We start from the raw sequence: 121,370 nt of genomic DNA, 5'->3' as shown, positions 1-121,370 counted from the left end.
TGGTACCCATCAGTTTTTTGGACTACAGCTCCCATCAGTCCTAGCCAGCATGGGCAATGGCTAGGAATGCTGGGAACTATAGTCCAAAATATCTGGAGGGCACCAGTTTAGGGAAGACTAAACTCAGATTAACTATTTTGTTAATCTTAATAAGTGTCTTTGGGTGCTCAAGGGTCCCCCAAATCCCTCAAAGTTTCACATTTTCTGCATACACATTTCTAAAAATGACATAGACATCCTGTGATATCATGTGCTAAAATGTAGGAAAGCAATTCCTTTTCCAAACATAAATTTTCCCTTCCCTTCCCTCCCTCCCTCCCTCCCTCCCTCTCTCTCTCTCTCTCTCTCTCTCACTCACACACACACACACACACACACACACACTAAGATGAGGGAGAAATCAATGTATTATATTAATAAGAAAACCAAAAACCAACACAGCCAGCCAGGTACTCCCGAGAAGGCCAGTTGTCCTTCAGCAACTGCTATTCCAATGCAAACGAAAATACCATATAGCTAATAGTCCTTGATAGACCTGTCCAACAATAATTTATCTAAAACAGACACATTTGATTAATTGAGCAGGGGGGTTGGACTCGATGGCCTTATAGGCCCCTTCCAGCTCTATGGTTCTATGGCAAGATGTTGAACCTCTTTCAGCCTGAGGGCCAAATTCCATTTCAAAGAAGCCCTCAAGGATTACATTCCAGTGGTGGGCGGAGTTGAAGGCAAAAGGGTTGGGCCAAAATATCCCCCCCCCCAGTCAGTATATTTTACTTAAAGCTCTTACTGCTATCAACTAATGGTTAGAAGAGACATTTCAACCTTTTGGAATGGCCGGGGGGTGGGGGGGACATAATGCCAGGAAACCTCTGAATGACCAGTGGGCAGGGAAAAGGAGTGGGGCCAGAAAAGGGGCGTGCCCATGTGGGGCTGGATTTGGCCCAGGAGCTGAAGTTCAATACCCCCAATCTATGGGCCATAGGTTTTAGCCTGCCCCTTGCAGATCTTATGTCTCTAGCTGTAGAAAGTTGTTTGTATTAACCTGTAAACCAATCTGGTGCCCTACAGGAATTTTGGACTACAGCTCCCATCAGCCTGAGCCAACATGGCCAGCAGCCAGGAATGCTAAAAGATTGTATCATTTTATGTAAGATAGTGAAAAATATTCATCTGTTATGCTTCCTTCTGAAACTTTGATACCTGGCTGGAAAAATGAGACAGGATCAGTGACCATGATTACATCGTAGTAAAATTCATGCTGTTCTCATAAATTATTTTCTTAAGATGAGCATTTCACAGAAGAGCTGCTTTGGTGTAGGGGTTAGAGGTTCAGACTAGGACCAGGGAAATCCTGGATCTCAGCTGTTGTGTCTAATAGTCACTGATAGATCCTGTCCTCTGGGATTTTGACTAAAGTAGGGATACTTGATTCATCTATGGCAGGGTGTTAAACCTCTTTCAGTTTGTAGGTCAGGCTAAAGGTCACAGAGTTGTTAAGAGCATTGAATTTGGGTGAGGGACGAGACCATGTGTCCCATGTTCTTTGGAGGAACCGTGGGACAGAAATGTATATTAGCTTAGCTTCTGTATACTCTAGTCATAGGTCTTGACTTCTAGAGGAGGAAAGTTTGAAAGACAGGTATTGTAATACATTTGCAAGTTTGGAATTCACTTTTTCTAATATCAGTGATGGTGTACATAACAATTACTTGCTAGCATTAGAGAAAAACAAGGGAGAAAATCTGCATGGTTTGCTTAGTATAATTCTGCTGCAGCCTCAAGACTGCCTGCTAGCCATGATGTACAAACATCTGTCTGTAATGTATTTTTCACATGCTATATAACTCAACTGTGCAGTTTTTAGAATACTGTAATCAGCTGGGGTTGACTGTATGTTATGATAGCAAGCATAGCTTTTAATTTATTTTTACAGTCAGTAAAAAATAAATCATGGGATGAAATAAGGTTTGAGCAGAACCCATAAATGATTGCATTCCTGTTGTCTCCAGTGGAGTGAACAGGCTTTATTCAGGATGAATGAGGTGAAGCTAAAAGGCAGAACTACATTGGCACTTTGGGCCAGAGCAGTTATGCATTAAGCTTGTGCCATGGGATCTATGCTGTATCATAGCTGCCTCAGGGACATAGCTTTGGTGTATCTCATGATAGAAAGGCAGGGGGAAATATTTTAAAAAGTAAGTAAGGAGACACAACATTGGTGTATCTCATGATAGAAAGGCAGATGACATTTTTTAATAACTAAATAAGGGTACAATCCTATGCATGTTCAGACAGTCCTACAACTCCCAGCATTTCCCCAATTGGGGACTGCATATTCAAAATGGCGGCCACACAACCCTGGCACATGCTGTAGCTCATTGTGGGTTATTTATTCCATGATAACCCACCACGTCATATAAACAGGGTCACTGGTTCTCTGTAAACCCCCTTTTCCAAAGCTGCTTTTGTTTACAAAAAGACAGCTGTTACAACTTCATTATATGTATGAGTGAATAAATGCATGTACCAGCTTGGTCAAAGGTCAGGAATGCTGGGACTTGAAGTCCAAAAAATATGAAGAGTACCAGGCTGGGGAAGACTGGTTTGCCCCTTTGATTTTTATTGGTGTCATGAATATTTGAGGTTGAGTGGGACCATGGAGAGTTCCACACATCACGCCAAGGGTTAACACGCTCCCTACCTCACTTCTCTGCCCATGTTTTCCTTCCTCAAGTTACTTCCTCTTTTCACGAGGCCCATTGAGTCCGCTGTTCTAATGGTGCTGCTTCTCCTGCACTTAGCAGGAGAGAGCAGCAATTCCGAGTTTAAAAAAACAACAGATTTAAAGAGGGTTTTTTTGTCGCGCAAGGAAGACCAGAAGGGGCGGAAGGCGTGCGGGAGGCAGACGACGTCATGTGAGGGACCTGAGCAAACTCTGTGAGTGCCCAGTAACGAGCGTGCAGTAAAACGTTCATTGGATGGAGCTTATGATCACGCGATGGTTTCACCTCTCAGCCTCTTGTCAACTATGTCATAGAAGCAGTTTGAGCAGCACATAGTAAATGTGGATTGTGTTGTAAGTTGGCTACACACTGATGGAAGCAATCTGAGAGCAGCATCAGCACGTGCCAAGACAAAGCACATTCCCACTCAAGTTGCATTCTCTCTTTGCTAATGTGCTTGTTTCAATTATCTCAGAGACTCAGAAAGAAAAGAGATCAACATTGTTTTTGTTAAATAACTTAGGAAACACACTGGGCAACAACAGCACGTTGTAGTCCTCTTACTGCAATTTTAGCATATATATTTTTAGACTAAGTGCAAATTTGTTACGATTTTTTATATTGTTATTCAAGGATGTGTTTTGATTACTCTAAATATCCCTTTCCCCCCTACAGTTCTTTAGCTTTTGGTTTAACCCTTCATTGTACTATTCCTGTTGTTTACTGTGTATTAAATACTTTAATACCGATACGTAAGTATGTGACCAGCAAATGGAAAGCCATGCTGCTATGCAAGTCAGGGATGGAGAACATCCACGTTTATTGTGTGCTTTATTTGGTGGAGGGCCGCACTGATAACTGTGGAACTGTTCAGGGAGCACACTGGTGGGTGGGATTGGTAATGGGCAGAGCAAAAGTGGGTGGGGCCAGGACACATACATGCACGCACGCACACACACACACACACACACACACACCTAAAAGAATGAAAGCTGAAGGTGTTAGAAGTGAGTTCAGTGAAGTTGTCATAGAAATGCTATTAAGATTCTATCATGGACTGGATGAGGGTGAACAAATTGAAACTTAATCCAGACAAGACAGAGGTGCTCCTGGTTGATCAAAAGGCAGATCAGGGAATAGGGATTCAGCCTGTGCTGGATGGAGCTACACTCCCCCTGAAGACTCAGGCTCACAGTTTGAGTGTACTGCTGGACTCGGCCTTAACCCTGGATGCTCAGGTTTTGGTGGTGGCTAGGAATGTGTTTACACAGCTGAGGTGTCTGATCTGGCTGAACCCCAAACAAGATTAAACTGAGTACAATAAATTCAGGTACAATATAAACAAATAACCTGACCTGGATTATTTGGCGGAAATATTTGCTGAATTACTGAGGCCATAGAGCATGTTTGTGTTGATTTCTGAATTCTTTTAAGTGTTCAAAGTTCTATTTAAAATGGAGATGGCATTGTATAAAGAAGACAGAGGAAGGAAGCAGCAGGCACAGGACAAAAAATATTACTTGAAGGGTCTGTGAATGCTGTCACTGTCAACTAGGAATGAACATATTTGTGTTGACTTATAAGGGATAAATGTATGAGTTTCTAAAAAGACAAATTTAGAGAGTGCAATTCCTAATGAGCAAGTGAAGGGAAGAGAGAGGGGGGCGGAGAGGGAGAGGCACAACTGAAAATTGTACAGTTTATGCTAGGCCTTCAGGGAAGTGGTGGGTTAGGGTGAAGGGAAAGGCATTTCCAGTGCAGAATAATGGTTCTTATTTAGTATGGTGGATAAGTAGAAATACTTGATTGTCGTGCACATCTGGCATAAAAATGCAGAGAAACAAATTGCCATTCCCCAACAAAAAACACCCAAGGGAAAAGTTAAGGCGTCAGCCAGATTAAGAAAATGTAAACATGAAAACCAAAGGACTTGAATAAAAGGAACTGAGACTCTTCTTGCAAAACTGAGAGGACATGAGCCTGGTGAAATAAAGAAGTGTGAAAATGAGTAAGACAACTAAAACCCATCCAATTAGTGTTTTGCAGTGAAAATTAGAAAGAATTATAATGGTTTGCTTTCAGTGAGGTGCCCTTTTAATACGTGGTTCAGGTGAATGTCTGTAGAGACATCTTCATGTGGCAACACAGATTAAAGGCTACTGTTGTGCAAGAGAGTTGACAATTATGCATTTCTAGAGCACCATTGTTGGATTTCTGCTTGTTATTGCCACCTAGTGGTAAACAAGTTCACTCAATTTCATAGCTGTTCCATCAGGACAAGACTTTAGAGTACCTTTGGGCGAGGAATGACAACTTAGCTTTTTTTTTTCTTTTTTTTTTTACAGAAATACAGTAAAGGAAATAATTTCGGAAGAGTCTTAGAGGGTTGCAGATGAATCGTGTTAGGAGTTATTGGGTTGTATCCAATGTTAATCTGATTTATGTCCTATTTATTTCAATGTGTCTACTCTAAGTAGGACTAATATGGGATACAACCCATTGTGACCCGGAAAAAGAGTATTAGAGCAGTGTTTTTCAACCAGGGTTCCCCCAGGGCTTTCATCAAAGTTTGCAACTTCCACCTCAGGCACTTCACTTTTCTCTTTAGAATTACTAATTATAATTATTCATCCATACAAAATGTTGCCTTTGAATTTAGTAATTTAGTAATTCTTCCTTTCTTTTTAAGGAGTTGCGGATTGAGGTTCTACAGGATATCACATGTTGTAAGGGTTCCTCAACAGGTTGAAAACCAGTGGGTTAGAGAGACAAAGTCCCATCAAACAGTCCCAGGAGAAACCCAAATGCACTGTGGTCTTTGTGGGATGAACAGCTGGCAACCTAGCTGCTGTACACACTAAGGGCCTAATTTATTGCAGGGTGGGGGGCACACTGCTAACAGTGCAGCTCTGCTGATGCCATCCATGCAATTATTTGCATGAGGAGAGAAGCTAGATTTGAGAGATCATGAATTTCAACCTGATGAAACGCATTTTACTAGCTCAACACATTTAACATTATTCTTGGGGGAAGGAGCATTGCCAGCCAGCATGCCCGTGTACTCTTGCTCTTACCCCTTTTGGGACAGGCCAGGAAACATGGGTTCCTTTCCCTCAGGATTCATCCTTTTATCTCTTGTTTTGATTTTTTTAAAAAATATGAGCTCATGGTTCTATGACATATAGTAGTCTTAGTTGCAGAAATACAAAACACTTCAGGTAGGGATGGGGAACTATACTGGCCGTCCAGATGTTGGATTGCAACTCCCATCATCTCTCATTGGCTTTACTGCCTGCAGTTTATGGGACTTGTAGTCCAACAATACCTGGAGGGCCACACATTCCCCCCCACCCCCCCGGCCTCAAGGGTCAGACAGTAATCCTTGTATAGTTGGAATTTTCAGATTTTCTGTACCAGTTGATGTATATGTCTGCATATTCAAAACTGATTTTAGCAAATATGCATGCATTATACAATGACAGCACTGTAGCATGCTGCAGTGTTGGGTTGGGAAAAAGACTGTTGCTGGAAAGCATCCTCTGCTGTTAATTTATGTACGCAAGGCATTTCTCTTCGGTAGACTAAATTTGAAAGTAAATTACTGACACTATGAATTTGTGTCTGATTCTATTTGTTTTTTAAGTCAGTCCATGATGAGGAGAAGAAAGGTACATGCAAGGTAATAATGACATTAGGGGCTTAATACTTTTAAAGTATCAATGTGCATGTATAAAAACAGGAACATTAATTTTAGCACAATGAAGAGGGGGTGTATTGCTTGAAACAGGAATTAAGAGCCTATCTTCAAGAACCTTGGGCAGTATCCAGCAGTGCCATTGCACTCCAGGAAGCTAACACTTGTTGCAATAACCCAAGAAACTGGTGTTTACAGAACAGAACAAGTCAGCAGAGCTCATGGAAGGGAGTAATGCTGGTCTGCCCTGTCCCATTCTGGAAATGCTAGTTTGGACTATTTCTGGGTTCTCTAGCAAGTGTTACCTTTCTGTTGCTCTAGCAGTCATCCTAGACTGCAACTTGATGACTGGATATTGTCCCTTGAGAATTAGCAGTCTCTCCAGTATAGATCCTGTTCAGACATCACGCTAAGCCATGGTGGTTAACCATTTGGGGCTAACCATGAAGGCTTAACATGTCGTGTGTATGCTGTTTTCCCTAACCTTGGTTGCTACATAACCACATTACTACATAACCCGTGGGAGCCACCATCTCAACATGGTCACCAGCCTCAGCCAGGAGATGGTTGCACAGAGCCATGTGTGCTGCAAGGGACACTGAAATGTGGAACGGACCAGTCAGAGGATCACAAATAGGATTGCCACTTATGTATTGCCAAAACAGAGGAAAGTGTCACCAAAACAGGGCAAAAGAGGACATAGATTTGAATTAAAATTGCATACGAAGCTAATTTAGAAATAATTACTATAATTTAAATAGAACTCATCTCACCCTAAGTGGGGCTGTGTGCCTGCACAGTCTAGTGTTCAGGTGCTACTGTTGATGAGCAGTCTTTAGGGCTCTCCCTTTTTATCTTTAAACCAGACTTGGAGAGGAGAGGCCTTCAAACAGAGGACACTTCAAACAGAGGACTGTTCTCTGCAAAGTAGGGCACATGGCCACAAGAAGGATTCTCTTTACAAATCCATATCCAGAGAATGAAAGAGCCCAGCAGTTTTTTCTCTCTCCACTCCCCTCTCTGTGCAAGCCTGAGCCTGCAGATTCAAGGAGGACTGTTAGAAAGGAAACCAGAAAGGCCACCCTGCACTGATTAAGAAATGGAGCCTAGCTGTCTGGAATTAATTTTGTAAATTATATTTTGGGTATTTCCACTTAGGTACTGGTCAGCATTGCATCCACTTCTTTTCAACAATGCTACAGCCATGGGTGCTTCTAGACTGCTCATTGGGTCCTTTTAACGAAGCTAAAAGCAAGTCATGGTGATCCAGCAAGAATCCTCAAAGAATCTTTGCTATGTGTATAGTGGCTTAATTTAGTCCATGCTCTCCCCGCCCCCCATATAAATCATTTATGTCAAGTATATTATAAATGTTATATTTTCATATCTATTCAAAATAAGGCCGCAGGTTTCAACCTGTGCATTTTACATATTGCACAAGTTATTCACTTAAGTTATGCCAAAGGTGGAGTATAAATAAGTGTTTTTGTGGCCCAGGTAATTAAAACAATTTCAGTCAGCCTGCTAGAAGATTTGCAAAGGCTTTGTGTGTTCCTTTGTTTAACTATGCACATGCAAATCAAAATCAACTAGAAAATGAATAACCCATCTGGCAGTACAATGTACTAACGAAATAGTGTAATAAAGATGAAATTATTTAAATTAATATTCAAATCATATAGTCATCCTTGATTTAACTTTCAATTATACAGAGGTAATTGTATTAAGGAATTACTTCATTCACTGGTTGGTGAAAAAATAGCTTGAGTGTTTTAATATCCCAGTGTCTGCAGGTAATATACGATCCAGTCAACAGTTCTGAGCTGACTAGAATTCTAATTCTTGTTGCGCTGGGTATATATGAAAGTGTAACTATGGATAGTCTTTCAGCAAGGCCCTCTGGATGTACATTCCACAGTCTACTGAGTATGCTGAAAATATTTCTCTCTGCCTAACACAGTGGTGCATCTAAAGTAGAGTTTTACGTCTGAAAGGAAATATGCAGCAGATGTAGCAACTATGAGTCCAGTCTGTTTCTCAGCTACACTATGTATAAGAGGTTTGGGCAGGCTTCTGGAGTCTACTTCATTTTTTACTAGAGTTAAAAGGCCCACAGTGGCTTATTTCCCCTGCCGTGATCCTGAGAACTGGGCCAAAATGTGTTAATCTGTTCACCGCCAAAGACATGCCTGTGTTGCACCCAACAACTGTTTTGTGAATGCTAAGAAAATACAATATTACAGAATAAAAGTACTGCCTTGGGTGAAGTTGTTTGAATTCTTAGCGCTGAAAGAGTTTAAAACCTCGCCAACCTGAGATAGTTTTGCTCAGCCAAATGAATATAGAATAAGAGTCTATTTTATAGTGAACTGATTGTATATTCTACAAAAGAAAGCTGTGTGTTGTGTTTTAGTGAAGCTTCAAGCCATTTTTAGGTTTCAAAATTCCATTAAGGATAAATCAATCAGTGGTAGTGAGACATGGCAGCTTAAAAAACCTTTCTGCTCAGGGGAAGCATACCTCTGATTACCAGACACTGGGGCAAATAACTGAAGATCATCATGGCCTACTTGTGAACTTCTCAAAGGCTTTTGGGTGGCCACTGTGTAAAATAGAACGTGGAAGAAATTCAAACTCTAGTCTGACCCAGTTGATGTTCTTCGACAGCTGGTTGGCTACTATATGAAGAGAGTACTGGACTACATGAACCCTTAGTCTGATCCAACATGGCACTTCATATGTTCTCTACCTAAGTGTAACCAGTGTAATTTGCAGCCTGCATGGCAATCTGATTTTTTTCCATGAGGGAAGCAGTGATGGTGCCAGGGTTGGCACTGGGGGGCAACCCCCCCCCACAAAAAAGGAGCTTGCCACTCCATTTCCTACTCCAGTTGCTGGCAGAGCCAGCTTTACCAGGAGGGCTCACCCAGACAAGGCAGCCTCAGCAAGGCATGGCAAGGGTTAACAGTTAGACTTACTGAAGCACTGTCACCTCCTCTGGTTTCAGAGAAGGAGCCACATGGGCCTAGTTTGTGGCTGCCTTCTTGAAGGCAAAGCGCAGCTGTTTTAGAGGATCGAGGCTAGAGCAGCGCCCTGGGCAGCCTCTCCTCTTCAGCCCCTTAGAGCCCTTTCCCCCTGACTCAAGAGTAGGGATATATCTCCATCCCTCCCCTTGGCTCTGCCTCCAGTGAAACCACTTTCTGCCCCACCAATTAGGGGTTTGGGTGGAGGTACTCATAACTGTATCACACTTAAAACCCCTGATGCCTAAACTTATTCTTGGCAGTTCTCCAAACTATACACCGGCACCAGCAGCAAGAACACCCTCGGAAGAATTCATCTGCTTATTCCATGGATCTCTTCCTTTTTTTCTCAAGACAGTAGGCCAGGAAAAATGAGAGGGGGGTGGGGGAAGAATTAATCTGTACCTTCTCAATGTCTTCCTTTTTTTTTTTTTTCTCCTCAGAGAATTAGGACGGGGGTGGTGTTAGAAAAATTGTGGATTACAACCCAATTAGATCCAAATAAAAAACATCTGGATGCCACCTTTGAAAAAGATTTATTTCCACTTTCAGGTACCTAGATTTTTCATGCACACGAAGCCCCCCTTCCCCGGCAATCGGTGGAAGGAGGCACAGAATGGAAGTTAACCTTTGATTTTATACAGAAAGAAAACATCGCATACATATAATTGGCTGTCAGCTCTCGTCACTCCCCTCCATGTCACTTTGACATGCTCAGATGAGAGAACTAAGGTATGCACTCCCCACGTCACTACTGCAAGATTTTTAGCCGATTTAACTTTTCCTGCTTCAGCCTCCTTCGCCCAATGAGCGCCCAGTATTCCTTCCCATATTCCCGCCAGACCGTGGGAAAGAAGAAGCTGCTTGTCCCCAGAAATGGCGCCCAACTTTCAGGTACTTTCTTCCCTTCAATTCCTCAACTCAAAGATTTATTCCCATAATTTTATCTGGTCAATTTCTCCAGTAAATTGAACGTTTCCTCCCACACACACACCGGCCCGCTTCAATTCTTGCAAATGCTTTCAAACGGTACAGTCACTACACAAGCATGTCCTTGATGTACAGATTGAACAGACAGAATATTTATTTATTTATTTGTTTATTTATTACATTTTTATACCGCCCAATAGCCGAAGCTCTCTGGGCGGTTCACAAAAATTAAAACCACAATAAAACAACCAACAGGTTAAGATCTATAAAATGTATAGAGTCCGGAGTAAGAAAGCTAAAGGTAGTTTTTGTGTACCCCTATACTTTGTCTGTCCAACCTAAGATTTCTGAGACCTGTTTTAGAAAAGCTGCAGCAAGTCAGTCTAATTTAGAGTCAAGACATTCTTAAACTAGGCAGGGACCAAAGAACGGGACCAAAAATCAAACATCACCTGAAAAAAAAATCAACATAAACATGTCTGAAATAATGAAGGAAACTGCTTATCAGCTAGTGTTCTCAGAGCATCACCTTGGGTTGCCCTTTAATACAGCAGTACTTCCTTTTAGAAAACAGTTACTTTTCAACCACTGCAGGCAGAAACAGGAAGGTAGACTCTTAGTGTAAGGAAAGAGCAAACTGAGACACCTGGGCCCTGTACACCTAGGATATGGAATAAAAGAAATAACAGGTTTTAAACATGGGACAGATTAATTGATGAGTAAACATTCCTAGGCTTGCACTATGAGTAAATTCTCCCCACTGTTACGTAAACTTGGTTAATTTCCAATGATCCTTTTCGTCCATTTCCCCCCTCCCCTTCTTTTCCCCCTGTCCTTCTGTAGCTTAGTTAGTGGAGCAAGTCTTTGCTCCCGGAACGGGAAAGGTAGTTTAGAGTAAGTCCGCTTACATGTGTGTAGAATAAAGATCCCGACCGTTGGCTAAGCCAGCAAGCACCCAGATATATGCATAAAGAAATTAATCTCTTCCATAGCCCATTTGCCCTGTCTCAATACCATATCCTACAGGCAAAGCAAATAGAAGAACGCTGTGTACCTTTGTGGTTAACACCTCCTAAACAGAACACCTCGCAAACCGCAAAGATGTGACTTTTCCTTATAGTAATTTGAATTTGGCTAATACATGCTATTTAAAAACAAACACCCTAAATTTATCAATATATGACTTATTTCAGAATATATGGTTATGATGGCAGTTTTAGTGTGAGCTACACTGTTATTTTTCTTTCAAACATCTTAACGTGTGGGATACAGCCTGCCCACCTAGAAATATACTTTGCCCCTTCTGTGCCCCCCCCCCCAATTTTTTTCTGGTGCCACCACTGGAGGGAAGTGGTAGCCAACTTCAGGCTTATATACACACACTTTAAGAAAAACCAGGTTTACTCTGAAAATGTAGTTGATACTAATCTCTTTTCTGGGATGTTTGTGTTTCCTTAGAAACTTTTAAACTGTATCAAGTTCAACTGAGTTTATGATATAACCAAGGGGTGGAGAGAGGGTGGGAGTGCTCATCTACACCAAGCAGGATATTCCACTATGAAAGTGGTATAAAAAAGGCAGGAGCCACACTACTGCTTTATAGCGGTATTGAAGTGCACTGAGAACTGTTGGGGCCCATTGACAGATACTATATACTGCTTTCATACCACTATATCCTGCTTGCTGTGGCTCCTGCCTTTTATATATCACTTCCATAGTGGAATATCCTGCTTGGTGTAGATGAGCCCAGAGAGAGGGGTGGTGGTGGAATACTGAACTCAAGTTTACCCTTATTAAAGGGGTCAGGAATGCTGTGATAGAGAAAGCAAAGGCTTTTAAAAAAATCACTGTGTTGAATTAAATAAAAACTACAATAACAGCCTTGTGTTTAGACATAGGTATGTGTTGCAAAGAAAGTAAAGCAACAACAATTAAACCATGTAAGGAAATTTTAACTTTCTCAATTAAAACGTGTTTTCTTCCTAAGCACAACTACTCAGTGTTATGATAAGCCATGACATGTTGTGGTGATTGTGTCATTTGCTTCTATCATGAGAGTTCACATCTATTATGAATTTACACAGTGCCTAATATAATCAAATGATGCCTTCATCACCAATACAGTACTCAGCTTGGCAGCAATCTATTGACCTCACTGTAATCTCTGGCTCACGCTACATACAGAACAGGTAAAATGAAGTAGTATAATCCTGAACTGTACCATTTCAGACTACAGTGGGGGGTGGAGGTGTCATAACTTTGAATGATCCTCCAAATTAAAAACAAACACCCACTCTGTATTTAGTAAACGAACATATCAAGGAGCAAGTATGCCCCATTGTGGACGCTTTTCATATAATGGAGCATTTAAAAAAATGCATTTGCATCCTGAAGTGGAATAGTCTACAATTTTACCACCTCATACTATATAAAGTGAACAGCTCTATATAGGCCTATGACTTTGGAAGGTTTGCAGGTGTTGTTTTTTAAGTAATTTTATAATATTTGTCCTGCAGTTTATCTAGGTACGTTGGAGTATCAAACTTCATCTCAGAGAATTTGGAGGAGGGAGATCTAAGTTCTATTAAAAGTTCACAACATGCACATTACACATCCAACCACCAGCTCCCTGCTTGTCTAAATGTACGTGCTTATCTACTTGTCACAAACTGGGTTTCCTTCTTGAAAGTGAGGTACAAGACAACATAAACCTCTTTCCAGTTGCAATAGCTAATCATTCAATATTGTTTATTGAATACTCACAAGCTGAGTTTACAAGCAAGAGAAAAGGGGGGAAAGCTTTTTTTTAAAAAAAGGAAATAAAAAAACAAATGGGTACACTAATAAAACTAACTTAGCTATGCTACATATAGCCTTTGTTTGTTTGTTTATTTTTAATAATGTTTTTATTGTGTGATTCTGGTTACAAGGGTCAATTAATGAATCGCATATGTACATTTGGAGTCAATACAGATATATATACTTAATTACTAAATAATACAAATTTATACAAGCCTAAGTAAAAATATTTAACAATTAGTTAATTTGATTTCATTTAAATTCCATTCAATACAATTCCACTTAGGGCATCCCAAGACTAACTCTGTTTACCCTTCCACCTATGTTTTCCATATTTCTAAGTATGCCAGTAGGGGTGTTCTCCCACCTTCTTTATTCGCATAATTAATAAATTCCCACCATATCCCCTCAAATTTATCTTCACTTTGTTGTCCTCTTACTTGCCTCATTCTTTGCATCAGTCTGCCAAACCCTTTGAAACCAGTTTTCAATCGTAAGCCCTTTGCCATCCTTCCAGTGTTTTGCTATCAACCATCTAGCTGCCAATAATAGATGGTTTATTGATTCCTTATTTAAAAGCTTAATATCTGATCCCCTATATAAATTTAACAAAGCTAAATGAGGAGATGGGTGGACCCATTGTCCAGTTATCGAACTGATCTCCTGGAACACTTTTTTCCAATAAACACTCGCCTTAGGGCAGGGCCACCACATGGGTATGTACTTCCCTTCTCTGGAGCATCCCCTCCAACACAGTAGGGATGACCCTGGACTCATCATAGATATTCTTCTGGGCGTCAAATACCATCTGTGAGTTAGTTTTAGCATTAATTCAATATTTTTACTTGATAATGATTTAAATATACCTCTGTCCCACAAAACGTCACAAACTTTTTCTTCAATATGGATTCCTAAATCCACTTCCCAGACCATCCTAAGTGGATCGTTAGTACCGACTTCTTGACTTACTATCCACTTATAAACCTTTTGTTACTCCACTATATCCCACTGCCATACGTTCAAACTCTGTTAAATTTCTAGTGGCCGCTAATTTTATTTCTGGCTTAGAGAGAAAGGCATAAACCTGAGAAATTTTTAACCATTGTTAAAATGGTTAAATTAATGACCATTAATTTCGTCTGTTACTGGGGGTAACAGACGAAAAGGTCCTGTATTGCTGTTTTATTTGTATATTTTGTACAGCACTAAGTACATTGTTGGTGCTATATAAATAAATAAATAAATAATCCTCTGGGAAACTGATGTCAGCCTAGTTTTAGCTGACTGAAGTAAGTTCACCCCAGAGGACCTGAGTGTGCGTGGCGGACTGTATGGGAGAAGGCGATCCCGCAGGTAACCTGGACCCAAACCATTTAGGGCTTTAAAGGTAACGACCAACACTTTGTACTTTTCCCCGGAACTAATTGACAGCCAGTGGAGTGATTTTAATGTTGGGGTGATATGCTCACCCCTAGATGTACTGGTGACCAACCTGGCTGCCATATTTTGAACTAGTTGAAGTTTCTGAACTAGGTACAATGGTAGCCCTATGTAGAGCGCATTGCAGAAGTCAAGCCTTGAGGTTACCAGCGCGTGTACTACTGTCTTTAGGTCTTCTGACTCTAAGCTGGTGTATCAGCCGAAGCTGATAGTAGGCACTCCTGGCCGTTGCATCTATTTGGGCTGTCATTTGGAGCGACGGATTCAGGAGCACCCCCAAACTGTGAACACAGTCTTTCAGGGGGAGTGTAGCCCCATCCAGAACTGGTTGACACACCTCCAAACCTAGGTCAGAGCCCTTGACAGCAAGCACCTCTGTTTTGTCTGGATTCAGCTTCAGTTTGTTTTTCCTCATCCAGCCCATTACAACCTCCAAGCATTCATTCAGAGGAGTCACACTATCCTTAGCTGATGCTGTTATTGAAGGCATAGAGAAATATATTTGGGTCATCAGCATACTGATAGCACTCCGCTCCATGCCTCCGGATGATCTCTCCCAGCAGTTTCATGTAGATGTAAACAGCATTGGGGATAGGATGTGGTACGCCATACAACAGCTCCTTTTTTGAGGAGCGACTATCCCCAAGCATCACCATCTGGAATCTACCTGAGAGGTAGGACCGGAACCACTGGAGCACAGTGCCCCCGATTCCCAAACCCCTCAGGCGTTCCAGAAGGATACCATGGTCGATGGTATCGAAAGCTGCTGAAAGGTCCAAAAGTACCAGCAGGGACACACTCCCCCTGTCAATACTCATGCGGAGATCGTCCACTAAGGTGACCATAGCTGTCTCAACACTGTATCCCGCCCTAAAGCTGGTTTGAAATGGGTCTAGAAAATCTGTATCATCCAAGACTGCTTGGAGTTGGAAGGCAACTGCCCTCTCAATCACCTTGCCCAAAAATGGAAGATTTTATACCAGTCTGTAATTATTAAGCTCCAGGGAGGGCTTTTTTAGAAGTGGCTGTACCTCTGCTTCTTTTAAACATGGTGGAAAACTCCCCTCCCTGAGAGATGTATTAATAATATGTTGTAGTTGTAGTCTAACTGCATCTCCTCCTGGGTGACCAGCCAAGAAGGACAGGGATCGAGAGGACAAGTTGTCTTCCTTACTCGTCTAAGCAGCTTGTCCACATCATCAATACTCACCAACTGAAACTGATCCAGTGTAATCCGACTCACAAAGTTGGTAGACTCTTCAGCTTCAGTTATAACGACGGCATCTAAATTGGCTCTTAGCTGAGAGATTTTATCTGTGAAATGATCATTAAATGCATCACAGCGAACTACTGAAAGCTCCAAAACTGGGTTCAGGGGAGGAGGTGCCTGAGTTAGACCCCTCACCACCCTAAACAGTTCTGCTGAATGTGAATTCGCAGACACAATGTGGTCAGAGAAGAAAGCTTTCTTCGCTGCACATATTGCCACCCCATAGGAACGAAGATGTTCTCTTGTCGGATATGAGACAAGTTTTCTGCCATCGGCGCTCCAGTCGTTGACCTTCCCGCTTCAACTTATTTATTTATTTATTTATTTAAGGATTTTTATGCCGCCATTCAGCCAAAAAAGGCTCTCACGGTGGCTTACAAAAGTATTTCTTGACAGTCCCTGCCCACAGGCTTACAATCTAAAAGACATGACACAAAAGGAAAGGGGATTGGGAGGGAGGAGGAGGAGGGGGGAAAGGAAAGCAAATTCAGGCACTACAATCTTAGTTGGAAAGTTCAGCAGTTACAGTTGACAGCAGGAGGGAGGGGGCTCTCAGCTGGAGCTGGACCCAGGCACGGTGGAGAGGTGCCTGGCTGCTGCTTCCTCCCTCACTGGTGGCCTCTCCAGAGATAGTTGGTAGCAGGAGGGAGGGGGCTCTGAGCTGGAGCTGGACCCAGGCACGGTGGAGAGGTGCCTGGCTGCTGCTTCGTCCCTCACTGGTGGCCTCTCCAGAGACAATAGGTAGCAGGAGGGAGGGGGCCCTCAGCTGGAGCTGGACCCAGGCACGGTGGAGAGGTGCCTGGCTGCTGCTTCCTCCCTCACTGGTGGCCTCTCCAGAGATAGTTGGTAGCAGGAGGGAGGGGGCTCTGAGCTGGAGCTGGACCCAGGCATGGTGGAGAGGTGCCTGGCTGCTGCTTCCTCCCTCAACTTCCTGAGATCTTCTGTGTATCAAGGTGCCCGATTGGAAGCAGGTCAGAGAGGACGTTTGGGGGCAATCGTGTTGATAGCCCTAGTTAGGTCTTGATTCCATCCATTGACCAGGGCTTCAACAGGATTGTCGACAATACCAGCCATAGCACCCTCTAAGGCTTTCTGGAATCCAAGAGGATCCATCAGCCTTCGAGGGCGGACCATCTTAATAGGTCCGCCATCCCTGCAGGGGCGGATGGTAGCCATGATATTAACCCTGACCAGAAAATGGTCTGTCCATGACAACGCAGAGGTATTTATCACCTCCGCCCACAGATCTGTCTGTTCAGAACTGAAAACAGCATTGAGGGTGTGTCCTGCTGAATGTGTGGGTCCAGAGACCAATTGGGATAGGCCCATGTTTGTCATGGATGCCATGAACTCCCGAGCTGCACCTGACAAACCATTCCCGAAAGGGATGTTGAAGTCGCCCAGGACCAAAAGCCTGGGCAACTCCAACACCAACTCCGACACCAGTTCCATGAGCTCAGCCAGGGAGTCTGATAGGCAGTGGGGTGGACAGTACACTAACAGAATCCCCAGTCTATCTCTGGTCTTTAGACTCAGGTACACACACTCGATGTGATTCAATTCCCGGACAGGAAGTCTGGTCAGGTTGAGATTATCCTTATAGACCACAGCTACTCCACACACCCCGCCCACTTTTCCTCACCTGCTCGATAGCACAGTACCCAGCTGGGAGGGCCTGGGCCCATGTTGGCCCACTGTCATCTCCCAGCCAGTCTCTGTGAAACATGTCAGGTCGGACTCCTCATCTGTGAGGAGATCATAAATTATATTTGTTTTGTTTTTAACCGACCTGGCATTGCATAGGAGCAAGGAGAGGGTCCGTGGGTGGCTTGGTTCGTTCTCCAAGTTCCCCAGGGTGGTAGGGCGACTGGAAGGAAAGATGGGTGTTAAATATCTATCTCTCCTTCCCCTGTAATGACACTTCACCCTGCCATCACCATATCTCCCTCTACCCTGCACAACTTGTATTGTCGCCTCCTTTCCATTATACATTATACATCTACAATAACTTCACAATAGCAAATTAACAAGAATACAAGAATACACAATTAACAGGGAAATTAACAGTTAATTAGCTCAATTTGATGGGGGGAGGAATGGAATGGCTGCTGCCAGGTGACAGTTGCTGGAAGGGAGCAGGAGGTGACAGTTAAGTAGGGTGTTAGCTTCCTTTAGGGTGGTTAGCCCCGCCTATGCCTTTTCTCTTAAAGTACCTGGTCTAGTTTAGCAACTCAGGCTCTGATGATATGGGGTGAGTGAGACATGCTAATGTCTTCATTGCTGGAGCCATCAGAGTTAAAGGACAGCGATGTAGCCTCCTTCGGGTGAGGGGCAACTCCCTGGTATTTTCCTGGAGAACTGCCTCTGATTGCTTCCTGATTGTTCCCAAATTAATTCATTCTCTGTCAGGGTGAGGATTTTTAAATTGCTGGCTTCCTTTTATTATTATTTTCAATTGTGAAATAGATTTATTTCATATGCACTGCACTATACACACATGCTATGTGGCCTCATACATTTGCAGTGGCAAAATCTTGCCAAAATCCTCAATATAAAATTCAAGAGGGGAGAATGTGGGGGAATACTGTAAGAGAGGGGGTGGGTTACACCATGACAAATTCTAGTACAAACACAATCTGCAATGCATGTCATCTAAATGAACCCTCCTTTAAAGAAAAGTTAAACAGAAATTCCCCCTGGGGAGGGGAAAATGTTCCCCGAGGACCAAAGAAATTAGTTTTTTAGAATTCAAATTAGTGCAGTTTTGTAAACAAAGCTGTCGTTCCTATCAATATCCCCATCTGCAAGGCCATAAACCCTAGCTAGCAAGCTTCTGCTTATATTTTATTGTCTTATTATCAGGAGCAGTTGGCCTTCTGATGGGTAAAACAAAAATGCATTGTGTATTTTTCTTTTCTGCTTGGAAAAACTATAACTTGACTAACCCATCATTACAGTTCTTAGCCAGGTGACAAGTCCACATGGGCCTGCCACCTCCCACAGTAGAACAGAAGGCCCCACCTTGGTTAAAGGCTGGTCTTCTTCCTTTCTGCTTTGAAATCTGATCTCCCAATTTACTCTTTGTTCTGATTAGCCCCTGAGGTTCCTCAAAGCCAGATCCTTGGCTCTTACAAGAAACTGCCAAGGAGCTGACATTCCTAGAGATCAACTTTAACATACGCTCCCATGTCAGCTCTTCTTCAGCAAACTTTTTTTTAAAAAAAGCTTGCAAAACCTCAGCTGTTAGAATGAAAAGGAACTACCTTCAATTACCTGTGGCTCTTTTGCAAATTGAAATTGGTGCTAGCTCCAGAAATTTGAGGGGCCCTGGTCAATATATTCTCAACAGATGGGCCCTTGGTCTGATTCAGCACAGCTCTTCTTATGCCCTAATATCCCTCCCACCATCATGGTCACCAGCTGCTATTAATCTTCCGCTTTCTCAGCCTTGCTCCCACTTCCTTGCTTGGCATAGCAGAGAGCCAATCAGCAAGTAGGCAGTGGCATATACTGCTCCTTCTCCTTACCGCCATTGCTATCTGGGCCAGAGCAAGAGGCAGGTGAACAGGCAGGTTGCCATGGTGAAGAGGTCACGGTTGTCAGTGGGCCCTTGCTAAGGTGTGGGCCCTCAGTAGATGCCCAACCATGCCTACCCTTGACACCTGCCCTGGCTGAAATAAAACTTGGGTAAATTTGCACTGCTACATGACTCAGGTCAAACATACAACCCTTTGCTAGCAGGCTAGGGTCAGAACAATAGCAATTGAAGACACTTGGGGGCAGAAATATTGAAATCTCCCGGATAATAGATAACATGTTTTGAGTTCTCAGAAAAACAACAAAAGCGCCGTCTTGAGGAAAAACTTGCAGATTATGCCCATTACGCATCTTTTGTTAAGAGCACACGTAAGATTTTCTAAATATACCATTAAAATGAATATCAGACAAATAGCCAAGTTAGTCTGTTGCAGCAACACACACACCCCAAAAAACGAAACAAAACAACCAAAAAACCCAAAAACAACCCCAACCCAAGAGTACTGAGGCACTTTAAATATTAACAAATGTGTTGCGCTTTAAAACTTGTGTTTACTTGAACATACCCTATCTGGCCTATCAGATATGTGAAGTGTTATTCTCAGCAGGACCAGTCCTACCATTAGGCAGAGTGAGGCCGCCACCTCAGGTGGTAGTACCAGGGGGCATGGATATACCATTAAAATTAACACCAGACAAGTAGCCAAGTTAGATTTAATGGCCAGTCCAGCTGGTTTCTGTAATAGAATTTGGGGGATTAACATTAGCTCAGTTCCATTAGCTTTCTTTCTTTTCCAAAGACAAAGAAAGAACAAAAGGCACAAATATATATCAAATTTAAATCTATTTATTGATAATTGGCATTACATTTCCTCCCCCCTCCCCTTAACTTCACAGACAAAAATATATGTGGAATCCATTGTCTGCTTGGAAGTTTACACCTTTTTCCCCCTGAGGTTTTTCTTTCACTGCCTTTCCATATGTCCCCTTATAAAACCACTAGGTGGTGCTGTGGTATAGCGGAATTGTGCAATTATGTGAGATTTCTATGGCGTTATACAGGCCATTCAGAAAAAAATACCACATTTTCTCTGCTAAGAAAAAAAATGTAATAATAGTTGCAAACCATGAAAGAGACCTTGGTGGATGACGATGGTGTGTAAAGTACCAGCAAACTACCACGAGTGAGCAATCACAAATGCAGAATAAAGCCTTGTGTATAAAAGGTCATAATAGCAAATTAGATTGAGTCTCTTTTCCATACACTGAAGAAAAGCTTTGACAAGAGGTCCTTTATCTTAAACGAACATCTATGCAACTTGACTCAAGCAGGAGCTTCAGACCTAGTAACAGACCCTTTACCTAAGTTCATGAGGACTTTTCCCAGAAACAGCCAGGCTCTTGACTAACTTCAGAAGCACCCTTGTGAAGGTCCATCTGCTCCTGAGTTAAGGAGCTTTTCTCCTCCAAGGACTAAGTACTCCACATGCGGCTAGTTCACTTGCCCTGCTTCCAAGAACACATTTTGCACTCAAAGCTAGTTCACCGTGTATATAGGACTAATCAGTCCTACAAAATACAATGCATTCTTGTCAACCTTGCATGTTACATGCATATTTCACCCCATTACAAACATCCTTTGTGTGCAGCACACAAAGATCTACAGAGGAGCTGAGCATGCTGGGATGTTGGCGAGAGGCCTTGCATGTGCACTCTCACCCCCACCACAGCTTTTAACCCTTGCATATGCAGGCTAAATGCCTGCATAGACATCACAGATGTGCGTACTGTTACCATTTGTTATCAGGTGTACACATGTTTTACAGAGAACATGGCAGCTGAAAGTGGGGATTTACACCAGGGGAAAATTGCAGAGATTAACAGTTTTAAAACTTCCCCAGTTCCACAGCTCTGATGCAATTCACCCTTTCCATCACCCGCCCATTTCTGCCGCTTTAAAAAAAAGAAATATAAATAGATTGGATGCTCAGTTTAAGATCTCTGATATCTTTAGGCTGGATCAGGTGGCAGGGATGGAGCGTGAAAGATGGACACTTGTCCAAGCTCCTGGCAGAGGGCCTTCTCTGCTGTGGCACCCTAGCTGTGGAATGAGCTCCCTAAGGAGGTTCGCCTGGCAACTGCACTATATTCTTTCAGATGCCAGGTGAAGACCTTTTTATTCTCTCAGTATTTTAACAGTCTATAAATTTAATTTTAACTTTGCTGTTTTAAATTTGTATTTTAAATTTGTATTTCAGCACTACTGCTGATTTTATCCTGGTTGTGCTTTTAGATTGTATTTTATATCACGTTTTTATACTGTTTGTTTTATATACTTTGAATGGTTTTAATTTTTGTGAACCGCCCAGGGAGCTTCAGCTATTGGGCGGTACAAAAATGCAATAAATAAATAAATAAATCCGCACCTAGTGCACTTTCTAAAGGGGGCCGGGAGGGCCAAGCGATCGTGACGCGATCACAGAACGCGGAATAAAAGCAAACCAACGCGAAGATAGAAACAACTAGAAAAATTTAAAACATAGAAAGGAGAAGAAGAGATGAAAAAATGCCTAAGGAGATTAATAATCTTGGAGAATTTGCCAGTGAGTACTACCGCTATGGTGGTTAAAAGAGAACTGAGGGGAAAAGGCAGGAACCACTGGAGCATGTGCAGTCGAGGTGGGGGGGAGGGTTCCTGCCCCCAAACACCTTTACAACTATAGAATTTTCCCGAAATGAGACTCTGTGCAGTCACACAGTCCATGATGCACAGAGGCCAAAAAGAACCAGGCTTGTGGACAGTGCAAATTTTCAAGGTGCACTCAGAACATATGAAATCCTAATCATGTGTAGGATCATTATGAGACAGGCATGTGGATTTTTTAAATAGTGAGGTATTAGAGGAAGGAATATTTTATAAATATTTCCATTCACATTTAGAGAGGAGGAGACTGGTGCATCCATAATGCCATATACCGTATTTCTTTGATTCTAAGATGCACTTTTCCCCCCATATAAACATCTCTAAAAATGGGGTGCGTCTTAGAATCACGGGTGCATTTATTATTTCTTACAATCAAAGCTTTTATGTTGGTGGTACTGAAATTAGTGTGCATCTTACAATCGATGGCGTCTTAGAATCAAAGAAATACGGTAATGCTGATTAACTACTTTGTGGTCCAGCCATAATTAGGGAGGATACTGAACGGTGCACTAAGAGCTCCATCACACCAGTGGTTCAACACACTCTCACTACGTCTGGTATCTGGTATTGCAGCGCGGGACTCACATAACGTTGTCCCTATCCTGCACCCATCTCGCCTCTTTTCCTCTGTTTTGCATATTATTGTGCAGGGAAAGTCTGGATTATTTTCCCCAAGCGGATTTAATGTGCCCTTCAGCCTCCATGTATTGCTGTCCTCTGACTTTTTCCTTTATTGGGGGCATGTGCTTTGAATGGAGCCTTGCTGATGAAAGGGGAATTAAAAATTCTTTAAAAAATCAAGGGATGAACCAAACTGATTCAAACTTGGCATGCCTAAAGCCCTACTTAAGAGCTGCCATGGTCCCAAGTGTCATCTCTTTATCTTTAAAAAAAGAGGGAGCTGTAAGCATTTTTGGTTAATTCCTCTAGGAGTTCCAATGAGTGAGTGGGGAGGCTGCCACTTGATCACAATGTCCATCAATGAGAAGAACCAATGAACTGGAGGGGGGAGGAGAAGGGTCAGGGCGGGGCGGGCACAATAGCAGCGGGAGAGCAAAGAAGTGAAAAGAGAGTTCACTGGTGTAGCAAGGATTGTGAAAGGGACGAATGCTCGCTGCGCTTATGAAATAGAGGTAAAAAATGAGGCAAACCCAGGGGGTGGGGAGTAGGTGTGATGGAGCTCTAAGAAGCTTTTTCAATCAGTATATTTTGCACTGAAGAGTTCTCAAAGAACTTCCTGAGGAAGGATCCAATCTGTTGACATTAATCGTGGAATTAGCTAGCATTTTGTTGCTAACAGGATGGCCTCAAGTAATTATAGGCCAATTAACACACTATTGATCCTAGAGTGTCATGGAATTTCAGAACACCGAACATGACTCAGGTTGCTTTCTTGCCCAAACGGCCTTTATTTCTTATCAGTAAGGCAGACTTCTCGCTGCAGCGGAGTCTCCTCCACACACCGGAAGAAGAGACTGCCGCCCAGCAAAATATACAGGTTAATTTTTGTGAACCGCCCAGAGAGCTCCAGCTATTGGGCGGTATAGAAATGTAATAAATAAATAAATAAAATGTCATCACTGATCATTCTATGAATTCAAATCTAGTTACAGTTTATTTTGGTTACTGCTACACATGTGCTAGCTGCTTTCTACTTCGCCAAATGCTTGTTCAGCACTTTGGGTGTTTCCCACAGACACAGTTTCTTTACATACACAATCCTTATCAGCTACATTCCGACTCATACACTGACCTTCCAGTAAAATTCCATCACTTGCTAAAGACTCTAATAAAATTCCATAACATTCCCCTCTTTGGGCCCAACCCTCATGGACCCAAATTCTAGTTATGAATTTTATTCTGCGTTAATCCACATCTTCATTACTTGCTCAATTTCTTTTTCTTTCTCCTCTCATACTTCTTGTACTATCAATTGTTTCATCACTTACGTTCTTAAAGCTTTCTCAGTTTGGCTGATACATCATTTCATGCAGTACCCAATGAATTGTATAATAACAAAGACCAGTCTAAGCACGATGACTCCTACAACGAAATAGTTATGTATGACCTTCTACCAGCCTCTCCAATTTGGCAACTACTCCCACCCCTAAGCCAGCTGTTCTTCTCCTACTTGCTTGAACACCCTTACAGCATCTTTGATTTTATTAACATCTCGTTCAATTTTTCTTTTCTGGTCAACATAAAAACAAGATTGGTTTATCAATGCACAAGTTCCCCTTTGTGTCATGGTGAGCAAATCAAGTGGCATTCTATTTTGGATTGCTACTGCTGATGAGGAATTTACTTCAAATCATAGCAGTCTAACAGCAGCATCACACCAGGTTTATATTGTGCAATCACTGCAAATTGCGTGCAAAGGACTCCGAAGTTTTCCAGTTTATAATCTGCTTTGACTGTGAAGTACTCCCATGCATCCTGCTTTAATTGTGCTTCATATATAAAAGAAACGACCCATTTAACTACCTCTTTAGGAGCGAATATTTTGTTGTTCTCCAAGCGGCCACTGGGGGCGCAGGAGAATGTTTTGATATGTTTAAAGTACAAATTTTAAAAATGCTTACATCTGCGTAAGTTTAAAAGATAAATACATCAAAATTGGCATAGTAATAGATATTACGGAGGGCTTTAGGCATACCAAATTTGAATCAGATTGGGTCATCTGTTGATTTTTAATGATTTTTTACATTTCATAGAATCATAGAATAGCAGAGTTGGAAGAGGCCTACAAGGCCATCGGCCTACAAGGCTCAATGCAGGAATCCACCCTAAAGCATCCCTGACAGATGGTTGTCCAGCTGCCTCTTGAATGACTCTAGTGTGGGAGAGCCCACAATCTCCCTAGGTAACTGATTCCATTGTCGTACTGCTCTAACAGTCAGAAGGTTTTTCTTGATGTCCAGCTGGAATCTGGCTTCCCTTAACTTGAGCCCGTTATTCCGTGTCCTGCACTCTGGGAGGATCGAGAAGAGATCCTGGCCCTCCTCTTTGTGACAACCTTTTAAGTATATGAAGAGTGCTATCAGGTCTCCCCTCAATCTTCTCTTCTCCAGGCTAAACATGCCCAGCTGTTTCAGTCTCTCTTCATAGGGCTTTGTTTCCAGACCCCTGATCATCTTGGTTGCCCTCCTCTGAACACGCTCCAGCTTGTCTGCGTCCTTCTTGAATTGTGGAGCCCAGAACTGGACACAATACTCTAGATGAGGCCTAACCAGGGCCCTTTCCTGGTATGCAAAGGATCTTAGGAGCGCTGCTGCCCAGGGTGTGATTTAGCTAACAACAACAACAACAACAGCTTTACGCTATGGGGATAATTGAAGGGAAACGGGTACGTGGGATGAAGCCTTTATACTATCAGTGGTTGTATTAAAAGCTTCTTCCATGGTAGCAAACAAGTTCACAATGGCTCTGACTTCCCCGCCCCGATAAAACTAACTCTGGGGGTGGGTGGTTTCGAGTGAAGGAGTGGCTGGGGAGCTTAATCCTTCCCTTGCTACAACATCATTGCTCCAAGTGGCCAACCCAAGATGTGTTTCTCCCTGTGGAGTTCCAGGTGTGTGTTTGAATCCTTGCAAGGAGAAAAAATGGCTGGGTGGTGGTGGAAATTGGAAGAGAGCAGCACTAAAAGAATAAGCGCCTCATCCCATCACTGCCTTTCTGCTTCCCTGCTCCAAATTGCCCTAAATTTCCTTTGCCTCTAGCATCCATGTATATAAATAAATGTACTGTACATAGATATCATCTAGAACAGTGGTGGGTCAGGACCTAGATGCGAGAGTTTCTAAGCCCTATTGCCAGTCCCAGAAAAAAAAATTAAAATTAAAAATTAAAAATAAGGCACTTCAGATTTTCATGCCCAAAGCCCCAGATACACAGAACTTAACAAACCTTGCAAAAATCCTAAGAAAAGTAGTAGTTTTGTAACCAAACAGTCCTTCGCATAGGGAAGAGTTTAGTGAGATTTCCCTCTTAAAACAATGTCCAAATGTAAAAGGGGGTTTATTGCAAGGAGGGGCAGTGGGAGGAGAACAAGGAAGGCAACCTTCATATACACAATTCCAAATAAAATAAAGGCTGTCTCTAAATGAGTGATTTATAATACTCTCATAACTTGCAACTAACGGAAGTTTCCAAGTTGATTTCATAACGCCATTATCAGGCAGGATGTATCCTGCCCTTCCCCGCCTCCCCTTATCCCGCTGTCAGGAAACACAGACAAAATCAACTTTAAGATATTTAATCCAGCAAATCACCCTACGTACTGGTGGCTTTTCACTATAACTCCACCACTAGAGGCACCGTTTCATTGATGATTTGAATGGAAATTCAAACTCCAGGCAGATATAAGAAGTATTCCATTCAAACCACGTGGGCAACCATGTAATGAGCTAATTGCGATCTCCGGACGTAAATGGAAGTCGAAAGCAGTGGGGTTTTGTGTTGTTTTTTAAAGACAGCGAAGTTCAAAAAGTCAATCTAACTTAGCTAGTTACATGTCACCTACTTGAGTTCTAGAGCATATGCAGAGTTCATTGCAGAGAAGATGGTCTGAGAGAGAAAGTATCTTGGGTTCTTGCATTTGACAGTTCATGCACTAGATGCCATTATGCTGATAATCTTGACTCTATTACCTAGTGTGATGGTTTTTGCATTAGTCTAAAATTTGAACTCTAAGAGCTCCATCACACCTACTTTTTTAATCCAGTTTTCATCCACAGTTTCCCCCGCCATTTCCTTAGCAAGTTGAGCACTGGGCACTTTCACAGGTGTGCATTGTTGTGCTCTTTCAGCTCATGTATCTTTTCACCTGGGCTGAATCTACACTACTGCTTTAAAGCGCTTTCTAAAAGTTTTGACAACTGTATATGAAGGGTGTCCTGGGCCCCAACAGTTGTCAAAACTGTTAGAAAGTGCTTTAAAGCAGTAGTGTAGATCCTGCCCAGGAGCGCTACTATGCTGATGAAATATCCCTACGATGTCCTTTCCCCTGCGGTTTTTTTAAAAATATTTCTTTATTTCTGCCAATTACAATAGTACAGCAGCCTGAAGCTGTACAATTACAGTAAAACAACACACTATACTTTCCCATAAGATCTTATCAAATTTCAAGGAAGGGAGGCAGTTTGTAGGAAGAGGGAGAAAGCCCATGGGCTGAGACTGTTGCTGCCCTTGGCTTGGGGAAGGTATAGGGGAGGAGGAGCGAAGGTTTGTTTTGCTCATTTCAAAGTGTGGGCAGATGAACAATCATTTTAACTTGCTCAAAGGTAACCAAAATGCTTACTTCTGCATAATTTTTAAAGATAAAGAGATGAAACTTGGGACCTTGAGAGCTCCTAAGTAGAGCTTTCAGCATGCCAAGTTTGAATCAGATCAGTTCTTCCCTTGATTTTTTAGGAATTTTTTCCTCCCCCTTAAATCCTTTTCCTGATAGTCCACCAGTGCAAAAGTCCACCTGTCTGCAACTGTAAAAGATCTATTTTCCCTTACTTTGATCTTGTGAAGCTGTGCATCTCCTGTTCATAAAATAGAGATCTGCTGTTCTCTTACTCAGGAGAACTCTTACCCATTGAGAGAGTTACTCTTACCCATTGATTTCAACTGCATTTACAACCACGTCATACTAAAATGCCATGCATCTTTGAGTAAACCCCATAAACCCCATTCTGGCAAATGCAATTGAATGCAATTCTGGTAGGCTGAAATGGTGTAATGATGCAATGGTGTGATTAAGGGATTAGGGAAAGTCAACCTTTTGCATGTCCATGGACTGGTCTACCTAACCTAATTCCATCAAAGTATTGTTGCACTGTAAAACTTAGGAGAAAGGGAGGGGGGAGAAAAAGAACACACAACACTTTCCCTAGGATCCTTATAAACCAAGTTGGAGGACCGAAAGTACAATGGACCGACTCTGCGAACTACAGGGGAGGAGGAGCAAACGTGTACTGCAGCTTGGTACTGGGTGCACTGGTGCCTTGCTCCATTTCTAAAAAAAACCAAAGTCTTTAACTGTGAAGTTTCTCAGTTCTAGGGAGGCATGGGGGAGAACCACCACCACCCCTGTCCCAGTGCATTTTCTACATTTCTTTTAAGGTGAAAATGTACCCCTGGTCATGCCTACTCAGAACATAGAGGTAAATGGGACCTCTCTCTCCCCCCCCTTCATGGTTGAGCGGATAACCGTCCCACCCTCCTATTTTGTTAGTGAAACCGTCCTTAGACACACACGCCCCCAACAAAGAATGGGATGGTCAGATAGAACACAATGACAGCAATACACGGGAGGGAGAAGCACATTTATTTCACATGGAGGGGGTAAAAAACAGATTTCCCCCGCTCCAAAAAAACAAACGAAACATGGAAGGGAAGAGGCAAAATGAGTGCAGGAAAGGAACAACATCATGAGAGTACCGGGGTGCAAAACCGCATACCAGGCATGACAAGTGTGCAATAAATCACTGGTGTGATGGAACTCTGAATTGTCATGGGCCTGAGTATCATGTCTTCATTAGAGGAATCTTCTTAGAGGAAGAGCTAAATATGCTAGAGGTAAACTGCAGCAAGGAACAGTCCATGCCAAGAAACCTGGAGATAGACCTGGAGGAGCCTGGGCCCTCAGGGGAGATGTCTGTGGCTCAATTCCCTCAAGAGGATGAGAGCTCTGCTTATGAGATGGAGGCTGAGTGAACACTTAGGGCCCGAGAATGGCAGCACTTCAGGAGACATGCCAGAACCATCTCTGTGAAAAGTGCCTGGTTGCAAAGGAGGGCTCCTCATGAGTAAAGAGCTCCTGATGAGCAGGGCCTCTTCACGAGGTGGAGTTCTTCCAGAAGCCTCTGAAGTGCTGCAGCTGTATCTGAGTGTGAAATGGGAGACTTGGCTATATAAGCCTTCAGTTAAGTCTTGGTAGCTACTGGAAGAACACTGGTGTTTAAGTTCTTGATCCTGTGAAACTTTGCTTCCTTGACCTTGTTTTTCTTTTAACTGGCCTCTCACGCTGCTGACTTTTGGCTCCTGTTTAAATCTTGCTTTTTAACCGCTCCTTTTTGGGGTGAACTTTTTTCTAATGACTCTGCTAAATGGATTTGTCCTTGGTTTGCCCCAGGAGGCTGAGCCCAACCCAGCAGTAACAGGACATCCGTGGCTTTGAATGTAAAAGGTTTCAGGATTCTACTGGAAAGCCTGTCCCCTCCAAGGAATGTGGTTTGGTTAGATCTTGTCCAGAGAGCTACTGAATGGGAAAAAAGTGGGTGTATTGACCAGATGATAAATTCTAGGATACGTATTAGTAGGTCAACCAAAATATCACAAGAAAGTTGCAAGGTTACAAGATCTTCAGATTTTTTCACCATTCAAGATGGTACAAAAAACACACAAAACAAAACCTGGTCTGAGGAGAGGAATAGGTGGGTAGCCCTAGCTCCAACCTTCACCTGAACTGCAGAGCCTAATTTGAATAGCTAGAGACCTCTCCTCTCCTCTCCAAAACGGCTCCACATTTTGGAAGGCCTTCAGGCAAGACAACCTTAATAGGCCCCTTCCTCAGTGAGTCTCACCGCCATTTCCACTAGCTGCTATTGCTCCTCACCTGCTTTCTCATCATTGCTACCATTCCTTTGCTTGATGGGCAGAGAGCAAGGAAGCAGTGGCATCTCCTCCTCCTCTTCCTCACCACCACTGTTGTCTGGGCCAGAGTGAGAGAGAGGTGAATAAGCAGGATGAAGAGGAGGAGCAACTCCAGTGGGCTCTTGTCAACAGACCCCTACTGGGATCTGTTTCACATTTACAGATAAAAATTAAAATGGGGGGAGGAACAGCCCTGTTCCTTTCCCCATCCCGTTTTTTTTTATTATTTACAGATAAAAAAAAAGTTAAAAGGGGGGGGGAGAGGAAGAGGGATGTGTGGCACCCAGACCAGCTCTCTTGACTCAGAGCTCCTGGATGTCCGCCCCCTTCCCTGACCAGCTGATGGGGACCAATCAGGGGTTGCTACTGGCTGTGACATGCCTCCACAGCAAAAGCAGAGTTTCAGGGTTTTACCCCTGGATGGCTTTGGGATGGCAGCTGCATCATATAGATGACCTGCCCGGGGCTGGTGCCAGACTATTTTGCGCCCTAGGCAAGGTGAGCTACTTTCACACACACACCCCAAGAAAAATTGCCAACTTTGATTTTTAAGAACAGATGTTTTGTCGAAAAAATGAGAAGCACAAAACTTGAAACTTCTAAATTTATTTTAAAGTGCAAGAATAAGTAATAAGCAAATTTTGATTATCTTTCACAAATACAAAAGAAAATATTTTGGCACAAATAATTTTGAACTAAAGTGCACTCGGTAAAAAGTATACCTCCGCCATTGGCAACACAACATTAAAAACTTTGACTTATATTATTTAAGGTAACTTGGCGTAACCAACCCGTCATGTTAACAGAATATTTTGCTTACATTCAGATAGAGAAACAAACAAAAACCAGACAAACAGAGTTAAAAACATCTCATAAAAGTTTCAATTTCAGGCACATCAAAATCTCACTTTGCGTGCCTTTTCCTTTGTAATTGTTTTCACCAGTTCCGCCAGATCTAGTGCTGATGCCTGGGCATGTTCTATTGATATAGTTGCCAAGCCAACAAGTCTCTTTTCCAACATTGTAGAGCGTATGTAAGTTTTTATAAGTTTGAGCTTGCCACTGATACTGGAAGTGTGAGAAGGATCCTTAGAGCAACTGAAACTTTAGGCACTTTATCTAGGAGTTTTTGTGGTAGTAGGAAGAGAAGTACTTCTTGTGGTGGCATAGAATTTGCAAGTCTTCGAGCTATTGATATAAGTTCACTACACAGATCTTCAGCATCAATGTCTTTGTTTCCATTATGCATTAATGATTTTTCCAAATTCTTACAGCCCTTAAATGCAGGTTGCTTACCTGTAACTGTAGTTCTTTGAGTGGTCATCTATGAATTCACACATATGGGCTTTGCGCCTACGCAGAGACCAGACCGGAACCTTCTATAGCTGAGTGGAACGTTTTTGGCGGGAACCCCTCCCCCACGCTACCGCGCACGTCCATGGGGTTCCCGCCCTTACCTCAGTTTACAGGAGTCCGACATTGTGCCCCCATAAACATGAGTGTAAATAAAATAAAGTACATTCCACATATAACTGTGTCATTTGTAAGTCTCACACCACCAAGTGGGGATGGTGGGTGGGTTGTGTGAATGCATAGATGACCACTCGAAGAACTACAGTTACAGGTAAGCAACCTGCATTTCTTCTTCGTGGTCTCTATGCATCACACATATGGGCGAGTAGCAAGCTGACATATCTTTGGAGGTGGGTTGGTGCATCATCTGAAGATCTCCGAGAGCACTGTCCTTCCAAACGAGCAGTCGTGCCTAGCACGGGTGTCCAAACTGTAGTGCCTAACAAACGTGGACGGAGTGGACCACGTTGCAGCTCTACAGACTTCTGTCAAGGGAACACCTCTGCTGAAGGCAACAGATGTTGCGACAGCTCTGGTAGAATGAGCTGTCACAGGTTTCACAAGCTCTAGTTTATTTATTTATTTATTTATTTATTACATTTTTATACCGCCCAATAGCCGAAGCTCTCTGGGCGGTTCACAAAAATTAAAACCACAGTAAAACACCCAACAGTTTAAAACACAATTACGAAATACAGTATAAAAAGCGTTTAGAGATAGAGTAAGCAAGTTCAATGGTCTCTACAATCCAGCGTGGCAGTTGCTGGCATGAAACAGGGAGTCCCTTATAAGGCTCACCATAACAAATAAACAATTGCTTTGTTTTCCTAAAACTCTCTGTCCTAGCCTTGTAAAAGGCAAGAGCTCTCCTTACATCAAGTGTATGTAAAGAAAACTCAACAGGTGTTGTTGGATTCGGAAAGAAAATGGTAGAGTGATATATTGGGACAGATGAAAGGTTGACACTACCTTAGGCAAGAAGGCAGGGTCTGTGCGTTAACACAACCTTATCTTTGTGAAAGATAGTGTAAGGAGCATCTATCCTGAGAGCTCTAAGCTCACTTGCACGTCTAGCAGAAGTGATGGCTACTAAAAAGACAGTCTTGAATGTTAGAAGCCTAAGGTCAGATAAGGCCATGGGCTTCTTTGTCAATGCCTGTAACACCACTGATAGGCTCCATGGTGGAACGATACTCTTTACTGTCGGTATCATATTTTTAAGCCCCTTTAAAAATTTCCTCGGATGTACAAAAGGTGTAAAACCATCCATGCCTCGATGAAAAGACGTAATAGCCGCTAAGTGAACTCTGATGGAAGTGAGTTCGAGTCCCTGCTGATAAAGTGCCAATAGGTATTTGAGAATCAATGACAAAGGGCAAGATTCAGGTGCTTGATCGTTTTCCAAGGCAAAAGTTTGAAATCTCTGCCACTTTGCTGCGTAAGATTTTCTCGTTGAAGGCTTTAGTGATGCCAACAATATATGGTCTACAGTTAAATCCTTGGTACGAGAGGAGGAATGGATGATATTCTCCATGCCGTCATCTTGAGGGTCGACAGGTTTGCATGTCGAACCCTGCCCTGGTGTCGAGACAACAGTGTCAGTATCGGCGGGAGTCTGATGTAATTCCCGTCTGACAGTCGAAGGGCGTGGGAGAACCACATCTGTCGAGGCCACCACGTTGTGATAAGGATGCAGTCCGACCTGTCCGACTGGATTTTGGCCAGCACCTTCGTCAACAGTGGAAACAGAGGAAAGATGTAAAGAAGATTTCCTTTCCAGGTTCTGGTGAAAGCATCTCCTAGCGAGTGCTTTCCTCTTCCTGCTTTGCTGCAGAACCTGGAACAAGCTGCGTTTTCTTCGGTAGCGAAGACATCGACAGCAGGGAGGCTCCAGTACCGAAAGAGAACGTCTCTTACTTCGGTATCAAGCTCCCATTCGTGGTTGACGTGGAAAGACCTGCTGAGGGCGTCCGCGATGATGTTTTCTTTGCCCGCTACATGGATCGCCGTCAGGTGAGTATTTCTCTTTATGCACCAGTTCCAAATCCTGAGTGCCGATCAATTCAGAGGATGAGACCTTGTCCCACCTTGTCTGTTGATGTACGCCACTACCGTGGTGTTGTCCGTCGCGATCAGGACGTTTCGGCCCTCGATCATTTGTGAAAAAGTTTTTATTGCATTCTCCACCGCTAGCAGTTCTAGGTGGTTGACGGCCCTGAGCTGTGAGGGAGTCGCAGTGTGCTCCCCATCCGATCAACGATGCATCCGTCGTGATCGTTACCGAAGGAGTTTCTTGCTGGAAGGGAACTCCTTCTAGGAGCGTCAACATCGAAAACCACCATTTCAGAGATGCCCTTACTTGCGTCGGGATCGACAGGTAAGTTCGCCGGGCATCGTGTCGAAGATCGAAGGTTCTTAAAAACCAGGCCTGCAATATTCTCATTCTGAGTCTTGCAAATCTGATGACTGCAGTTGTAGCTGCCATCAAGCCTAATAGCCTCTGAATTGTCCATGCCGAGACCTTTCAGCGGCTCTCGGTAGCGATGGCTAAATCTTGAAGGGTGCTTGCTCTGGTTGAGGGCAGGTATGCTCTCCCGTCCCGAGATGATAGGGTTACCCCTATGAAGTCCAGCTTCTGCTGTGGGGTCAAGATGGATTTCTCCTCGTTGACCCACAGACCCAATGAGACCAACAGGTTGAGGGTGGTTGAAATGTCCGCTACCAGATCTTTTTTCGGGAACGTGAAGTATCGGGAGAAAAACCCCTGGTTGAGTTCCTCTGTGGGTACTGGAGAGATGGCTCCTTTCGCTAGGAGGGTCTGTACCTCGAGAAGCAGAGGAGGGGATGGCGCCGTTACTTTCACCCCCAAAGAAGGAGGAAGGACATCAAGCTCGATGGCATACCCCGAGTTGATGATAGTGAGCACCCAGGAGTCTGGTGTTATTGACTCCCATTGATGGTAATGTGGTGCTAGGCGGTTCGCAAAGGGAGGTTGGTCTGGGATAAAGAAGTCAAACCCGCTGCTTCTTAGAGAAGTCGGGCTGACGTTTGCTTTGGAGCTGTTGTTGCTGCTGCCTCTGCTGACCTTTCGCTGTCGACAATTGTTGCCTGGCTATGGCTGAAGCTTTACTTTGGAAGACTCGTGCCAGCTCTTTTTTGTCCTCTGGGAGATGTTCACATAGGGATCCTATTTTCTCCCAGAGGAAGAGCTGGTATCGTGCCATGGTAGCCTCGTAGGCTGATGCCCTGATGCCCAAAGAGGCAGAGGAGTAAATCCTCCTGCCCGTATGGTCCAACTTTCTGCCCTCTCTGTCCATGGGTGCAGAATGTGCCTTCTGTGAGTGGCCTTGAGCCGACTCCACTATGATCGAATTAGGTTTGGGATGTTGGACCAGAAACTGTACATCTTCCTCTTGGACTCGATAGAGGGTCTCTAGCCTTTTCGATGTGGCTTGAGTCATAGCCGGTGTTTTCCAAGATAATTGAGCCGTTTGCTTTAAAGCATGTGGAATAGGGACGGCAAGTCGTTGGTTGGTTGTGGACTGGAAAACGTCGTAGATTGGATCGACGACCGATTCATCCATTTGCTGGATCTCCAGTCCTAATGCCTGAGCCATTCTAAGCATATGGTCAAAAAATCTGACCATATCGTCGGAAGGGGAAGAAGGGTCCTTGTCATGAACCTCATCTTCTGGTGAAGGCATCGATGGAGTAGCCGACAACCCCGACTCAGAATCCGATGGGTAATTATCCTCAGGCAAGGATACTGTAACCACCTGGAGGTCTACTTGCTCCGTCGGTACCGTGGTAACCGCGGCAGTCGATGCCGATGGCTGCGTACGGTGTCGAGGCATCGACACCGTGGACGTTTGGTGGGCGGGCGGTGGAGGCAGCGGTAGATGACACATCCTCGTAGGCGGAGGGTGCGCATAATATTCTTCTTGAGGGTACTGGTGGTCACCCTGGAAGTATCGTTGTGGGCGATATCGATCCCATACATAGTCGCCACATACTGATTGGGGATAAGAGTATTGAAAAGCTCCTTCCCATTGACGCCTTAGAGAGTGCCTTGGCGAAGGCGGTAGAGGGATTAGTCCCTGAACTTCTTGCAGCCTGGCAGGCTCTCGGAAAGAGGCCGCTGAAGCCGAATCCCGCAACTCGCCCTCCGATAGACTGGGAGGATGTGTTGGTACCGTAGCCATCGGTACCGACTGGGATCTCGATACCGAGGGAGGCCTCGGTATCGAAGTGGTCGGTATGGCAGGAGGAGTAGAGTGACTCCTAGCCGGTTCCGCCGTGCGGGATGACCCTAACGAGGGTTTTTCCGCGTCTTTCTTCTTCTTCTTCTTTTTCTCAATTTCAGAAGAAGATTTGGGAGTCCGGGCCTTTTTGGAGATTTTCCTGGCTGCGGAACTCGCCAGTGACCGTCCAGGCGTTAGGGGTATCTGAGCCCTATTAGCCGCTCTGGAATGTTCAGGCACCTCAGTGCAACGGTCATCAACGGACTTACTGGCTGCCGTTTTGTCCATCCTCGAAGATTTGGGAGTCCGGGCCTTCTTGGAGATTTTCCTGGCCGTGGAACTCGCCAGTGACTGTCCAGGCGTTAGGGGTATCTGAGCCCTATTAGCCGCTCTGGAATGTTCAGGCACCTCAGTGCAACGGTCATCAACGGACTTACTGGCTGCCGTTTGTCCAGGCGTTAAGGGTATCTGAGCCCTATTAGCCGCTCTGGAATGTTCTGGCACCTCAGTGCAACGGTCATCAATGGACTTACTGGCTGCCGTTTGTCCAGGCGTTAGGGGTATCTGAGCCCTATTAGCCGCTCTGGAATGTCCAGGCACCTCAGTGCAACGGTCATCAACGGACTTACTGGCTGCCGTTTTGTGCATCCTCGAAGATTCAGCCAAGACTCAACTTTATGGCCTTCACCTAGGCACAGGACGCACAGGGAGTGCCCGTCAGTTGGAGGGAGCTTAGCTCCACATTTCACACACTTGCGAAATGGGGCCTTAACTGCCATACGGCTAAGCGCCGCGATCGAAATCGCTGAGGAAAATCTAACTACTAAAAAAAAAAAAAAATTTTTTTTTTTTTAGATAGAATAGAAGAAAAGATGTTAAGAAGTGAGAAATAAGCGAAAAGAGGAAAGATTTGAAGTAAAAAAGGATTTTAAAGAGAAAACGCTAAGAGGTTTGGTTCTATGGTCTAAGCACAATGGCGGATGACGAAGAACTGAGGTAAGGGCGGGAACCCCATGGACGTGCGCGGTAGCGTGGGGGAGGGGTTCCCGCCAAAAACGTTCCACTCAGCTATAGAAGGTTCCGGTCTGGTCTCTGCGCAGGCGCAAAGCCCATATGTGTGATGCATAGAGACCACGAAGAAGAAGTACATCTTCAGTAGATTTTGTCTTTATACTGTATATATCATACAGGAAGCCAAATAGGGAATTATATTGTTGCAGCTGTTGGAATCTCTCTTCAACTGATTGTATGGCCACGTCTAAAACGGCATAGTAGAAACCTACTTTGAATTTCTGCTTTGGATCTTTTGGTGCCTCTTCTTGGGCTTCATACGCAAATTGCCTTTTCTTTCTCCTGTTTCTAAGTTGTTCTGTCTCAAAGTTTGGTAATATCTCTAGTTCCTTTGTAATCTCAGTAGCATCTGTCAAAACTTGTTGAAAACCCTCATCACACCTGCAGTCCACAAGGTAATTCTTAGTTACTTGCAATTGTCTTGTAGCTGAATTTAAATCTGCTTCCTTATTTTGTAGTAGCTTGCTTGTAAGATTTACTTCAAAAAGGATGTTGTACCATGTAACAAGGGCTACCACAAACTTGAACTTACTAATTGCACCAGCAAGGACCTTAGCTTCAATTTGGGAAGTATTTCCAGATGAACTTGTTAGGCTTGTATCATCAAAGACCTCTATTAAAGCATCATATATATATATTACCAAGATGATATCTCAGTGGTTTCAAAGCATCAATCCGACTCTCCCATCTTGTTTCACTCAATGGCTTAACAGTTAGGCCTAAGTCTGAGATATGGCTAGTTAGAATTTGCCAACGCCTAGTCAATGCAGAGAAATAATTATAGATGTTGGACCAAACTGAAGAAACTGGTTGCTTCCGGACAACACCTAGCAGCAGCATTGACTACCAAGTTTAAAGAGTGTGCATTGCAGGGCACAAAAAGGGCATGTGGGGTTATGTCAAGGACTCTCTTTTGCACACCATTTTCTTTGCCTTTCATGTTACTCCCATTATCATAACCTTGACCCTGCAGATTTTCAATTGGTAATCCCATTTGCTCAAGCTGTTCAAGAAGTGTTTCTGCTATAAAGACACCTGTAGTCTCCTGTAGTGCAACAAATCCCAAGAAATGTTCTCTTATGATAATTTATTTATTTATTTATTTATTTTATTACATTTATATACCTCCCCCCAGCCGAAGCTCTCTGGGCGGTTTACAACAATTTAAAATAGTAAACATTAAAAGTATACAAAATTTTAAAACCATCAAAAACATAAAAAACAGTATAAAAACAACAGTATCCATTTAAAAACAACAATTCTGAGGTCCATTAAAAACAAACTTAACGTTGTTAAATACTGTTAAAATGCCTGGGAGAAGAGAAAAGTCTTGATCTGGCGCTGAAAAGATAACAATGTTGGCGCCAGGCGAGCCTCATCGGGGAGATCATTCCACAGTTGGCTCAGACACCTCATTATCTGATGTTTTGGGGGGATTCCATACGTCATACTGAGGCCCCAAAGCAATCGTGTAACTTGCCTGGCGAAGAGACGAGGAAGCGGCTCTCCACCCCGCCTTCTTCTGCCGAGCTCTCCGAGCCGGCCGGCACCGGCGCCAGCAAGGATGCCTCTTCCTCGTCTCTTCGCCAGGCAAGTTACACGATTGCTTTGGGGTCGCACTGGGGCCGCATGGAAGCGGCCTCAGTACGATGTGTGGATTCCCCCCTGGTTACATCAACAAAATGTACAATCATTGTCATTTGCTCAATATGATTAACATCAGGTGTGCAGTCCAAAATAATTGAATAGTATTTTGCTGAGTTTGCAACTGTTAAAATTTGCTGCCTTATAACACCAGCTAGAAGCTGTATAAGCTCATTTTGGATATCTTTTCCTAGGTAGTGAACTATTGTTTCTTGATCTTTAACTCTGTGCAAATGTTCATTCATGATAGGATCAAAAAGGGCTAGATATTCTACAGACATTAAAAAAATTCCATTGCTAGCACTGTACAATTTTTCATTTGTACCGTGGAATGACAAGTTTTGCATGCCAAGTACTCTGACCAAAGCAATCAAGCGTTGCAAGATCTGTCGCCAATACTGTTCTTCTTCCCTAATTTTCTGCTGGTTAATAGCATCAATTGTTTTTCCTTTAGATAAGCGCAATTCAAGTTCACGCCAGGCTTGATAGTTTTCTAAATGGTCAGTATTCCGCTCATGTGAAGAAAGAATTGCTCCAATGTTCTTCCAGTCTTTTGAACCTGTTTGTTTTAGCAGTGATGCACTATGTTCTTTCATGAACAACTTACAGCAAACAACAACAACAACAACATCTTCTGAGGTTGAATATATCAACCATTGACGGCACACTTCCTCACCATTTGCTAGTCTCCTCTTGTAGTGAATAGGAGAAAATCTTCTGTTTTTTGAGTCTTTGGGGAAATCATGTGATACAACCTGCTGTGGTCCGTGTTGTATTATAAGCTGTCGCAAATTATCACTGCAACAGTTGGGCCATTTGGCAGGGTCACTGTAATTCAAGTCAGGCATAATATCTTCTTCTGCAGACTTTACAGTACTCTCACTTTTCTTGACATCCTCTTTTTCCTCTGTGTGTTCTCCAGAAATATCTTCAATTTGCAAAACTTCTGTGTTAATGTCACTTGTAGTAGGAGCATCAAATTCAGCTCCCCTGGTGCTAGTTTCAGTTTGTTCTTGATCTGCTTTCTGTGTATGAAGGTATTTCAGGAACAACCCCTCTTGCTTTGCTTGCTCCTTAGCTTTTTCTGCCTTTCATTTGCGGTACTGGGCTCCAGAAGGTTTTTTTTTTAATCAGCCATAGTTCACTAGAAAAAAGGGAAAAAATGTATGCAGTACCGGGTGATAGTCCCTGTTCATCACAACAATTCCAGCTGCAGGAGCTATGACCAGATACAAAAGAGGAAAGGCTCCTGCAGCTTTAACTACTGAAATCCTGTTTCAATACTACTGTTAATGATACAGGAGCTCTGTCCTCCTTTCCATATGCTCATGCTATCAACAGCTGCCCCCAACCTAGTGCTCTCCAGATGTTTTGGACTTCAATTCCTATCAAATCTATAAAACAAGGCTTAAATGCACACACATTTAAATGCACACAGGCTTAACTAGAACATCTTTAAAATTTAAATGTACTACCTCAGAAGGAGTCCTACTGAATTAATCAGCTTTGGGACTGACATAATTCTGCTACTTGACTATATATGAAAGCCTGCACAAGAGCACATTATTACACACACACTCAATTTAATTACAGGCATAAAACAACAACAAACAAACCTGGGGTAAACACCCTTCAACCACAAGCTTTGTTTGTAGTATTTCCAACCACCACCTCCTTCTAGTTAGGTAAAGTTGTACATAAAAAAAAAGACAACGTTTTCATTTTCATCCACAATGACCTCCTTACAAGCACATAAAAGGCTGGATATAAATGTAACATCAATAAACCAGACATAACAGTCAAAAACAACCAAGAAAAACACACCTACTTCATTGAAATTGCAATACCTAATGACAAAAATGTTGCAGAAAAGGAAGAGGAAAAGAGGAAAATATACACCATTGGCTATGGAAGTTAAAGAACTATGTCAACAGGAAAAACTTACAATTATTCGTCAGTCGCATCAGTCAACAGCATGACATCATTGTTTTTTTTACAGAAAACCTTCAGAAAGTAGGGCTACCAAAATACATGCACGCCAACATCCAGAAAGCAGTCATACTTAAAACAATGGACTTACTTTCAAGTCAATGTGTCTTAATGTAATTCTGCATGCATGTCAATATTTACTCTGACACATGTTAGTGCTCAGTATGAAAAAGTCATTAAAAAAAGGAAGAAAAAACCCTATCAGTCAGACACATCACACATGAACTCTAACCCCACGTGTAACCATGTTTGTCAGTTTTACTACAATCCCACAGACACACACATACTATCTGGGAGTAAACTCAATAGGACTTTCTTCAGAATAGACGTTTATAAGAGCATATTGTAAAAAAAACCTATGAAACCTTAAAAGGCTAACTAATGTAAGGCTAAATTTATGCCACAATGCGTTAATCTTTAAGCTGCCACAAGGGCTCTTTGTTGTGCCAAAGGAGGGTATTATTACAAAGCATAGTGTGGCACCTTAGAATCCGATTTTCATCATTTTTATTTTTTCCAACAACATCTAAACAAACATCACACATCATACAAACATAATACATAATACATACCAACAAAATTGCAAATAACAACTACAATTACACTAAAAAAAACATTTAGGGATGAAGTTAGAATATATATATATATATATATATATATATATATATATATATATATATATTCTTCTTTCGCCCTATTCATGCCTGAAATGCCCCTTAATTTCTCAATTACCCTTCCACCTAATTTACATATATTAGATTCATAAAATTGTTCCCTTTTCCCGTTTTAAAATCCACAAACAAATACATCATTTTTCTCTGTCTCTTTCAAATATTCTATCAAAGGTTTCCATTCCAGCATAAATGTGACTGTTGACCTTTCTCTCATTATCACTGTAAGTTTTGCCATCTCTGCCAGTTCCAACATCTTCAACATCCATTCCTCCAGTGTCGGTATTGCTGGGTCTTTTCAGTTCTGTGCAAAAAGCAATCTTGCTGCCATCACCATATACAAAAACAAATTCCCCCCTTCTCTTTTGTTTGTTTGTCCATTAGTCCAAGTAAGAATGCTTCTGGTTTCATTTCTATATTTGTCTTCAATATTTTTTGAATTTAAGAATGTATCTGAATCCAAAATATCTTGGCTTTTTTCAAGTCCACCAAAGATAATAGAAAGTACTTCCTCTTTTTTACATTTCCAACACTTACTTGAAGCCCCTTTAAACATTTTTGCTAATTTTACAAGTGACATATACCATCTATACATCATCTTATAAAAAATCTCTTTAAGCTTTGCACACAATGTAAATGTTAAACCCTTTCCCCACATATTTTCCCATTCTTCCATTAAAATATTATGTCCAACATTCTGTGCCCATTTTATCATATAATCCTTTACTTGTTTGTCCTCCATCTCATATCTTAACAATTTATACATCTTTGCAACATGTTCATCATTTGTACATAATGATATTTCAAATTCAGATTTTGTTTGTTCAAATCCATGATTTTTCTTGTCTATTTTAAATCTTTCCATAATTTGTACGTAAGAAAACCACTGACATGTATAACCTTCTTTCAACAATTCTTCCCTTGTTTTTAACTTATATTCACCTTGCGACAGTTGTAATACATCATTATATGTCAAACATTTATGTATACTTGTAAAGTCCCTTCTATTAAAAGCCTCTTGCATCGATATCCATAATGGTGTTTTCTGGCACAATCTTGGTTTATGTTTATTCCATATTCTTAGAATAACATGTCTTACAAAATGATTGTTAAATTCCACATTCACCTTTGCTTTGTCATACCACAGGTAACCATGTCAACTAAATCTCAGATCATGTCCTTCCAATTCCAACATTCTTCTATTTTTTAGTGTAACCCATTCTTTCAACCATACCAAACAGCAGGCAGAGAAATACACTTTGAGGTCTGGTAAACTTAGTTCTTGATTGATAACTGGCAAATAGAGGGAGAAAACGTGGAGGCGGTGACAGACTTTGTATTTCTGGGCACAAAGATTACTGCAGACTCTGACTGCAGCCAGGAAATCAGAAGACGTTTACTTCTTGGGAGGAGAGCAATGACAAATCTTGATAAAATAGTTAAGAGCAGAGACACCACACTGACAACAAAGGTCCGCATAGTTAAAGCAATGGTATTCCCTGTAGTAACCTATGGCTGCGAGAGCTGGACCATAAGAAAAACTGAGCGAAGGAAGATAGATGCTTTTGAACTGTGGTGTTGGAGGAAAATTCTGAGAGTGCCTTGGACTGCAAGAAGATCAAACCAGTCCATACTCCAGGAAATAAAGCCAGACTGCTCACTTGAGGGAATGGTATTAAAGGCAAAACTGAAGTACTTTGGCCACATAATGAGAAGACAGGATACCCTGGAGAAGAGGCTGATGCTAGGGAAAGTGGAAGGCAAAAGGAAGAGGGGCCTGCCATGACACAGGCTCTGAACACCAGACCCCACCGCTACCACCACTTCTTATGGGGCGACACAGGCTCTGAACAACAGACCCGGCCGAGGCTACTCCCTGCTCAAGCTAAGCACCACTGCTTGATACGCCTGAGGCAAGGGATAAAAACCACCTTCCTCCAAACTATGTGGAGAAAGGGGTTTAAATTGGAGAAGGATTTTAATATATATAATAGTGCTCTGTGATTTATATCTGCTTAGGTGAATGATTGTCAGAGTGGGTGCTGAATGTGTAAACTTAAGATGATAAATGCCAAACAGACACGTGGGACTTTTGTGGTAGTTTAAAAACAAAACAATCAAAATTTATTTTTAAAAGTTCATAAGCTTTGTTTCAAATAACAACATTTAAAAACCTTTTTGAAACCTTTCATACAATCCGGTCACTCATTCACATACACGCTTTCCTTTTTCTCACACAATCACTCTTGAACTTTCTTTATTATCAGTATTGATTAATATACTTCCACTACGTGCACACCACACTCTAAAGACACCACTCACTACACTGACCCTCAGATTTCCCAGAACTTAAGTACCATAAGCACAGAGAGCACTACAGACTCTAAGAGTATCTAACAAGTCTCCCTGAAAAGCTTTCCTGAAAAGAACAAGAACTCCCAATCCCCTCAGTCATTCCCTTATATATATCACTCCTCCCCCCTCCCAAGACATTCTAACTCCGCCCACTCAGGCCAACATTCTAAAAACCACAGACTTACAAACTGCAGACATACATTTGGAATTGACTTGTGGGGTGTAACGCCACAGGGCCGACCAAGGGCAAGATGGATGGATGATATTCTAAAGGTGACAGGCTTGACCTTGGGGGAGCTAGGGGTGGCGACAGCTGACAGAAAGCTCTGGTGTGGGCTGGTCCATGAAGTCACGAAGAGTCGGGAACGACTGAACGAATAAACAAAAACCACAAACTTAGTTCTCCTCTTTCTTTTGCATCCTGCAATATTTTAATTTTAACTCTTGGCTTTTTTCCTTGCCAAATAAATTTAGTTATCTCTCTCTGCCACTGTTTGAATGGTAAATCCGATGTTACAATAGGTACAGTTTGAAACAAAAATAACATTCTCGGTAATACATTTATTTTAATTGCTGCAATTCTCCCCAAAAGTGACAATTGAACCTTTTCCCATTGTTCCAAATCTTTTTTAATCTCATTCCACACTTTAGCATAATTATTTTGAAACAACATACAATTCATATTTGTCAGTACAATCCCCAAATATTTTACTTTCTTTTCAATTTGAAAACCTGTTTTTTCCTTCAGTTTTTCTTGCGTTTCATATTTTTTGTTAACATCTTAGTTTTCTGCTTATTGACTTTAAAGCCTGCCACTGCCCCAAATTCTTTCAGTTTACTCATCAGAGTTTCAATGCCCTTTAAGGGATCCTCCAAAGTAAAAACCAAATCATCTGCAAATGCCCTCAATTTATATGTCTCTTTCTTTATCTTTATTCCTCCAATTCATTTTTCTTGTCTTATGTCTCGATTCAACAACTCCAACACTAAAATAAATAATAATGGTGACAGTGGACACCTTTGTCTTGTTCCTCTTTGTATTTCACATGATTTAGACAGATCTCCATTTATAATTACTTGCACTTTTTGAGAGGTATAAATAGATTTTACCCCTTTTATAAAATTTTCTCCGAAGTCCAGTTCTTCTAAAGTTTTAAACAGAAAGTTCCAGTTAAGATTGTCAAAGGCTTTCTCTGCATCTAGAAAAATCAAAGCTGCTTTCTTCTCCGGATGTTTATCCAAATATTCCACCACATTTAGAATCGTTCTTACATTATCTTTCATCTGCCTTCTGGGTAAAAATCCACTTTGATCTTCATGTATAAATTCTTGTAACACTGTTTTAAACCTTCCTTCATAGTCATTGTTCAAGAGTGATATTGGTCTGTAGTTCTTTGTCAAAGTCAAGTCCTGTCCCTCTTTTGGTATAAGCGTTATATACGCTGTCTTCCAAGTATCAGGGATCTCTCCGCCATTTAGAATCTCATTCATTGTATTCTGTAGTGGTTGTAGAAGTTCCTCTTCGAATTTCTTATAATATAGTCCTGGCAACCCATCTGGCCCTGGTGATTTCCCCAACTTAGTTTTTCGTATAGCATCCACCATTTCACTTGTTGTTATAGGTCCATTCATCATTTGTTTTTGCTCTTTCGAGATCTTTGGTAGATTTTGTTTTTTAATATAGTTGTCCATTGCATCCCCTGAAATCTCTTGCCTTTTGTACAAGTTTAGGTAGTACTGTTGAAAAACTCTTTGTATATCTTTATTTTCTGTTAATTCCTTTCCATTTTCTTTTCTTTTAACTATCGTTCTCCTTTCTTTTTCTTTTCTTAGTTTATAGGCCAACCATTTTCCTGGTTTATTTGCTAATTCAAAATTCCTTTGCTTCACAAAATTTAATTTTTTTCCCCATGTCCTGGATTGTTAACATTGATAATTGTTATTGAAGCATTTTAATTTGTCGTATAGTACTTGCTTTTCCAGGTGTTTTCTTTAAATCTTCTTTTTTCCTGATCTCATTCATAATGTTTTGTGTTTCCTGTTCTCTTTTCTGCTTCATTCGTTTATTTTGTTGGATGAAGTATCCTCTAATATCTGCTTTGCTGGTGTCCCAAACCATTCTCAGATCTGTTCCTTAGTTCAGATTCAATTCAAAATAATCTTTCAGCTTCTTTTTTCCATTTTCCACTATCTTTTTGTCTTGCAATAAAGTCTCATTTAATCTCTATCTGAATGTATTGCCCCTTCTCCTATATACCATCAATATAGGATTATGATCTGAAAAAAGATTTTGGCAAAATTTCAATTTTTTAAACTTCTATAAGTAATTCTTTGGTTGTCAAAAGCATATCTATTCTTGAAAAGGATTTATGTCTTTCTGGGGGGAAAAGTATATTCCTTTGTGTTGCCATTTTTGTATCTCCATACATCCACTACCCCCAAATTGTCCATCAGATCAAAAAAACTTTTGGGTAGTTTATCTTGATGAGTTCTAAGCCTTTTATCAGATGTCCTGTCTATTTCTGGTGAGATGACTCCATTCCAATCTCCCAATAGACACCAATTTTCATACGATAAGTCTGTTAACTTAGTCAAAAGTTTCTCATAAAATTCCACTTATCAACCAATATTGATCTTCCATTGAGAGTAATCTTAACTGCGACATAGCGCCCATATTCATCTGTCAATACTAGTTCAGGACTTAAATGTGATTTAATATATAAAACCACTCAATTTTTCTTTTTCTCACTCGCTGAAATTCTTCACCCAATTTTTTATTAATTATGTATTTAATATCTTTTTTCCGCACATGGGTCTCTTGTAAACAAATGATGTCTTGCTTTAATTTCTTTAAATAGTGAAATATCTTCTTCCTTTTTATATAAAAATTACAACCATTTACATTCCAAGTCAAAAAATTGCAGTTTGCCATCCTTGTAGTTGTTCAAGAAGGCACCAGGCACCTTAGAATCCATAGAATTTCTTTAAAGTATTTTTAACCACCTCCTTAGACAAAAGGGCTCCTAGAACAGCAGTAAAATGAGACAGATCCTGCCTACAGACTTAACAATCCAAAATGACACAACACACAAGGAGATGGAGAGGGAAGAGAAATTTTTAAAATTGAATTTATTACAGTTTGAGTTTTTGTGAGCAACAACCCACTCCATGAAAACTTCAGCCACAATAAATATCAGACTTTATGGTGCCCCAGTTCTCTTATTTTGTGATTACTGTAACAAACTAATAGAGTGCTCTGCTTGTGTCCTTTTTTGTAACTTGGTGCAGTTAACTGTGCAATTAGTTGTTGTTTAGCCATACCGTTAAATACCAAGTTACACACCAGAAAGGACATAGCAGAGGATTAACACTAAAGACCCTTTTAAGGACGCCCATCTCCTCTGCCTTCATTATCCTAAATCAATTTTCACCATTCTGGATTTATTTATTTACTAGCTGTACCCTGCCATGCGTTGCTGTGGCTCAGTCTGGTTAAATTGAAAAGAAAGAAAAGACAAAGCGGATGTTTCTAATATGTTTAATTTCACAATGCTTGTGGATATACAATATTTTTAGTTGTTCCATTGTCTGTGTAGATATAGAGATTGTCTGGTTTGCCGACTCTAGCACACGCAACATATAATTGTCCATGTGAGAAGCAATCTGTGTCTCGATCTAAACCGCACAATTCTAAAGATTGGCCCTGAGCTTTGTTGATGGTGATTGCAAACGCCAATCGAATTGGGAATTGCAATCTCTTAAATTGAAATGGCATATCTGTTGGAATCATAGGAATGCGAGGAATGAGGACATCTTCACCTTTGAAAGGTCCTGTCAAGATTGATCTCCGACTATAACAATTGCCACTTCGTCTATAGTTGGAGCATTGAATCTTCGCACATGTTCTCCAGCAGGCGTTTTATCAGCATGAATAACAATCTTGTGTGTATCAGATGGCATCATGTCAATTGCTGTTTTGAACAAATGTACTAAATTGTTTTTTTGTGAAGTAGCTGTTGCAGTTTTGAAACGACGGACCTTTTTATGCCGGTATAAATTCTGCAGCGTGCATTCAATTCATCATTGCCATCACCAATGAAACACATTTGTAGGAATTTATGTTGACTATCTTGAAACGGAAGGAAGGAGCCGGCTTTATGATAAATTTGTCCTTTGACTTTGAAAGTCGGCATAAATGGAGCTGTGATGATTTCTGCGCCGAACAACGTCATTTGGAAGCATGAGTTGTATTTCCTGATGTTAGATAGGAAATGCTTTGATTCTGCGGTATATCCGGCAAGCAAAGTTTGTAATGGCTCCAAGTTGAGGCAGTTTAATTTTTCCAGCAGCGCAACACATTCCTTTTGTTTCTCCATTAAATGGTGCTACATTGATGGTGCTATATAAATAAATAAATAAATAAATAATAATAATAATAATAATAAGAGCCTTGCAATAAGGACACACTTCAGTCACAGTGCCAATGAGAACATGCCGCCTCAAACTATAATCATCAGCTGCGTTGTACCGGAATGCAAGGCAATTGTATATAACGTCTGTTTCGAACGGACATTTACATTTTTATTTATATATAGATTTGGACGAGGAAGTACAGGGAACGCTGATCAAATTTGCAGATGACACAAAATTGGGTGGGATAGCTAATACCCTGGAAGACAGAAACAAAATTCAAAGTGATCTTGATAGGCTGGAGTGCTGGGCTGAAAACAACAGGATGAAATTTAATAGGGACAAATGCCAAGTTCTACATTTAGGAAATAGAAACCAAAGGCACAGTTACAAGATGGGGGATACTTGGCTCAGCAATACTACAAACGAGAAGGATCTTGGAATTGTAGATTGCAAGCTGAATATGAGCTAACAGTGCGATATGGCTGCAAGAAAGGCAAATGCTATTTTGGGCTGCATTAATAGAATTATAGCTTCCAAATCACGTGAGGTACTGGTTCCTCTCTATTCGGCCCTGGTTAGGCCTCATCTAGAGTATTACGTCCAGTTCTGGGCTCCACAATTCAAGAAGGACGCAGACAAGCTGGAGCGTGTTCAGAGGAGGGCAACCAAGATGATCAGGGGTCTGGAAACGAAGCCCTATGAAGAGAGACTGAAAGAACAGGGCATGTTTAGCGCTTATTCTTTTAGTGCTGCTCTCTTCCAATTTCCACCACCACCCAGCCATTTTTTCTCCTTGCAAGGATTCAAACACACACCTGGAACTCCACAGGGAGAAACACATCTTGGGTTGGCCACTTGGAGCAATGATGTTGTAGCAAGGGAAGGATTAAGCTCCCCAGCCACTCCTTCACTCGAAACCACCCACCCCCAGAGTTAGTTTTATTGGGGCGGGGAAGTCAGAGCCATTGTGAACTTGTTTGCTACCATGGAAGAAGCTTTTAATACAACCACTAATAGTATAAAGGCTTCATCCCACGTACCCGTTTCCCTTCAATTATCCCCATAGCGTAAAGCTGTTGTTGTTGTTGTTAGCTAAATCACACCCTGGGCAGCAGCACTCCTAAGATCCTTTGCATAACAGGAAAGGGCCCTGGTTAGGCCTCATCTAGAGTATTGTGTCCAGTTCTGGGCTCCACAATTCAAGAAGGACGCAGACAAGCTGGAGCGTGTTCAGAGGAGGGCAACCAAGATGATCAGGGGTCTGGAAACAAAGCCCTATGAAGAGAGACTGAAACAGCTGGGCATGTTTAGCCTGGAGAAGAGAAGATTGAGGGGAGACCTGATAGCACTCTTCATATACTTAAAAGGTTGTCACAAAGAGGAGGGCCAGGATCTCTTCTCGATCCTCCCAGAGTGCAGGACACGGAATAACGGGCTCAAGTTAAAGGAAGCCAGATTCCAGCTGGACATCAAGAAAAACCTTCTGACTGTTAGAGCAGTACGACAATGGAATCAGTTACCTAGGGAGGTTGTGGGCTCTCCCACACTAGAGGCCTTCAAGAGGCAGCTGGACAAGCATCTGTCGGGGATGCTTTAGGGTGGGTTCCTGCATTGAGCAGGGGGTTGGACTCGATGGCCTTGTAGGCCCCTTCCAACTCTACTGTTCTATGATTCTTTGATTCAGATTTAAAAGAGGGCAGGGCACCTGCAGTTTTAACTGTTGTGATGAAGAGGAAATTTCACCAGGTTCTCCATATATACAAATGACACCTGCTGAAATTCCCTTTTCAATACAACTGTTAAAGATACAGGAGCCCTGTCCTCCTTTTCATATGGTCACCCTACAACAAGACGCACCCAGCAGCAGCACAGATCTGCTTCCAAGCACTTTCCCCTCTCCGCCACAGCTATAGGGCCCAGCCAGGAGGGAAGGAGGGAGGAAGCTAGCCCAGGAAGGCCCCAGCCGGCGCCTGTGATTCATCTGGGATGGAGAAAGGGAACAAGCCTGGGCAAGCCAACACCTGTAGCAGAGGGTGTTACTGAAGGGACCACTGAATTTCCATTTTAAAAAAAAGAATTTAAAAAGCATCTTAATAGAATGTTTAATTGCACAACAGTATATCTCATTGAACTCAATGGAGCATACTTCTGAGTAGACATGTCTAGAAGTGCACTGAGCACTTGGGGAGAGGCCTGAAACCTAAAGAGCATTACTACACATGTATGCACATGAACATTTTATTTAGTTACTTACTTAATATTTTAGTTATATATACCTCTCCTTTCAACAAAGAATTAAAATTACAGCAAGTAGTACAGAATTTGGTGGCCGGGTTGTTGACTGGGATTAGGTGATGTGAATATATAAACCTAATTCTGCCTTGCCTGCACTGGTTGCCAATTTGTTTCTAGGCCAAATTCAAAGTGCTGGTTTTAATCTATAAAGTCCTACATGGCTCAGGACCCCATGTAGCCACCTCTCCCTCTGTGAATGAACACTTTTCTAGTTTTAGATTGTTTTTATGGAATTTATTTTTATTTATATTACTGCACTGATTATGGTTTATATTGATTTTGGAGATTTTTTCCTGTTATATTAAGTTATAAATCTCTGTATTGTGTCTGTAAGTTGCTTTAAGACTTGCTTTTTGCAGTGGAAAGCAACACATAATAAATCGTCGTCGTCATCAGCAGCAAAATAAGGGCAGTATTTTATCAGGAACTGGGCCAAGAAAACAGATGTGCCACATCTAGATGTGTTATTTGCTCATGTAATATACTACATTTACATCCTGCCTGTCCTCCAAGGGGCTCAAGGGGGAATATGTGTTTCAGCTTCCCCCACTTTATCCCCACAATTTCGTGAGGTTGATCAGGCTGGCTGATGATCACTAGTCCAGTGAGCTTCATGGCTGAGTGGAGATTTGAACCTGAGTCTCCCCAGCCCTAGTCTGACACCATAACACCTGTCATGCTTGACCCAGGCCTATATTATTATTATTATTATTAATTTATATAGCACCATCAATGGACATGGTGCTGTACAGATAACACAGTAAATAGCAAGACCCTGCCGCATAGGCTTACAATCTAATAAATTGTAGTAAACAATAAAGAGGGAAGGAGAATGCAAACAGGCACAGGGAAGTGTAAACAGTATAGAGTCAGAACAAACTCAATATTTGAAGGCTATAGGGAAAAGAAAAGTTTTTAGCTGAGTTTTAAAAGCAGTGATTGAGTTTGTAGTTCTCAAGTGTTCTGGAAGAGCGTTCCAGGCGTAAGGGGCAGCAGAAGAAAAAGGACGAAGCCGAGTAAGGGAAGTGGAGGTCCTTGGGCAGGCGAGAAGCATGGCATCAGAGGAGCGGAGAGCACGAGTGGGGCGATAGTGTGAGATGAGAGAGGAGAGATAGGCAGGAGCTAGACCGTGAAGAGCTTTGAAGGTCAGCAGGAGAAGTTTATATTGGATTCTGGAGTGAATTGGAAGCCAATGAAGAGATTTCAGAAGTGGAGTGACATGGTCAGAGCGGCGGGCCAAGAAGATGATCTTAGCGGCAGAGTGGTGGACAGAGACCAGCGGACTGATGTGAGACGAAGGAAGGCCAGAGAGAAGAAGGTTGCAGTAGTCCAACCAAGAGATAACCAGTGCGTGAACGAGAGTCTTGGCAGAAGAGATAGACAAAAATGGTCGAATCCTGGCAATATTATACAGGAAGAAACGACAGGATTTAGCTACTGCCTCGATGTGAGGAGTAAAGGAGAGCGAGGAGTCAAATATAAAGCCAAGACTACGAGCTTCCTTGACAGGAGTAAGCGTGACATCGTTGACAGTAAGAGAGAATGAGAGGTGAGGAGAAGGTTTAGGAGGAAAAACAAGCAATTCAGTCTTTGCCATGTTAAGTTTCAAACGACGATGAAGCAGCCAGGCTGAGATATCTGAAAGACATGCCGAGATACGATCGTGAACATCAGGAGAAAGTTCCGGAGATGAGAGATATAATTGTGTATCGTCGGCATACAGGTGATATTGGAGGCCGTGAGATTGAATAAGGTTACCCAAGGGCAGCATGTATAGAGAGAACAACAACGGGCCAAGCACTGAGCCTTGCGGAACCCCAACTGAAAGGGGAAAAGAGGAGGACGAGCTGCCGTTAGCCGACACGCTGAAAGAGCGACCCTCTAGATAGGAGGCGAACCAGTTATAGACAGAGCCACAGAGTCCAAGGTCATGGAGGGAATCTAAGAGAAGATCGTGATCAACCGTGTCAAAGGCTGCGGTTAGATCAAGGAGAATAAGGACGGAATAATGGCCTTTAGACTTGGCAGTAAGAAGATCATTGGTGATCTTGGTAAGGGCTGTTTCAGTGGAATGCAAAGGACGGAAGCCAGATTGAAAGGGATCCAGAGCAGAGTTATTAGAGAGAAAGTCAAGACAACGAGAGTAGACCAGATGTTCCAGGATCTTTGAGACAAAGGGCAAGAGAGAGACAGGTCGGTAGTTAGACAGGGATAGTCGATCAAGAGTGGTTTTTTTGAGAATGGGGGAGACTGTAGCATGTTTAAAAGCAGAAGGAAATGAACCAGAGGACAGAGAAGAATTAATGATGTGAAGCAAGGACGGGAGGATAGCGGGGATAAGATTAATAAAGACGCGAGAGGGAATCGGATCACGGGAACAAGTGGAAGGCTTCGACGAGCGCAGTATTTTAGACAGTTCATCAGCTGAGACCGAAGGGAACGCCGAGAGAGTTGCAGGAGGAACTGACAGGTGAGGGACAGGAGCTGGAAGCGGAGCAGAGCTGGCTAGATCGGAGCGAATAGTTTGGATCTTAGCATTGAAGAAAGAGGCAAAGTCATTGGCAGACAGAGAGGCGGGGAGAGATGGTGGATTAGGCTTCAGAAGAGAATTGAAGGACGCGAAGAGCCGCTGAGGGTGCTTAGCATTTGACTGGATCAACGTTGAGTAGTGCTGCTGTTTGGCCAGTGAAATGGCAGAAGAGAAAGAGGAGAGAACAAATTTGTAGTGGACAAAGTCCGCCCAGTCCTTGGTCTTACGCCACAGGCGTTCGGCTGCCCGGGAACAAGAGCGAAGGTAGCGGAGGAAAGAGGTGAGCCACGGTTGGGGTTGAGAGGGGCGAACTATCCGAGTTGTAGATGGAGCAAGATTATCAAGAGTTGAAGATAAGGAGGAGTTAAAGGAGGAGACGGCTGAGTCCAAGGAGACGGCTGTGTAGACAGAAGGAAGAGAGGAGGCTAAAGACTGAGAAAAAGCCTCATAGTTGATAGAATGCAGGTCACGACAAGGGCGTGAAGCGGGACTTGAAGGAGGGGGATTGTGAGTGATATTGAAAGAGACTAGATGATGATCTGACAGAGGAAAGTCAACAATAGAAAAGTCCAGGACAGAGCAGTTCCGAGTGAGGACAAGATCCAGACAGTGTCCAAGGGAATGTGTGGGTGCTTCAGACCAGAGCTTAAGATCGTAAGAGGAAGATAAGGAGCGAAATCGTAGAGCTGCAGCATCATGAGGGTCATCTACATGGATATTGAAGTCACCCAAGATCAGAGTAGGAGAGTTGTCAGAGAGGAGAAAGGACAGCCATGAGTCGAGATCAGAGAGAAATTTAGAGGATGAGCCAGGGGGGCGGTACAGAACTGCAACCCGCAGTCGCAGCGGAGTGAAGAGTCTCACCACATGTGCCTCAAAGGAGGAGAAACAGTGTGAAGGTGGAATGGAAAGAGGCTGGAACTGGCACAAACTCGATAATAAAAGACCCACACCACCACCTCGACCCTCTGGGCGACTCGAGTGAGAGAAAGAGAGTCCTCCAAGAGAGAGGGCAGCAGAGATGGCGGTATCATGGGCAGGAAGCCAGGTTTCAGTAAGAGCAAGGAGGTGGAGAGATCTAGAGAAGAACAAGTCCTGGATGACAGGGGCCTTGGAAGCAATAGAGCGACAGTTCCATAAGGAGCATGAGAAAGGCAGCTGTGAGGGGGGGAGACACCGAATAGGAACTAAGTTGGGAGAGATGAGCTTGGAGCGAGCCATAGGGAACAGATATGATGAGAAAGGAATTAGAAGAAGAAATGAGGAGAGAGATAGCAAGTAGGCAGGGAAGTAAGACATGCGCAGGACGGGATAGCCAGAACTAGCCTGGGCAAGACAGTATCAGCAAGCAAGAAGGTAGGTACAGTGAAGTGCAGACAGATAGGGTATGTTAAGGCAGTCGCATTGCCAAACTAATAACCCGACAGTGCAGGAGAGCATGTCCTGTAGCAGAGGTGGTGAAGACCGGTCCGGGGCTGGGGTTCTACCTCTAAGGTAAAGAGTTCCGCTTGGCGGCTTCACGCCCACGGCTGAGAGCCATAGGCCGAGAGCCCTTGTGCTCTCGCCCTTCGGCTCGCGCCGAAGGCTCGCGCCTCCAGCAAGCTGGAGTCTTAATTGGCCCCTCCTCAGAAGAAGACCCTGATGTTGCCACATCTGAAGACTCTATGAGCCCCCCTGACTCCAGCACTCTCCAAGCCATCTCAGGAGATGCTACACCAGGTCCATCTGCAGCAAGAGGGCTTTGACAGACCAGTGGAAGTGGTCTGATCCCTAATTCATCTCCAGAATCAGAGGTGGAGGTAGAACTACTGTCCAGCCCCAGTGAATGCTAGTGGTAGATGGTGCTTGCAGCAATCCATTGATGGAATGCATTCCTCAAGGCCCAGGCTAGAAGCAGAGAGAGCTTTATCACACATACCTGTTTCCCTTGAATTATCCCCTACAGCGCTAAGCTGTTGCCGTTGTTGTTGCTACCGGGTGGCTAGATCCTTTGCATACCAGGAAATGGGTTTAAGGGGGGAAATGTAAAAAAAATCATTAAAAATCAACGGATGACCCAATCCGATTCAAATTTGGTATTTATTTATTTATTACATTTTTATACCGCCCAATAGCCGAAGCTCTCTGGGCAGTTCACAAAATTTAAAACCATAATAAAACAACCAATAGTTTAAAAACACAAATACAAAATACAGTATAAAAGCTGTATTAAAGCTCTCCTTAATATCTATTACTGTGCCAATTTTGATGTCTATCTTTAAAGCTTATGCAGAGGTAAGCATTTGTTTAATTTTTCTTCAAACCCTGTTCCTGCGCCCCAGTGGCTGCTCTGAAAACAACAAATGATACTCGAAAAACTAGTAGCAAAATATTGCACTTCTTTTAGTTAAGAAGCACAATTAAAGCAGGATGCATGGGAGTACTTCACAATAAAAGCAGATTATAAGCTGGAAAACTTCTGAGTCCTTTGCACACAATTCGCAGTGATTGCATAGTATAATGCTGGTGTGATAAAGCTCTAAAAGACTTTTTGGAAGGGAACTTTGAAGGCTGGGCTAATGGGAGACCAGACTGCATAAGCTCCTAGCTGAAGTTCTGTTAGTTGCTGGAACACAGTAACCCAGCTTCTTGTATCTACTTCCTAGCCTTTTCAATTTAGCCATTTTAAAATATGCAGTGTGCTTTTTTTTAATGTTCTTGAATGGGCATGCCCCTCCCTCCTAGCAGTCACGACGCTTTCTCAAAATTCCAAAAATGCCCACCAACCCTCAAAAGGATGGAGCCCCCATTCTAGTGCATTATAATTCCCCCTCTGTATAAGGATCCTAGAGAGGAATTTTTGAAGTCTTTGTTGACTAAGGGAAGTAGGAGTATTCTTGCTGAAACTTGTTTGTTTTCTCTTGAGTGATAGGAATGCCTAGGTAACAGGAGAGCTGGCTCTTTTGTCCTTGGCAGCTCAAACAGAGGGAGCTAGATAAAATAGTTGTGGAGAGAACTTTGGCTATTGGTGGCATAGAAATGTAATGAAAGAATATCAGGATTTAATTTGCATTCAAGCCTGTCTTTTTATATCTTTGCATGTTAGGATGTTGGCTTTGGAAACCTAACTTTGTAATATTGCATCGATTTCTCGCTGTATGGCCTTTGGCCAAAACAATAACATGTACTCATTGACCATGAGAGGTGGGGTATTTATTTTTAAAACAAATACGAATCCACCGTTTTTAAAAACAACAAACCCAAACAAAAGACATCTGATGAAGTGGACTTTAGTCTATATTAAATGTATGATAGTGTAATCAAACAAACCCCACTGAGTTCAATGAGATTGCAGCCTATGCCAATTTACTCTTAGGTAAATTGGCGAATCCTACAGCTACTTATGTGGGAATACACCCCGTTGAACTCAACGAGACTCAAATCGGAGTAAATAGGGATAGGGTTGCGCTACTAGTTTGTTTGTTTTTTAGCATCCTGCAAAAGTCTTTGTTTTAAAAGGCCGCTCGTTCAGCATCACGATACTTCAGTGACGGAAAATGGCTTGAAGGGCCGATGGCCATCCCCGGACCAGGAATGAGGACGGCGACTCCACCCGGTATGAGAAATCCAGCGGAGGACGAGGCCGTCGCCCGCAGGACACGCTTTCTTCCCCTCCGCAGATCTGGGCGGGGCCCGCCCGCAGCTTTCTTTTCTGCCTTTTTTTTGCCGGTCGTTGGGCGGAGGAAAGACAGAGGCACGCGAGCGCCATGCACGACGGGACAGTTTATAACTGCCGTTAGGCGCCCCGCGCCACCTTTCACCCGACGTTGCTTGACGGCGCAACACGGAAGTGCCATGGCGGCGGCGGAGGGGCCGGGGGGCGGCAGCAGCAACAACAACAACGCCGGTTTCCAGTCTGCTGCTCACCGGAGGCTGCGAATCCTTTCGGGCCACCTGCGGAGCGCTCCGGAGACGCACCTGTCCGCCAGTCAGTGCCGAGGGCGGCCGGCCACAGCGCCGGCAGGACCTCAGCCGAGCATCGTCCCCAAGAGGCGGTAAGTGAGGGGAAGCCTGGAATGCCCACTGCCCCCTTCCAGCCCCCACCGGCGGCCCGGGAGCGTCGCGGGGCTTCCCGAAACGGAGCGAGGTCTCGCCGGCCTCGGGGCAAATCCCGCGCTTCGGTAAGTTCGAAGCCGGCGCTTTGGGTAAGTGCCGGGAGGGAAAGGAGAAGAGAAGGCGCCGCCGCCGCCGCTTTCCCTCGACTCGCCTTGCCCGCCTACTGAATAGGGACTGGAGTGCTGCTGCTGCCGGCCTGCCCGTTTCATTTAAGTATTAAGGCCAGGGGGAAGTCAATGCAACCAATAAATCACACTTGAAGTAAAAGGGGGCTTTGCATCATCTGGGGCGGCTGTAAAGCGGGCGAAGTTTGTTGGGTGGGTGTAGGAAGAGGTAGAAATAGAGAAGTAGGCTTGGAAAAGGTGCCAGCCGCGCTTGTTGGGAGTAACTTCGGTTGCTAGGTGCGTGAGGCTTCACAGGTCACAAATCGTGCTTTATGCATTCTGATGCATAATCCCCAATATTTAGTGGAGCTTATTCTCAATTTAAGGAGTATTATATTACAGCTTTAAAGATAGTGTATGGGTCAAAAGCTGCTGTGTCTATTGACACCTTTTGCTGGAAGTCTGAGAGCCAGCTTTCTAATCTACCCTTGAATATGAGCTTCATGGTATCAAATCTGCCACATACTTCAAATAAGAGTGCGAATGTGTAAGCCATCCCCACCTGGTCTTGAACATTTAGTGTGTGTGTGTGTGTGTGTGTGTGTTATGAAGTTAATTGGAATATTCCAGAAGTTGGAATATTCCAGTAAGTGAATTTTAGTTGTTAACTTCAAGATGCAGTTCTATACACTTATTTAGGGAAAACAACAAAAAATTCTTGTGGTACCTTAAAGACAAATAAATTCAATATGGCATAAGCTTTCATGGACACTGTCCACTTCATCACATGGATGAAGTGTTAACCTCAAATTTGGTTGGGGGGGGGGTTGATGTCAGAAGGAACTGTATTACCAAAGGTATAGGCAGTGACAATTATCTTAACAGTTATCATTTACAAAAAGTCGTTATTCACAAACGTCATTGCATTAATGAGATTAATGCATGTAGTATGATTTTAAAAAACTCACTTTATCATTATTAAAAACCCAGGAAAGAGTTGAAACTCTTGATGAATTGTACTTCAGCATTTTTGCATGGATATCTTTGAATTTCCTTTGTTCGAGAATTTCCACTTTAAGATCATTAACAGTGTCCTAGAAAGTTGACACGTTCTCTTGATGGTTTTTGAATATTGCCATTTCTGAAGTCTGATTTGTCTCCACTTAAATCTACATAGGACTAGCTGGCCTGTTAGCCCGCTTGCAAACAATGCATATGTCACATTGGAGGATGATCATGTGTATGAACTCCTGATGTTGTAAATGGCAGTATTAGGTCCTGTAATAGTGTTGCCAGCGTAGCTATGGGGTCAGAGTTGACATCGGGTCTGGTTCCTGCGTCTGTATCCCTGTTGCAAGGCCAGTTGTTGTTGTTGTTGTATAACTTTTTTAGGTCAGTTGGTGTCATGTCTAGCCCTGCTCCCCCTGTTTTGGGAGAAGGTGTTTCAGGTAATCAATCAGAATCAGACTCTGAAGTAGAGGAGTCAGCACCAGACACAGGCCAGCCTGTACCAGTGAGGGAGAAAGCTCTCATGGGCTCTTCACCAGCTGGGAGTGAACCCTCTCCAGAGTTTACCTCCTCAAGGGCAAATCCTACACACTCAGTTGGAAGCAATCATTCTTTCGGAGGAGAGTGTGCCACAGGCTAAATCGCATGACGGGAAAGAAAGGTGTGAGAAAGTCTGCATGCCTCGGCTTGCATTGCACCAGAACCTGCCTCTGAACCAGCCTCTCTGAAGTAACGGGCCTTGGGAAAAGGCTTTCTGTTTTTCTTGATAGGACAATTGTCTCGCTTAGTTTGCATAGTTTTGCCTAGGGGAAAGTTTCCAAGACCTTAGACTCTCTTCAGGTGGGAAGAGATGTTTATCGCTTAATAAAAGCAATTGTAGAGTACTTAGCAGACCTCTTCATTTGTCTCCTGTCAAAAGCAGGAGTTTCCTGAGAAACACGACAGTTGGCTTATTTCAGAATAATGATTGTGTAAGACTGTTGGTATGTCTGTTTTAGGCACTTACTGAGGTTATACATTTGTAGCCCCAATATCTCAGGTTAGTTGGGATTCTGAAAATAACAGCATTGAGTTTCCTAGCCCTCATAAGTCCTTACACTGCTAAAAAAAAAAAAAATTGCTAATTTTTTTATTGTTCATCGTTACAACTACGTTTTGAAACCAAGTTTTCTGATGTAAGCTTGTGGTGTTTTGGCATATCAGAGTAGCAGAAGTGACTGCAAACTTCTGCAATGCCCAAATAGACAACTCCTATATCTCTTCTACAGAGGCGTGAACTCCATATGTGGGTGCAGCTGATGCATCATACTGCAAGAAAGATATAAGATATATCCAAAGTCCAAACAGCAAAGTATCCATGTGCAAAGTGCTTTCAAAGTCCCAAGCAGAGATGGAATCCAAAGCAGGAGGAAGGTCAGGCGTTGCATCGAGAGATGAAACCTAGCAAAGCTTTTTCAGTTTTGCACCAGCCTTTAAGACTTATTCAAAGTCACTTGACAGACAGGTCCTCTGGCCTGTAAACCATGCCCATGTTTCAAGAGGGCGGGATGTTACAACCCACTTCGAAGAGCGGCCCCCACCTTTTCCACTCTGAAGTTCCCAAAGAAACATCTGCTTCAAGGCCAAGATAAAGGAGTGAACAAGCTACTTCTGTTGGAACTTCTTACAGAGATAAGCTTGCAAGAGAACACCTGGCATTGTCAAACTATTTCCTAATATATCTAACCACTAGGTATAAGGCCGGCCTTGTACCTATACCTGACATAGACTGTAATATCTAATCAGTGTAACAAAGCACACGCACTACAGGGATGTTTGTCACAGACACAGTTTTAAAATCACAAAAGCATTTCAAAATGGAAAGACATTCTAATCACTGTCTGGTTAGAAATGGAGCAATGGAAGGAAGAAGCAAGAAGGGCAGGCAGGTAATAGGGAAATAGGGAAAGAGTCAAGGCAGCAGGAACCCAGTCAACCATTCCCTCAAAACTGCATCCGGGAGCACCTGCATGGTGCTCTTACTTACTTCAAAATGCTTCTCTGTGAAGTCCACATCTCCTACTGTAACCAAGTAAGTATGTCTACCTGAAAGAAATACATATTTGTCTTGTTTTGCCCCACCTCCATTTCCATACCCTTCTTCCAATTTTAAATCCTCTAAAATTAAATTAAACTTTAAACCTACTTGGGGGATGGACTTGTCCTCTTGAGCCTTCTGAAATACCTAGCACATTCGAAGTACTACAGAAATAATAAGTAATTTTAAAAATCTCTGTAACAAGTCCCATATACACTTGTTGCAAAGTCGAACAAAGGTGCTCAAATTATTTATATAATTATTTATATAGTCCACCACTGCAAGACACACAAATTCCAAATGAATTAAACATTTTCAAATTTCCATGTTTCTTATGAAAGGCAGGTGCCCTCTCAATTTTGAAGCAGTATCAATTCCTTTAATGGCCCTGCTCACAGTGACAGCTCTTTCCGTTCTAAATAATATGCTGTTTCCTTAAAAAGATATTCTGGGGGGTGGGGTGGAGAGTGGAATAAGAACACATATCTTGTAGGCATGCTGCATTAGGTAAACCAGTTACTCAGGGCCAAACAATACAAGTTGATTGAAATTCATGAACAGATTTCCATCTCCTTGAAATCTGGCAAAGAGCAGGTGGATCTGATTGGGCCCATGCTACTGGGGGATGGAGATTAATCCCTTGCTGTTTTTTCCAACAACCTGAGCTGCTATGTGTCCCATGAGGAGAAATATACACATGCATGGATTCCTCTGCAACAAGAAAACAATGCAGCGGAAAGGGATAATATCCCCCAGCATTGTTATTCACACTATACCCCCAAAGCTTTTTGGCAAAGTTTAAACAAGCAGGAGATATGATAGCCTGGCCTTTTCTAACTTCTCTGTATGCCCTAGTTTGGCCCACAAAGTATTCATTAAAAATATTAATTTCAAGATTTCAACACAGGAACTCTGAGTATAACTAATGCACAACTAATGCTCATGAACATTTCCTACAAGCACTGCAATGCAATTATCAGTACAATCATAAATACTAGACATCTACAAACATAATATATGCAGTAGTCAGTTAAAAAACGTGATCAGAAGTGTATTTCGACTTCCCCAATCTGGTGTCCTCCAGATGTTTTAGACTTCAAATCCCATCAGCCCCACCCAGCATGGCCAAGTCAGGGATACTATGAATTGTAGTCCAAAACACCTGGATGGAAGCATCAGGTTGGAAGAAGGCTACTCTACAGTTCTTCTTCGTGGTCTCTATGCATCACACATATGGGCTCTGCGCCTGCGCAGAGACCAGACCGGAACCTACTATAGCTGAGTGGAACGTTTTTGGCGGGAACCCCTCCCCCCACGCTACCGCGCATGTCCATGGGGTTCCCGCCCTTACCTCAGTTCTTCGTCGTCCGCCATCGTGCATAGACCAGTTTAACCGAACCTCTAGCGTTTTTCTTGTTAACTCACTTAATCTTCTCTTTAAAATCTTTTCAATCTTTTCCTAAGACTCTTCTTACTTCTTTCTTTATCTATATATAAAAAAAAAAAAAAAAATTTATTGTAGATAGTTTTCCCTCAGCGACTTCGGTCGCTTGAGGCCTGCATGGCAGCAAAAGCCCCGTTTAGGAAGTGTGTCAGGTGCGGGGCGAAACTTCCACCGACGGACGGGCACTCCCTTTGTCTCGTTTGCTTGGGAGAAGGACACGTTGTGGAGGCCTGCCACCACTGTATGTCGTTCACAAAACAGACTAGAAAGCACAGAGCCGACAGACTTCGTTCTATATTGTGGGAAAAAGCTCTCAAGGCCACGGAGGCTCCCACTATGGAAAAAACGGCAGTTGGTAAGCCCGTTACTGAAAAAACGGCAATCCGTAAGCCCGTTACCGACAAATCAGCAGACCGCAGCACTGAAGTGCAAGCCAGAGCTCATAGGGCACAGATACCCCTCACGCCTGGCCGGTCTTTGACGAGTTCTATGGCTAAAAAGATTTCAAAGAAAGCCAGAACTCCTAAACCTTCTTCGGAGCTGGAGAAGAAGAAGAAGAAGAAGAAAAAGAGGGACGCTGAGAAATCCACCCTAGCGTCGCCTCGAGCGGCGGAGTCAGTTAGGAGTCATTCCACGCCTCCCATTGCTCCGACCGCGTCGATGTCGAGGCCTCCCTCGGCATCGAGATCTCAGTCGGTGCCGATGGCCACGGTACCGACGCGCCCGCTCAGCCTTTCGGAGGGCGAACTAAGAGATTCCGCGTCAGCGGCTTCTTTCCAACAGCCCACAAGGCCTCAAACATTGCAGGGATTGGTCCCACTGCAACCATCTCCAAGACTGACACCTCGTCGTGAATGGGACGGAGCTTCTAGATACTCCGATCCTCACCCAAGATTTGAAGACTATGAATGGGACCGATATCGTCCTCAGCGCTACTTCCCGGATCGACAGTGTCCCCAGGAAGAGTATTATGCGCACCCGCCACCTATGACAAGAGTGTGCCGGTTACCTTCACCACCTGATCATCAAGCTTCGAGGGTGTCTACCCCTCGGCAACGTATGCAGCCATCGGCGTCGACCGGGGCAGCTCCCACGGTACCGACGGAACAACTTCAACTGCAAGTGGTTACATTGTCTTCTCCTGAGCAAGACTACCCTTCAGATTCGGAGTCGAGGGTGTCTGCAACTCCAACAATGCCTTCGCCGGAGGATGAGGTCCACGATGACGACCCTTCCTCTCCTTCGGACGATATGGTCAGATTTTCTGACCATATGCTTAGAATGACACAGGCTCTAGGATTAGATATCCAGCAAACAGACGAATCGGTTGTGGATCCCATTTATGATGTATTCCAATCTACCACTAACCAGAGACTGGCTATTCCCATCCCGCATGCGTTGAAGCAAACAGCCCAACTATCCTGGAAGACACCTGCTGTAACTCAGGCTACGTCTAAAAGATTAGAGACCCTTTACCGAATTCAAGAGGAAGGCGTCATGTTTTTGGTGCAACATCCAAAGCCTAACTCCATTGTGGTTGAGTCAGCCCAAGGCCAATCACAAAAGGCACATTCGGCTCCAGTAGATAGGGAAGGCAGAAAATTAGACCAGACTGGTAGAAGGATTTACTCTTCTTCTTCTTTAGGCATTAGGGCGTCAGCATACGAAGCGACGATGGCGAGGTACCAACTTTTCCTGTGGGAAAAGATGGGTTCCTTATGTGAACACCTACCGGAGGACAAGAAGGAGCTGGCGAGGGTATTTCAAAATGAGGCCTCAGCCATCGCCAGGCAGCAGTTATCCACGGCACGACACCAAGTGGACTGCCATTCGAAGTCGATGATGGGCGCAATATCTCTGAGGAGACATGCGTGGCTCAGATCGGCTAATTTAAGCCATGAAACCAAGTGGAGGATAGAAAGTATGCCATTCGATGGCGAAGGACTTTTTAATACTAACACCGATGAAACACTGGATTCCATCTACAAAGCCAGAACAACGGCTAAAAAGATGGGTTTCACTGCTCCTCCAGTGCAGTACAGGCCAAAGAGATGGGTGAGGCCGCCAATGCAACAACACCAGCAATACCGGCCTCAGTACCAACATCAGCCTCGCCAGCAACAACAACAGTTGCAGAGGAAGAGACCCTACCAGGGCAGATATCAGCAGGATAAGAGGCAGCCCGACTTCAGTAAGAAGCAGCGGGTTTGACTCTTCGGCCCCAGATCCACTCCCTTTTGCGAACCGCTTAGCACCCCAGTACCATCAATGGGAGTCAATTACAACAGACTCCTGGGTGCTCACTATCATCAAGTCGGGCTATGCCATCGAGCTCGATGCCCTTCCTCCTTTTTCCGGCGTGAAAGTAACGACTCCATCCCCTCCTCTGCTGCTCGAGGTACAGACCTTACTATCGAAGGGAGCCATCTCTTCCGTACCTGCAGAGGAACTCAATCAGGGATTTTTCTCTCGTTACTTCACGGTCCCGAAGAAAGACGGAGGTCTTCGACCGATCATGGACTTAAGACAACTGAACAAGTTCATCACCCCGAGGAAGTTCCGTATGACAACGGTTACTTCTATTCTGCAGCTTCTACAAAAAGGAGTTTGGTTCGCAGTGGTGGATCTGAAGGATGCGTACTTCCACATCTCCATCAGGAAGTCGCATCAAGCTTACCTTCGGTTTTCGATCGGTGCATCCCAGTACCAGTTCACCGTTCTTCCGTTTGGATTGGCGACGGCACCGAGGGTCTTCACGAAGGTCATGGCGGTGGTGTGCGCCCACCTGAGGCAGAAAGGCATTTACGTTTATCCATACCTGGACGATTGGCTCCTCGTAGCGGACAACAGCGAGGCTCTCCATTTAGACATATTAACCACCCTCAACCTGTTGGACTCGTTGGGGCTGTGGGTCAACCACGAAAAGTCCATTTTGACTCCACAGCAGAGATTGGACTTCATAGGGGTAACCCTATCCTCTCGAGACGGGAGGGCATACTTACCGTCAACCAGGGCGAACACCTTACAGCAGTTAGCCATCGATACCGAGAGCCGCCGAAAGGTTTCGGCATGGACAATTCAGAGACTGTTAGGATTGATGGCAGCTACTACGGCAGTCATCAGATTTGCAAGACTCAGAATGAGGATCTTGCAGGCCTGGTTTTTGAGGACTTTCGACCTCAGACACAATGCTCGACGAACTTACCTTTCGATACCGAAGCAAGTGAGGGCATCCCTGAGATGGTGGTTCTCGATGTCGACTCTTCTCGAAGGCGTTCCATTCCAACAAGACGCGCCTTCGGTAACGATCACGACGGATGCATCTTTAGAAGGATGGGGAGCCCATTGCAGCTCTTTAACCTCTCAGGGTCGTTGGCCTCGATCACAGAGGGAGCATCACATCAACCATCTCGAACTCCTGGCAGTAGAAAATGCGGTAAAAGCATTTGCACAGATGATCGAAGGCAAGAATGTCTTGATCGCGACGGACAATACCACGGTGGTGGCATACATCAACAGGCAGGGTGGAACAAGATCACACCCTCTGAACCGTTCTGCACTCAGAATATGGAACTGGTGCATAAAGAGAAGGACTTACCTGACTGTGGTCCATGTAGCCGGCAAGGAGAACGTCGTTGCGGACTCCCTCAGCAGGTCATTCCATGTCGACCACGAGTGGGAGCTCGACGTCGAAGTGCGAGAAAGCCTTTTTCGGTATTGGGGCCGCCCTGCTGTCGATGTCTTCGCTACCGAGGACAATACAATTTGCGCCAAGTATTGCAGCAGGGCAGGAAGAGGAAAGCGCTCTCTAGGAGACGCTTTCACCAGGACTTGGAGAGGGAATCTCCTGTACATGTTTCCTCCCTTCCCACTGCTGACAAGGGTGGTAGCCAAGATTCAGATAGACAACTCCAATTGCATCCTCATCACACCGTGGTGGCCTCGACAGACATGGTTTCCTCACGCCCTTTGGTTATCGAGAGGGGATTACATCAGGCTCCCGTCGATACCGAAGCTCCTGTCTCGACACCAGGGCAGGGTTCGACACGCAGATCTGTCGACCCTCAAGATGACTGCATGGAGGATAGCAACCACTCCTCCTCCGGTACCAGAACTTTGACTGTGGATCATATCATACTAGCAGCATTAAAGCTTTCCACAAGGAAGGCTTCTACAGCAAAGTGGCAAAGATTTCGGAACTTTGCTTCAGAACAAGATCAAACACCAGAATCTTGCCACTTATCTTTCATCCTCAATTATTTATTGACACTTTTCCAGCAGGGACTTAAGCTCGCATCCATCAGGGTTCACCTTGCTGCGATTACGTCTTTTCACCAAGGTGTAGATGGGTTTACACCTTTTACCCATCCAACAACGAAGAAATTTCTAAAATGTCTGAAGAACACGATACCGACTGTGAAGAGTATCGTGCCACCATGGAGCCTGTCAGTTGTGCTGCAAGCACTGACACGCAAACCCTTCGAGCCTATGGCTTCGACAGACCTTAGGCTACTTACTTTAAAGACTGTCTTTCTAGTAGCCATTACATCGGCAAGACGGGCAAGTGAGCTTAGAGCTCTTAGGATAGATGTCCCGTACACTATCTTTCATAAGGATAAGGTTGTGCTACGCACAGATCCAGCCTTCCTACCTAAGGTAGTGTCTACTTTTCATCTGTCCCAACATATTACTTTACCTGCTTTCTTCCCTAATCCAACTACACCTCTTGAGTCTTCCTTGCACACTCTCGATGTAAGAAGGGCTCTTGCTTTTTACAAAGACAGAACAGAGACTTTAAGGAAAACAAAGCAATTGTTTATTTGTTATGGTGAGCCTTCTAAGGGACTCCCTGTCTCTTGCCAGCGGTTGTCACGCTGGATAGTGGAGACAATAGAATTGGCCTACTCTATTTCTAAATTAGAGTTAGTGAGACCTGTGACGGCTCATTCCACCAGAGCTGTTTCAACATCGGTGGCCTTCACCAGAGGTGTTCCCTTGGCAGAAGTCTGTAGAGCCGCAACGTGGTCCACTCCATCCACGTTTGTCAAGCACTACAGTTTGGACACCCGTGCGAGGCAGGACTGCTCATTTGGGAGGACAGTTCTTTCAGAGATCTTCAGATGATGCACCAACCCACCTCCAAAGGTATGTCAGCTTGCTACTCGCCCATATGTGTGATGCATAGAGACCACGAAGAAGAAATGCAGGTTGCTTACCTGTAACTGTAGTTCTTCGAGTGGTCATCTATGCATTCACACAACCCACCCACCATCCCCACTCGGTGGTGTGAGACTTATAAATGACACTGTTTTTATTGTGGAATGTACTTTATTTTATTTACACTCATGTTTATGGGGGCACATTGTCGGACTCCTGTAAACTGAGGTAAGGGCGGGAACCCCATGGACATGCGCGGTAGCGTGGGGGGAGGGGTTCCCGCCAAAAACGTTCCACTCAGCTATAGTAGGTTCCGGTCTGGTCTCTGCGCAGGCGCAGAGCCCATATGTGTGAATGCATAGATGACCACTCGAAGAACTACAGTTACAGGTAAGCAACCTGCATTTTCATGTATACACATGATGTACCACCTCAACCCTTATTTAATCAGCTTGGTCTCAAAGACTTCCAAGTAACTGAAAACATGTAAACTAAATCTGAGCTACTCTGGACATTAAAGCCAAGTGACTTCCACAATCACATTTTGTGCCTCTGATCAAATATCCAGGCACTTATATCTTTCTACTGTTTGTTCTGAATAGTTGTTCAACCCATTGTCTATTGTTATGCAACTTGCCAAGACTATCTTGCAAGACATGAAGGACAAGATTTCATTAAGCTGCATTTTCTTGCTTTTCTGACATTCAAATTTTCCTAACCTTATCTTTGACCCTAACAAAGAAAATATGGCAGGATGGAGAAAAAGCTGGAAGCCTTTCCTAACATTTACTGCAATAAGTTGTATTTATTTTTACTGTTCTTATTTGAGTTTGCCAGTTTTGAATACAAGGATTCATATGCTACTGTCGATAGTACCGATAAGATGTTGAACATTCATTAACTTGGTTTGCACATAATGGAGGCAAAATGTGGGTTAATTAATTAAAATTTAAGCCATGGTTGGTTGCGGCATGTGCCAGCAGCCTTTTTGAATATTCAACCCGGCGGGGTTGCCATGGTTTGTCATGCCTTCCAATCCTGAGCAGCAGAGTTGTCGAAACCCAGGCAGCAGGGTTAATCCTCAAATAACCCATGGTCTGTGGTAGGGTTATTTGACGGTGTAACACTTTCATTAAATTAGAGTAAGTTATGCCTACTTTTCGTTTTGTTTTATTTACCAGCTATTGGATTACAAGTTTGGAATTCATCTAGGAATTCAATATTTTTCGTGGTCTGCTATGTTATGGTGAATTACATCCGGAGGCATGTATCAAGCCACAACATGATGGGAGGCAGGCTTTCACTTTTTGTGATTCAGAAATAAAAAGAGATGGCATCACAAGAGACATGTATCACTGCAGCCCAGGGTTGGATCTTACCTTTGGGAACCAAGATTGCAGTGGTCTCTGGGCCTCAGGATGCCAGTGCCTTTGTAGTTTTACTGAATGGCAAAGCTATCACATGCTTACAGGTTTTCTTGGTAGGCTCTGTCCTTTCCTCTTACTAGTCTCTTGGCAGGAATCTTGGAGTAGGGATAAAAGACAGATTACGTGGCCACATAAACTTGAAGGATTCCAGCTGATCATTCTTCATATGAATTAGATGCAGCCAAATGGTTTGCCCTTCTCCTCCCAAAAAGGTGTAGGCACATTGTCTGAAACTCTTCCAACTATGTCCTCAATGTGGGAAGCCAAATTCTTGAAAGGGGTGTACTCACAGTCAAGGCATGCTTGTCTTATCCAAATCTTCATTATGCAACCAGAATACCATTTAGCCAATATTATCCACCATAGCATCAACAAAAGGCATCTTACAGTACAGTGTATTACAGAATATTGTAATAGTTTGCCTTCTCATTTTGGCCCCTGGGAATTTATAGTAATAAACTCAACCCTCTAAAAACCATGCAGCCAGTAACTTGAGAGATAAAGACAGTGGCTGGAACACATGGGAGTGGGAAGAGATACTGCTTTTAATATCTAGTCCCCAAATTGCTCTGTTTTGTGGAAAGCAGAGCAAAGTAGAGCAGAATTGGGTGCATCTGAGTGAGTTTTTGACTGTTGTTTATTGCCCTGTAATATCTCTGTCTGCACTAGCTTTGTTTGAGCTTTTATGCTGAGGCAATGTCTCAGAATGCACTTCCAGGGCTGGGAGAATATTTAGGGGGCTTAGTGGGGTTGTGGGCAGCAAGGACAGCACCCAATGTGTTTTTTACCCAGGAACTAGAAGGCTAACATGTTTTTTCCTGTAAGAAAATCAGGAGTGGGGGGCTGCTTCCTCTGTGAGAGACAGGAAGAATTCATAGGAACATGTGGATTTTTTTCTGGGGTGAAGCCATGTTAATATACATTTTGAAAGTAAAAGATCATTTTGGTTGACATTGTATTGGTTTCTCCACTTTAGCAAACTCTGCACTTGAATCTGACATATTTAATCCTGCACCTTACTGCAGTCTGTACTCAATTGTATTTTGCATTTTATTGAACTCTGCGTTTTATGGATTTTAATCTGATTGTATATTTTAGATCACTTCCTTTTTGAATAAGCCTTAAGATCTGACTGTATTTGTAGACTGAGTAATCTGCTGCACTTTATTCTATCTTTCTCTGACTGCATTTTATTTAATTAGCTGATTGGTTAGTATGTGCCTGGGCAATGTGATCCTTGAGAGAGGAGAGTGTGGTATACCTATTGTAATAGTTATGTGATACTACAAAAAGAAATACGGTATAGGGAGTTAGGTATGCCAGTTAAGAAAAGGACTGATAAAAGATCTAAAAGCTGTTCCCCTCTTCTGGTCCTTTCCCCATCTGTGGGATTTTAGGCTGCGCCGTCAACCATCTCTCTGGTTTTATGATGCTGATTTTGAATCTCAGATGGGTCTGTACAAATTCCAAATGTGTTATTACAATTTGTGGATGAAGGGGCCAAAACTTCTAAAGGTCTTATATTTTATCCTATTGTATTTTTAGCTTTTAGCTTTTGTGAACTACCCAGAGAGCTTTGGCTATTGGGTGGTATAGAAATGTAGTATACAAAATAAAATAGATGAACTGGGAGGAATAGATCTGTTTTGAGTTCTGTCCGCTTGGGCTTGTAGTGCACCATCAACATAACTTAGAAGGCCAGTGAAGGATGATTGCTATCACTTAAAAACTATCTCTCCCTCATCAGGAGACCAGGTTGTTCAACTGCTGGGTTTAAGTGTTTGTCTCTGATGTTGGACCAGACTCACAGATCAAGGATGTGTTGATGTACCCAACTGCTAAGTCTCTCTGCCCAAACTGGTATCAGGTGTGGTGCTTAGAGAGGTTTGTCTGGCCATTTGTATGCTCAACCTTTGCCCATCCTGACTATTTACATAGAGCTGAAGAGGATTAACTGTGTGCATCCGGAGGTGATAAATGCCTCCTTGAGGGAGGGAGTGGTCCTGGTTGCCTTGAAAGAAGCAGTTTTCAGACCATTCCTTAAGAAACCTTCACTGGACCCAGAAGATTGTAACAAATATCTCTGTTTGGGACGTGGTACTTGAGGTGATGGTGGAAATCCTATTTCATATGCTGTTGGATGTGTGGAATATCTAGACCCATTTCAGTCTGGGTTCAGGCCAGGATTTAGTTCTGAAACAGCATTGGTCTCCCTGATGATGATTTCTGAGAGACAAGGGAGTGCAACACTGTTGATTTTCTTTGATTCCCCCAGAAACTCCAGATACCATCAAACATGGTATTTTGTTAGACTGGCTTCGTGGGCTTGGGCTTAGTGGTATGGTGATATGGTGGTTCTGCTTATAAAAGAATTGTGAAGATGCAAAGGAAAAGGGATTTTTCTATGGTATTCTGACTTTGGAATGCCCTCCCGAGGGAGATCTGACTGGCACCAGTGTTGTATTCATTTTGGTGCCAGTTTGAAACATTTCTATTTGCCTTGCTATTTCTATTTTAATCTTAGTAATTTAATCTGATTGCCTGGTTTGTTTTTACCTGTTTTTTTGTTTTGATTTCACTCAGTTTTATGGTTGATGTTTTATAATATCATTAATGTGTAATTCTATGCTCGTGCATCATCCTGGACCAACTTTTATGGTTGAAGAGCTGTCTAGAAATAAAGAGAAACAAATAAATAGGTGGATGGATAACAAAAAACAAACAAACAAACAAAAAAACACCTGAAAGTGTTGCTTGGTCACTTCATCTGGTCCTGTAGTTCCTCAAGGAGCAAGTGCTTAACCTTCAAGAATATGTGCCTACAGTGCAGCCTAGACAGCCAGAACAGTGACACCAAACATGCAGAATTACTTTTTACATTCTGACTGGAGAAGAACTTCCTTGGTAAAGGATGCTTGATCTGTAAATTACATTGCTAGACAAATTCATGTTCCAAGTTAAGTAATTACAAAGTTCAGAAACATTGCTAGTTAAATTGATTAATGCAGTTAGCTGTATGGAAAAGCAGAGGCACTACTTTTAGTGTGAATGGAAGTTCAATAGTTGTAATAGCTCAATGGTTGACTCACTCATCCCCCACACTCTCTCCCCCCTCAGTCCTCCCCCTAGTCTCCCATCAGCCATTGCTGCCGAAAATCTGTCCTATTCTGAAGCTGGACTAGAGCGGCAGCCGCTGCTTTTACCACTCTTGCCTTGCGACTCTGTGGCTGACAAAATAACCAACTGTGGCAGAGGAAATAATTAACGGTGCCCTCCACACAACATGATAACTAATGGTGGTTCAAATAGCCAACTCTGCACAGTGTTAGTTATCTGCGTTGGTTAATTCGGCCAAATAACCAACCTAGTTAAAAAAAACCACTCCACACAACACGATAACCCATGTTGGGTGAAATAACCAACTGTTGACTATTTAAACCACCATTGGTTGTTGTGTTGTCTGAACCCAGTCTACTTATGTGGTCTCAATAGCTTCCACATTGGAGGGTGAGATCAGGGTTTTCACACACACACACACACACACACACACACACATCTGGCAGAAAGTCATGAGGGCTCCCCTAGAGTCTCTAGGAGATCTCCCTGGAGCCCAGGAGAACACCACCGCACTCTGAGGATTGAGATGTAAGACATCAGAGAGATGGGCACGCAACACTTTTATTATGTTTTGTTTGTTTAGATCCCTGCGCATGTTGTAGTGCCTGACTAGGCTCTTAGCATAACAAACAAATATTCTGAAGCTGAACAAATCCAAGGCACCAATAAAGCTCCTTGCAAGGGTGCCATGTAGTGAATTACCCCTGTCTTCAAGCCCAAACAAAAGATGAAGGGACAAGAACTTGTGGGATGGTCAGAACAACAATAAACCACAATTTCAAACCAATTCTTTGGTTATATTTGAAATCATCCCTCAGTAGTTGCAGGCAGGCATTCACACTCATCAGAACCTGCTAATGCAGGGAATTTTCCACGGTGTGTGCACCTTGTGGAGTATCCTTCGAGTATGATATGAGTGTTTATGCACTTACTAAACACTTCTCAAACTTTTCTAGGAACATTGCTTCCTATCTGTTCCATGTGGGTCTAACTCCATTTCTCAGTGATGACAGTAAATTGACAGTAGGCTAATAGTCGAGTCCAGTCTTTTAAGAACTTGGGAACTGATTTGGTTACAGCAAGAATAAAGTTTCATGCATGACCTGAATGGAAGCATTGGGGCAATTACTTGAATTGGCCATTGTACAGTTCAGTATGGTCATAAAATCTCTACTGTACCTACCCACCTCAGTCAGGAGAGATTATCTTATGAATTGTCCCTTACTAAAAAACCTGTCAGCTACCTACTTTTTTCCAGAATAAGCTTATAGTGTGTTGTCAGCATCTAGTCCCCATCAGAACACTGCACAAGGATCTGGTAAGTATTTGCTAGCAACTTATTCAAGACTTCAGAATAGTTTCACTTGTGGCTTTCGATACACATTGAACAGGAAAGTGTCCAAGACCAGACCGTGAAGTGTCCATCATAAGAAGGGTTTGATTTCTCACCCCTGTCTGGTCCAAGTTCATCAGGTTATTCTGCTGTTCTGTTTTACATACTATTTCTTCAGCAACTTCCTGGACAAAGCCTTTAAGTGTCTGTTGAGCTAACTACATTTCTAACAGTTTTTAAAAGGCCATTTTATCTAGGTCACTCTATATCCTATTCAAGATACAACTTCAGAGGGAGTCTGCAACATGAAACGAGTGAATTAAAATACACCAGGAAGTTCAGTTTTATCATCTATTGCTTGAATTGGGATAAAGCTTTTTCTTTAATTACCCTTCATGTCTTAATTAGCTCACCAGTGCCAGGATGTCTGTGTTATAACCAACTGTTTCGTGAATGAACACTCTTAATAATGCAATTGTCGGTCTATATGTTCTGCATTTCATTTCCCGCTGGCAACACTATTTTGAATCCTCCCCATCCTAGTGTGTGTGTGTGTGTGTGTGTGTGTGTGTACATACACACACACCTATAACTCACGATAACACTTCATACATGTAATGAAGTAGACTGTGTTCCACAAAGGTTTATGCCAAAATAAATATGTAGTCTTTCAGGTACTGCTTTTTCAGTTACCCCCATGGAAATTATGTTCACAAGAGTTACTATAATTACAAATATTCCAGCTATAGGGGACAGACACATTTTCTCAAACTTCAAATGTCCATTCGTTATGAGGTACTTTAGATGAAAGACACATTTATTCAGTGTGATTAAATTGTAAGCTTTAAAGTGAGGATTTAAAATCAGTCCTACTGCATGAAAGTGTTTCCGGAACAACGTTGCCCATGTATGTATGATTACACTGGTCCAGTTCAGAAGACACCTTAAACCATGGCTTTAACCATGGTGGTTAAGCCAGAAAGCCAAGGTTGTGTTCAGAAGATACCTTAAACCACGGCTTTAACCACAGTGAATAAAGCAGAAGGCCTTATTCACCGTGGTTAAAGCCATGGTTAGTTTAAGGTGTCTTCTGTACAGGCCCATAGTATTTAAGATGGTTTCTCAAACTATTCAACCACTATTTAATGCCAAGTTAATGCCAGTACTTTGCTAAGCACAGTATAGGCTATGGCCTAGACCCACGTTCACGCAGCATGACTCCCACACTCAACTGGTCAGACAAACCACCCACTAACAGTGCCTTCATCTTTCCTAGATTGAGCTTCAGTTTGTTGTCTGTTACCCCACACAGGCACCAAATCAGGAGATGTACTGCCTCATCTGTATTAGGTGAAAAAGAGAGATAAAGCTGAAATGTCATCTGTAATGATGACATCTCAGCCCACATCCCTGCATAATCTCTCCCAGCAGTTTCATGTATATATTAAAGACCTTGGGGGGATAAAATTAAACCCTGTGATGTTACTGTCATAGAACAGAGCGATTTTCTCCAATATCATCTTCTGGAAATGCCCATCCAAGTAGGAACGGAACTACTGTGAAATAGTATCCCCAACTCCAAGCCCAGCTCCCAGCCAAGAAGGACACCAATGGTTGATGGTAGCAAAAGCCTCTGAGAGATTCAAGAAAACCCACAGGACTGTACTTCCCTTGTGTTTTCTTTGGCTAAGGTCATCCCACAGGCAATCAAGGCAGTTTCTGTCCCAAACCAGGCCTGAAATTAGATTGGGAATATATCTTGAAATACATCTAGAAAATCAGCTTCATGCAAAAATCCTTGGAGCTAATTGGCAACCACTTGCTTGAGCACCTTGCCCAAGAAAGGGATGTTAGCAACTAGTTATCCTCCATTTCTGGGTCTAGGATAGATTTCTGCAGGAGCAACCTAATTATTGCCTCTTTTAAAAAGACTGGTAGCACTCCGTCTCTTATGGAGGAGTTTATAACCTCCTGGACCCACTCGTCAACCCTCCTTATTAGATGTAATAAGCCAAGATGGGCAAGAATTAAAAATGCAAGTTGTCCATCAAGCTCATCCAAGCACCTTGTCTAAATCCTTATGCATCAACAACTGAAACTCATTGAATACAGGTGGACCAGACATTGCTCTGGATCTCTCCTTTAATAGAACTTACTAATCGTTCAAGTCATGCTGGATTTGGGCGACAAGTGTCATGCAAACTTATCACAGAGAACTGTTGAGGTTGTGCTATATAAATAAATAATAATAATAATAAGTGTCAATTCCCTTTCACGGTCAGTTTGTAATAAATCTTTCACCTCCTGAAACAGCTCTGTTGGACAATGCTGTGAAGATGCAGTGAATGTGGAAATGAACTCTTTTACCACCGTCACTACTACAGTAGGCGTGTTAAGGCTCTCGAATACACCAACAGTCAGATTCAGCACAAGTCTTCCTCCACTTGCATTCCAGTCAACATGCCACTTGCTTCATTGCTCTCAACTCCCAAGGCGCTAATTTGGCTCTGCCAAGGAGGGAGAGAGCACTTAAGTCAACTCTGATTTTATTTTTGGGGTTTAACTAGTAGTGTAGCCATTCTTGTTTCCCTATTTGACTTGTATTATGTTCATTTATTAGGCTTCTAATGACTTTTATAGAACTGTGTATACCTAAAAAAAAATCATTGGGGTTGAGATGTGAGGGGGTGGAGGAGAAAGATCCTCCCCCCCCCCCCCGAGCTTTCACATTGTTACCTTGAGGGCATCTTTCACATACTTTAATTTTGATATGTGAGCTCCTGTGACAAGATGATTCTTTTTGGAATGGGAAAGTGTACATCTGACAAGGATATCGTTCAAAAAGAGAACATTTTTTGAGTTTGATAGCTACTTGAAGTAGTGTTAAGTGACTAGTGAGTGAAATACCTATGTGTGAAATGTCTCTCTGGTGAGCTAGATTCATTCTATCTTCTGGGAAATGGAGATAATTTTGACGCCAAAAGAATGGGCCCATAATATAAGAACTAAATGTAGGTAGCAAATGTCATTTTCCTATTATCTTCTGGAGCTCCAGGAAGAGGTGTGCTCAAAGCTGGTAGAAAGGTTCCTGATTGCAGAGCAATCTGCATGAAAAAGTGGGGGCCAGGTGTAGAACTATAACCGAAGGGGAATCTCAAATATTAAGATGACAATGACACAACTGAAGAGTTAAATTAAGGAAAGCAGTGATTGGAATGTAAGATGCACATCTTGAAATCTGACCCAATGAAACTTCTTTCTTCCCTGTTGTGAGTGAATGAGTTGAACTGTAGTGACATGGCTTTATTTTAAACATCAACTTGTTCTGCAAGGAAAGCTTCAGTCCTCTGAATAAAAGGGATTGGCCGTCTCATTCAAATACATGGAAATATTGCCATCTTGTGGAGGCTGCTGTTAGTCATTTCTTTCTCTTGGTAACATTTCATGATTATAGCATCCATTGCTGAACTGTGAATAGTTACCATTCCTAAAATCTTTTGATCATTCTGCCCTGAATAGTTCCTTGGACAAATGAGCAGGTATGTTGCAAGTTCTGTTGATGTGTAAAGGGATATGATCAACTCTGCTTTAAACATTAAATTGCCAGCATAAATTCAAAGCTAAATATTTTAGATAGGGAAATATTTTTAAATTACTTAGCATCCTTCTTCATAAACTGTTCCCACAATTTGAAATTTGAAGACTGTTTGAATTATTTGGAACAAGTAGCTAACGAAAATGAGCAAACTCGGATTGAATTCTTAAAATATTTGTATTCATTGCTGGATTCAGGAAAACATCTATTGGTATACAAAGTTAGTACTAGGGAGGTTGCTGGAAGGTTATCTCCTTTATCTGTGTCTCACTGGCATACTACTATTCCTGAGTAGCAGGTTAAGGTTGACTTTCTGGTTAAACAAGGGCAGACTCCCCCACCCACCCCTGAAAACAGTGGTGTTTTTTAAGGGTTGGTTGTAGTAGTGATGCTGCTGAATTTCATGATTGGTAGGCTAGTTGATCGAACCTCACCTAGTTGCAATGCTCACCATTTTAAAGAGTCTGGAGTGGTGGTTTATGACCTCTCTGTTAAGTTCAGAATTGATTGTGAACTTCTGAGCATGTGCTTTCTATATCTAAACAATGGCATTTCTGCACACGCTGCATTGATTGGATTAACCCTTTCCTTGCCTAATCTGATGCTGTCCTCGCCACCACTCTGACTCTGCAAGAAGGAGGAGGACTTGCCAGCGTTCCCCTCCCAAATTTTTTAGTTGTCCTATCTCTACCACTGCAGCTCTGGCTCCAGGAGGAGGAGGAGGAGTCAGCAGCAGCCCTAAATTTTTAGTTGCCCTACCTTATTCTTAGCAGCTTTCTTCATCGCTACTGCACAGTTCTGGCTCCGAGGAGGCTCTATGCAATTCTAAACTAGAGTTCACAAGATACACTATCATACACGAGCAAAAGCTCATTCACTTGGAATGAGAGTTCACTTTGAAGGAAACTCTTGTCCAAGCCTACATGGGTGAGTTTGTTATTTTCTGAGTAAATAACAAATTCACTTGGAGTAAGTTCACACATCAGTAGTTGCAAGTCATTTTAGATGCATTGGAAAGATTTTGAACTTGGAGATCTATATAACTATACCACAGTAAGTGTGAAGTCATATTTCCTGTTAGATCTGTACTCGAGTAAGTTTTCACGTGATGCCGTAGTGAATCAAACACCTCACTTGGTCAGTACTTGGCCTCAGGAAAGCTTGTTGCAAACCCTTTAGAACTGTAGTGTTGTCCCAAGGATTGATGCAAATGTGGTTTTATGTTTAAGGCCCTAATTGTAGATTGTGGTGATAGATTTCAGTAGATTTCTGGTACAAAATAGCTTTTCTGTTGCCATTAAATTATCAAAGCAGGACAGCTTGTGTGGAATAATCACAACTCAGTTGCTTATGTTAGATAATCAATTATTTGTATTTTCCGTGCTAGCTTTAGTTTAGTAGAGTCAAAGAATCTGAATTAATATAAATGCTGAGCAAGTGCATATGTTTTTGTAAATTGCTTATGTAAATTTTCAAATTGGTCAAGTTTCTCACAATGGATAGTGTATTAGAATTATTAAATGTAGACATTAGTCATAATGAACTAACAGCTCATCTTTTTATTATTCTTCCCCTTTAAGGCAAGAAATTTTAAAGTGGAATGGATGGGGATATAATGACTCAAAATTCATCTTCAATAAGAAGGGGCAAGCAGAATTCACAGGAAAAAGGTAATAAGGTGACTGCAAGTTTCTTTTTTTCTTCTTGAAAAAGTGGATAGTTGCTAACTGGATGGATAATTAATATTAAGAATAGGTAGTAGCATTGAAAGATCACTGTTCTTGTTTTGCCTACTTTCAGGTATGTAGGCTGTAAGAATGTATATTACATTCATTTAAATTGGTTCTGGGTGATGGTATAACACTAGAACTCTTAACCTGATCATTGTATGGTATGTAGAAAGTGGGAGTGGGATCATGTGTGGTAGTTCCTGGGAACCTTTGAGGCTTTAATGATCCCACAGATTCAGTATAGGTGACTGGAGGTTGGAAAGTTGTCTGACGCACAGCATAATTCCAGACCTATGGATGTCTCCACTCCCTTATATACATCAGCTACTTTCTCCTGCATGAGCTAAGATTAAGCAAAGGACTCTTTAATCCTTCACTTTCTAGACAGAAGAGCATCAGAACATTTGGCAGAGGCATCCAAGCTGTGCTCCATGAGACACAGGCAACTCTCCTCTCCTCTAGTGTGATCAGCAGTAGCAACTCTGTCACCATTCTCCACTTATTAAGCACCTCAACTACTGGTTGTCATGCACATTCATATTCTTTTGACATTTACTGCTTTATTTCAGTCCCATTCCATTGCAAAAACTGTCCCTACTATCTCCTTTTAATTAGCTGATTTGTAGGAACATTTGTGTCACAACTGCTATAAAACTAAAGTGAAGAACTTGATTGAAATACTTTCTGAAAGTCAAAAATACATGACTGTTATCTGTTTGCATTTGTCACGATCAAAGAATTCTGAAAGGTTGTTAAACAAGACTTTTCAGAAATCATGCTGACAATTCATTCTGCAAGTTTTGTTATTTTTGTGCCTAAGAATTCCTAGTCTTAAGCTTTCTACAATATAACTATGTTAGATGAGGCTGACACATCTGTAATTCCCTGGATCTGCTGCTCCCTCCTTCCAAAGATTATATAATATCTGCCCCTGTGTGGTACAACCGCAGCTTTTAAAGCTCAACTAAAAACTTTTCTTTTTCCTAAAGCTTTTAAAACTTGATGTTGTGCAGACTTCTACTGTTACTTTCTACTGTTAGTTTTACCCTACCCTGTGCCTGCTTACCCTACCCTGTACCTGTTTGCATTCTCTTCCCCTCCTTATTGTTTTACTAGGATTTTATTAGATTGTAAGCCTATGCGGCAGGGTCTTGCTATTTACTGTTTTACTCTGTACAGCACCATGTACACTGATGGTGCTATATAAATAAATTATTAATAATAATAATAATAATAATAATAATAATAATAATAATAATACATTTGAAAAAATAAAAGATCAGGTTTGCACTAGTTATAGGCTAGAAAGAACTGACTAAAATGCTTTTGTGTTCAGGTACCGGATAGGGGGAATTGCGTTCCCTCTTCTCAAAGAATGGATAGAGAAAAATCTTGGAGGAAGTCTGGAACATAAAACCACTGCTAGAGTAAGTAAATAAATGACACATTTTTATTTCAACAGGCTTTGCTGTTGTGGTTTGTGAATTGGTTGCTGTCTTTAAATTGCTCTATTATTATTATTATTTTAAATTTTGGTAATATAAACATCCTTGTAAGTTGTGCTCATTGCTTTTTGAGTAGGGTAGAAACATTAAATAATAAACATAAAAAGAATATACCTCAGTTGGTGATTAGCCCAGTAGGGTGGACAGGTATGCTCAAGTACCTTTTAAGCTAATAAAATTCTAATAGAGACATAATTACACGATTCCAAGTTAGTTGGCTACTGTGGTAGAATGAAATTGTATTCTAAGTGATCGGCACCCTTTTTCTCAAGTGTGCTAAATGAGAATGTGCCATGCTAGTGCACTGCTTGGTACATATGCAACCTTCTCTGTGCCCTGAGTTTGGCTTGATGGTACCGAGTCAGGCAGCAGCATGTGAGAGGTAGGAAAGTCTGTATGCCTCCCTCTGTACTATGGCCAGATGTATAGACCATGCTACTCCTGTCGAGGTTTATCACAAACCTCTGCTCTCTGTATCACACAAGCCACAAGTTGGCCCACCCATGTTATAATCTAAACTTTGGAAATCTGTTATAGCTAGTAAGTTACATAAATATAAATGCATATCAAATGACAAATGGAACCAAGGAGAGTCAACTACACCCAGAGTTCAGGTTGGAGTTGCATTGAAAGGCTTAAAAATTGGCATCGTGGTGCAGCAAAGCAGTTTTAAAAATTGTTACATGGTTAAACCCAAAGTTAAGAGCAAAGGAGTTTGCAAGTCATTACAGTTGGGAAGGCCATGCAGCATACTAGTTTTTAAAGGCTTTACATGGTACAATTAAGAAAAACAAGGTAAAGGAGCTTGGAAAAGCAGGAAATTGGTGACATTCCTTTGGTTGCAAAGACCTCCTCAGAAGATAAAAGGAATATCACCAGGTTGGGGTACACAAGCAGGCTTTCTCAGTGGTGGCACCTACTCTTTAGAACACTCTCCCATTTGTGATCAGAGAGGCAAAAATGGTGACGAGTTATAAATGACTCTTGAAAATACACCTATTCACATAGGCTTTCCCTGATCTGCGAGGGACACTGTAACCACCATTTTATTGTTATGATGATGTAATGTTTTAATTGCTTTTAACTGTTTTAGTTATTGTTTTTATCTTGTTTCTATATTATGTAGTATTTTAATGTAAAGTGCTTGGGAATTTCAAGAACAAGAGAGATCACTGGCATGAGGTGGGAATTGTTCTTCCTATGATGCAACTGAAAACGCTGTGTCTCTCTGAGGGACTGTCTTCTTCTGAATCTGTACATTGAACATTGTGGGTATTTATTTTTTACATTGAAGGCATCGTTAAATATTAGTGATGTACCTCCCTCCATTGCAAGTGAAGAATTTCTCCAGGACCTCCAAACTTCTAAAATATCATACTCCCAAGAAGCAGAAACTAGGGTATTCAGAGCTCATGGTAAGCTGAAATCCACATACACAGAAGTACGGTACATTATGTCTATTTGTTTTTTTAATTTGACAGTTTCATAACACTTTCCCTCCTTCTCCTTGTACTTCAGGTCATTGCTTACATGAGCTATTTTTGCTCAGGGAAGGAATGTTTAAACGAGTTCCTGATGTAGTTGTATGGCCAGGTAAGTTTTTCTGAATATTCTCATTTATCAAAGGCTTCCCCAACCCCAAAGTCCAATACAGCACAATTAGAAATTTTGGCAACATTAGACATGATATTGCAAAACCAGACATTGCAGAATACAGAATCTCCTCTAGCATTTGGTCCATAAATTCAGTGTTGGAGTCTGCTTATGCAGTATGGTGGCAAAAAGTTGGTAAAACACAGCCTTTGGGTTGTATCTAATGTTAGTTCAACTTAAGTCCCATTCATTTCAACAAGTCTACTGTAAGTAGGACTAGCATGGGATACAACTCTGATTCAATTTGTTTGTCATTTGCTTTGGTCTCTTCGAAAGTGAAAGAAATAGGGTCAACATTTGGAAATATTCTCTCTCTCTCTCCAAGAAACACAAATACATAAAACGATTGAAGCATGCTTCAGCATACACATATCTTCAGTTTTCTGAAGAATGAAGATCAACTGAAAGTTTTGAATTGGTAATTTTTGAAACAGATCTTCTAGGCAACTGATTTTTATTAAAGAAAAACTTGAACTGTGCTAGTATTCTCAAGAATACATAGTTTGCTATTTCAGTGGCATTGCATTGGTTCAAAATGGCTACGTTTTGTTTACTGTGACTGTGACTTGCTGGCCCTTACGCAGCTGTATGCATGTATAGCAGCAAGCTGCTGTATATGGAGTTCCCTGATAGTGCAAAGCCCTATCCAGCTACTATTGTTGTCCGCCTTAGTCCCTTCCAGATCTTGAACAATAATGCTGACCATCTATTCAGGGGAGGAGCACATAAACAGAGAGAAGGGCTGATTCTCCAGTTTAGTGTGAGGAAGGCATCCCACAATGGATTAACTCCCACTATCACCCAGGAAATGTGACAAATGTTTAAGTACTCTCTTGGGCCCAGACTCCTCCCTGCCAGTTCATCCCTACTTTTCACCCAGGAAAGAGCAATGTCTCATTTCTCCTCCTTAAAAACACTACTTGTATTACCGCTATCATTTTTCTGGCTATAAAAATGATTATTTTCTTACCTGTAACCTCCAAACTTTCCCAACTTCTCCTCCTTAAACACCCACCCCCCAAAAACTTTTCAGATTCTGTTTCTTCTGCTGCTCCTTTTTCACTCCTTATTATGACTTCACCAGCAAAGAAATCAAGCTCTAAGGATGCAATCAAACACAAGCATAGTCAGAAAACCACAGAAAACAGACAGCACGAGCATCCTCACTTACTGCAAGGAGTGTGTTTTTGCTGACAAAGTCTAAGGTGATCAGCCCCAAGTTAACCAGCTTACCTGCTCGCACCGCCTGCTGAGCCTCACTAAAGTGCAAGAGGAAAACTTCATTTCAGCCGTAAGAGAGATGGCTGATGTCGAAGGAGTCAAGGTGCTTGCGCCTCTCCCAAGACAACATGTGCCCCATGATCAGGTTTGATTCTGGCTCGGAAGAGGACAAAAGGAATTGGCGGGAATTCAACACCAGACCTGCAATACCAGATCTCCCCCCCCCCTCGCCGCAAGATTCCTGCCAAACTAGATTGGTGGCCATTTTAGAAACCAATTTCAATATCTTCCAGTGGAAAGATGCAATTTCCCCCTCCACCTCTAATCTACAAGGAAATAAAGGTGTCCCCCTTCCCAATCATGAACATTTCTCAAATAGATAAATCAGTACTTTCCCAACTCACCATGATGGAACTAGATAACCTGTGATCATTTATTAGATAAGCAAGCTGCTAGGACGGGCTATGCGCTGAAGCGCACTCGTGACGCACACGCATCTGATACTTCCTTTTCATCTCCTCCAAATCCTAAAAACAGAAAAAAGACTTCAAAAGGTTTCCTATTCATTTCTAGGCACATTTCAAGGCACTGGTTCTTACCTTATTCAGCTTGGGACCTGAGCATCTTAGAGACAACCTTTTCCCCATATACAGCTTATCCACCCTGTTCAACGCCATCCATGTTCGCTCACTGAAGTTTGGTGGGTGTCCACTAGAAGCAAGAACTCTTCAGTTGTGGTGCCAACCTTATGGAATACCCTCCCCAGGGAAGCCCATCATGCCCCAACACATTAGATCTTCAGGTGCCAAGTTAAAACTTGGCTCTTTCCAAAGAGTTTTTTTTTTTTTTTACTTGACTGGCTTGGTTGGTGTACTTTCCTATGGGTTTGCTTCTGTTTTCACTTTGTCTTGAGTTACTACTGAATTTATAATTTGATGTTATTTAAACTGTAATTTTGTTCTGAGTTATGTTTAATGTTTTGCTATTCGTGTTATTGTATTTGTCTTTTTATGCAAGCTGCTTTGGTTTTAATTTTTAACAAAAGCAGCACATAAACTTAAAAAAATTGATAATCTGTGTTCAAACAATTGATAATCAAACTCAATTTTGCGAACAGGTATTGCAGATAGTCGTGTTTTCTCCTCTTATCCAATATTTATTTAGGGTTGGGGGTTCCTTTTCATCCTGCAGCAAAGCTGTCAATTATATTGCAAACTTCATTTGTTTACTTCAAAACAATGGTGGCCTCTAACTTTGCTGTAATGGCAAGCCATCGTAGACCATTACAAAACTAAATTCTAAACATTCTGAGATGACATATATTACTAAAGCTACTTAGTTTTTAAAAAGTTTTAATTCTCTGTTCATTTTTTTTATAGAGTGTCATGATGACGTAGTTAAAATTGTGGAAATAGCCTGCAAGCATAATATTTGTGTAATACCTTATGGTGGTAAGTACTATAGCTATTTAACAACTTTAGAAGAATAATTGTTCCCTAGTATTCAGTAGCCACGATTCAAAGAGCTACTTGAGGCATAGTGGAATTGTTTACTTTGAACAGTAAACTCACTTGCCATGCCTCGTTCTGTTTATGGAAGTGTCTTCCAGTTTAAGTGTACTTATTAAATGTACGTGTGTGTTTTTTATTAGCCCTCCCATGGCTAAGTATGAGGGAGTAACGTTAAGATAAATACTGCAAATGAGAAGGATCTTGGAATTGTTGAAGCTCACAAGCTAAATATGAGCCAACAGTGCGATATGGCTGCAAGAAAGGCAAATGCTATTTTGGGCTGCATTAATAGAAGTATAGCTTCCAAATCACGTGAGGTACTGGTTCCTCTCTATTCGGCCCTGGTTAGGCCTCATCTAGAGTATTGCGTCCAGTTCTGGGCTCCACAATTCAAGAAGGATGCAGACAAGCTGGAGCGTCTAAGGAGGGCAACCAGGATGATCAGGGGTCTGGAAACAAAGCCCTATGAAGAGAGACTGAAAGAACTGGGCATGTTTAGCCTGGAGAAGAGAAGATTGAGGGGAGACATGATAGCACTCTTCAAATACTTAAAAGGTTGTCACACAGAGGAGGGCCAGGATCTCTTCTCGATCCTCCCAGAGTGCAGGACTCGGAATAACGGGCTGAAGTTACAGGAAGCCAGATTCCGGCTGGACATCAGGAAAAACTTTCTGACTGTTAGAGCAGTACGACAATGGAATCAGTTACCTAGGGAGGTTGTGGTCTCTCCCACACTAGAGGCATTCAAGAGGCAGCTGGACAACCATTTGTGAAGTATACTTTAGGGTGGATTCCTACATTGAGCGGAGGGTTGGACTCGATGGCCTTATAGGACCCTTCGAACTCTACTATTCTATGATTCTATGAATTAAAAGTAAGTTGATATATTTCCTATGACTGCAGGAGGAACAAGTGTTTCTAGTGCTCTTGAGTGTCCTGCCGATGAAAAAAGAACAATTGTTTCACTGGACACCTCACAAATGGTATGTGGTTAACATTTTCAAGCAAACTCCACAGAATGGCAAATGGTAAAAAATAATAATAGTGGGGCTATTTCAAAATGTCACTTAAGCAGATGTTTTAAGTGGGTAGATGAGTACAGATCTGAGCCAGGGTTTCTCATATCCCAAGTGCAGCACTCTAACCATTATAACACATTGACTGTCTGGTGGGAACTAACTCTGTAAATGCTGTTACCTATTTTGATAGCTCATTGATTCTTGTAAAGAATTTTCAATCTGAGAGCATGAAGTGAAGCTCGTATGCAAAATCCTTTGTGCTATACTTCTGGGGAAATTCTTCCTAGAAATTCTTCCTAGTTTACATATAGGATTAAACTCGGAAAATTGGAAACACTGTATGGCATGCTGTTGGCCGGACCTCACTGAACCTCACGATAAATTAGGGAGTTAAGAAATGAATGTTTAAAATTGGCACAAGCATGTCATTTCCTGCTTTTAAACTTAATATGACTGATTATCAGGTTTTGTTTTTTTTTAAAAAAAAAACCACCACAACCCTGCTATTTTAGTACATTTCACTACTTTGAAGATTGATCTTGGCATATTGTTGCCTATAATATGCCAGTGGTAAATCACTGTATTTTGAAATATGTTTTAAACTGCCAACAGCTTTATACCTAGATGGATTCCATGGGCCTTAAATCCTGACTGATATTTTCTGCTTTAGGCATTATGGGTCTATATTATTACGGTTTTAATTTCTGTGTGGAATAGCGGCAGTGCAGTCCTTTAAATTGTTTGTTTAAACCTTCCCTGCGCTAGTCACTAACCCAGTTCAGACAACACAGCAGCCTATCATGGGTTAATTAACCCTTGTGGAGCTGCAGTGAGTGCCTTTTGTTATTTTTATTTTTTATTTATTTACAATATGTATATACTGTTCAATTATCTAACACAGATTCCAGAGCGGTGAACATAGGTATAAACAGTAAAAGAAAGAAGATTTAAAAAACAAATTAAAATTGTTCAATTTAAAAACAAAGGAACCAGAAAAAGAGTGGCTAATCAATTGAGGAAGGCATCTCGAAACAGAGTTGTTTTCAGGAAGTGCCAGAAGCAGCCTAGTGTTGGTGCCTGCCTGACCTCTAGGGGCCGAGAGTTCTACAGAGAAGGGGCCACTACACTAAAAGCTCTTCTCCTGGTGGATTCCACTCAGGCCACAGGTCCATGTGGAACCATCAGGAGCATGCCCTCCAACGACCTCAGCGATCGGACAGGTTGGTAATGGAGAAGGCTCTCTCTCAGGTGTCCCCAGTGCAATTCCGTCAGCAAAGGAGTTACATGCTGAAAAGAGGCAGCGCCTGACAATAGCCAAGCTATTGCATTCTGCACTAGCTCTAGCTTCTGGAGCAGTCTCAAGGGCAGCCCCACATAGAGCACATTGCAGTAATCCAGTCTTGAGGTTACTAGTGCCCATGCCACTGGCCAAGCTATCCCTGTCCAGAAGAGGCCATAGCTGGCAAGCCAGCCGAAGCTGGTAAAAGGCACTCCGAGCCGCTGCGGCCTCTTAGGCCTCCAGTGACAATGATGGATCTAGGAGTACCCCCAAACTACAAACCTTTCAGAGGAAGTGCAACCTCATCCAGAACAGGCAATGAGCCTATTTCCTGGGAGTTGTCATGTTGTGTGAACCCAGCTGGTGGGGGTTATTTGAGAGCTAAACAACATACATAGTCCACAGTCTGTTGTAGGGTTATGCAAGGGAAGTTTAACCCTCAAATAACCCTTGTTGGCTGAGTTCACACAACACAACAACCTTCACTTGGGGGTTTCATATTCATATTGGCAGGCAGCACATACCACAGCTCCTCAAGTTTTAATTAACCCATGATGGGCTGCCATGTTGAAATGGCTAAACACTGCTTCTTTTGTTAAAGAATTTAAAATCAAACTTTTTCATGATTGTTTTGTTTCTCTGCAATAGAATAGGATTCACTGGATAGATGAGAAAAATTTAACTGCTCATGTTGAAGCTGGCATTCCTGGGCAAGACTTGGAAAGACAGGTATCTTCAACTTATTCCTTTGAGAATTGCTTGTGTTTGCCAAATGTATTGAAATTTTGTCTCTACGTTATTGAATCAGTTGTGTCTTAATCATGGTACAAGTTTTTTATATCCTCATCTCTCCCCCTGGTTCAGGGTTGTTCTTATATTCTTAACCTTTCTGTTTAAACAATGCAGTTTTCAGGGTAGATTGATTTTTTAAGTCCATGAGACAAAGCAAGTGTACACCTAAACCATAGAAACATGGTGTAAAAGCCAAGAAAGCCCTACATAGAGCAAATGCATTGAAATGAATGGGAGTTGAGTTAGTCAGTCATTGGCACAACATGAAACAAAACATCTTCCCCACTCCCTGCCCCCAGAATACAAGTTTGCTTGTGTATAAAACATTACCAATATAAATACAGTAGTCTAATACTTTTAGTTCTGTTTGAAAACATGATTTGGGAAGGGTTTAATATGCAAGTCTTCTGTGAGACCCCCCAATAGCCCAGAGCAGCTTCTCATTTCCTTCTTTTTAAGTAGGTATCTGTCTACCTGCAGAGAGTTTTTATATCATGTTGTTTTACTCTGTACAGCACCATGTACATTAATGGTGCTATATAAATAAATAAATAATAATAATAATAATAATGTTTCTAAAATGGTGATCTTGTACCCACTTTAACAATCTGCAGGAAACAGTTCTAGTTCTCTGATCAAGAGTATGCTCCGCAACTTTGCATTTTAAACTAGCCTGACAAAGTATTTGCATTAGAAATAAACCTTGTATAGCTTGAATTGCCGAATTTTGACCTAGCTATATTTTCTGAAACTGATGACTGTAATGCAAACGTTAGTAATCAGGTTTCTGTTTGCCAATGGAGCTCTGTCCCATTACTACAGCACCATTTGTCCTGCCACTTTCAAGAGTCCAAAGACACGATCCCACACAACGAGGTTAAGTATTAGCAACTTTGCTGGATTAAGAACGCACTTACAACATTGGATTCCCCAAATAAGTATGTTCATGGAAATTAATCCTGGTGACATAATTTTAGGGACTAGAAAACTGCTCAGTTCAGAAGTAACAAGTAATGTTGGCTACATACTGCAAGTCAACAACTCCCTTATCCAAATATTCTTTTTTAAGCTAGTGTAAAGCCCATATTGCCATGGCAATAGTAGTCCTGTTCCTTTCCTGCTTTTTTGACCCTCAGTTCCCTCACTACAGGAGGGCTTATGGATAATGTAAATGTGGCTCATGCATAGTGAATCTCCCTTCCGAAATTTGCATGTCTTGTGACCCTCCCTTTCCCTTGCATGCCCCAATTGGCTGCCCCCATCCCCTTCCCTCTCCCAGCTAGTAGCCACGGCCTAACTGCGTGCCTGCACCTCGTGCCACACTGTTTGGCACGGAGAAAATTAATTGCTATTAAAGCTCGAGCTTTGAACTTTTTCAAACTTTCCATTTTTTCTGGATGTCTAAACTGCTCAAGCTTCAGTTTAAAGCAAGAATGAGCCAAATTGGTCTGGTAGGTCTCGAGTAATAAGCCTTATACTACCACATTCTTATATAAGATCCTTCTGATGTTGATCAGATTTCAGTCTCTTGACTTTGCAAATGATTCTCTGTTAGAAATGTTCTACCTTCCCTTTGTTAATTTGTTAGTTACTTTGCTTGTTGTGAAGCCTGGGATCACTCATTTTCCCCCTAGTTATTTGCTATGTACTGTTCCAGTGTTATAGGTAACTGTTGGTAAATACATTCTTTCTGCCTTGCTAGGTAACATAATTTCTAAATTCTGATATGAATACATAAGCAGAAATTGGCAAATCTTAATGAACTTTTGCTGCAGATTTAGTTCAAAACCAGTCTTAAGAAATACACACTTTGAAATATTTTGGAATAGGTACTAGTGGTGTTATTTAGTAAGGAGTAGTCCTTTTTCAAGAGTGTTATGTAGCTTCCCCCCCGCCCAAATCTATTTTTGTTGAAAACTACTAACACAGCACTTCTTGATGAGATGGCCTTTCATACTTTTTATTTTTATATCCTCTTATCATTTGATGTAGTATTTTAACCTTTCCAGAGCTGTAGTTTTTTTTTAAAGGTTAGAATTAAAATGCAAAGAGCATATTCCCTTAATTTAAATGACATTTTTCCAGGCTAGTAACTTCTGATGTTTCACCAACTGCTTCATTCTTGAAATGCCACAGAATCGTTTGTCCCACCAGAATAGGGCATAATAGCTTCTTTTGCTGAAGCTTCTTTTTTTAAAAATAAAACACTAAACTCCTCCTCTGAATCAGAAAATGGTTTTGATTTGTGTATATTTTTCTTTAATTTCTGTCCAGTCACATCACTGTGTGCAGTATTAAATGTAAATGTAAATTAGGTTTTAGTATAGAAGCATAGTTCTGGAATGTAAGTGAGTTCTGGGTACTACAAAAATGTGTAAAGGAAGTGGAGAGGGCTCTCACTAATGCTTTAAATGTCTACTACAGAGTTTTCAGGATTGCACTACTCTGCACTGATGCTTGATTGTGCTCCAAATAAGTTGTGTACCAAAGAGATTTGATGCCTTATTCTGTTAATCCATAGTAGTTTCAGTGGTGTGTGTGCTCAATCTGTCTGGAGGTATTGGTGTCATTCTGCTACCTTAAAGCTTCTATTCTGTCTTATCCTTGTGTCTATTCCACACTTTGATCTCGTTGCACAAGCCGTTGCCCAAAGTATTCCACAATGCATTATGCAAAGTGTTCCATAAATCATTGCACAAGGCATTGTACAACTTTTTATTACTCTATTCGACTAAGTGTTGCTTGCATTAGTTGTGCTAGTGTTTGTAGCAGTTGTCCAATCCCTAACAAGAAGAACCCTCACATGACCCTAAAGTAGACCATAATACAAAGGTTATTTGACCATCACTTAACCCACCTTTGTTGGGTTCATATATCACAACAATAGTTGTGATATAGTTTAGTTGCAGTCTTCTAGCTAACAAATAATGCTAACCCATGGTTTATTTAAACCATGATTTGTTGCCCTACCCAGAGTTTGTCTATTAGAGAGTCAAACCCATAGGTTGTTTTCTCAGTCCCTGGGTTGTTTGTTTTCCTCCTCCTTCACCCGTTCCTTCTCTATATTCCAGTTGTTTTTGCAGTACTAAATACTGGGACGTATCAGATTTTTGACTGCTCTTGTCTGCTGCCTCTGTAAACTGGCAAAACAATGAATGAACAACCTATGATAGTTTGCACGTAATGACAGCCCATGGTTTAAACAGCCCATAGTTGACAACCCAACAATAAACCATGGGTTCTCTTTGTGGGTTGTTTATGGTTAACAACTCATAGCTAACCCTCAGTTCTCACTACAACCCACAATTCAACCCATGATTCAACCCAGAAGATGGGTTGAGTATGAATTGTTGAATTGTGGGTTGTTGTTATATGTGAACTCTGCGCTGTGATTTAACAATGGATTGTTAACCACAAACTACCCAGAGTTCATAACCCAATAATAAACCATGGGTTAATGACTGCTTTGCTTAGCCCCTAAACAATCCATCGGTCTGGATTTGGACATCATGCTCCACAACCTATGAAGAAACTGATTGTGGGTTGTGGAGTAAAAGCGGAAGGGGCAAGTGTGTTGCAGGCAGCACACCCACTCTCTTCTGCTCGTGACAACCCTTTGGTTTTTAAACCAATGGGTTGTCATTACATGCGAACCAGCCCATTCTGTCCTATGGAATGTATTTCACAGTTTTGTATGTGTGGCTTTTGTAAGTGCAGAAAAATAAGGCTAGATTTTACAGTTGTGCGTAACGTATATTGCTGAGATGTTCTGTGCACACCATAATTTTGGTCTATTTTTCACATGTACATGTTCATGGGCATAGTGCAATTTCAATATGAGGAATAGCTGCATTAATCAAAGTCAGTTACAAATAAATGTAATTATATTGGTTAAAGGTACTAATAGTTCCTGTCTGCCACTAGATGACTGCATTTCGCTCCTCCTCCTCCCTCCCAATCCCCTTTCCTTTTGTGTCATGTCTTTTAGATTGTAAGCCTGTGGGCAGGGACTGTCAAGAAATACTTTTGTAAGCCGCCGTGAGAGCCTTTTTTGGCTGAATGGCGGCATAAAAATCCTTAAATAAATAAAATAAATAAATAAATAAATTTCTGAAACAGAATTTTGCAGTGGAAGTTGTACACCCTTAGAAAACAATAATGGATTATTCTTTCCTGTGTTCAGCTGGGTGAAAGTGGTTACTGTACAGGCCATGAACCAGATTCAATGGAATTCAGTACTCTTGGAGGATGGGTGGCGACACGAGCATCAGGCATGAAGAAGAATATTTATGGGAACATTGAAGACCTGGTAAACTTTTTTTCTTCCTAATCTTTCAGCAAATGATCTCACAGCAGTCTGTCAGTGTTTGGTGGTTTTCCTTATCTTTTGGTCAGTGATGGAAAACATTAGTTTTTCTGAGATGTTTTATGGAATATAGTCCATGAGCATTAAGTGTTGGATTAAACTGTGCCTTTAAGTCAGTAGGATACAAATATTAAAGGCAACTAACTTATTTGTACTGTCTTTTGTCTACCACATACACTGTTTGGCTTTGGAGGGAAGGAATCAAAGAAGTAGTTTTGGCTGTATCTTTATATTCCATAGTATAGTTCTCAATGCTGCTCTGTCAGCTTCTCTTTTCAGAGTGAATTACCGGTTTCTATCAATGGCGGCAAATTTTGGTATAGACTAAAGGTATTCTGGGCCCTATCTACTCCAAGCAGGATATAACTTGTTTTTAAATGGATACTGTTGTTTTTATACTGTTGTTTTTATGTTTTTGATGGTTTAAAATTTTGTATATTTTTAATGTTTACTGTTTTTAACTTTTGTAAACCACCCAGAGAGCTTCGGCTATTGGGCAGTATATAAATGTAATAAATAAATAAATAAATCACTTTGAAAACAGTATGAAAACTGTACACGCGATGTGTCCTGGGGCCGAACAGTTGTCAAAACTCTTGTAAACGTTATAAAGCAGTGGTGTAGATCCTGCCATGGAGGTTTGATGCTTTTGTATGTTCCCATTTATATGCACCATTAAGTGACATCCTATTTTATACAGGTGGTTCATATAAAAATGGTAACACCAAGAGGCGTAATACAAAAAAACTGTCAAGGACCGCGCATGTCAACAGGACCTGACATCCATCATTTCATTTTAGGATCTGAAGGTATAATTAAAGTAGAATTGCATTATTTGTGTTTGAGAGCCTTTGGAATCTGTATTACTAGCATGCTATTTCTTAGACCTTTGGCTTAAGGAATGAGATTTTTCCTTTCTCTGCAGCTGACTATCATTCAACTTTAACACCATGTGGCAGTCAACCTATTCACTGTACCATAACAATTGATGCTTGTAGGAAGAGGCTGATACATTTTCTTGGGGTGGTGTTAGATTGGTGTTGCCTCTTGGTTAACACTAATTCTAATACATGTTTGGCTGCAGTCTTAAACACACTTACTTGGAAGTAAGCCCCACTGAACATGGTGGGGACTTCTGTTCATACCACTGTTGGGGATGCTGTTCAATTTAAGCACTTGTCTTAAACACTATTGCAGTAGTTTGGACTTGGACTTTCTGACATCTAAAATTTATGCTCTTAACTCCATTCAATTTTTCCTTTTGGGTTTTCTTTGCTTGTTGACAAGCCCCCAAACATCTTGGTGTCTTGAAGAACATTACAAAACACCTTTAATCTACTAGATTTTGTTTTCAGATGCATATGCGTAATATTGAGAATATAAGATTAAGATCAATACATATATACACTGATTCTCAAAGTTTTGTGAGCTTCGTTCAATACAGATTTTACACTTAAATTTAATCATTCCAGCATTATGACAAAAGTATGTCTTGTGGCCAGAAAAGGGCAATAGAGGTTTTGCCTCAGAGTGAATGATGCCTAAACTAGAAGCAAGAATGAACCAGCCTCACATGCAGCTTTCTTAAAGCTGCCTCCATTAACATGGAGTAATGATATAAAAGCGTCAGGTTTTCCCTTCTGGTTTTAGAGCAAGAAGTTCTAGAGCTACAAAGAAGAAAGAGGGAGGGTCATATGTAGTTGTCAGTGCAATGGAGACTGTATATAGATCTATTCATCTCCTTTCAACAGCCTTTAAGGCAAAAAAGCAGAGAGGATTGTATCTTACTTTGTTCTTCCATCAGTGCTATGGACACCACTATGCACATCTGCTCCAGAAGATTCTCTGGAGCAGATTTAGGCACTGGAGGAGTGGATAATCCCATTGTGTGAGTGGAAGTCCACTTGTACAACATTAGATGTCGTCCACAGCCTCTCAGCCCTGTGTAAACATAGGGCATCTGCATGCATTTGCCTCTACGCCCACTATCATTGGTGTGTGCCTGGTCTCCCATAGGTGATTGATACTCATTGCTTTCAACATTAGTCCTGGGGCAGCACCTCTGAAGAAAACACCCAGCATGCTGAATACTTTGACAAATATATGATTACATTTCTCATGTTGAGTTTCAGTTATAACTTTTTCTGTAGCAGGTACTTAAATACTACATTGTAATATTAAGAAAAAGTTGATCTTACAATGGAGTATAAATTAAAACAATTGTAATAAATATTTTGAACTTTGATATTTCTGCAATTAGAAACCAAATTCTCAGTTTGAGAAATACTGCATTAACTGTACACTACCATTTGGAGGTCCTACAATAGGAAATATTTTTAGAAATTGGATTAAGCTGCCATGTAATTTTCAAAATTAATTTAACAAAAATGACTTCAAGTGGATGGAAAGTACTAGGATTCTGGACTTTGCCTATTGAATTGTAAAACTTTGTAAATCTTTCAGCTGCAGTAGCAAAATGATTATTTTCCTCTTTTTATGAAGGAATCCTTGGAGTGGTAACAGAAGTTACAATAAAAATTCGACCAGTCCCTGAATACCAAAAGTATGGCTCTGTAGTATTTCCAAACTTTGAGAGAGGGCTGGCGTGTTTAAGAGAATTAGCAAAGCAGGTAAAGTAACCTTATCTTCACGTTGTATTCAATTGCACTTTAAAAAAAAGTAGCAATGTCTGAGTAGTTTCACTAGATGGCATGCTAATGCTCTGGTCTGCTTAGTTCTTTGAGGCTGAGAAATATGTTAAAGGGGTGATATCCTATGCAACTCCTTGGAGATGACTAAATTTAATGTTAAGATCTTACATTTCTGAGAGTTGTGCTCCTGAAAAAAAGGATGTAAGATTCTTTGTTTTGTAGTTGCATAACAGGTAATGTTTCTGTCTGGTTGAATACATTGGATGGATCCAGACTTGACACACTGAAATCATTAGGACTTAAGCTAGTCATATTTAAATCCCATTGATTTCAGGGGACCTATTGTAAATATAACTAAGTCGGGATCCAACCAATTTTCTGTATAGTGCAGAATGCTAGGAAATGGTATTGCTAGCATGCTTCCTGTGGAGCTAAATCTGTGCCAATTAAAGTACGAAATGTCCCTATTCCCAGAAGTCTCCCTTCTCTTGAGGACTTAGGGCTGGTGAGGATTAGAAAGTTGGTTAGGTGGCTTCAGCATTTGGGTATATGTAAAATCCACACTGTTATCTTTACAGTTATCTTTACAACACAGTTCTTGTATCACTAGAATGCCAGCAATGCATTTTGGATGATAGAGGCCATTTTAAAATTGTTGATAACCCCAAATTGTTTAATTTAGCAAATATGGAATTAGCTTGAGTGCAGGGGTTAAAAACTACATTGTGTTGATATTGTAACTAAAACTGTAACAGGATACAGATGATGCTTTCCCTGTGTAGCTGAACAACAAAAATATAACTTCTTTACAAAAGAGTTTCACGGATTACACATAAGGGCAGAATGTTGCTCCATCTTTTAACTAAATTTCACTGAATGGAGCAGTATTTCAAACATATGATGATGTGTAATGTTTGACGTAAGTCTACCGGGCTGAGATAAGGAAGTGAAGAGGCAGGTAAGCAAATGCTGATCTGGAAGGGATGTTAAGTTGTCTTCAATCATTAAATTCAGATCAAGGTTTGTTTGTTTTTATGAAAGCAAGACTAATATTTTTCTATCTAAAAATAAGCTTGTAAATTGTGATATAATTTATGCAGGTGTGTCTATCAGGGTCCCATATTGTTGGGGCCAGAACTTTTCCTTGGGAATTCTGTTTGTGCTCAGAAACACAGCTCACAATGCAGGTCTTACTTAGTAGAGTAAGTTTATTAGCTTCAGACTTCTTAACAGTTCCGTGTCATTGTGCAGAGTGACAAAAGCTATACACATATACATATATACACAGTTTTTATCTATATTACATACATCTGTGATTAGGCTAACCCAGCCTCAAGGATCTTTGGTATATTCATATCATTAACACCATGATATCTTAGAGAATCCTGGCAAGGTTCCCAGTACAGCTTCTATCTCAAGGTAATTGCTCACAGATAGTCTTCCTCTGTTTAGCCTTGAGATAGCCACACACAAAACTTTAATGACTACACAAGCCTTTACTTTCTTATACTTAACATATATGAGGCATGGCATAACCTTAAAATATAGTTCTATTGAAGGTATAGGCCCAGTTTTCACGTAAGGCAGAAATTCCTTGTTTAACCCAGGAAATGCTGGGGATGAGTGGAGTGTGCAAGCCATTTTTGCTTTTAATTAACCCAGAAATGCCCAGCTCCTGGACTGTTTTGTGACATGCAAACCCGGAAACTCAAGGGTTTTTTTATGTATTAATCCAGAGTTTTCTGTTGCACTAACTCTGGGTTGTTTAACCCACATGTCATGAAACAACCCAGGAACAGCGTGTTCCTGACTTGTTAATTAAAAGTGGAAATGGCTCATGCACTCCACTCGTCTCCAGCAATTCCTAGATTAAACCCAGGAATTGCTGCTGTTGCATGTCAACCAGGTCATAGAGTAAGTCTAGATCATGGAGATAAATGAACTGCATTTATGCTCATGAACAGTGTTGCCACAATCCCTCACCAATTTCTGCCAATTCCCTCTGTCAGCTGCAGCTCCCCCGCCTCGTGCCATGCTGCTCCAGAAGGTCCCCAGCCTGTCTTGGGGAGGCGAAGCGGTCTGCAGTAGAGAGGAGGGGGCCAGAAAGTCCCATTGCATGACCAGACTTCCCTTTCATCTATCTCTGAATCCAACCCAATATTTGTTTGTAAAGACTATTTTATTTTGTCCTTCCTCCTACCTGTTCTGTCTCCCTTGTTGTTCTGTCACTCAAATCTTCTATTAGTCTTCTATTCTGTATCCTTTCCATGAGTCAGTTTTTCTCTTATTTCCCCTTTGTTAAAAAAGAATTGCACATCTGTCTGCATGTGTTACATTGCATACAAGTTGTATGCTCTGGGCAATATACATTTTTTTAAAAAAAAAACCCTACTTGTTCCAGTGTGAGATTTTTCTTATTTTAATAAATAGTTGTATTTTCCATTGGTACTTAGTATTAATATGCAACTTGTCTGTTTATAGCGATGTGCTCCTGCATCCATTCGCCTTGTGGATAATGAACAATTTCAGTTTGGTAAGTTTTTACTTACGTTGCTAAGAATCAGTTTTTGTAAACATTGATCCTGTTCAGATGTCATGCTAGGCCACGGTGGTTAAGCATTTTAAGCTAAACATTATGGCTTAGTGCGTCACGTGAACAATGACTTAGTATGTTGTGTGAACCATTCCTAACCATGGCGCCTACATAACCACAGTTTAAACATGCTCACTAACCATTTGCTGCAAAAGTGGCCTAACCATGGCTTAGTGTGTTGCCTGAAGTGATCTGATAGCAGGCATTCCTTAACGAGGGATATAAGAGTGCATGTTTCATTCTTTCCATTCTCACTTCTCATATACAATCCTGCCCTGTGCCTGTTGCCAGTAAGGGTAGTGTTATAGACAAGATCCAGAAAATTACACAGCTAGTCTCAAAGGCAGCTTTGAGCTTGTATTTCTTGAACCGTAGCTTTCTGTGCTACTTAGTGGACTGCTTTTGAAAATGAGGTAACTTTCCCTGCTTTTTTTTTTTTTTTTTTTAAAAGGTAAAAATCCCACTTGAGTGTGGCCAAGTAGCTCTTTGACCACATTTATGTAGAAGTAAATGCTTTATTGCTGCAGATGGTGTAAAATACACCAATTACAGACGTAATTTTCCCTGATAGGCTAATGGCAGCTACCATTCACCTATCACTCCTTTTAGAAAGACTCTGGCCTGGTTCAAACAACACGCTAAACCATGCTGCTTAACTACAAAATGGTTAAGGGAATGCATTAACCTTAACCGTTTTGTGGTTAAGCAGCATGGTTTAGCGTGTTGTCTGAACCAGGCCAGAGCCACTCCGCGAACTCTGGCAGACATGCCAGGGCTCTGGGAGAATCAGTGGGACCCCAAGCAGCCCGGTTTCCCCCCACAGCAGACCCAGTCTTGGGGCAAAAGTATTAATGTATTCAAGGTAATACTTTAGAAAGCCAGCATTAATCTTTATATAAAACTGTCTCTAAAAGAATATTTATTTATTTATTCATTAATGCATTAATTCATTACCCTTCTATACTGCCCAATAGCTGAAGCTCTCTAGGAGTTCACAACAATTAAAACTGTAAAATACAACACAATAAAATTTAATGCAAAAGTTTAAAACTGCAAGAAAAAAAATAAAATTAAAACCGAAGTAAAACACAGCAGCAGTGTAAATATTTAAAACACAGTAATAGATTTAAAACAACAGACACTGACAGATTAAAATGCCTGGGAAAATAAGGTTTTCACCTGACACCTAAAAGACCAAAACATAGGTACTAGGTGAGCCTCTCTTGGGAGCTTATTCTACAGTCAGGGTGCCATAACAGAAAAGGCCCTCTTCTTAGAAGCCACCCACCTCATTTCATTTTACAAATGCTCACAGAGGATGGCTGAAGATGATCTCAGGTCCAGACAGGTATATACGGGAAGAGGCAATCTTCCAGGTAACCTGGTCCCAAGCCATTTTGGGCTTTGAATGTTAATACCAGCACTTTGAATTGGGGCTGGAAATGCACTGGCAGCCAGTGTAGGTAGGTAAGGATGTAGTTGGTATATCAGCCTCTAGTGACGATGCTGGAGCACTCCCAAACAACAAACCTGATCCTTTAAGTGAAGTGCAACCCCCTCTAGAACACGTTGAATATCACTTAACCAGGCAGACAAATTTCCAGTAAGAATACTGGAAATTTGTCTTGTCTGGACTGAGTCTCAGCCTATTGGCCCTCATGCAGCTCATTACCATGCCAAGTTACTGGTTCATAACAGCCACTTCCTCACCTGGATTTGATCAAAGTCAGGGATAGAGCTGAGCATCATCCACGTATTGATGACACTTCAGCCCACAGCTCCGGATAACTTCCCCCAGTGATTTCATTTAGATGCTGAACAGCATGGGGATAGAATAGCACAGCTACCAGGGCACAGAACAAGAATCCCCCAGTACACCTTCTGGAATTCGAGATCCAGGTAGGAATGGAGCCACTGCAATGCATTGTCTCCAGCTCCCAAATCAGACAACCTATCCAGAAGGACACCATGGTTGATGTTACCAAAAGCCACCAAGAGGTCCAAGAGAAGGCTTGCACTCCCCTTGTTCCTCTCTTTTTTGAGCACAATGACGAATGAGTGTCAATAGGTTTTTATAATCAAAAATACATAGAAACTATTGGATGAAGATTAATAGACTGCTGCTTAAAATTTGTGTATTTATATCCATGATTAACAAAGAGTGTGTACAGACTTCCTGAAAAACAGGAATGGGGCCACTGTGGTAGTTCATTCAGCTTTTTGACTAATATACAGTCTTCAATGTATAATAAAGCATGGGGAGAAACAGTTCTGGTAATTTGCAGTATAAGTCTGTTGTATGCAGGGTTGAATGTGGAACTTATGATGTCACCAAAAAACCACTCCAAGCAGTTTTCAGCTCATAAAAGCACTAGGGGGCTGTGTTGTTCTTGTTATTGTTGTTTTAAAACGCCATCAGATAACTTTAAATGCACGAACATAGATGTGGTTATTTAAACAAAATCAGACAGTCCACCTGGGCAGTGGGGGAGGTGAAAATTGCAAAGTTGGGAGACTAGCTTAGTGTTGGAATTGGAAGCATATAAAATCTTGCCATTTGCAATGTCAAGGTGCAGGAAAGCTAGGCTCACTTTGAAGAAGAGAGAATCACGTGCTCCTAAGAAAGAATCACAAGTGCTCCCCAAAGAATAAGACTTTATGGATTTGCTTAGCTAGCAAAACATATATTTGCTTAGTTTCCTACAATTTCTGTTAATAATGAAATGGAAATTTCTTTTGTTAGCAAGTACAACCCTCAATAATGAACAACCATCCTAAGCTCAACCTTTTTAGACATTCCCTGGTTAAAAGTCTGAACTCTTTATATTGCTACTGTCTTACAAATTTCTCTTTCCACCCCCTGCCAAGGACATGCTCTTAAACCACAGGTTGCTTCCATTTTTACATCACTTTTGGATGGGTTGAAAAAGTTCTACATCACAAAGGTATGCAATTTTAGTCTCAATATTTAATAGATGCAGATTTTAAAAAGTTTTGGCACGTATTCTTTCACAGAGTAGCTTTTGAAGCAAAGGGGCACTGTAGAAAATGCATGTTCCTCCTCGGTCTCTACCCTCCCTGAATTATAATCCATATTCGATCTGGAAGGTTATTTAGCTAGAAAGTAAAGCATTTGACTGCTGTGCAGTCAGATTTTTTTCTCTACTACCATCTCTTGTGCTAACGTTTATCAAATAGATTTTTTAAAACGTCAAGATTCAAATGTCTATACTAACATGGGAAAGAACAGCAGGAAATCGTAAAAAGACAGGGAGGGGCACTTTCCAGATGTGATGTCTCAGGTGTTTTAGTTGAGGGAGTAGCACAGAATAGGTAGTGAAAGAGAGGTGCGGACATCTGTTACATCTATTGTTTTATAATTGTGTTTTAATGCATTTGTTCTATGATTGTTTTAATCCGTTTTTATTTATTATTGTAAGCTGTCTTGCATGCCCTTTTTCTTGGTAGATAGGCAGGCTAAAAATAATAATATAGAACACCCTTCACCAACCGGGTATCCTCCATCTGGAGGGCACCAGGCTGGGGAAGGATATTGTAGAAGATCGTACATTTTTCTGAATGTGGGATCTCTAAATCTGTGAGAAAGATCCTGTGGAACTGCCTATAGAAGGGGGGGAAGCGAAACATCTACACCAATGACTGCTCCTAGTGATCTTTTAGTACAAATTTCATTACTTTATTATCCCCAATTCAATCTTAGCAGCAGAAGCAAAACACCTGAAATTAATAATTTCAAAGTCAAATTAATTTCATTGTGTTCAGAGGATAAACATTGAGTCCTTATCAGAAACCTCCATATGGCATTGGTGTATAAAGTTAAATGGTGGCAGAATATAGCTTGATGGATGTTTACAATACTTCAGTTGCGCGTGTTTTTCCTCTTGTGGTTTCAAATCTGCTTTCCTGCAATTCTTGGACGTTTAGATGTGTTTTCTTAACATCTTAAGTAACATTCTCCTAAATTTACTATTTTCTTTTGAACTGTGCCTCTTGTATGTATTTTATTTCTGCAATGATTAATTTTTAAGAGAAGTTATTAAAGATGCAATTATAAAGGGGATGATAACTATATTTTGTTTCTTGATTATGGGAGAAGGGAGGGATAAGCATACATATGCCAACAGTCTTGTGGGCACTGAAGAGAAGTTAAGTCTTCGTAAAGCCCAACAATACATACATACACACACACACACACACACACACGCACACACACACAAGATTTTATCAGAGGAAGAAATAAAGGCACAAAAGAAGTTTGTATGTCTGTAAAACATTACTACCCAAGCAGTTGCTTATTTGGCTTTCAAAATTTGGCTAGTACGTCAAATGGGAATTAGAAGTCATGAGGGGTGCTGTGTAAGCCTTAAAATTTCGGGATTTGTTCATGTCAACATTTATTTAAAATATTCCTGTACCACTTGTCACCAAACTTGGTTACAGAATGGATTACAGAGCATAGTTATCTCAGTGTTCACATAAAACTACTATAAAGCTCCGATGCAGACCTGGGACTGTTTCAGACTTTGTTCCAAACCAGGGTTTGGCACAACGGCAGTGAACCTTTAAACTTCAAGCTAGGTTGTGAAGAAAATAACTGTTCTTGCTATGAGATAATTTTGTATCCCGTAAACATTCTCTTTCCTCCCTCTGCATCACACTTGGTAGAAAAACCAGGAGCAAAGCTTTTCTCCCCTCCCCAACACCCCGCCACCCTTGCTTCTCAAGGCTCTTCAGCTTGAAATTCACTCAAGCAAGGGATGAGAGAGAGAATTTGGGAGGGGTATGAAATCCTTAATGTTGAAACCATCACATAGTGAAGTCTTCCCTTCTACTTTTCCTTTGTTCTTCTGCAGGGTTTGCTCTTCTACAAAGGCTGCTAATAAGCCCAGGTTTATTTGCAAAGGGCGGCAGCAAGGCATGTGATACACTATAAAGGACATGGAGGCTGAGGCATGTGATTTTGCTACAAAAGTGAAAGAACTATTGAGTTGGAATGGATTTTGGAAGTCATGTAGTCCACCCCCTTGCTCAGTGCATATTCTGCAGTGCAGGGTGTAGCTACAGTATTCCTGATGTGTGGCTTTCCACCTCTGCTTAAATACCACCAGTGAAAGAGAACCCACTGCCTCATGAGGCAGTCTGTTCCGCTGTCAAACAGCTCTTACTGTTAGAATATTTCTCCTAGTATTTAGCCAAATCTGCTTTCCTGCAATTTCTGCCCATTCATTGGTTGTAGTTCTGTCCTCTGGAGCAAGTGAGAACCACTCTGCTTCATCTTCTGTGTAACAACAGTCTTTCAGTTACTTGAAGGCCCTGATTGAAGTCATTTATTAAAACGTTGAACAACTCAGGTCCTAGGACAGAGCCCTCTAGTACTCCTCTTGAGATCTCCCTCCAAGTTCAAGCAGAGCCATTAATGAGTGCTCTCTGCGTATGGTTGCTCAACCAGCTGTGGATTCACCTAATGGTAGTAACATCCAGACCAGATTTTAGCATTTTGTCAGCAAGGATATCATGGGAAACCTTGTTAGATTCTTTGCTGAAATGAAAGAATTGTAATTTATAATAGTAACTCTCTTTTTTTAAAAAAACAAAAAACAAGATAAGGTTGGTCCTGCATGACTTACTCCTGACAAACCTATGATAAGTCCTCCCAATCAAAACATTATTCTCTAGAATCTAGATGCTCACAGACTGGGTGCTGCTTAATCTGTTCCAGAATCTTGCCCAGTATCAATCTCATACTGACATTTGCCCCTGTCCAGTCTTCCGACATTTCACCTGTTCTCCAAGACTCTGCAATGACCTCTACAACGGCTGCTGGCTATAGACTTTGAGGATTCTTCAAGAATGGGTGAGGGTGTCAGAAGACTCAGCAGGGACAAATGCTGTCACCATCTTCAAAAACGGGGTGGTGAGGCATGTGATTTCGTTGTGAAGGCAATAGGGGTAATGTGACTTTGCAACCCGGGGAAAAAAATAATCAAGATTATTTTGCAATTACCTTGCAAAAGCAGGGTGAGTACATCACCATCAGTTTGTTACCATGAATAACTTACAGGTTTGAATGAACCCTGAACCTAAGGTAACATCTACCCAAACAGTTGACTGACTAAGAAAGAGATCTTGGGGTTCTAGTGGACAGCTCAGTGAAAATGTTCACCCAGTGTGTGGCTGCTGTAAAGAAGGCAAACTCCATGTTAGGCATTATTAGAAAAGGAATTGAGGATAAAACAGCCAGTATCTTACTGCCTTTATACAAATCTATGGTGCAACAACACTTAGAATACTGTGTACAGTTCTGGTCCCCACATCTAAAAAAAAGATACTGTATTGCTGGAAAAAGTGCAACTAAAATGATCAAGGGACTGGAGCATCCCCCCTATGAGGGAAGGATACAACAGCTGGAATTGTTCCGCTTGGAAAAAAGGAGGGTAAGGGGAGGCATGATAGAGGTGTTCAAAATTATGCAAGGTGTGGAGAATATGGATAGGGAGACATTTTTCTCCTCTCATAATACTACAACCCGGGCTTATACTGTGAAGCTGATTGGTGGGGAATTCAGGACAGAGAAAAGGAAGTACTTTACACAATACATAGTCAAACTATGGAATTCATTACTATGAGATGTAGGCGATGGCCGCCAATTTGGATGGATTCAAAAGGGGGTTGGATAAATTCCTGGAGGAGAAGGCTATCCGTGACTACTAGTCCTGATGGCTAGGTGCTACCTTCTGTATCAGAGGCAGAAAGCATATATAAACCAGTTGCTGGGGAACATGGGTGGTAGGATGCTGTTGCACCTATGTTCTGCTTTGGTTGGCCACTGTGTGAATAGATTCTTGGACTAGATAGACCCATGGTCTGATTCAGCATGGCTCTTCTTACGTTCTTATGGTTGCATCGACACTCAGATTTAGCCACTAGACCAAGGGAATAAGTACTCACTTAATAGGGTGTTCTGATTAATCAGATGCTAATTTGTCTTAGTGTGTCAATTGCTGCTTAAGAATATCCCAGAAAAAAAAAGCCTTCAAAACATGGTTGAACCAGCAAGTCAATTGTGACCTCAAGCCCTGATCAGAAGTGGCCCAAAAAAATCAGTTTATGGCAGCTGCTTCATATTACCACCATCATCATTGAAAATGCTTGTGAATCTGCTTTAGAGCCGTTGTACTGTACTTAACAAAAATAAATTATTAAAGTGAATATATTGTAAATGACTGTGGTAGATTAACTTGAGAAATGGTGTCTAGCTGCATGTTAAGGTAATATAATGGAAGTGCCTCTCTTTTCACAGTTCAAAGGATTTGATCCCAATCTTTTATGTGTTGCTACCTTGCTTTTTGAGGGTGACAGAGAGAAGGTTCTTCAGCATGAAAAACAAGTTTATGATATTGCTGCGAAATTTGGGTATGTTTTTTTAAAAAGTGTCATTTCTGACATTTAATAGTGTATTAAAATCTAACATCTTTGTAAAGTTAAAAATAGGAAATGGACTTTTATGGAAATTGTTGGGTGTCATGCATTTCTCCATTATACAGGACCTTTGGAAAGTGAGAATAAAATTATAGAAACTAACTCAAAGAATTTCACTACCCAATGTGTTGAAATGCAGCTCAAAAGACAATATTCTGAGTAACTGAATTTGCTTTAACATAGCAAAGGAACTTAACTGAACAGATTTCTCCATGATACAACTGGAGTCATGCTACTTAAAATCTTTTTCTTTCCTCTCTAACTCAGGAAAGTGACTTTTATGACACTAAACAAACAAGTCTTAACACAATGAGGTAAAACAGTGTTTGGTAGATTAACGTATAATACTGTGCATTATTGACTGGAGCTGTGACTCAGGCAAGCTTGTTTTAAAAAGGAAATTGTCTTTAATCAACAGAACTTGATTAATTATATGTACCCCACCTCCTGTCACTGATTACTCTGTGCTGTTACAAAGAAACAGAAAACATTTCACTTTAATAACAAGCTGAGTAATGATAGGCTGGTTTGTGTCCATCTGGTTTGATTGATTACAAGACTGGTCAATGAAACCATGGTGAAGATATTTGTCCAGGTCACAACTTTATTTCCCATTTAAACAAATTCTTAGACAGATCATCACGATGGTTGTTGTTTCCATTAAACCTAGGCTCTTTGGAAATGTTAAATCTGCTGTACGGGTTCACTGACTTTATATCTGAATTAGCATATGTAACACTGAGCTTCCCAGTTTCAGACTGTGCTATCCCAGAAAAGGGCCAAAATGTCCTTTCAAAAAAGCAGCAAATCCAGGTTTTAAGGGGGAGAAACAGATGGAAGGACAGTACCTTCTAAAATGTAGAACCTGTATGAATATTAATAAGCAGTTGCATAACAACCTCGCAGTTAAAATTTAGGGGCTATCCTCTATATTCCTGGAAGCTTCTCACAAGCACATATCTGTTCCATCATATTTCTCTCCTGGCCTTGAAGCTTAAAGATGAGAGAGCTGGGACAGACAACTGCTATTCGCTCTTAAGCCTACTGGCTTTATAAGGCAAATTTGTTCATTTAATGTACATCCTTCTTTTCTGCCCCCAAAAAGTAGTGTTCAAGGTGACTAATCATAAAATCCATATTAAAAAGAAACTCTTAAATCTGATTCTATGTAGCCTAGCAGATTAATTCAAAGCCAGGTATAGAGATTGTCCCAGCTAGTGGGTGTTTTCCTGGCACTTCCTGCCTCCATGTTTGTTATTTGTCAATCTTCCAGAATAATAGAAAGGGAAAGAAGTCCAGCCAAGAACCCTGCTGAGCTCCCCAGCTGGCAGCTGTTATCCATAACTAGCTGTGACCATTTCAGGCGACACATCCAGTTGGCTTTGACTTCTCTCTGCCTCAAAGTGGCAATGAAATGTAAGGTATAAGAAAGTAAAATTCATAATGGTGGGCTGTCCAAGCGCACTTTAAATTCTTGTGTAGACAGCAACACAGCTAGGATAAGTTGCCCCTTGGGTGCTTGCTGAGGGGACCCGCTGCATGGAAGCCGGCATGTAACAAGCAGCAAGCTTCCATATTTTTGGATTTAACTTAAGCCCATAACTAAAAAATAGTGTGGAAATTCAAATACTTTTTCACTGCTTTACTGTAGGTCTAGGGTAGACAACCTGGTGCCCTTCAGATGATTTGGGCTTCAGTTCCCATAATTCTTGACCATGGCCCATGCTGGCTGGCACTTATGAGAGCTGTAGTCCCAAATATCTGAAAGGCACTAGGCTGCCTATCCCTGTCCTAGGTAGTCTATCTCTTGATGCAAAGCAGCAGAAGTCCCTCCTTCTTGTATATTTTTAGCTCCCCCAATGGCCAACTTTATTTTTTAAAACTGAACTAGAATTATGAAGGAACTTCATAATTCTAGATCAGATTTGTCTTTTTTTAAAACCTAGGGAATGAGCAAGTGTTTTGTTGGTAGTCTCTTTTTATAATATTTGGTTCCTACACACCTTGTTTTATATTTCCTTTCCTTGAGAGCAAATTTCCTCTTCCCACCCCCACCGGGCTAACTGAGCTCTTGACCTTGTGGGGAAGAAGAAGCGAGGGAGACAGGAGTAGGCAGAGACTATCAGGGCCTGCTCCAGTTAGGCCCCACCCCCTCAGGGCTAACTGATGTCATGACCCTGTGGGGAAGAAGGAGGAGCTGCTGAACAGTCTCCTTAATTTCTTTTCTTTCCCCTCTCTTCCCTCCCCATCCCCTTTTCCTTGTGTTTCATGTCTTTTTTAGAATGTAAGCCTGAGGGCAGGGACTGTCGTCTTTACTGTAAGCTGCTCCAGGAGCCTTTTTGGCTGAGGTGCAGGATAAAAATGCTATAAATAAATAATAAATAAACCTTAGCTAAGGCTGCTTCTTTCAATGAAAAGACTAATTTCATAGTTAATGGCATTGCTTAGAATTAATGGATGGGATCCAAACAGTAACCATAAAAGCATTTCCACCACTAGATATTCTACAACTAGACATACAAATATCTGAATTAACAGATCATTGGGACTACATTTAATGGCTCTGCATGAATTTTGCTGCTGGGAGCATGTTGCTTTGAATTCTTCCTGGGACGATCACTATGGTTTATAAGTTGAAAAGAAAATGCAATATGAGAAACTATCTTCATTAGATTTTGTATAAAAGCTTCGAAATCTTCAGTGTGATTAATTTTGACAAATTAATGATAAATTGTAATTTATAATGGATTCTAATGTTAAATGTCCTCACGTTCAAAACTGCTGCACTAAGACTATTCTCTAAGTTGTTGCTGGTTGTGTCACATTAAACTACTTAAAGGACTTGGCAGGAAATTTCCAGTCAGGAGAAAAAATAGGTGCTTTTAGCTAATACAGATAAGAGTTTTTTTCTGGTACTCTTGCAGTGGTAAGTATTCTTGAAGTGACTGCAAAAGCAATGCACTGAGTGTTAACCTTGGTTATTGGTGGTAGCTATATGGAGAACATAGAACTGCCATGTAAATAAATATTTTAAGTAGAAAACACTTGGCAGGATAAAACAATTTGGGAGAACTATTTTTAATAACTTTTCCCCAGAAGTATTCAAAACATGAATGAGAATAGGCATATCAGGAAAATACTTGCTATACAGAGATGTCCCCCACCATTAATATTTTTCCAGTAAATATGTCCCTGCTCTGCAACTGAAATGTAAAGCATGCAAATCTAGAATACTTGGCAGGTTGCTTGTCTTCTCATATGCCTTTTTGGTATGGAGAAATACAAAGACATCTTCAGGAAGCTCCTTCACTTGGCTTATTACAGAGACTAAACACAGCAGCATTTGAGATTTTCTGCATAACTGATCAGTGTTGTGTATGGCTTGAGATTTGAGAATTTTCTCTCCATTCTGTCAGCCTTTCAAAGGCACACATCTTTGAAATTATTAAATTTCAAAGTAAACTTAATCTGCCTACCAAATTCTTGAACTAAACTGCTTTTGCTATAAACCATTTCACACCCTAGGAATAGCAAGTGTGTGATGATGATATACTGTCCTCCAATTGCAGTGGTCTGGCAGCTGGAGAAGACAATGGACAGAGAGGGTATATGCTAACGTTTATCATCGCTTACATGCGGGTAAGTACCTTCTTTTTTAAAACAAATTTTAGATGTATAATTTATTTTCCCTTATGTGCTGTGCTGGCATGTTTCTGAGACAAAGCAAATAAAAATAACATGTTGTATTATGTTAGGAAAAACACCCACATTTCAAGTGCTTCAAGAGCTCTTGTAAATAGAAAAAAATCATGCAGATTTGTTGGTTCTGCTTTGTAAAATCTGTATAGCTGTACAGTTTTGCCTATAGGTCAAGGTCTTTGACAAACGATGCAGTCAGCTTTGGATGAGGTCAGCCAGTGATGGTGGGGAGATTGAATCCACCCATATCCTCACTTTCCCTGCCCCTGAACAGTGCTCTCTAAGCTGGCTGAACCTGATCATCTGATTAGAAAGGTACGTGCAGAGCTGTCGACACCATTGCTCCAGTGGGTTGGTATCTCTGTTTTCCGAAGGTGTTTAGGCAGAATCCAGAAATGTGTGTTCATTTGTGTGGGATTGTGTCAAAGACATTCCCTTATTTGCTCAAAGTTACCTAGATTAGTAATTTTGCGGCTCACTAATATGCTTTGAAAATAAAGGCTCCTATGAACTCAAAGCATTAACCCACAAGATAGGCTGCCTGCTATGTTCCTGCACGTGATTACAGTGCCCTTCTTTTGCTTTCTTCTAATCAGTCCCCTCTGGTAACGGATTTTTCTGTGTGTCTTGAATCCATTCACACTGAATGCAAACCTGGTGCAGAGAAACACACAGCAGCAGTTAATCCGCTTCCAGACCACTTGCATCTTTGTATAAATCACTGCTTTAGGAACAGGAGGCATGCTCAGATCAGAGACTCATGCAGAAACTGCAGAACCTCTGAGGATGTGATAATTCCACTTGCACACAATACAGCTTCTGATATGAAAGGGTGAAGGTGCCTCCAATTTTTAATTCAAAAAAATGTGTCTCAGTTTGGAACTGAAAAACACCTGAGATCATCTCTCTCTGCAGAAAAATCTGTATAGTCAGAACTTTGTATCAGGCACAATAGACTTTTCCTTTCCTTGCGCATCCCCAAAATATGCTCAAGGACAGTTTGTGGGGGATGGAGCTGGACGTAGAAAGGGAAATCCACTCTGCTTGCGGGTGCCATTCCATTGAATGGACACAATGGGATTTCATGCTGTTTATTATATTCACACTATTAGATTTTGTCATGAATATCTTAATTTATTCAGGGCCTCTACCAAGTTGTCTTCTAGAGCCCCTAGTACTGAGGTTCAGTTCTACTTCTGAAAAACAGAACCCATAAAAAATTATTAATAATTGGAATGATTCAGCAAAAAAGACTGGATTTAGAGTGGTTTTTCAAACTGTTGAGTTCCACCAAGTTGTACAAAGATAGTAATTTTCTTACCAGGTTTAGGATTTTAGAGAGCTAGAGAAATAGATATGAGAGGAAGCTAAGCACACTTGAAATTGGCTTAAGAATAATAGAAGATTCATAAGATCAATATTTGCTTAGAAGCCTGTTTATCCATTGATATGAATATAATAATGATTTTAGTTGGTATTTCGAATAAAAATATGGAGCATCATCCCAAAGTCGTAAACAAATCACTGTTCCTGATTAAAAAAGTGGTTTGACGTGACAGCATAAGTCAGCTTTGTGCCAAGTATAAATAAATAAATACTGTGTGTGTGATGCCTAAAGGGTGAAAAGCTCCATGACTATTCAGAGTAATTGTTAGGAATTAACAAACTTAGCAGTGGTTTCTGTGTTATGTCTTGATGACAAATGTAGCTTGTCAGAAGTCTAGATGGATAAGCTCAAACGTTTTCAGTGTCTTAATTATACGCAATAGCAGTCTAAACTCCAAGCTTGCAGATATATCACTTTAGGAATACTAATCTGAAACTTTTCTGATCTCTTTAATAGGACTTGGGCATGGATTATTATATAATAGGCGAATCATTTGAGACATCTGTTCCCTGGGATAGGTAAAAGTCATGCATTTTCTGTTCAGTAAAACTTAATTTTCTTATGATTCCCCTACCCCCAAGAATTTGAAGAAGGGTTTGTCCTGAGTTTGAATGTTGTAAACCCATTTTAGTAGTAAAAATCGTATTAGGAGTTATTGTTGAACTAAGGCACTTTGCAATCGGTGAACGGAAGCATTCTTTGTGGTGGCTGCGCATCAGTTTCCTTCCGTCAATGTGAGCATTCTCTGAGCAGAATTCTACCCAACAAATATTCCTGCCAGCAGAAGCAAAGTCTGGATCCAGTCAATTGAATTGAATTTAAGAACAAATTATGCAAAAAAACACTATAGTTAACTTCTCAAGCTTAGAGTTAAGAAGTAAATGAATGGCTGCCTCTATTAGTGCTGTTTCCAATTCTAGTCCTATTGTTAGCCCTACGTCACTAGGAGGCTATGATCTTGGAGTTGATCACATTCCACATGCATAATTATTTTGACATTTATCATGTTCCAAATAAAATTATCGTGTTCTACATGCATAAAATTCAAGATAATTTGCTAGATTGGGGCTTCCACTTGTGAGAAGCTGCTCTATAGCTATACATTAGATATGTTTGACCTCTTCCAAGGACATGGCAGCTTTGAAGCATCAAAAGTGGATTCAATCCTTGAAATTATGACTTAACTATTTGCAACTTGTGTCTGTCCCTTTCCGTCTAACCATTTACAGTGGTATTTATAGAGTCTGCTTGAGAGATGCTGGCTGCAGTAGGATCCGTGGAGGGTAGGGGGGCGAGATGCTGGCTGCAGTAGGATCCGTGGAGGGTAGGGGGGGCACCTGCTTGCTTTGTCAGATTATACAGTAGACAGAAGTAATCAGCAGGGTGATTTGAATGACAGATATCAATACAGCTCTCTGTTAGGTAAAAGGCTGTAATTGAGGGCAAAGCCATAACAAAAAAGAGACTATTTTTGAGAAAAATGGAGGAAAGCAGCAAATAGCTGGATTCAGGATACATTTCTTCCATCAGAGAGCACCCTGGAGAACTACATAAGGCTTTGTAGATTCTTTTTTTCACTCAGCAAAACGTACATGCCTGACAGATTTAATTGTATGGTGTCATTAGAACTATAAGCTAGTTTATCCTCTTAACAAAAGAAAGTTAAGCTTTAATTTAGCATAGGTTTTTTTTTTTAAAAAAAATATACTTAAATGGAACATACATCACAATTTATTTAAACTAAATTCTAGTTAACCGCAGTTGTTGTTTTGTTTTGTTTTTAAAATTTACTTCTCTATTGTCATTTCAGGGTACTAGACCTCTGCAGAAATGTAAAGGAAAGAATAGTAAAAGAATGCAAAGAAAAAGGTGTTCAGTTTCCGCCCTTTGCTACCTGTCGGTAAGGCATTTTAGCTTAAATTAAGTTGTACAGATAATTGAAATCTAGTACATTCATGCAGTCAAGACTATGTAGCTTATCTTAATTGATATAAATTAATGTTGACTTTCTTTTGATGAGAGATGGTTGGACACAGAGCTAGATCATGGTTTGGGGCAGCCCTTGGCAACCTGCTGTCTGGTAGACACCACCACCCTCTCCCACTAGACATGCCACCACTTTCCCCCCTCTTCCTTCTTTCTTTGGGCTAGAAGGCAGGGAGGCGTTTTGGGCCCAGTCTTGCTACTGTTACTCAGAGGCAGGTCCATGCTGCATATCTGAGCAGATGGGTTGGTGGGCCTTGGTAGCTCCCTGATGATGCTCACCGTAATGTTAGCCGAAATTGGGCAGATAGATACATCACAGCTTTAGATATACCTGGATGCCACCCATTTTTTAGACTGCTGAACATATGAGACCGAGGTTCCTAAAGACCCATTCTTGAGATGTTTCCAATAATGACATAATGAAATCATATTGTCCTTCCATTGTATAAATGCAGTGTTAGGCAACATTTCTGAACTGGGGGCACATTTGGCAATTTGAGAAAATGACCATGGTGTGTGAACTGGGCCGTTGTGTACGTTATGGCATTGGTGAATCAGAGGTTTTACCACACTATTTTCCCCCCTTGTGTTTACAGGTCAAAATTAAGATTGGGTTTTATTGATTTCTTGTGCCCACTATGGTTCTACTGAGTACTAATAGTCTTAGCTTTTTTACCTAGTAAAGCTGTTGCACATACTCAATTGGCAATGCATCAGGAGTGTGCAACTAGACTTTAAACATATATACTGTGTTCTATAATAGAACCTTTTATTATTATTTTCATGTGGTCATTGTATGTGAGAACATTTTCATTCAAAATAAAATGCAACTGATTTAGCATACCTTTTTAAAAAAAATTTAAACAGGGTGACACAGACATATGATGCCGGTGCATGTGTCTATTTCTATTTGGGCTTTAACTACAGAGGAATAAGTGACCCTGTTCGTGTTTATGAAGAAATAGAGGTAATTTTACCAATTCATTGCTTTTATGTTACATATAAAGTATATAATACTTAATCTATAATAATTAATTCTGCTGTCCTGGGCCCAACTTAAGTCTGAGGTTAGTAGTGTAGTAGCTGCTGAAAATGGCTTCTATGTAGGTGGTCTCCATAAAATTAGTATCACAGTTGATCACAGCCTTCCCCAACCTAGTGCTCTCTACATGTTTTCCATTACAGCTCCCATCGACCCTGCCCCATCAGCCATGCTGTAGTCCAAAACAGCTGGAGGATACCAGGTTTGGGATGGCTGCCTTAGAGTAGGGTGAGGAACCTCCTTCAGCCTCAGGCTCAAATTCCATTTTGGAGAAGCTCTTGGAGGGCGTATTCTAGTGGTTGGTGGAGCTGAAGGCAATATTGTAGCATAATGTTCTTACTGCCAGTAACTAAACCTTAGAAGAAGCATTTCAACCTTTTGAAATGGGAAAAATACTGCACAAGAAGCTTGGGCCTGGGGGAGGGGGGTGACCATCTGTGGACCCCAGGAGAGTCTGATTTGACCCCAGGCCTGAGTTCCCCACTCCCGTCTTAGTGTTCCATGCAGTGGGGACAACTATATAGCTGGTTCTAGCCATACAGACTAAATTTTAAGCAATCCTATTTTACGTTTATAGATTATCTACAGAACATCTTTTAAGCCTTCTGGTGTGTGTGTGTGTGTGTGTGTGTTTCAACTTGTGAATACTCTTTCCACCTTCATCCATTTCTCTTCTCTACTGTAGAAGGAATGCCTTGGGGACATGGGAAATGGATTCCATGTTAGGCAGTAACTTGACAGTAGGCCACTTCAGTACAAAAGCTGTTTCCAGCAACAACACAAATGATTAAATATAGACATTTTGAGGTGATGTGTTGTTAATACTTGCACTTATAGATACGGTATACTTGAATCCTTTGTGCAAAATCCAACATCATGCAAGCAGACATCCACTTTCACGACTGGACTTTCCCTTCCTTTCCACCTGCAGTTCCCTGCAAGTCCACCAAATCTGCTACAGAGGACACACACACCTAACCCTCCAGAGCAGACATTGAGGGCACACCGGGGTGGGTGGGGAGAATAGCCCCTCACCAATTTGCTGACAGAAGGGTTTCCCTTGGTGGGAGGGGACAATTGGATACCACACAGTTATTTTGCTTTTAGAACTCTTACCTACTTGTTACTTACATAATTACATAGCAATTTTATTAAGCAAAAATTTCTTGCCATCCTCTTACCTTCATTCGTTCTTTAAATCCTTGGTCAGGGTCAGTTTATCTACTCAGAGGCCAGTTCACCCAATCAAATAAGCTTGTTTAAATCGGTAGTGTGTGCCGGGTACCATTTGCCTGATTACCTGCCTGGGCATGGTTCGTTGTGTCCAGACCTTGGCAGCATGGCTTGTTTTAGGGGGGAAACAGCTTTCGTATAACCCATAGCTAAGATAGCTTGGCTTGTTTTGATTGTACAAATCAGGTCCGTGTGTCTGAGATGGGGGCTATTCTAAGCAAGAATATTTACATGAATTAATATGTTTCAGTTTGTGGAGGCCTGATTGGTGTCAACAAGTCTGTATAATGGACAGGTTTTAGAGTTAAAGATGCCAAGGCCCAATGGCAAATTCATTTGCCAAAACCTGCCAATAATTAATTTGAGTACAATTTAGATACCTGTAGTAGATAAAGCACTGCATATGCAGATATTCCAAGGTGAGATGCTGGAAGGCTGCCTTATCATAGCCAGCCTTTGACAGGAGTTGCACCTTGTTCATTTATATCCAGAACTTCAGGAAAAGTGTTGAAAATTTGTCCCTCCGTAGCCATTTCAGAAGTTGCAAGTGGTGTCTCATCCTGCAAAATGTGAAAATTACATTGATATGCATTAATGTATGCTAGTACTAACGTGAATGAAAGGGATGTGGTGTCTTTCTTGCTTCATCACGATTTAGTTTATTCAATAATTTTACTCCTTCCCTTCTTTAGATGATAGCTAGGGATGAAATCCTTGCTAATGGAGGAAGCTTGTCACATCATCATGGAGGTATGGTTTCTGGTCCCACTTATATTTATTTATTTTGTAGTACTGTCTCTTCATCAGTATCCTTTTGAATTTAATGCTGTTAAGTCAGATTTAGTACTGCTGAACTACTATCTTGCACTGTGGTGGTAAAGAAGCTTTTCTGGGGTTCTCATTACAAACAGGGCTTTCAGATTTTGATACCCAAAAAACTATTCACCTGCCCCACCACCACCATACCGCAAAATATGCAACGTTGTTTCCAAAGTCAAAGCTTTACTCTTCCTGCATAAGAATGAATGGTGGCCTTCATTATATGGTATAAAGTAATAAAAAGGTGCTCTTGGAGGCCCCCATGGGGTTGCATGTTAAACCTGTTCCCTGCTCAGTGACCCCTGCCATTAAGAAGTAGCCTTGCTCCTCCTACCTGTATGTGCCCTCATCTTAGTTTCTGTTTCTTGCCTTCTTAAAAGTGTGAATATTGGGGGAGTGGGATCATGTTTGTAATTAGACTATAAGCCTGAGGGCAGGGACTGTCTTTTTTGCTAAGTAATTGTAAGCCGTTCCGAGAGCCATTTTTGGCTGAGGAGCGTGGTATAATATGATAAATAAATAAATAGTTTCCTATGGAAACAAGAAACAGTAATTCTATGAAGGCACAATGAAATACCCATACTTTTTCAAAAAGAGAGCACCCTTTGAGGCCTTAAATCACTGAACTGACATCAGAGAGAAAAGGGGACCTCTTTTGAATCATGCAAACATGATTCAAGAGCCTGCTGATAAAAACCCTTCCATCTCCGGTTGAGAAGCCCTAGTCCTGAGTCTGCAGTGGCTTTCTAATGCTTTCTGCACAGAATTTGAGAAACTAGTTAAAGAGCTCAGTGGCGTTAGTCTCACTCCTACATCTTGATCTCTGCGTATGTGTTAATGTATTTATTTGATTTATATCCCACCCTTCCTCGCAAAGAACCTATGTAGATAGATAGATAGATAGAATCATAGAATCATAGAATAGCGGAGTTGGAGGGGGCCTACAAGGCCATCGAGTCCAACCCCCTGCTCAATGCAGGAATCCACCCTAAAGCATCCCTGACAGATGGTTGTCCAGCTGCCTCTTGAAGGCCTCTAGTGTGGGAGAGCCCACAACTCAGATAGATAGATAGATAGATAGATAGATAGATAGATAGATAGATAGATAGATCCTACATGCCCATCAATGTGGGGAAGACCTTGCCATGCATCTGAATCAGTTCTTGGCAGGAGGGCAGTTGGATTCCTGGAGCTGCCAGAGCTGTGATTAACTGTTCCAAGTCTGCAGCATTAAGTTTCAAGTTTGTCATGGAGATGTTTTGCCTCCACTGTCCTTTCAAGGGTGCACATGTCCACTTGGATCGAGAGACCTCAAACCAGACAGACAGTGCAGCAAGCAGGCAAAAGCCAGGGAATTGCCTAGTATATATATTAGTGTATTTATTTATTTTTAGGTAGAGTTTTAACAGCTGGAAATAGGTGTTGAAATAGTTCTAGTATAAACTTATATTGCAGTTCAAAAATGCTTTTTTCTTGTCCTGAGCCCAGGGATAGACCTGAACTGAATTTTGTAAAAATTTAATATGGTATGTCATGCTATTACAATGACTGAGCATGTGAAAATGTCCTCAAATAATGTTGTATGAAGGATTATGCTTTCCCCATCGTCTTTGGAGAGGCTGGCCAGGGCTCAGTGCCTCAGCTTACAGAACAAACTTTTATTTTATTTTTCTGTTTTGCCAGTCCTATCTAATTCTGGTAATCCTGTCTAATACTGTGTGTTAAATTCCTGTTGCGGATCTTAAGGTTCTTCCTGAGCTAGAATTTACTGTTTGGAATTAAACTGGTAATATCCTTTTTATTATTATTTACTGACCTTCAGGCCTTGCCATGACATTCTCAGCATTGCTTTTTAGTTCCTGTATGAGGAAGGGAGAATATTGATGCAATTCCTCTTCAGTGTTTGCCCTATAATTGTGATTAATAACAGTTGCTTTCACTATCTGGAAACAGACAGCCTGGTTTGTCTGCCTACAATCATGTTGTGATAAATGGAGCTATTTTAACTCTGGTTTGTGTATCAAACAAAACAGATGTAGTCTGGGACTTGAGGCTATAAGAAATGTAAAGCCTGTTTGACTCAATCTTCATAGAGCTCATTGTGTTTAAGGAAGAAGCTGGACAGTTTATACCAGCAGAGTTTCCGTAAAACCGCAAATCGTTGCAATTTGTGTGAGCAGTGAGTATTCATTATAAACAGCTCTGTTTCTGAGGAGCAACCACCTGCTTTGAAAACTTGAGAAAATGGGAAGTAGTTCCACATCACAAATAATGTTATTCTATAGTTGGCCTTTTCATTGGTTTAAATATAGGTATTCGTTTAATCTAAAGTTGCATCTGAACCCCCCTGAATACCAACCTTACAAAAGAGTTAATGATGGGGAAAACTGCCACAATTACTGTGCAGCGTCAACTAAGGACTGAAACAAAATAAGGGAGATTTGCCTTACACTTTCTCTTTTCAGTGGTCCAGGTCCTGGTGTGTTCTCCACTCCCTCCTCTAGAAGGATTCTTTTGGGAAGAATAATTGTCTGGGTGCTGGATGAGGCACCTCCCACTTCTTATCTATGCACTCCTCACTGATCTCCCAAATGCCATCAAAATTGGGAGTGTGGATTAAGGATCATGGCTGAGACCAAGATATGCACGGGCAAGACCCTTCCATATCAGTGTTGCCATGTGCTAACACACTCATCAAAGCTGAGGGGTTTTGACAACATTTCAGCTTAACAGCCCTATAAATTTAGCTTACGCAAGTGTAATGAATAAGTGGCTTGAGGGCACAGGGCCTGCCCAAGACATTTTGCTGCTTGTTGTGAATGACAAGATTCCACGTACAGAAGCCAATCGTACTGGCAGTTCAATCACTGGTGACGGGGTGATGTTCTCCAATACACCTGAGGGCAGCAGGCTAGCTTAGAAGATTCAGAGCCGGCTGCATGGCTTGTACAACTCTGTCCTCCAACACCTCAGTGCTATTCCCAGTCCTTGCTGCCCAGAGACAGCCACCTGACTTTGCCTAATAATATCCTCACCAACACGGTGAGGATATTATACCTTATCGTTAGATGATCCTGTTCTGCTTATTTGCACATACAAGATGGAGGCTGAAAGCCCTTGCTTCACCCTCTAATTTAACGAATGTTGATCATAGCTGTTAGAGTTGCAGTTGAGTTTGGAAGTCTCCAGAGCTGTTTGGTATGCAACTGTGTTATCTGAGCAGAAAGTTAATGATAGTGGGAAGTTGGGCAAAGAGGTGAAGGGAAGTGTTGCAATAGTTAAGAGATCAGATGACTGCAAGTGAATACAAATGCTGCTTGTCATGAAGCGGCCATCATTCGTTCTTTTTAAAATGTGCTATATAATAGATTGACTTTTAGGCAGAACGTAAGCACTATCTACAAGATAGAAGCAAATCAGGATGAAAGTTCCACAATATGAGCCTTTCTTTGGTTGTCAAGTTCCACAGTATGAGCCTTTCTTTGGTTGCCATATATATATATATATATATATATATATATATATATATATATAATCACTGACTGCAGCGTCAGCAGATGATTTGGATGAGTGAAACAAACATCACATCTGAAGAATTTCCGAAAACTCATACTAGATTGTACACTTTAGTGAAGGGTGTTCACTGAATGATAAGACATGGATTGGTGCAATTGGGAAAAACACCTTATAATGCTGGATGGAAGGGATGTTTAGGGAAATAAAATTGGGTTAGCTATTTTTATATGAAACCTTGATTAGTCACACTTGTAGTGACCACTGTGTGTGTGCGCATGTCTCAGACATGTGGGATCTTGCAACTTTATGCTACAAATGGGTTAACTTTTTTTATCAAATATGTTCAGAAAAGACCACCAGTGTCCTCTGTACAGCTTTTTTTTACTTTCCGGTTCGCTAATCAAATGTATGTTAGATTTATTATTGTAAAAGTATAAAGCATAGAAAATGTGACAAGATAGATGTGTAAATTATCACTCTGACAGAACTAATGATGCACTCCAAGCACCTTCTGTTTTCAAGCACTTGGTGAGCGACTTCATTAAATATGCAATTGCTGTTTGGTGGCTGCTCAGACATCGGTTCAGTCCCTCATGGAATTGCATTATTACTGGAGGTGGGGAAAAGACAGGCCTACTAGCTGTTGGACATCCTGCTGTGGCTTTAATGTGCTCCATCTTGTTGGACCAGTTGTTTTCAGTCTTTTTGAGACAATTACATCCATAACCACAGGACACATTCACTGAAACAATATTACAGATAATAGTGGATAATAGCATAGACTATTCAATGTCTTTTTATCTCTAGCTGAAGTGTAGGTGGCTAGAATGAAGAGAGCTCTGCTGTCCTTGGAATGTCAAATTTGCCAAAATATATTAGAATATGGTTACAGGAAAATGCCTGTCTCTTTCTAATTAAACATGCATTTTCATATCCTAATACAGCCTTCCCCAACCTGGTGCCCTCCAGATGTTTTGTATTTCAACTCTTAGCAAACCCAGCCTACATGTCTAGTGATCAGGAATCCTGGGAGTTGTAGTCTAAAACATCTAGAGAGCACCAGTTGGGGAAGGTGCTCCTAACAGATCAGCAAACATATAAAAGAACAAATCAGGGTGATTACATATTTATTGCCATATGAATGTAATGCCAGAGCAGTGAGAGAACACAACAGAATTTTCTGTGATTCCAGCCTGTACTGCTCAGTCCTGTTTACTTTTTGTTTCTTCCCCCCCTTAGGGGGAAGAAACAAAAATATTCTGTTCTCCATTGGTGTCCCCATCATTCATTATTCCAGTGACAGTTTAGCTGTGACAGAATGGGCCATTCAAGATGGGTTGAATATAGCTACAAAGACTTTCAAGAGGCAGATGCGGTGGCACATCACCTCATACAAATGGTTCATGCCTTACATTGAAACTAAATAACTTGATGCATACAGTCAAGAATTAAATACTTGATTGATTAATAGTCATTGAATGACAAAACTGATCATTCATGTTAAATCTGTAGTTTTATGTTTGAATATTATAAATTGCCAGTGGACTTAGAAAACTGAGTTTGCATTCATATTTGTAATTACGTAAGGTGCAGTAAGTTGTATAAAGGTTGTGAACACTGAGGGCCATCTTGGGTATGTGATAATGCAGTTCTATTATACCTACTCGGAAGTACGTCCTTTTGCATTGAGTGGGGCATATTTCCAGATGCAGATATAGGATTGCCATCTAGGTTTGTGAGAAGTGTGCTTTCTTGTTTTCTTTAGCCTGAGCTCTCTCTAAAATGTAACTTCAAGTTGTGCATTCAGTGTTTACAAGCCTCTTCTTATTAAAATCCTAGTTATCTAAACAAAACGTAAAAACAGTTACTTGTAGGATTGGTGTTTCTGTTGCACCAGTGTGTCCTGCTGAGATGGTTTGAAATATACGTATCTTCAATTTAATTATTTTCAATATGACGCATCATCTTGGTTTAAACTTTATCTAAATTTCATACTTTATAAAGAGAGTAGGCAGTGTGGAACACAGGCTTCCTCTGGGAGTACATTGAGCTTAATGAGCTTGATAGTCTGGTGGGCTCAATAAATCAAATAAAGCAAAACATTTCTCATTTTTGAATAAAAGCATTTATCACCCAGTGTTTGTTCATTCATGGTCACAAGATTGATTGGCTCCTGCTATTATCGTGCATATTAAAGACTCTCTCCTTTTTGTGCTTTTTTTTTCCAGTGGGCAAGTTACGGAAGCAGTGGCTGAAAGAGAGTGTCTCTGATGTTGGCCTTGGGATGCTGAAGTCTGTCAAACAATTTGTGGACCCCAATAACATCTTTGGAAACGGGAACCTTTTATAAGCCTCTTTATTGTCAAAATGAAATTACAAAACAAAAACAAAAAAACCCAACAATGATTGGACTCCCATGGCTATCCCAGTATCCGAATTTAGCATTGAGCCAGTTTCATAGTGGTTTCCTTCCTTACGTCTTTTATTTTTTCAGTTAAAATGATCATCTAGTTACTCATTATAGACCTTGAAAGACTACTGCTAAACCTTTCACACACAACCAGTCCAAAGTATATGAAGCTCAATCCAGTTGATAACCTGTTTGGATGGCTTTCCTACTAGAGTGCAAGAATGTCCAAGAGTGACAGTAGTGTTTTTGTTGTAGAAGCCCCTCTTGATAGAAAAGCACGTCTGGGAAGCAGATGAAAAATGGGATTATATTTAGATAAAATAGGCTTGTCTGCTGAAAGGTTAAGCAAACAGAAAAGGAATGTTACGCTGCAATTTTTTAAAAAAATAAATAAAAATCCAGCAGTTTTGTGGCAGGACTGCTTTGCCAGTCTCTCATTAACTGATATTATTGAAAACTTTACTTAACAAAAGTATTGTCTAAATTGCATTTGTAGTAGTAGTAGTACTTAATACCTTTAACAAATCTTAACTCAGAAGGGCAAACATTTTTTTTTTAATACTGCAAAATCTGTTACATAAAACATTTTGCCCTGCTGGTCTGCATTTGTTTTAGAAAGCAACATTTCTCAAGCAGAAAAAATGGGCCCAAAAGGGTAATACGAAATTTCATACATTTCAAAACATTTAAGTGGTCTTAAGTGTAATAATTTCACCACAAAAATAAAATGTCAATCTTCTTCAAATATCAGTGAACACTAAAAAGAAATTTACGTTAAAACACCATTTCAACACTGTTTATCAATATTTATGTTTTGGGATGATCAAAGGCTTTCCTGTGATCTCTAGACAGAGTCTGAGGGCCCACTGCATAGTTTGGATTGTTGCATCTGTGATCGGATACAGTGCTCCAACCTCACACCCAGGAGTCTGAGCTTCCCACCCCCTCCCAGCCGACATGGCCTCAACCTCAGAGGGAAGGGAAAGGGGTGTGCTGGTGGGCATGGAGGAAACTACTTAATTCATATCCCCAGGCCTCCACAACCTCCTTCCTTCCCCCTCCCCAATGCCTCAGCTAGATGGGGAAAAAAGCCCATCTAGTGAAAATACAGAGCAGGAGGAACACAGAGGCGAAGATCACCTCCACCACACCTCCCAGTCTGCTTTAGATGGCCGTAAGCCGCCAAGTTCCAAGGCTTACTGCCATCCACATAGGATCTTGCCCATAGCTAGTTTGTACCCCGTGGGTTGGATCAAGCATTTCTTGAAGTTCCTTCAGAAAGCTCCTGCTAGTGGAAGGGGGTGGGGAGTGCCACATCCCTCCAGTTATAGAGGGGGGCCCAACCTTCCAGAGTTGATTTTCAGAGGGCATAGGGGAGTGCAGTGGGCAAGAAAACCAACAAAAGACTGTTCCTTATTCTACAGGATTCTTCCATGATCAGAAACTTTCTGTAGACAAATGGTCTTCTCTCTGGGCAGACAAATTGTGGATCCAACTCATTTGTACATTTTTTTTTAAAAAAAAAAAAACTAAGCACCTCAAAATCTAATTGATTTCAGTGGAATTAAATTGCTTAAAACTTGAATTATGCCCATAGTAACTCAGTGTTCTAACACTTGTGAAGATTAGATATATCTTGTTTCTGAAATAGCTGTAAATAAGCAAAAAATACAGAAACCTGTGAGCCTTGTAATTTTTTTGTAATTTTCATTCTGCTATTAGTAATTAATATAAAGTTTTAATACATTAATTAAACATATTACGCAGAACTT

General features: G+C 41.5%; 1 protein-coding gene across 1 annotated transcript; it reads left to right on the top strand.

Annotated features, from left to right (window-relative positions):
• The first annotated feature begins 61,759 nt into the window (after positions 1–61,759).
• AGPS (alkylglycerone phosphate synthase) lies at positions 61,760–119,707 on the top strand. Its single transcript, XM_063118303.1, has 21 exons — positions 61,760–62,114; positions 76,661–76,739; positions 77,267–77,356; positions 78,753–78,843; positions 80,216–80,336; positions 80,440–80,514; positions 83,175–83,246; positions 84,210–84,289; positions 86,253–86,333; positions 90,580–90,705; positions 91,463–91,571; positions 93,265–93,392; positions 95,895–95,946; positions 98,875–98,951; positions 103,328–103,440; positions 107,076–107,145; positions 109,049–109,110; positions 110,403–110,492; positions 111,446–111,545; positions 113,546–113,603; positions 119,417–119,707. The coding sequence occupies exons 1-21, from the start codon at positions 61,760–61,762 to the stop codon at positions 119,536–119,538; spliced, it is 2,151 nt and encodes a 716-aa protein (XP_062974373.1). The 3' UTR covers positions 119,539–119,707.
• The last annotated feature ends 1,663 nt before the right edge of the window (positions 119,708–121,370 follow it).

The sequence above is a fragment of the Elgaria multicarinata genome, chromosome 2 (genome assembly GCF_023053635.1).
Source record: "Elgaria multicarinata webbii isolate HBS135686 ecotype San Diego chromosome 2, rElgMul1.1.pri, whole genome shotgun sequence".
Classification (NCBI taxonomy): Eukaryota; Metazoa; Chordata; class Lepidosauria; order Squamata; family Anguidae; genus Elgaria; species Elgaria multicarinata.
Note: the sequence above shows the minus strand (reverse complement) of the source record. Positions and strands in the feature narration are given on the sequence as shown.

Excerpts from the sequence above, each read along its gene's own strand:
- AGPS (XM_063118303.1), top strand. The coding sequence starts at position 61,760 with ATGGCCACGGTACCGACGCGCCCGCTCAGCCTTTCGGAGGGCGAACTA. Across the intron at positions 62,115-76,660 it reads GGTGTCTACCCCTCGGCAAC|TTCACACATCAGTAGTTGCA; the intron begins GTATGCAGCCAT and ends ACTTGGAGTAAG. Across the intron at positions 98,952-103,327 it reads AAAAGTTCTACATCACAAAG|TTCAAAGGATTTGATCCCAA; the intron begins GTATGCAATTTT and ends CTCTTTTCACAG.